At 41.6% G+C, this 144,179-nt stretch overlaps 2 protein-coding genes across 5 annotated transcripts in view; one reads left to right on the top strand and one right to left on the bottom strand.

Moving 5' to 3' along the window:
- SCTR (secretin receptor) overlaps positions 1-25,959 on the bottom strand; it is a 70,158-nt gene extending 44,199 nt beyond the window's left edge. Inside the window, exons 1-2 of one of the 2 annotated variants that reach the window (XM_019715494.2) lie at positions 25,522-25,959; positions 11,611-11,731 (exon numbers count right to left, since the gene is read on the bottom strand). In XM_019715494.2, coding sequence (XP_019571053.2) covers positions 11,611-11,731; positions 25,522-25,590 — 190 coding nt within the window. In that variant the 5' untranslated portion in view covers positions 25,591-25,959. The remainder of the gene's footprint in view (positions 1-11,610; positions 11,732-25,521) is intronic. The other variant, XM_019715493.2, reaches the window with a different exon arrangement.
- An 11,654-nt stretch (positions 25,960-37,613) lies between these two features.
- On the top strand, positions 37,614-141,450 carry CFAP221 (cilia and flagella associated protein 221). 3 transcript variants are annotated; one of them, XM_074335277.1, is made up of 24 exons: positions 37,614-37,785; positions 39,183-39,368; positions 41,914-42,014; positions 48,557-48,643; positions 48,996-49,094; positions 50,577-50,677; positions 67,998-68,101; positions 80,225-80,384; positions 85,280-85,400; positions 85,484-85,595; positions 85,793-85,901; positions 94,865-94,952; positions 105,437-105,526; positions 106,864-106,962; positions 110,454-110,559; positions 111,851-111,984; positions 113,971-114,051; positions 114,790-114,897; positions 114,986-115,120; positions 129,085-129,243; positions 130,610-130,701; positions 135,110-135,202; positions 137,317-137,412; positions 141,190-141,450. In XM_074335277.1, the coding sequence occupies exons 2-24, from the start codon at positions 39,230-39,232 to the stop codon at positions 141,296-141,298; spliced, it is 2,523 nt and encodes an 840-aa protein (XP_074191378.1). In that variant the 5' UTR covers positions 37,614-37,785; positions 39,183-39,229; the 3' UTR covers positions 141,299-141,450. The 3 variants fall into 3 exon arrangements, with proteins under 3 accessions (XP_074191378.1, XP_074191375.1, XP_074191380.1); XM_074335274.1 differs by having other exon boundaries at positions 37,614-37,797; XM_074335279.1 differs by lacking the exons at positions 37,614-37,785; positions 39,183-39,368; positions 41,914-42,014; positions 50,577-50,677.
- The last annotated feature ends 2,729 nt before the right edge of the window (positions 141,451-144,179 follow it).

The following is a 144,179-nucleotide window of genomic DNA, read 5'->3' as shown; positions in this document are numbered from 1 at the left end:
GCAGAATCCCCCTACCCATTCCAAGAACTCTTCCTCACCTGGCCTAAAGCTCTTAGTTTCCTGCCAACTCTCACACTAATTAAAGATCAGTTGGCTTCAACAGTCTCCTCTGTTTTATTTCTAATGCAAATCCATTCTTGGGAGGGTGAGGCCATCAGTCATTCATAGCTTAGCCTAGATTGCAAATTAGAAAATTTTCAAGATTTGGAGTTAAAAGATTTGGACTGAGAGTCCTGTTTTAGCCTGGATCATCCTAAGCCTCTCAGAGCCTCGATTTCTTCATCTGTGAAATGGGGATAATGGTACTTACTGCACAGGTTGTTTTTCTTGTTTGTTTTGTTTTTTAAACTTTTATTTATTTAAGTGTGTTTTTCCAGGACGTATTAGCTCCAAGCCAAGTAGTTGTTTCAATCTAGCTGTGAAGGGTGCAGCTCACAGTGGCCCATGTGGGGATCAAACCAGCAACCTTGGTGTTAAGAGCACTGTGCTCTAACCAACTGAGCTAACCAGCTGCCCCCCTGCACAGGTTGTTTTAAGAAGTAAAAATAAAAAATGTCTAAAATGTCATACAAACATAAGTTACTTGTTTCTGAAAAATGAGCCAAGATCAGTTGTGCCAATCAGTTGTGCCAAGGAAAGAATGGAGAGAGGTGAGTTGGGGGCAGGATGGGGGGGGGGGGTGTCCCAGGGCAGGGGGAGGTATCTGTCTCCCAAAGGCCATCAGGAACGGGGAGGGAAGGGGGACCCAGCAAAGGACCTGGGAATGTTTGTTAGAGAAAACATACATGCCAGCATGTATGAAATACTGACACATGCTTCACCGTGGATGAACCTCGAAAACATTACGCTCAGTGGAAGACGACAGACAGCAAAGGTCACCTACTGTGTGATTCCATTTATGTGAAACGTCCAGCGTCAGCACAGCCATGGAGACAGGAAGTACATTAGTGGTGGCCAGGGGCAGGGGAGAGGGGAGCATGAGGAGAGACTGCTGCATGGGCAGGGGCTTTTATTTCGGGGTTGATAAAAATGTGTTGGACCTAGACAGAGGTGCTGGTTGCACAGCATGGTGAGTACTCACTCTAACACTATTAACTATTAACTGAATGCCATTGAACTGCTCACTCTAACATTAGGTGCATTTTACCTCACTAAAACAAGTCCACTCCATCCGTCCCCAAAAAAGTAGCCAGCCCATTCCTTCCTGCCCACGTTCTTTGGGAGTGGGCAACCAGCTGGCAGAGAGAAGAAGGAAAAGGGGAGGGCATGTCCCCGTTTTGAAGGCGAGGACACTAAGGCCCAGAGAGGATCAGTGTCTTGCTCAAGGTCACACAGCCCCTACGTGACAGTAGAGCACATGCTCAGGTCTGTCTGACTGCCAAGCCCACACCTTTCCTGCTACCACACCGTCTTTCTGGAACATTCTTCGCTGGGGAGAGCCAAAGCCCTTGCATCAGCCAACTCGGAGGGGGTATCAGCTTCTGTAAACAGAGCAATAAATAGCCTGGTAGAGCAGGCCGTGCAGCTATTAGGGTGACCCTGAAACATTCTCACAAAATGCTGGGAAGGCCTTGGCCACGTAACCCGGAATAGCTGAAGAGTTAATTTTTTATTTGTGATAAGTGTGCCGGGCTCGGTGACAGCTCCGTGAGTGGCATTTCCTGTGATTCGTCTGGGGTTCAAACATTAACCTCCTCCCAGGGAGGACCGGGCAGCTTAACCATTAACCCCGTGCCCCCATCGGAGAGTCCTACCAGCCCCTCCCTGCCCGGGTGTCAGGACAGATCACTGTTGGGATGGAGATCCCATGGGCCATGGGCCTCGGTTCCCGGGGACTTCAGGAGTCCTGCTCCTCGGGGAGCTGGTGGCCCGCAGGGCTTAGGTTACAGGGCTATGCCCGCGTCCAGGTGGCCTCAGCCGCAGCCCTGCCACCCACCTGGTTCTGATGTGGACACCAGAGGCTACACCCATCCCCAGTGGCTGTGCCCCTTCGTCATTTCTCCTCTCCAGTCTTTCAGGGAATGTTTCCCCTCCTCCACCACATCTGTTCTAACCTCTGTGATGGATCTTTGGTTCTGCTTATCAGCCTCTCGGCAGAGCAGGCCTGAAGTCTTTCCCAGCAGGTCGGGGCCTTGCACATCCTCTGCTTTGGGGGCTTTGCAACCAGGTTTTCAAAGCAACAGACCCCTTTCCTTAAATGAAAATTGCAGAAGGCCAACACGCAAAACAGATCCAAATGACCCGGGTCATGTGTGGCAAGGTGGGGCCAGGCTGGCCACCCTTTCACCCATTGCCCTGGCCTTGCCAAACACAGTCTCAAATATTGCAAGTCCAGCACAACTCTTTTGTCACAGGAGGCGAGTGAGGTCCAGAAGGAGGGGTGCGGTCTGGGCCAGACCCATATCTCCCCAGGGAGTTTGTGGCAGAACCAAGTGGGAGTCCCTCAGGAGCTTTTTCAGTCCTGGATGCATACTGAGGACCACACGGGAGCTTTGGGGAAAACAAATGACCAGCCCTGCCCCAGGTTAGTCCACCTGGGCATGGCCCTAGTACAATTCCCCCGAGGACTGTAAACATGGGGTTGGAATCGGTAGGGTGACTGGGCAAGTGGTTCACAGTAAAGGAGCCTCACGGGAGAGGGCCTTGTGCAGAGGGCCCAAGTGGACCCCACCCATCCATGGCAGGGGTCAGCCTATCTGCACCAAGGAGCTGGGGCAGAGGCCATCAGAGAAGCTCCCTGCCTTCACGCACTCTCTCCAGCGTCATGAGGTCGTAAGATTATTCTCCCTGTTTTAAAATGGGCACGTTGAGGAGAAGAGTGAAGTCTCTCGTCCAGGATTGCAGAGAGGAAGGAGCAGTGCTGCGATTTCGGCTGGCTCCATTTGTCCCACGGCCTTGCACTCAGCCCTGCGCTCAGTTCACCAAATCCAGCCTGTCGGTGGCCACGCAGCTGGCCACCTCCTCCTGCAGTTGCAGCAGCGAAACTACCCTTTCGCTGGGGGAGCCCGGCAGGAACATCGGGACACCCATAACAGGAGGCCCCAGCCAATGGGGTCACTTGGGTCTGAGTAGAGTAGGCAGAGGCAGAGCCATTCAATGCTCTTTACGAGAGGACCTAGGAGAACAAGCGGCTCCCCTTTCTGCTCCCAGATCAGGCTCTGGAGAGCATCCCTCCATGGGTGACATGGGCTGCACTGCCCACCTCAGCCAGTATGTGACAAGTTGGGCAAGCTGGGAACCATCTACATCTCCTCTGTGGGGGCCTCGCTCCCTCAGAGGCTCTGCCTCATCTCCCACTCTCTCCTTGGGGCCAGCTCTCTTTTGTTTTCTCCTCTCACCCTCCTCCCAGTCAAGTACTTGCACTTACTCATTCACTCAGGAAGTCAGTCAACAAACACACCTCAAGTGTCTTACAGGCCATGTGCCACACACTGGGAAAGATGAGAGTGACACAGTTCCTACCTCAGGCTGAGGCAGAAAAAGCCCAGCAAACACATCTCTACAGTGCAGTGCAGAGGTGCCAGGAGGGAGAGAAACAGAGGGTCCTGCAGGAGTCAGGGGGCCAGCTAAACCAGCAGAGCTACGGGCATTCAGGAATAATTTGTGGGGTTGTCTAAAAGAGAGAGCGGTTGGTAGAGTGAAGAAGAGAGAATGGTGTTGCAGCAGAGAGACCAGCAAGTGCAAAGGCTCAGAGGCAGGAGAGAAACTAACAGTCAGGAAACTGTAAGCAGTTTGGTTGAGCCAAGTGGAAATGTTTGGGCGGCTGGAGGGATGGACAAGGGCCAAGTCAGGAGCTGGATCTCGTCCTGCAACCCCTGGAGAGCAATGGGACATTTTAAACGCGCCAGATGCTAATTTTTGACATAACTGTCCCTTCTTTCTCAGTGTGAACTGAAGTTCACCGTCATCTCTCCCAGAGGCTGGCATTCTAGGACTTCGCTCTCAGGGCTGCATGAAAGGCTCATGCGCTGTCATTGGGATTTTAGGCATTCACTGTAGGGATATGCAGAGGGAAGGCAGCTGCCGGCTCTGCTGCACCCAAGGCTGGCTTTGTCGATGCTTCCCTCTCTGCTGTTCCAGACAGTTTCTGGGGTAGCAGGAGGGCCCAGGAAATCAGGAGGCTCTGCTCAATGGGCCCCTGTGAGCACCATAAGACCACAGTCTGCCTCCTCCAGGCAGCTCTCATAGCCAGTAGAGAGGAAGGAAAGGCTCGACTGTGGGGATAAAGCCATCCCGCCCCTGTCCCTCAGGCAGCGGATGGGGGCACAGGCTAAAGCACACTGCAACACCCAAACTGCAAGGCCCCTGCCACCATGACACCGTGATTTTCCTCCTGCCTCTGGCTGCTCTGACGACGAGTGCCTGGGATCCCCAGGCCTGCTCCTAGGCACCTTCTGTCCCTCCCCCCACCACATGCGGCTGCAGCCTAATTGCCACCTGTACAGAAGCGTCCCCATTCCTGACCTCCTCTAAAGGCTCCACTCTACGAATCTAAAACCCAACTCATGGTCTTCTCCCCCCAAATATCTGATCTCCCTTCACCCCTTCCTGTAGTTGCTCAGGTTGAACACTCGAGGGTCCTCCTGGACACACTGCCTTCTACCTCACCCCTGAGCCAATCCATCCCCATGCCCTGTCAGTGTTACCTCTAAATAGCCCTTACCTGTGTCCACTCTTCTCCACCTCCTGCTCCCCCTGAAGCAGACCCTGTCCATATCTCCTTGGTCTTTCCCTTTTCTGCACATGCCAACCTCACTTTCCAACGTTGGCCCCCAAATCTCTTTGTCTGGGGGCTTTCTCTAGCCGTAGGAGCTCACTCTGCCCCCCAAGCACAGCAGGCTGAAGTGCAGCCCCAGGCTCTGACTGATGGGGAGCTGGGGGAGGGAGGACAAATATACCAGCTCCTCTGTCACTCCCAGGTGTGCGTCCTATGCTGGCTCCTGAAGTACTCCAGGGGGCTAAGCTCCCATTGCCCACAGTGATAGATAATGCAAGGTTTACTGGCCTCCTTTCCTGTGTGTCTTGGTTCCCCACACCTCCACTGGGCTTTCCTGGAATCACCTGCCAAATAAGCTACTTGCATTTGAATCCTTGTCCCAGGGCCTGCTTCTAGGGAACCCAAATGAAGACACCCTACCTAGTCCCAATGACCATTATGTTCTGTGCCGGCCACCAACCTCACAAGGGGTCTCTCTGAACTTACTCCTGTCCTTCTCCAAAGCACCTTCCATGCTGCAGCAAAGGTGATCTTTTCATAATGCCAATGATTACATCACTCACCCTCAAGACTCTCCAGGGCTTTCCATCGCTTTTAGGACCAGGATGCAAAGCCTCCACGTGGTCACTGCCATCCTGAGTGCTGTGGCCCTGCAGCCTGTCGCATTCATGTTGCGGCCGCTCGCTCCCATCCCCAGGCTGTGTGCCAGGCGTAGAGGCCTTCCTCAAATGCACCGTGCTCCCTCCTGCCACAGGTGTGCTCCCTCGTCTCTCTGCTTGCACACTCTTCCTCCTCTTTGCCTAACAACTATTGTGCATCCTTAGGTAGCAGCCACACCTCACTTTCTCAGGAAAACCTTCCTGAGCCGCAGACCAGGGCAAGATCCCTCATTATATACTTACACACAGCCGCATACACTCTTCTTATCTCGTTGCTAGTTTGTGTTAATTGGTGATTATTTGATTAACGGCTCCCTCACCTGACAGACTCATAATGGCTGTGGCAGAGACTCTAAATTGCTTATTCTCCTTTCTCACTAAGAGGATATGACCTGTTGGCCACACGCACAGCTAAAAATCTCAACCTTCAGCCTCAGTTGCAGCCAGGGGTGGCCATGCAATCCAGTTCTGGCTGATGAAATATAAGCAAAAGTCACCTGGACAGTTTTAGGAAAGTTTGGCTTTCCAGTAGATCTCACCCTCAGCTTCTCGTGACTTTCTTCTTCTTCCTGCCAGAAACACAGGTGCTCTCTTCTCTTTTCTCTGGAGGTGTAGCAACTATCTTACGACCATGAGGCAAATGTCACACATCAAGCAGAAAGACAGAAGGAATATGGGATCTGATGACATCCTGGAACTTTGCACCAGCTCTGGACTTTATCATGTGCAAAACACCAACTCTTATTTGATGGCTCTAGTGTACTAAGCTTGTGCTGTTAGCAGCAAAATACATTCCTAAGTGATAAGAGAGGAGTCTAGGTACCTTTTTTTCTCACCATTATATTTTTTCTTCTCACCATTCTCACCTCATGACAATAAATGCTAAATATTTTGTAAATGAATGCTTTTAAATTCACACCAACCCCAACTCCAACTGAGGCCCAGAGACATTAAGCACTTGTTCAAGATCAAACAGTCTATCTAATTTAAGAGGATGGGCCCCTCCCCTCCCTTCCTCTTCCTCTTTCTTTTTAAGAATGGAGGTAAAATTCATGTAACAGAGATGGAGGCTGTTTTCTCCTTTCAGCCCACAACACATGCCGTTGCCATTGTCACCACTGGGCAAGCAGTCGTCTTCCCCTGAGCTCTGAAGTGGCACAGGCAGGGAGAGGAGCAGACGGGTGAGAGAAGGAAGGAAGCAGTGGCACAGCAGGCATAGCAGCTCAGGCAGTGGCGAGTTCCTGGGAGTGTGACTGCAGAGCAGTGGTTGGCGTGAGGGAGGGAATCACCAGCCTGGCATGGTGGACAACAAGAAACTGGACAACCAACAGCTCAAGAAAGTCAAGAACAAAGGCCATGACTTGGAGAAAAGAGCATGGCCTGTAGACCAACAAACTGGATAACCTAGATGAAATGGATAAATTCCTAGAAACACACAGCCAACCAAGATGGAAGCATGAATAGAAAATCTGAGCAGACCTCTAGCTAGTAAGGAAACTGAATCTGTAATAAAAATTACAAAACCTCCCAACATTTAAAGAAGAAATACCAATCTTCTTTAAACTCGTCCAAAAAACTGAAAAGGAGGAAACACTTTCAAAATCATTCTGTAAGACCAGCATACTCTGATATCAAAGCCACACAAATACTCTACAAGAAAAGAAAACTAAAGACCAATATTTCTGGTAAACATTGATGCAAAAATCCTCAAAAAAATACTAACAAACTCAATTGAATAGCACATTAAAAGGTTTATATACCATGACCAAGTGGTAGCTATTCCTCAAACGCAAGAATAATTCAACATATGTGAAAAAGGATCAATGTAACACACCATATTAATAGAATGAAAGACAAAAACCACACGATCATCTCAATTGATGCAGAAAAAGCATTTGACAAGATTCAACACCTTTTTCAAGATAAAAAAAAACACTTAAACTAGGAATGGAAGGAAGCTATCTCAACATAATGAAGACCACACATGAAAAGTCCACAACGAACATCATACTAAATGGTAAAAGACTGAAAGCTTTTCCTGTAAGATCAGGAACAAGACAAGAAAGCTGACTTTTGCCACTTATATTCAGCATAGTATGGGAATTCCTAGCTATAGTAATTAGGTGAAAGAAAAAAAAAGACATCCAAATTGGAAGGAAAGAAGTAAAATTGTCTCTGTTCACAGATGACATGATCTTATAGAACACCCTAAAGAGTCCATACACACAAAAAATACCCTGTTAGAATTAACAAATACATTCAGCAAAGTTGCAGGATGGATACAAAATCAACACAAAAATCAGCTGCATTCCGATGTACGAATGAAGAACAACCTAAGAAGGAAATTAAAAAGCAAATCCATTTGCAATAGCATCAAAATGAATAAAAAACTTAGGAGTAAACTAACCAACGAAGTGAAAGACTTGCAAAATGAAGACTACAAAATGTTGCTGAAAGAAATTAAAGAAGACACAAATAAATGGAAAGACATCCTGAATTCATGGATTTGACAATTTAATATTGCTAAGATGTCAACACTACCCAAAGTGAGCTACAGATTTAGTAATCTCTATCAAAATCCCAATGACAGAAATATTTTATTTAATATTTATTTATTTAGTGTTTACTTAACATTTATTTGCAGACATAGAAAAATCCATCCTAAAATTTCTAATAGACTCTCAAGGGACATAGGAATAGCCAAAACAATCTTGAAGAAAAAAACCCACAAAGTTGGGGATCTCACATTTCTTCATCTCAAAACTTACAAGAAAGCTACCGTGATCGTGGTACTGGCATAAGGACAGACAGATAGACCAGTGGAGTAGAAGAGAAAGCCCCAAATAAACCCTTGCTTAGACGGGCAAATGAATTTTGACAGGTGTACCAACACTATTCAATGGAAAAGGAGAGCCTTTCAACAAATGGGACTGGGAAAACTGGATATCACCATGCAAAAAAATGAAGTCGGAACTTTACCTTATACCACATACAAAAATTAACTCAACATGGACAAAGAAACTAAATGTAAGAGCGAAGACTACAAAATGTTTAGAAGAAAACGTAAGGGTAAATCTTCATGAGATTGGACTTGGCAGTGGTTTCTTGACACCACCAAAAGAACAGACAAGTATAGAAACAGATACTATTGAATTATATCAAACTTAAAAACTTCTGTGTATCAAAGGACACAATCAACAGAGTGAAAAGGCAATCTACACAACATGAGAAATCATTTATAAATCATCTATCTGATAAGGGGTTAATATTCAGAATAAATAAAGAACCCCTACAAGTAAAAAGCAAAAAATCAAACAACCCTATTTTAAAATGGGTAAAAAAACTTGAATAGATATGTCTTCAAAGAAGACACACGAATGGCCAAGAGCACATGAAAAAAATGCTCAACATCATCAATCATTAGGGAAATGCAGCTCAAAACCACAATGAGATACTACCTCACACCCATTAAGGTGGCTGCCATCAAAAAACAAAGAGAAAATAAGAAGATCTGGAGAAATTAGAACCTTTGTACACTGTTGGTGAAAATGTAAAATGATGCAGCCACTCCGAAAAACAGTATGGTGGTTCCTCAAAAAATTAAAAGTAGAACTACAGTATGATCCAGCAATTCTACTTCTGGGGATACACCCAAAAGAATTGAAAGCCGGGATATTTCCACAGCCATGTTCATAGCAGCATTCTTCACAAGAGCTAGAAGGTGGAAGCAACCCAGGTGTCTTTCAATGGATGAATGGATAAGCAACACGTGGCATATTATTCAGCCTTAAAGAGGAAAGAAATACTGCTTTATGTTACAACATTGATGAAGTTTGAGAACATTGTGCTAAATTAAATAAGCCAATCACAAAAAAACAAATACTATATGATTCCACTTACAGGAAGTACATAGAACAGTCAGTTTCATAGAAACAGAAAGTAGAACAATGGGGATAACAGAAGGGGGAAAAGGGAGTTGTTCTTGAATGGGTGTATAGTTTCAGCTTTGCAAGATGGAAAGAGTTCTGGAGGTTGGATGCACAGCAATGTGAATGTTGTTGTACTGTACACTTAGAAATGGTTAAGACGGTCAATTTTATGTTATGTGTTTTTTGTTTTAAATTTAAAAAGGATTAAGTTAGTAAATTTTATGTTATATGTATTTTCCCACAATTAAAACAAAACCAAACAAAACACTGACAACACTAAAAGCTGGCAAGACTGTGGAGCAACAGGAACTTTCATACATTGCTGGTGGGAATGTAAAATACTACAGCTACTTTGGAAGACAGTTTAGCAGTTTCTTATAAAACTGAACATACCTTACCATATGATCTGGCAATCACACTGTTTAGTATTTATCTAAATGAGGTGAAAAGTCATGTCCACACAGAGCAGCTTTACTTATAAGTGACAAAACTTAGAAGCAACCAAGACGTCCTTCAGTAGGTGAATAGATAAACTGTGGTCCATCCAGACAATGGAATATTATTCAGCTCTATGAAGAAATGAATTACCAAGCCATGAAAAGACACGAAGGAAACCTTAAGCGTATATCACTAAGTGAAAGAAACCAATCTAAAAAAGATACATATTATACAATTCCAACTATATGACATTCTGGAAAAGGCAAAACTATGGAGACAGTAAAAAAGATTAGTGGTTTCCAGGGGTTAAAGAGGGAGGGATGAATAAGTAGAACACAGAGAACTTTTAGGGTAGAGAAATTATTCCATAGATATTACAATAGTGGATACATGTCATTATACATTTGTCAAAACTCACAAAATATACAGCACCAAGAGTGACCCTAATGTAAACTATGGACTTTGGGTGATAATGATGTGTCAATGCAGGTTCATTGATTGTAACAAATGTACCGCGCTGGCGCAGGAGGTAGATGCTCGAGGAGGTTGTGTGTTTGGGGGAGGGGAGAGCAGAAAGTTCCCCATATGGGAACTCTCTGTACTTTCTGCTCAATTTTGTAGTGAATTGCTCTAAAACAATTAAGTCTACTTAAAAAAATTCACATAACATCAAATTAACCATTAGCTATTTTAAAGTGTACAATTCAGTGGCATTTAGTACATTCACAGTATTGTGCAGCCACCATCTCCATCTAGTTCTAAGACATTTTCACCCCCACCAAAAGGAAACCCCCAAGCAGTTACTCCCCATTCCTCCTGCCCTCAGCCCCTGACAATTGCTAATCTAATTTCTGTCTCTATAGATTTACCTAATGTGGACATTTCATATAAATGGAATCATAAAATGCATGGAGTTTTGTAACTGGTTTCTTTCACTTAACACGTTTTAAGATGCATCCATATTGCTGCATGTATCAGTACTTCATTCCTTTCTAAGACTGAATAATACTCTATTGTTTGTGCACACCACATTTGTTTATCCGTTTATCAGTTGACAGATATTTGGGTTGTTTCCATCTCTTGGCTATTATAACTAGTGCTACTATGAACAAGTGTGTACACATTTTTATTTGAATACCTGTAATGGAGCCTTTCTTTCTTTTTTTTTTTTTTTGATCCTTTTCTTAATGCAACCCTTCCTTACCCTTAGATCAGTGAAGAAGATAAGTTAAGAAAGGGACTAGAAATAAAATGAACATTCAAATATCAAATTAATAATCAAAGTCTGATTAGCAATAATGATCAGCATATAAATTAATAATATTTAAGAAACACCTGTATTTAACATACTTTATCTAACTTTCATTATAATTTTGAAGTAGACATCACGTCCATTTTATAGGTCAGGAAACTGAGGCTCACAAGGTTAAATAATTTGTCCATGGCTGCACAGCCAGTGCGTGTCAGCCAGCATAGGACCCAGTTTTTTCTGAACCCACGCGGCCTTTCTGACTACCTCACACATCAAAGTAGCAGCGGAGGTGAGAGAATGGATGAGAGGCACCGCTTTGATAAGTACTTCTTATCAAACTCTTACCTTAGTGAAGTCCTCATGCAGAAGCTAATGGTGCAAAAACACTGGCTGTGTGCACAGCCCAGAGAAAGGAAGAGTGGTGATGATGTTTTTTGAGTATGTGTAGACTGATCTCAAGGATCATTCTAGACCCTTCCCTCCAGCTGATTACCTGCATGACTACAGCTGGTCCAGCCCCCTCCATCCCCATTCAGGCCCAGAGGACAAGATTTCCCCGACTTGGTGGGAATGGACAAGACGCACGTCAGGACTGGACTATGGTGGGCTACGTACCTGGGGCGGGCTGCTCTCTGCCCAGGTCTCCTGTCCGCTCTTCGGCGAGTTCCTGCAGGCACTGGTCCCGATCCTCCCGCAGTACCCGCAGCACATCACACAGCCGAGGGAGGGCTCCAACCTGCAAATCCCAAGCCAAGAATGCTCATCGTTGCCACTGAGTTCTCCCACATAAGGACTCCCTGTGAGCAAGAATGGGGCTAAACAAGGGGGATTCATAGGCAATCAGGGAGGCAAAGTCCTGCCCGTGAGAAGCTCCTAGTCCACAGTGGGGTGCAGGCAGCTACTCCTGGGGCAGAGTTCTGTAGCTTGTCCACTGCAAATCTTGCCCCTAAGTTTATCAAGGCTCCCGAATCTAACAAGTTATTGACTTTCTTGGCACCTTACTATTAGCTGCAAGACTTCATGTATTTTACTCCAACTGTGTTTATTTCTCATATTTTGAAAGCTTAGTCTGGTGCAGACAAGGTCTTTGAAACCTGCACATAACCATCTCCTTGTCCGCCAGAAGAGAGCGTGTGTCCATCTGAGACCAAGAGGAACTGCAGGGAGGAGATGGACAGGAGGGCTGAGGAAGGACTGGCAGACAGATCTGGCTTCCTAGCTCTTCCCAGAGCAGATTTCAAAGCATGGTGCCATTCTTTCATTTGTGCCTGAGACGATAAATATCTGAATGAATGAATGAATGAACGAACAACTGAACAGATCGATAAATTGAACTCCTACTTTACTTTTCACAAAGTATGGAATTTTAATATTCTTTTCACATACATTGACTTAGATCTAATTCTCAAAATAACCCTATGAAGAGAAACAGAAAGGGAGATCAAGGGCCATAGAGGTTATGGGATGTGACCAAGGTCGTACACCCAGGGATCCAGATTTCAGACACCAACCTTCCAACAGGTTTTTATACCCTCTTGTCAACTCCACACTAATGTTCCATAGGTGGAAATTCATCTGAAACTCATATAAATTTCAAAAGGAGAAGAGAAAACTTCCCAAATTTGACAAGAGACATAGACTTACAGATCCAAGATGCTGAACAAATTGTTAATACATGTACCAACCTAGATGAATCTCCAGAGAAGTATGCTGAGTGAAAATAGCCAATTCCCAAAGGTTACATACCATATGATTCCATTTATATAATGTTCTTGAAATGACAAAATTATAGAAACGGAGAACATATTAGTGGTTGTCAGGAGTTAAGGAAGGGGTGGGAATGGGAGGGAAGAAAGTATGACTATAATAGGGCACCATCAATGAATTCATTGTCATTAAGTACTAATTGGGTAATAGAAATGCTCTGTACCTGACTGTATGACTGTCATTTCGTGTTGGTCAATCAAACCCTAGCTCACTTGAAAACACTAAGAGAGAAATAAACATTTATTGCTGATGCCACTGAGATATCTGTGATTGTTATGCAGCAGAGCTGACTGATGCAGGGTGGAAAATAGATTCTAGAATGGCATTAATGTGTGTAAATGGGGAATGAAATTTCTCAAAAGTGGGTGGCAATTTGCATTGTCGGGGATTGAAGAAAAGGGTATTCTGGCAAAGAAGACTCTTGACAGCAATGGAACAAGATTAGAAATGAGAGAACACCTGTAATGGGACCCCCCTCCAAGAAAAGTTCAATTTACTTAGTGTTTTTCCCTGGGACTACAGGAAAAATAATAATCAGAGGACAGTTTACTTTTTTTCTCATCGTAACGTTACTTTTTTTAAGTTGTAAAATATACATAACATAAAATTTACCATTTTAACCATGTTTAGGTAAACAATTCATTATCATTAAGTACATTTATAATGTACAGCTATCACCACTATTCGTCTCCAGAACTTTTTCAACATCCCAACAGAAACTCTGTCCCTGTTAAATAATAACTACACATTGCCCCTGCCTCAGCCCGATAACCTCTATTCTACTTCCTGACTTTATGAATTTGCCTATTTCAGATAGTTCATGTAAGTGGAATCATACAATATTTATTCCTTTGGGTCTGGCTTATTTCACATCCATGTTTTAACATTCATCAGAATTTCATTTGTTTTTAAGGCTGAATAATATTCTGTTGCACATATGTACCACGTTTTGTTCATCCATTCATCTGTTGATGGACAGACACTTGGTTGAGTCCACCTGTTGGCTATGTGAGTAATGCTGCTATGAACATCAGTGTATAAATATCTCTTTGAGCCCCTGCTTCTTATTCTTTTGGGTATATAGTCAGAAGTGAAATTGCTGGATCACAAGGTAATGCTGTGTTTACTTTTCCAAGGAACCACCAAACTTGTACGCAGCAGCTCCACATACCACTTTACATTTCCACCAGCCACGCACACGGGTTCCAAGTGCTCCCGACCCTCGTTAACCTGGGCTATTTTTCTGTTAATAACAGCCATCCTAATGGGTGTGAACTGGGTCATCCCACATGTTTTACCCTTGACCCATCCATTAAAAGGTAATAAACCAAGATAGTTATGTGTGGTAGTGGCATGCCAACTAAAGAAACGTGTGACAACAACAGCATTCTACTGAAAGGACTGAGGCCATAGCTTCCGGATGGTGCCCAGCAGTGAAGGAGGGGGGCCCTCAGGGTTGCTGGGGTGACTACGAAGCCTGTGGGTTCAATGGAGCAGCCACTTGGTAGGTGCCCAGGTGGGAGAATGCATGGGAAACTAGCCCCTTTATTACCTAGATTAACCTCAAGAAGGGGAGGAGAGTCAGGTATTTAGTAGCCATATGCATGCATATTTATATATGTATTTCTATATAATTATTAATTAAATATAATTTTCCATAAAATTCACAGAAGAGACAAGATGAAAGAATTGCTAAAAATTTATATAATATTTTCCTCAAAACAAGAGCTATTAGTCCTTAAAAGTTCCCTTTAAACTGTTTCTAAAAAAACAACAAAACATTTGAATTTGTATAAGTCTATTTTAAAAAAAAATTTTTACTTGTACTAGTAACAAAGTATTTATAATGAGAAATAGCTGTTCTCTTCCCTAACTTTTACTTCCTCTCCGGAGGCAATCACTTTCAATTCTTTTTAGCTGTTTATTCTCATTTGTATCTCTATATATTTTAAAATTATGTTCCTATACAGCTATTTCTTGGTTTATTAATTTGAGACATTATCCAAAACTCCAAAAACTCTCTATTATGGAAGATCAAGATTTAGATGTTTTTAGATCTCCCCACGTATACTTCTCTCCCCCATATATTACATATCTTCCACTTGATTTAATTTTAAATCCATGGTTTGTACTTATAATGACTTATTTTGACCATGAAATATCATTCACTGTCGAGTCTAGTCATGTAAAATGATTATGTCTCTTCTTGTACATTTTGTTTTTCCTGAGGTTAATAATTATTTTGTTTTTCCATTTGATTAGTTTTCTATATGTGGCTAAATTTTCCAAGTACTCTGACAGCTGTTAGACATCTATCAACAGTTGTTTTCCTTCTGGAGACCTCTCTCCCCCCGTCCTCCTTCCTCTTGCTCCAGGCTAGACCTGATACCTGGCTGTGGTTTGGGGTACCCTCTCCCCAGCTCTCCTGGGTAGCCTTCCTTTTCCTAGATTCCATGTCTCTTGCCTTGCTTTACTTCCTCGTTTTACAAAAGCAAATTCTCTAGTAACTTCCTAAGAAAGCATACATAGGAGGTAAATATTTTAATTTTTGCAGGAGTGAACAAGCTTTTATTAATTTGATTAATTATGAAATTAATTAATAATCTGGGTAGAGAATGCTAGGTAGAAGATAATTTTCCTTCCAAATTTTCAAGGCATTTCTCCTTTCTTCTTGTGTTGTTGATAAAAAGTTTATCTCTGATTCCAAATCTTTTGTATGTGACTTATGTTTTCTCTCTAGAAATATTTAGGATTTTTCTTTGTTTTCAGTTATTTTAAAATTTCTTGAAGAAATGGTTCTTTTTTTTACTGATTGGTTAGCTATTCAGTGGGCATTTCTATCTGAATATTTGTATTCTTCATTTCTGGGAATTTAAAAAATACTGTAGGGCGGAGGGGTGGCTCAGTTGGTTAGAGAGCGAGCTCTGGGCAACAGGGCTGCCGGATCAATTCCCACATGGGCCAGCGAGCTGCGCCCTCTGCAACTAGAATAAAGTCAATGAGCTGCCACTGAGCTCCTGGGTGGCCAGATGGTTCAGTTGGTTGGAGCATGGGCTCTCAGCCACAAGGTTGCTGGTTAAACTCCCACAATAGATGGTGGGCTGCGCTCTCTGCAACTAACAACAGCGACCAGACCTAGAGTTGAGCTGTGCCCTCCACAACTAAGAGCACAACTAAGATTGAATGGACAACAACTTGACTAGGATGAATCCCAGGAAAAACACACTACTGTTGCCCAATTTAAAAAAAATGTCCTGGAAGTACACAGTTTCCCAATAAAGTCGCGTTCCCCCTTCCCCAATAAAAAAATTTTTAAAAAAGACAATTTGTAAAAAAAAATACTGTATTTGTTTTATTATTTCCTCCCTTCATCTTCTCTATTCTGCTTCCTGGAATTCATATTAACTGAATAATGGACAGCCTGGATGGGTCCTCTAATCTTCACCTTTCTCTACTCTTCTACCATTTCGTCTATGTGATCTTCTTCCTGGAATATTTCCTTGACATTATCTGTTAGGTTTTCTAATGACTGTTCTGTCATCATACATTTAATTTCCAAACAGCCTTTCTTATTCTCTGATGATTCCTTTTGCGTAGCATTCTGTTTTCTACACTTCCTCTTCTTGGCTCCAGCATCCTTTTTACAGAACTGTATTTCAGGATATTAGTTGTAGTCCTGTGTTTTAAGTTTTTCGTCCTCTCTGCACGGTCCCTCTAAGTTCTTCTCTCCTATTTGTTCGCTTCCATGCTAGAGGCCTTCCTCAATGTCACATTTAAGCTTCAGGCATGAATGTGGCCCTTGGAACCACCGTGGGCCTGACCCATTTGTTGACTGGTAGCCTTCACTATAAAGTAATCAGGCTGCGAAGGGCCCCACAATCAGGGTCTATGGGGTGTTTCTCCTCCACGTCTGGGGCCTTTCCAGGGTGCTGCAGGCCAACTGGACAGCTTCTCATCGATGCCCCCCCCCCCCCCAGCACTGAGACATTTACGTTGTTTTGTTCCCTACATGGCCACCACTGCTTCATTCAGTTTCCATTTCCCAAAGACTTCTTGGAACTTCTGCTTCCTTATTGTCTCTTGTCTTGTTCTCTTTGACTTTGTAGTTTAAACTCTTTCGATTCCTTTGCTATCATTTTAAGGCATCCCCACAGGCAGAGTAGATAAACACACGTGGTTAATCTGACATTTTAAATTGGAAGTCCTGTGTGACATAATAAGACATTTATATATTTGGTTTTTGTCCCTGGTTCCTGGCACAGCGCTCCTAGGACCCTTGTAATCTCCTGCGTGTTGGGGTAAGAGGAGCATCTTTCGCTGTAATATTTGGTCTTAGTCCCCAGCTCCTGAGACAAGAGCTTCTAAGACCCTTGGAACCTCCAAAGTGGTGATAAGTGATTTTTTTATGTGTTAATAAGGTGACTAGTGGCTGGGGACCCCTAGATAGTTTCAGGCTGGTCACCAGAAAGACCAACCATATGGTTAGAGTGTTGGGACTTTCAGTTCCACCCTCCGACCCCTAGAGAGCAGAGAGAGTCTGGAAACTGAATAATCAACAATGGGCAATGATTTTGTCAGTCATGCTTGTGTGATGGCACCTCCATAAATGCCTTAAACAACAGAGTTTAGAGTTTCCAAGTTGGAGAATACATCGAGGGAGGGGGTGCACCCAGAAAAGGGCATGAGAACTCCATACGCCCTCTTCATTGCCCTATAACATCTCTCCCTGAGATATAACCTTTATAATAAACCAGTAATAGTAAGAAACGCACTTTCCTGAGTTCTGTGAACCATTCTAGAAAATTATCAAACCCAAGGACGGGGTCGTGGGAACCCCAATTTACAGCCAGTCAGTCAGAAATGTGGGTGACCCAGACTTGCAGTTGGTGTCTGACGTAAGAGCAGTCTTATGGGATGGAGTCCTTACCTGTGATAGTTGAATTGGAAGACACCTAGCTAGTGTCTACAGAGTTGAAGAATTGGTTGTCACTGTGAGGAAAAACCCCACATATTTGGTGTTATAAGTGAAGTGTTTTGAGCAGAAAATACCAAAGTAGCTGGTACTCAGAAAAGGGTGCTATTTGGTAGTAAAAATAGCACACCTCAGACCTAAGTACATTGAAGAATATGTATTCCCCATAAATTTAATAAGGGATTGTGAGAAAAAACATTTACTAAATGGTGCTTTTCTTTATTATTTAAATTAACCAAAAAACCCCATACATTATGTATACTTTCCTTGCTAGTTTCAGAGTTTTGAGTCCAAGTCATCTTTACATCCAGAGTTCTAAAAATATTGCTAAAATCATGCCAAAGTTCTGTTTTTAAAATACTTGGACCACAAATATTTTTCATATAACTTTTGTCTTTTTCAGGAATTTTAAGTTGACTTTCTTTTTTCTTGTTGATCACAAAATTGATAGGCCTTCACCGCATCAATTATATGTCATAGTTGTACCCCTAGGTTCTGAATAGAACAACACTGTGTAATATTGACAACTAGCTTCTCCGGGATTTGCCTCTGGGAGCCCTTTGACTTTCTGAACTAAATTCTTTTTGGTCTGTTGCAGAACTATGGAACTGCTGTCTGTCCCTGACCATGCTGGGTAAATTCCACTTTTTTGTATCCAATATTTTAGATTCAGTTTTGGTTTTGCTAGGGTATAACCTACAGTATTTTTTATTTATTTCTTTTTTATTTTTATTTTAGAAAAGACACTTAAGTTGTAACTTCTCTGAGATTTTGCACGTCTATTAGTATCTCTGTAGGGCATGTCACCCTTTGTGTCTCACTCAACACCTAGTCATGGCTGGCCCACTGTAGTGAACAAATTCCTACCTGTTGTTTGATGATTGGGTGACTAGCTTCCACTGTCCTTTTCTTTGGGGGATTTTCTCAGATGGCAGACATATTTTGAGGTGTCTGCTCAGCCTATCAGCTCACAACTCCCCCCTGGGAAGGACCCCTTCATCATGAGGTAGGTTGGTTTATGCTATAAGGTTCCATCTCACCGATGAGACCAAGGGAAAAAAAACTCACCAAATTTGGGACACCCTGCTTTCCTCTCTTGGATATTTGGTATTGGAATAGGGAGTAAGGTTAATCCCTTCCATCCCCAGAGCATGTAAGCTTAGAAGCTATGGGGCAATCATATTCCATCCTTTAAAAGGCAACAGAAAAATCTAGGCTGCAGAGAGACAGTAATGAAGTGAACCCCAAAATAAGAGGGAAAGATGTCAAAAGAGAGTTCTATAAGTTATTTTAGAGTTTCATTTTGGACTTTTAAATCAAATCTGAAAAGGTAAAATCTGAAAGGAGGTATAATAATGCCCTATTGAATTCTGAAGAAGATTAAGAGTATCAACATCACTTTGCTGATCACACTTTATAATTACTTGCCTGCCAGCTTGAGACTGGAAAGAAATAGTTTCAAGGAGGAAAAAAAAAGGAAATAAGAGTCTAGTTTATTGAATGAAAAATAAGAAGAGGGAACTCATTATCATACAACCAGTTCAAAACACATTTCAGCAAACGTTTATTGGGCACCTACTATATGCCCAGCAATCTGCTCATCACTGGGGACATGAAGGTAAAAGGGTCACAGCTCATGCCCTTGAACTTCATGGTCTCTAAAGGGGTCCACGTGGGTCAATGGCCAGAATGCATAGTGAAGGCAGCAGCCAGATCATAATGGACCAAAAGTGGCAGCAGGGTCATCCCAGGAGGTGGCTCTGCCATTTAGGCAAGAAATGAGGAAGAATTGTTGTAACCAGAGCAGCAACACCCTATAAAGAGGAGGGCCCAGGTGTGACAGTGTATAGGCAGACTCTGCAAGAGCAGGAGGTGGTCTGAGTACGGGGTGAGGGCACGGGGCAGTATGGCTCCCAGGAGTCTGGTTTGGGTGCCTTGATAGTTTAAAGAACAAGAAAAACAAGGAAAAGAGACATAGGCTTGGGAGTTTTGGTTAAGGAAGCTTGGATTTATAACAAGTAGGACTGCCAAGGGAGAACACATGGTAAGAGAGAGCAGAGGACAGGAAGGGCCAAAGAGGAAGAGCCGAGGGAATGGTCCCTACAGGCTCAGAAGACGGAGCTCCGGGAGGAACAGCACGAGGCACAGGATGGAAACCAGGAGACTACAAAAAGAAGCCCAGGGAAGGGAGAGAAGAAAGAAGGGAGTGTCCTGGCACTGAACATCTCCGACAGGCATGGTCCCATGCCCCACTTTGCCCAGGACAGACTGCGTGTATGCCTGTTGTCTCAATGTCATTATTCATAATGTCTCATCTCTCTCATAAATCACGCGGTCACCCTAGGCAGGACCACGACTGAAAACTGTGCAGTGAATGTGGGAAAATGAAGGCCACTGCTGAGACTGATTTCAATGGGTAGTGTGGAAGGAGCCAGGTTGCAGTGGGCTGAGAAATGAGTGGACGTGGGGGCAATGATCATGGATGCTTCTTCCAAGAAGCTGGCCGTCAGGGGGCAGAGGTGGAACTGGCTAGAAGGGCCCAGAGCTCTTTACTGCCTGGGTTGGACACACTTAGACAAGTTGATCAGCTGATGGAAAAAGCCAGTCCAAAGAAATATGGTGAAGGTTGGTCACAGAGGCTGCATTGTGTCATCTCAGAGGTCATTAAGGATGGTGGTGGCAGGATCAGCTCTGGTATAGAGACTGGCCGCAGGCAGGAGTACAGCCTCTGTTTTACTTGGATGGTATTACGGACTGAATGTTTCTGTCTCCCCAAAACATGTATGTTGAATCCCTAACCGCAGTATGGCTGTATTCGGAGAGGGGCCTGTAAGGAGGTGATTTAACTTAAGGTTCAATGAGGTCATAAGGGTGGGGCCCTGATTTGATAGGATTAGTGTCCTTATAAGAAGAGACACCAGAGAACTCGGCTCTCTGTCTGCACCTGCTCGGAGGAAAGGCCACATGAGGACCAATCAGCCTCTGCAAGCCAGGAAGAGGGCTCTCACTAGAACCCAACACTGCTGGCCCTTAATCTTGGACTCCTATTCTCCAGAAATGGGAGAAAATAGATGTTGTTTCAGCCCCCCAGTCTGCGGTGTTTTGTTACGGCAACCCGAGACGACTGAGCAGACAGGAAGGAAGAGAACAGGAGGGCATCATTTAGACACACCTGAAAGATGTTGCTGAGAAGAAATTCATCCACGTAGTGTTGACTCTCAGGAAGTGGGAGGCAAACCCATGTGGTGAAAATGAAGGGGAGGTGGTAAGGTGAGGAATTTGAAAAGACGTGTGCACATCAGGGAGAGCCTCTGAGAGTCTGGGGTGAGAAAACGGATGTTGGACCTGTAGGGATTCTGGAGAAGACTCTGGAAAACTCAGGAATCCTGGCAGTACGATGGGCTGGGACCACAGGAGACGATCAACCAGGGACGTCTCTTCCCTACATGCCCCTTGGAATCTGTCAGACACAGAATGGGGAGGCTGGGTGGGTCCCAGGACATTCTCACTTGTCCACAAGTACCCTGAGCAGCCCTCTGTTTGTAATGTAAGCAAGTTGATAGGATCGGGTGTTGTGGGTTTTACCTTGGGTTGGAGGTTGTCCCAGAGCCTGAGTGAAGGTCAGTGATGAGAAACCTCAGTTTGCTAAGGGCAAGGAAGCAGGGACCAAATCAGGGGCCACTGGATGGGGCCACTCTAGTGGTGGAGCTCTAACCCTGGATGTTAATCTGGGCTTTCAACAGGAGCACCCGGAAGAGAGCGATGTCTTCCCGTGGTGTGGGAGGTAACGACTGGATGGGGAGAATGGGGACCGGCTGGAGAGAGGGACGCTCAATGGGGACACCAAAAAGGTAACACCAAAGCCAAGAGGACTCCCTTCAACAGTCTGGGAAGTGTACTTCCTGTTTGTTTGATTCTGTGATTCCAAGCTTATCCATAAAATACATTGGTTGTTTTATAAACAATTAGATGTGTTTTGTGTTTTACAAAGCAATTAGGTTAAACTGAAGTTAATGCTATTTTGAGATTTGGGAGAGAATTTCATGACAGCCCTTTGGGGACCAGAAACCAGAGCAGGCCTCATGATGGGAAAGACGCATGTGCTGGTTAAGAAGACCTGGGTCTGAATCATCATGCCACCATGTCCTCCTGGGTGATCTGAGCAAATGGCTTCTGTGTCCTCATCTGCACACTGAGGGCTACTGAGTGTTGATGTGAGAATTAAATCAGTGCTGGGAAGGGCTTAGCAGACTTTCTGGTGTGAAGGTGCCCAATAAGGGGAAACTTTAAAATCATCATTTCCATTAATTTTAGGGATGGTAAAATTTTCAAGATAAATCCACAAGTATTTCCTCAAAAAATTAGACAGTGATTTTTCAGGTATAAAAAAAAATCCCAGTGACCCTCCTCTGAAGAATTCTCAATAGCCAGCTCCTCACATGACATTTTGCAGGCCTTCCTAAAAGTCTGCTCACAGAGCCGCCAAAGAGCCTGTCAGCCTCTGAATCCAGATGCACCACCGGAAGGGACAGGGACCACCATGTGCTGGAGGCTTCAGTGTACCAGACCCCATACTTGGAGTTTTTATGTTTCTGAGCCGTCAACTGGGGAGGGATGGAGAAAGAAGGGGTAAAGTGGGAAGGGAGGGTGAAAAAGATCAAGGAAATTATTCCCCACAGAAGTCTTTTTATGTGGCTTGAAAATGTTTCGTCATGTACAGCTTTCATCCTCCGACTCAGATTCCCTGCCACCAACCCCACTGCCCTGCGTCCAGCATGCAATTAACACCTATTATTAGCCCTGTTAATGCATCTCCCCTGAAACATGACAACCTTAAGGCAGTGGTTCTCAACCAGGGGCATTTTTGCCCTCCTTGCCTCCCAGAGGACATTTGACAATGTCCGAAGACATTCCTCTTGTCACGACTTAGAGAGATGCTTCTAGTGGGTAGCGGCCAGGGATGCCGCTGGATATCATACAATGCACAGGACATACAACAAAGAATTATCCATCTCCACTCTCTGCACTCTGTCCCTATAATCCCCACCCCATTACTTCTGCCCTTGCCAAGGGAGGGCATAGCTCTCTTCCTGGCACCACTTGTTGAAAGCCCAGATTTAATATCCAGGATTATAGCATCAAAGTTAAGAAACAGTGATTGAAGGAAAAAGCAGCCCCACACATCCCACTTAACTCACTAAGATTATCAAGTTGGCAGTTTGCCAGATGCCCTGGATTAAAAAGCCCTACCTTGAATGACTAATTCTCCTTTGCTTGATACACTTATGCACAATTTTTAAAGCAATCATTGCTTTCAAGATGTCATTCCCCCCTACTTGTTGCTATATGAAATTGCCACAGCTTAAGCAGTCACTCTGGATATCATCATCATTTCACTCATTCATTCATTCATTCAACCAATACATACTCATTGTGCTCCCTCTTATACTGTGACAGGCTCCAGGGATAAAGGATGAAGGCAACTAAGTCTCAATGCTCAAGCTTGAAGTGCATGTATTGGGGAGGAGGGGAGGACAGGTATACTGGTGAGTAACTGCAATACTCTTCCAGGTAAAAGTGCTCTTGCAATACCTGGGCGTGGGGTAGCAAGGGGAGGTGTGATCAGGGTTTCCTATAACAATCTGAGAAAACTGCTCCTATCAGCCATCATCACTTTTTGGCTTCCACTTGTAAGGTACCCTCCTGGCTTCTCCCTGTATGGAAAGGCAGTGAGGGTGGGGGGTAGTAACAAAGAATTTGGCCTTAATGACTCCTTATTAGGAAGAAGCCTGTGATCTTCCTCAAGAGAGCCCCAAATGAATAAACAGTTGTTTGAATACCCTTAAATTTCAAAATCAAATGTCTGACCACTCAGTCACACGAAGGAAAACAGGGTTTCATAGGCTGGGAAATAACACCAATCAAATTAGGTCAGTTCCACTCCTATTTATTAAAGGAGTTCTCTGCCAAGAAATGTGAGACCTCAGGTCTGGTTAAGCCCATAAAATAATCAGAGGACCAAGACTTACACACAGAAAACTATCTTGCAATAATACAAGGCAGTACATGAGTGTATGAAAGTGACATGCAAAGAAAGACAAGAGATGTAATTAACAAAGCTCTGGGTCTTTGGGAATCAAGAGATTTGGGTTCTAGTCCCAGCTCTACCACTAACCTGCAGATATGGGGCAGGTCCCGTCTCCCTGTGGTCTCAGTTTGCTCGTCTGTAAAATGAGGGAATTGGACCAGAGCATATAACAAAGCAACCTCCTGAGACACACCAAAGACTTGAACCAAGCAAAGTTTCTTATTTTCCCCTCTGCTCCTTCCTGAGATAACATGGGGGAGATTAAAATACAGGCTGAACCTCAGTCCTGAAGTCCACTGCCTGTTAATTTCTCTGGACAACCTCAGGGTTACTACAAATACTTAAGAAGGAGGGAGGCTGGAGGGTCTCAAAGAAGGAACTATCCCCTCTCCCATCCCTGGGCACTGAATAACAACACACCTCTAAGCTGTATTTGGTTTTGATTTTTCCCCAATGCCTCTGTGGCTTTTCCCCAAATTAGGAGTTCAGACTAATGAGGAAGTGCTTTTGTTCTAGCACCTTTCTTCACCAGCACTGAGGAGAAAAAGGTCCAAGGATACAAGGGAATTTGGGAACGAGAGCCCCAAATTCCACTCTTCCAAACTACTGCTGCTGGAATGTTATGGACTTGCCAGAAAGATGGGCGTCTCCTGAGTGCCAACACTCCCATCAGCTCGGGGAGCTGAGGTTTTTCTTAGGATCAAGCAAAAGAGGACTACAGGGGGGCAAGGTCACTGGACACCAGGAAGGACTTGCTCAGGACAGACACTGGAGACTCAAAATTGGGTTCCCAAGAGCTTTCCCTGGGGAATTTTTGGGACAGACTCGGGGGGCCAGTTTGGAATGTTGGTGGAAAGGAGTAGTTCTGGAATCTACACCTACCCACTCTCCATCCCCCACTCCACCCCCATTCCTTCCATCCAGCTCATCTGGGTGCAGACACTTTACAAATCCCACAGGGAGAGGCCTGCAGATTCCCAGGAGTTTTTGTGGGAAAGAAAAACAAGCCATGGCCATCCACTCCACCGCCGTCTCTTTTCTCTTCCAGCTTCTCCCTGGAGCTCCTTTGTGGAGACCAGAGGCTGTCAGGAGTCCCTGGGCATGCAGACATTGTGGAGCCAAATTCCACAGAAGAGGAGGGGGAGGGAGCTGCAAACGGTCCCATCACACGCCCGGAAGCTCCGGGCTGAGCTATCTGAGGTTTTCCCACCTGCAGGCCCTGTGTGTGAATGTCAAGGCTTTGGGGCAGACGGATGTGGGTTCCAACCGTCTTTTTTGGGGGCAAGATTTTTGGTCTTTCTGAGTCTCGGTTTCCTTGGCTGTAAAGTGAGGGTGATAACATCAACCTTGTGAAGAGATTATGAAGTTTCAATGAATTAATGGAGGCAAAGTGCCCAGCACACAATAGGCACCGCCAAGGACGGCTGGAGAATTTCCGTCTAGGAGGGCCTTACAGTCGCAGCCTGGAGGAAGGGGTGGGATGGAAACCAGGGGATTCATCTCAGAGCTGCCTTGCCTGGCGCACACGTATTTATTTTGAGGGGAGGAAGCCCTCTGGAGAGAAGCTGATAGAGATTATTGGAGAAGGGGACGGGGGTAAGGATCCCCACACCTCAGTGGAAGATCTGGGGGTGCCCGCCACCCCAATCCGTGTGAACCCGGAGGGGGCCCTCTGCCCGCGGAGGGGCGCGGTACTCACAGTGTGCGCCGCGCCGGCGAGCAGCAACAGCAGCAGCCGCAGCGACCGCGGCTGCAGGCAGGGGCGCATGGTGCCCAGCGCGCTCCCCGCGGGCGCCCCGACGGCCGCCCACTCGTGCTCACCGCCGGCTCTGGAGCTCAGCGCCCCCCGCAGGGTCCCAGATGCCGGCCCGCCGCCGCGCCCGGAGGAGCCATAATTGGGCCAGGCAACCCGCGGCTACCCCGGGACTGCGCCTCCTCGGAAAAGGTGGCCTCACGCTATGCCGCCCGGCCCATTGATAAGGACGCCGCGCTGCCTGCGCTCCTCCGCCCAGCCTGACTGACTGGCTGGGGACTGGCGGGCAGGCTGGCAGGGGAGGAGGCGGAGGGAGGGCGCGGGGGCCTGGATCCGGCTCCCGCAGCCTCGGCCCGGGAGCCGAGGAGACCAGGAGAGGGCACGCTGGCTTAGCCTTCGACGCTGCAACACCCCCAAGTCCAGAAAGCGCACTCAGCCCTGCCACAACCTTGCTGTGTGCGGATGGACAGCCCATGTCACCTTTTTGAACCTCAGTGTTCTCATCCCTCACGATACATCTAATACCCGCCTTCGGGATGAAAGAAGATTGCGCCAGTAGTGCCCTGTGACAGCGGGTGCTCTATCAATGCCTGTTGCGTCTATTCTGCGGGGCAGCTACCTTGCACTTTATTTCCAATTTCCACTTTATTTTTCTTCACTATTAAAGTTCTGCTGGCTCATTCTGGGAAGTTTCACTTCCATGAGCACCATCACCCGGGAAGCCCTTCACCATCAAGTGGACCAAGGAGGACCATCTGGTCCACCCGGGGCTGACTCGCCCTTAGGTTTCATGCTTCCTGGCCTCGCTGGAGGCTGTTTAAACATTAGGCAGATATTCCCAGTAGCCTGCTCAACCTGCATCTAAGTGCTTAGATTTCCTGGAGGATGGCATTTGGCCTTTCAGTGCAAGGTACCCTCCAACGGCTTTTGTACACTCAATACTTTCTTCCTGTGCATTGGTGCCCATTCCCTTTCCACTTGCCTCTCCTTCTATCTTGACCTTTCCCCGGGCATTTAAAATACATCAGCTCATTAAACTCCCCCAAAATCTGAAGGTGATATACTGGTTTGACAGAAGAGATCATTGAGGGTAGAGGAAGATCAATGAGCCACCCAGGCACACGTGACTCAGCATGTCAGAGGGGAGAGCCTGCCTCTGCGCTCCGTGGCTGGCTCTGATTCTCTGTGAATGACCTCTGGTCAGATTGCTAAGCGGCTGTTAAAGTAAGATGCTGTAGTCCTCAGCAGCCTTCCTACCTGAAGAGGCGAGGTGAGATTCATAAATCACCGCAGAAATAAAAAGGGGGGAAATGCTTTCTGCTCTCAGGTCAGCAGTCAATATTCAGTACATGTCAATCTAAAGTTTACATAACCACCAACTCACTTCTAGGAACTTTCGCTATAGAAATACTCACCCAACTACCGATGAAAGATGCGCAAGGAGGTCTGTGGAAGCACCGTCGTAGTGGCAGAAAACGGGAGATAATGTAATGGAAGGGGAACACTTAGCCCCACGCTTGATGTTACCTTTCTTGTGTAAAGTAACTATGAGGATACTACTTCTGGCTTCTCTCTACCCACCTCAGTCATGTCCCTCCCCGCAACACACACACACACACACACACACACACACACACACACACACACACGCATGCATGGAAGCGCACACACACGTGTGCCGAGCTCTATATGATTAATTAATGCATTTGGGATAAGGACTGGCATGAGATTCTGCCCCCCTTCCTTTCACAGCACCCCCACCTGCACAGAGCCTGAAACTGAGTTGCCCTGGGCCAGGCTGTCGTTGGTGGTCAAGGCTCTGCCTGTATTGATCCAGTATCACCAGTGACAGGGTGGTGACCTACCTAATTCTGGGGTTCACTGTTAGAAAACCCTCTTTCCCACAAGTATAAACCACATTCTCCAAGACCAATGTTATCACTAATAAAAGTGACATCGGGGCGGCTGGTTGGCTCAGTTTGGTGAGAGCGCAGCGCTCATAACACCAAGGTTGCCTGTTCGATTCCCACATGGGCCAGTGAGATGCGCCCTCCACAACTAGATTGAGTACAACGACTTGACTTGGAGCTAATGGATACTGGAAAAACACACTGTTCCCTAGTACTCCCCAATAAAATTTTTTTAAAAAGTGACATTGGTCATGTCTGTTTTAATCTTATTTCTCAATTGGTTCAATATTTAGACTGGAAAGAAAAATGTTACTTGCTGGGCCCCAATTAAACTCCAACACCCTAAATGTGCATCAGAAAGTTTTTGAGTTAAGGACTTGCAATTTTTACTGTATAGATTTCCTGTTGCTTGAATATTTTCTGTAACTACTGTATATTATTTTTTGATGGAAAGAAATAAAAATAAAACAATATAAAAATGCAATCTCTGTTCTCTACCAGAACCTCATGATATCCACTGAAAAAGCAAAACAACATTTGTTCTGGGCAATTCAATAAATTTCTGGCCTGTGGCAAGCCATTTGTTCTTCCTTAAATGGGAGGCCTTTGAGAAAAGGGTCTGAAGTACTCTGCGAGAAGCCCTTTTACAAGCCATGTATTCTGTTAGTGGCTTTGTAAACCCCACTTAAGAAAACAATTTCATAACAGAGGTTGGAGGAAGACATAGGGACCAAACAACATTATGTAATACCTGCAATGTGTGAAGAAGTCTTGTAGGAATTTGCAGTGTGTTGTTAGATCCTCCAAGACTACGTGAGAGAGAATTACTTTCCTTGACTAATAGGTTGGGAGATTGAGGCTTGGAGAGGATAAGAACTGCCCTCCAACAACACAGCCAATAAGGGGCAGGGGCAGAATTTGAAATCAGGACTGAACCCAACGCCCATGCCCTTTGCACTGTACTAGGATTCCTCTAATCCATGAAGATGACTTCCTAAACCCTGGGGCTTCCGCAGTTCTTTTGCACACATCATCTCATCTGATCTGCAAAACCAGCCTATGGGGTAGGTAGGACCAGCAGTCAGAGGCTGGCAGGAGAGGAGGAACCATTGCTCATGTGATTTAATTGAAGACAGTTTAATGAAAGGACTATGTGCAGAAGTGTGGGCAGGGTTAAGGGAACCAACAAGGGATGGTGAGGCACTAGGGATTAACAACAATGGGCCTGAAGGGTGACAAAGAGTCTCTCTTGACCAAATTTTAGTCAGTCTCCTCTGAGTTCTCTTCTTGATTAGGCCTCCAATGTGACCCTGACTGTTTGGCCTGCCTCACCCAGTCTCAGCAAGGATTCTGCCATCAGTTTTGTGAGAATGCCTCCACCCTTGATCTTATCACCCTTGATATTTGATCAAGTTCCTCATCCCTCACCAAATCCTGTTAGTTTAGCAAGAATCCTCCTATCCTTGATCTCTCCTCTTTGTAATCTTCCATCCACTTACCCCTCATCCTGCTCCTTGGCTATAAATCCGCACTTGACCCTGTCATATTCCAAGCAGAGTTTGATCTCTCTCTCCCCTATTGCAACAGTCTTAAATAAAGTCTTCATCATCATTTTTTAACAAGTGTCAGAATAATTTTGTCTTTAACAAGGGGTAAGGACAGAAAACAATGATCCCAGAGGCTGGCAAGAGCTGTCCTTGACAGAGAAGCCACTCATAGGAACTTAACCATAGAGGAATGCAGCCACTGTCAAAACTGTGATAAATACTCTGCCCTCTCTCTTCTCCTGGCCACTGATCTGGCAATGTCTTCCATTGGCTGAACTCAACCCAAAGCCAGAGACAGGCAGACAAATGGGGGCTGCGGGGAGGAAATGTCTGTAGAGTTTAATCTCCTGGATGGAGAAGGTAGAAAATTAATTTGTGAGGAATGTGGCAAAGGAAGAATAATCCCACTTGGAAATATTTTTAAAGCCACTTAACAGGTGTAGGAACTGACTTGATGAGGCTATAAATCAAGGTCATATAGCTAGGAGGTAGGATGGCTGGTACTGAAACTCAGGTGAGCTGTTTCCAACACTCTTATACCCATTACCCCCAAATCTAGCAATGGAAAACCAGCAATTATTTATTGTCATTTCATAGTTTTGGGGATTGACTGGGTTCAGCCTGGCAGTCTCTTTTGGGGGTCTTTCACATGGCTGCAGTCAGACAGCAGCTGAGACCAGAGTTACCTCAAGATGTGCTCACTCAAATGTCTGGGGCTGAAGCATCTGAAGGGCTCCTCAGCTGTCTCTTTCTCTTTGTGAGAAAGGATTTCCAACACCCCCCCCCCCACCTTCCAATATCCACCCTCCCTTTAGTGAACGTAGAAAGGTAGAAGGAAAAGGATTTTTCTTCCCCTGCAAATCCCCTCAAAAATTAAATTTAAACATTTCCCTGTGCCAAAAAGGAAAGAGATCTTTTTTCTTATTATTTTTCTTTTAGTATTTCCGTTTTAAAAACTTCTCATTGTAAATCTTTTCCCTTTCTCTTTGAGATGCATGTAAATCTTTTAAAAAGCTAATTAAGCCTCTTGCCATTTTGCATCCCAGGAATGAAGACCTTGGAATCACCTCTTTGAAATGTGAACATCAAGGAAAATGGTGCTCTGCCTCCCTGTCACTATGGGAGTTTAGCCCAGGCGCTTGGCTCCACGTTGTAATTTCCCACTTGTGGAAAAGATACGAGAAGTTCTACTTTTCCTTTGAATAAAGGCAATTAGCATGTGTGTATGATGGATTGGATCTGCCTGACTATGTAAAAGGGTAAGATTTCTATTGTCTTTGCAACCTCTCTTGTGGGTTGCTGGTGATGGCCATCACCGTCTCGTTTAATGCTTATTCAATTATAACACTGATTCATTCGTTCCTTCATTTTGTGGAGAGGATTCATCTGGTTGGCAGGACATTTTATTTTTAATTACTTTTCCTACAAGAAATCATGTCATTTTTTAATTTTTTTTTTTGCATTTTTCCAAAAGCAATAAACACTTGGAAAACTAATTAAGCACATTCATTCAATGAATATTTATGGAGTACCTACGCTGATCCAGGTGCTGTGAAGCAGAATGATAGGGGCCTGGGGAAATCGCCCTTGGTAACCTCAGCCCCATTCATGAAACCCAAGGGGCTAGATGGCACCCCTTCCCAGGAGGCCCAGAAAGATGACTGAGGCTGATAGTCAAGACTTCAGAGGCTTTCATAACGACATATTTACAAATCTATTGGTTGGCTGGAGTAAGCAACTGCAGAACTTATGGTGGATGCCATTGCAACCTGATAAATGCTATGGTAGCAGATACTAAGGGGCCAGACCAAACCTGGCGGGTATTAGGTTGAGTCATATTAGTCACCATTTTTGTAGGTAAAATATATTTGAATATTAACATTTTTTTTAAGGTTCAACCTAATAAACGTTTGTTGGTTGTGTCAGGACAGACTTTATTCCCTCTTCTTCTGATACAAGAACCCCCTTGCCTTTCCCTAATCTCAGACCACATGGCTTGGGTGGAGCTTTCACCAACAGCAGCCCAGGAGTGAGCACATGATCCAGACCTGGGTGAGGAGAGTCATCCCTACCAATAATCACCGTGATTGGTTCAGGGATGGTCACATGACTCAAGCTGGGCCAATAGGAATGGCACCAACAAAACTATGTGTTGGCACTATGCTCAAGTTAGGAGCAACATGGCAGCCTTTCCACAGCACTGAGAAATCCTGTCTGAGAATGAAGCCAACATGGAGTGAAGAGAACCAAGAAACAAAGAGAGATAAAATCTTTTTTTTAATTAAAGTTTATTGGGGTGACAATGGTTAGTAAAATTACATAGCGTTCAGGTGCACAATTCAATAATACATCACCTATCTATCACATTGTGTGTTCACCACCCAGAGTCAGTTCTCCTTCCATCACCATATAGTTGATCCCCTTTATCTTCATCTAGCACCCTCCCTCCCCACTTACCCTCTGGTAACCACTAAACTATTGTCTGTGAAGAGACAGAATCTTGACACCATCATCTGTCACCTAGATGTAGCTGTGACTAAAGCCTCTCACCATAGATGATAGATAGACACACAGATGATAAATTTTAAACTTTTTTTTCACTTTTGAATCCATTTCTGCCCCTTGTAACAGAAAGAGCACTGACATACATGTAAGGAAGGCTTCCCAGGAAAGTAATATTTGAGCTGAAGGGGTTGGTTTGGGGTGGGAGGAGAGGAGAGCATCGGGGAGGAGAGGAGTTGGCTATCACTGGGTGTCTGGGTCTAAGGCCTTCACCAAATGACTCCACCAATGAAATGAACTTGCTCTGCCCCTTCAGCTGCTCAATAAACCAAACAAAAGGCTCTGTCCTTTCCTGAATGTGAGCTTTTCTGGGAACCAAGCTAATGTATTATTGATGAGCCATAAATACTGGGGCAAGCATGATTTCCTATTCAGTACTGAAGTACAAAGGTATAACACTGACATTTAAATGAAGTTTTTATGGTCCAGGTTCACTGTTTACACTCTGGAAATGTGGGCTGGCTTTCTCTAAAGCAGTTTTTCCTTTACTTTTCTTATTTCCTTCCTCCATTTGTCAGCATCCTTTGAATATTTATATTAAATATCATGGTTAACACAGATCAAACAAAAGAGAGTAAATAAAACCATATCTGAAAGACAATGTCGCTAGTGCTTCCAAGGTCTTATCGTCACTGGATGGAGCAAAGAAAGGTCAGGTGCACCCCAACCTCCCAGGGGCTCCCCACATTTCTACTTAAGGCAATTTGGGTTGGCATACAGAAAAGAATGGTCTCAACAGACAAACCTGGGTTCAAATCCTGACATAGGCATCAATTAGTCGTGTGACCTATGGCAAGTTACTTTAGCCCTCTAAGCCTCAGTTTCTTCATCTATACGGTGGGGAAAGTAATACCCATCTTTCAGCATTGCCATGAGGTTGAGAATAATTCAATGCAATTAAATTGTCTGGATATATAAATTAAGATGCATTTGGCTGCAGAAAATAGACAAATCCACTGAAACTGGCTGAAAGAGCAAAAAGGATAATTATTGGCTCACATGACTGAGAGTCCAGAGACAGAGAATGTGTCAGGTTAGCCTGGGACATGGTTCATGCTCTGTTTGCCGTGGTTCTCTGGGCTCTGCCCTCCTCTGAGTTGGGTCACCTCAGGCTAATCTACAATCAATGCTAGAGTGACAGAGAATGTGGTACTCTCTTAAGACGTTGACTCTACCCCATCAAAAGGTGGATTTTATGTTCCTGGTGAACCTTTGTAACAATTTCAACTGATACAATGAAGTGGAAATGGTGCTGCACAAGTTTCAAGGCTAGGTCATTAAAGGAAATACAACTTAAGCCCGGCTCTCTCTTGGAACCCAGAAGCCATGTTGTGAGGACGTGCAGGACATCTGTGGGTATTTTGGTCGAGAGCCTCATCTAGGTTCCCAGCTGGCAACTTTAGCATCAACCACTCGTCTGCCTCCCACCTTTCAGGTCTTCCACCTGGAGCAGGAAACATGCCATCTCTGCTGTGCCCTGTCTGAATTCCTGTCCCACAGAAACTGTGAGAGACAGTAAATGATTACAGTTGTTTTAAGCCACTAAATTTTGTGACAATTTGTTGTGGAGTAACACATAATGAAATACAACATAAAAATTTTAAAAAATTTTGCAAGGCAAAAGCTATTAACAGCAAATAACAAGCTGGGGGGAAATTTTGTAACATTTATCACAGAACAAGAGACTATTGTCTCTAATATGTAAAGCGCTCCAACAACTCAATAAGAAAAAGACCAAGAACTCAATAGAAAAATGGGTAAGGCACATGGATTTACAGAAAAAGAAACACACTGTCTCCTAAACATATGAAAACATGCTCACCTTCACTTATAATTAAATAAAAAAAAAAGCCATACTGAAATACTAATTTTTGCCCATCAGATTGGTAAAACTATAAAAGTTTTATAACATAGTCTGTTAGTGAGGCTGTAAGGGAACAAGTGTGCCCATGCATTACAAGTAGGAGTAAAAAATAAATGCAAAGCCCATGGAGGGCAACTTGACAATAGTTATCAGTATTACAAATACAGACACTTTGACCTAGTACTTCCACTTTAAAGGGCTTTTTCTACAGAGATACTCACATGTATATGAATGAATGTTATGTACAAGAAATGATGTATTCATTTGTATAAATCATTACAATATAGTTTATAATAGTGAAAGACCAGGAACAGCCTATATATCTAACAACAGGAGACTGATTACATAGATCACAGAATATTTGTGACCATAAAAAAAGAATGAGGAGGTTGATATGGAATGATCACCCAGATATCTTTTTAAGTGAAAACAAGAAGAGTCAGAAGAGTAAGCTATTTGGGCTTTCAAACAAGGGGTGAACTTCTCACACATGCAAATATGCATATAACTGCTTCTATATGTATAGACTATCCCTGGAAAGACAAAAAAGAACCTGTAACATGAGTTACCTCTGGGAAAAGGAACCTGGTGGCTCAAGATCAAGAGTAAGAGGGAGATTTTTTACTGCAAAGATTTGGAAGCATATTAATATATTGGCCATATTCCAAATATATATATTTAGAATTCACTTGGCATAACTCATTAGTGACTTAATTCTACAAATATTTCGGAGGTCCTTCCCACCAGATGCCAGGCAGTGTGCAAGGTGATGAGTATACAATGATGAACAAGTCAGCCTTCATTGAAATTACTGTCTAGGAAGACAGACATCAAAGAGGCAAACCCATCAGTCTAGGGTCACACACTGTGCTAAGGCATTGGAGGGAAAGACCTCAGTGCTGGGAGAGGGTCCTGGAGTGGGACCTGACTTAGAAAGTGTTCATTGTAAAAGAAAAGTTGGCTAGGTATTACATCACCAAAAAGGATTTATTTGGGAAAAAGAAAGGATTGCAATCCTGTAAGTGCAGCCAAGGGAAACCACGTGGAAGTTCTGCCCAGACAAAGGTGGAGGAAGTAACTTATAGAGGGGAAGAGAAAGTTAAGGGGAGGGGCGAGTGCAACCATAGAGCTATGTTGTAAACAGGATTCTTCCTGTAGGGTTATCTTGATAACAGACATAGAGAGGGACAGCTCCTCCCACAGACCCTAGATCCTCCTGATTTCTGTCCAGATTATGGTCTCTCCTAAATTTTAACAAAAGGGAAGCCAGGAAAAGCCCCTTTGAGGAAGGAATCCTAAGGCTAAGTGAGAATTAGCCAGGTTTCTGGTTATTTATAGCTGCAGCTATATCTGTCTCCAAACTTACAGGTTTCAAACAACCATTTTGTTATTTCTCATGAATTTTGGGGTCCGGAATTCAGGTAGGACCATACTGGACAGTTAAAGCAGTCATAGACCCACCCGGGTTCAAGGAGAGGGCACAGGGACCCACCTGTCCACCGGAGGAGTGTCAAAGAATTTTCAGCCAGCTTTAACACACCACACCAGGTGAATGGGGTGTGGAGGGATCACTTGGAGTAGGGTGAAGAGAAGGTGAAGACAGGGGGCAACAATCATGTCCTGCAGAGCCTTGAAATTTGTGTTAAGGATTTTGAGTTTTATTTTCTGTACAATGTGAAGCCACTGAGGATTTTTAAGCAGGGAAATTAACTGCTCCCCCTATGCTATCAAAATGTATGGCTTACCACTTCTTTGATTGTTATCACACTCATCTCATTGCCTTAGCTTGCAGGAGTCTGAGATACCTTTGTATTCTGCTCATGGCAAACAGTTAATGTGAAATACATAAATGAGTTGATTAAATAATTGATTATCTAAAACAGCTGCAATTGTAGGGCATCAGTTCAGTGATTTGATAATTTTCATTTGTCTGTAAATTTCCTGAGGGAGCTTATTAAAATGCAGGTTATGATCCAGTAGGTCTGGGGCGACCTGAGATTCTGTATTTCTAACAAGCTTCTGTGCTACAGCTTATATTTTCAGTAAGTAGTAAGTGTTTAGAAATCATTGTAGGTCAGAGTGTGTTCAGAAAGAAAAAGATATGGGATGTGGGTGTCAAACAATCAGAGGTGAAATGATGTCCTCCAGGTCCAGAGTCTTATTCCTGCTTCCTACTGTCCTCATCAGCTTCACCTTAGTGCTAGGGCCCCTCATGGCCTCTGATGCCTGCTGCAGTTCCAGGGATCACTTCTGAACACTATAATGTACATAAAGAGAACAATACTGTGTCTATGTACGTCTCTGTCTTAGGAGAGAGGACCCCCTAGGAGACTTCCCCTAATGTCTCTGTGTCCAGAATTGGGTTATATACTCAACTCTAAATATTGGTTGTACAGAGACCTACATATTATACCTGTATCTATAGCTATATGTCTATAGCTATATATAAAGTAGGGAATTTGGCAATTTTTCTAAGAAAAAAATTAAGTACAAATTAAAAACTGTTATCCAATATCCACTAAAAAGTGTATGGAAACAAGCACTTGATGATTTGAGTCGGGGTGGAACAGTCTGAGACTGTTGGAAACATAGTACCTGTCTTGAAATCTACAACCTTGTTGGGGCAACAAAATAGAACGAAATATAGCAAACTACTATATAAGCAAATGAATTTTTTACCTTCTTGGCCAACAGTTATTGGGTAATCACAATGAACAAAGAACTGTGTCAAGGGCTGTGGGAGATCCGAAGATAAGCCACAGTCCCCTGCCCTTAAGAATTCTTCAGTTTAAGATCATACACAAACAATGATGGGTGCAGCATATAAAAAGATAAATGCCAAAAAAGATGGTGGAACAACGTGTATGGAAGCCCAGAGGAGGGAACAGCCCTTCTGACCTGGAAGGTTACGGGGAGGGGAGGGGATATACCATCTCTAGGGCTAGCCTTAAAATATGGAGAGATTTTTAATTGATGATGATGATGAAGGGGAGAGGGAGAGATCAGAGAATGGGAAGATGGTAAAAATGAACATGCCCAGTGGGGGTGGGGGTCAAAACCACATACAGCACAACAAGTGATGTGGGTGTGGGAAATGAAGGTATCCTCATTGAATTCCTGCTATAATCTCTCATCAACACGAAGCCATAAATAGCATCAAGCAAATACCAAGTCACGCGTGCAAGTAGCAAGACAAGGGCAACTCCTGGGAAGAGAGAAGCCTGAGCCATCTGTGTAAGGGATAATGTTCACAGGTGAGCAGGGTGGCGTAGACAGGACTGGAAGTCCGGGGAGCAGGACCAGTTTTATGGTTTATAACCTCTAAATATCAGCCTCCAAGATAGAAACAGCTTTTTCAATGAATAATTGCAACAACAACCAAATGATATGGAGGGAGAATCTATTGATTAGAAGAGACCTAAAAGACATATCAATCTATTGCAATGTGTGGATTTTATTTGAATTCTGATTCAAATTGGCAAACTCTAAAAGTTTTATGGCATTTATGAGACACTTGGGTCCCGGATAGTTTAAGATGTTAAGAAATTATTGTAATTTTTTTAAGGCACTGGTATTGTGGTTATGTTTTTTTAAAGAGTTCTTATCTTTTGGAAGTATATTCTGAAATATTTATGGATGAAATGATGTCTGAGATTTCTTCAAAATAATATAGGGAGTAGGGGAAAGGTATAGGCGAAATATGATTGGCCATGATTTGTTCATTGTTGCAGGTGGGTGTTGAAGGTTCATTATATTATTCTGCCTACCTTTGGATATGTTTGAAATTTATCATAATAGAAAACGGAACACAACCTGTATTTAAGGAGGGCGTCCAGGAATCAATGTCAGTCGGGAAGCTCCACCCACTGCGCCTGGGAGGCCCCGCCCCCTTAGGCCCGCAGCTCTCCCGCGATCGGCTCTCGCAGGTTACCAGTTTATAGTGTCTCCTGGCTTTTTCATTTTCCCGCGGGGTTCCATTGGCTTCGTACTTCATCAGTCGCGCACTCTGTTCTTCCCCATGCCCCGCAGACTGCTCCAAGTCCCCAGAAGTCACCCATGGCCTCTGTCCCTCGCGCTGCGACAGCCCGGCTCCCCCCACGTCCCTGGGGAGTTTGGTGGTGCCCTGGCGCAGACCCTGGGAGCGCGTCCGCGTCGTCATGGCGACGCTCCAAGCTGGAGCGGGTGCCCGCGGATTCCGGCCCGGGAACCAGCTCCAGTGTGAGCGACCTGGGACCTGAGGCCGAGGTGGCTCCCTTGGCTGCCGCCAAGCTACTGAGGCAGCCTGAACCCCGGGCGGGTGTCCAGCCGCAAGTCAGACTGGGCCCGGGTAGGAGGAGAGGTCAGGCTTAGAGGGTTAATGGGGTGCGGGTGGTGCGTGAGTTTGGGGGTCGACCCCTACCCTTAGCAGGGGATGGAGTAAAGGGGTGCTGAGGGAGCAGGCGTTTGGCAAGGATGGGAGGACCTGCCGGGTAGAGGATGGGGCGAAGGGACCAAGGATGTGGGATGTGTGAAAAGGCAGACAAGTTCACCCTGGGGGTGAGTGAACTGGAAGAGGAGCGCACGTGAGAATGGTTTAACTATTGTACCTGCCTGAAGAAGGGCAGGGAATTGAGGGAAAGCCGGCTGGAGAGTGAACTTGGGGTAGGGGTTGAGGGGACAAAGCCTTTGAGGGGGAGGCTGCACTGTGGATGGGGAGTCTTCAGCCATGCTAGGGAGAGGGGTAAGAGGTGAGGGGAAAAGAGAAACTTCTTTCAGAAAGTGGTTAAGCACCTTTTTCAGTGTGGTCACTTTATTTTGCTTGATGCTATAGACTTTTTTTGGAATCTAAAGCTATGAGCCTTCTTAAAAAAACACACACATAAAGATCCACAAGTGAGCTTACATTCAATTTCAGGGTCTTCACAGAGCAGACCCCCAGCCTGTACAAGGGCTCTAAATTAAGAGACTTAGCTGGGGAAGATATAAAGATGTGTGGGATTTGTAAAGTGCCATTACAAGTCAATAAATTGCTAACACCAAATGAGTAGAAGAGGCAGTAATTGCTAAAGAATGTTAAAAGGGTGGTGGGATCAGTGTGGACTTTATGAAGAAGGGGAAAGTTAAAATGACTGTGTTGAGGGAAGGTAAGTCAGATAAAGGGTATGACACAAACTGGGACCCTCTGTCCTAGGAAAGAGCTCGTAGGACAGACCCAGTCACCCTGGGAGGAGGTCTCCCCATCCCCCCAGAGGGACCCAGGAAGATGGCTCATAAATCACAGTGTCCTATAAATAATGTCTCAAAATGTTAAAGGGTTTTGTGGTCACATACATCTAAGATACTGATTTGGAGAAATCTCAGAATGAAGACGCCTGTTTAAATTGTTTACTTCATCATTTTCCAAATTTATTCAACTGTGAGAGCCTTTATTTTCTTCTTTCCATGCCCCTACTCATAGCTCAAGAAGCATCTCAGGACGACATTTTGGGAAAAGCTCTTGAGGAGAACCAAGGGCCACGAAAGGGTATTGAGCAATGGCATGGTATTGGGTTGTGAAGTGTGATGCAAGGAGATTAATGGGACAGCCGTGTGTGGGAATGGGTGGCCATCAGAGAGACTAGAGGCAGGAAGGGCCTGAGCCACAGTAAACCATGCAGTGGCAAGAGGTACATTTGTCAAGTACTGAGAAAAAAAAATGTGCGTGGTTTCTCATGGATGATTATACTGCTACTGTTTTCTTCCCAGGAGATGACCTTTGGCTCTAAAAAGAAGACTCTATTTTTCATGATAAAATGGCAGCAGTGAAAACCCCCAGCAGAGATCTAAAGAATGCTGAAGAACCGTTTAATAACGTATCACCCCTCCTTTTGAAGAGCCTAGTAGAGGAGCCCCCAAAAAGACGAGAAGTGCCTAATCACCTCCTAGAATCAAGTAAGTGATTAGAAACAGATTTGCTTCACAACTCACATCTTCCCAGAGGATCCAAAGTCCAGAAAGCAGAGTGGAACTTTTGCTGCTGATTTATCTATATTGTTTTAAAGGCTCATAATAGTTTTTATTAAGAACAATGGTTCTATTTAGTGCCATCCAAGCTGAGAGATTTTTGAGGTGTGAATTAGTAACCAAGTTCTGTTGCTCCCACATTCTCAGATATCTTTCCTGTCTGCCCCCCTGCTTTGTTCCTCATCCTTAGCAAGTCACCAGACTGCCGTCCTGCTTTCCATCCTGGCCACATTGTCCTCCAGACCACCCTTCACACCCCATTCAGTTTCTTTTGTAGAATCCTGGCCAGCTCCTGTCCCTATCCTACTGGAATAATCTCAGCAGTCCCCCTTATATACAGAATAGTTACAACTCCTTTGTTTGGTATTTGTCCCCTTTTGCTGTTGAGCTGATCTCATCCCCAATTCCAGCCCCAACTCCTGCTCCTTCAAAACCACATGCAATTTATACCTTCTTGCCCCTTTCCATGCACGTCCCTCAGCCTGGAAAGCCTGTGTCATGCAAGGTGTCATGCGGGGTCTCTGCTCCCACTCCCCACACAAGAACGCAGGATATGGTTCAAAAAGGAACATCCACGGAGCCATAGATATGGGAGTCATACCACTATATTCTCGCTGGTGGCTGGGTTGGAGACACAGGAAGCAGGAGCCACATGATCTGCAATCCGCCATGCTAACTGCAATCCACTATTGCTAGCTCAGCCACCGTCTTCTTGCTAGCCCCCATTTGCTGCTAGCGTAGCCACAGCAGTTATATTAGTGGCCAATGGCTCACTGGTTACAGCTGACAGCCAACTAACCACAGCTGATGGCCATCCAATCACAGTTGATGGCCATTTACTACCCGAGCCAGCACCTTTCCACGTGAGGCCAAGAGCCTGGAAACTGCACTCCTGGCTCTGTCCTTACAGCCTGGTAAATTCTATAGCTGTTATGTAAAAGGCTAATCTATTGCCTGCATTATTTTCTCGTAACCCACACAACATCAGCGTTCTATTTCCATCTTACTGGTGGGGAAGCTGAGACTCAGAGAGGTTAAGTGAATTCCCCAAGGTGGCACAACTAAGTGGAGAGTTGGTGTTCAGCTGTCATAGCCCCATGTCCCGCTCTCTACCATCGCACTAGGTTGCTTCCCACTCATCTTTCAAGGCCCATCACAAAGGCTGGAAGTGTAGTATTTTGGTGTGGCTCTTTTGTCACGATAGAACTTGTTGAGGGCAAATTAGTATACTTGACTATTTCTGGGCATTAACAGAAAAATGCTTGTTTACATCTATTCTGTGCCCCTAAAAACAAAACAAAAAAAATGCTTCAGCATTAAAAAAAAACAAATAATGTTAATTTCAATACTTAAAAAATTACCAAATAACTAAAGAGATGGTCAGTCCCCCTGAAACGCTATCCTAACCCCATTCCAGCCCTTCAAAGCTGATGATGGCGACAGCTCACCTGGTGAGGAGTCACAACACCAACATTTCATACCCACTTCAGAGGTATGCTAGAATCACAGTGGGTGAAGGGATGGGTAAGTGTGTCTATGGCTCACAGGACTGGGGTAGAGCCAAAGTTGAAAGGGGATCATTTAAGAAACTAGACAATGCATTCATATTGAGGAGGTAGTTTGGTGGTTGGAATCAGACAGACCTGGGCTTGATTTTTAATTACCAGCTGTGGGCAAGTTGCTTAATCTTGTTGAGTCTCAGCTCCCTCATCTGCAAAATGGATATAATACCAACCTCAGAGGGTTGGGGTGAGGGTTACAAACGCATGCCTGGCATAAGGCTGGAGGCATGGAAACAGTTGTGCAGTGGGTTCTCAGTGCCTTCTCCACACGTCTCAGCTCATGCTTATATGAAGAGCTGGGAGAAGTTTTGTAGCCCTGGACACTTTTGTGAGCTCAGTTGTTTTAATCTTGTTCTCAAAACTGGAAAAGCAAAAGACATTCATGTTACAATAATAACAGTTTGAGACTTTACTGTCCAGAGCGATAATTATTCAGAGCTTTAAGATTATATCACGTTGTAATTCTAGTCAAAGGAAGTCAAATCAAACAGTTAAAAATGCAGTAATAAAATTCAACGCTTAGTGTGTAGAATCTTTGAAGTGGGCATTCATTACATAATAAGAGAGCACAATATACAAAGGCAGGGTATGTGAGCTTTATGAGCTTGTGTTTCGTTATGAAGACTTGTACAAAATGTGAAGAGCAAATTCTTTTAATAGGTAATAAACAGTACACTTGAATTGGATTGTGATGATACTATCTCCCAAATGATGTGTAGAAACAGAGGGAGAGGCAGTATAGTTCATTTGGAACAGACCATTAATCTTGCTGACAGCTATATCCTCTGAAACTTTCATATTGCTTAAAATATCCTAAAGGAAAAGGAGCCCATGCTAATAGGATCTTCTTTCATTTAATATTTTCTTTCATGTCTCATCTCATGATGTACTTATCTACATTGTTTTTATAGAGGTTTATACAAAACTTCTGAAGAATAAGGTCATACAAGCAAAGCCTGGCATACTGCATTTTGGAGGCTATCAAGTAGAAAAGCAACACCAACAGACTCTGGTAGGTACTTTTTAAGTGGGATAATTCATCATCAGAATGAAAGACAGGAATTTTCTGCATTTATATTACTCATTTATCTAAAGAACAGCATAAGTACAGGTATAAGTTGGGCCAGAAAGGTAGTTTGAGGATGAAAAATTTTCAAGTTGCACCAGTGTCCTTGGAAAGTTACTTCCCCGTTGCCTGAGGCTCCTCCCAGCACTCTTTCCAGCCAGGTGTCGTTGCTGAATGACTCTTAGGGGCTGGGAACTGTGCTGTGTCTCATGTAATTCAGTTTTGTCCTTACACTAGCCCTGTGGTCGTTGTAATATTACTCTACTTATATATGGAAACACAGATTCCAAAAGGTTAAATAGTTGGCTCAAGAACCTGAGCTACTAAGTGATGGAGATAGACGGATTCTTAGGTTGCTGTCCTGCAGGCCAGTGCACTCTTGCTCCATGCCTACACGCCACCAGGGAAAGGGGTGTCCCTTTCCTAAGAGGCTCCAGCGAGGGTTCTGTTTCACGTGCCCTGGTCAGTTAGCCATGCCTAAATCAGTCATTCTGGTTAGAGAGGCACTGGGCAGATCTGGGATGGCAGGGGTCAACTCCACTGAACAGGCTTCAGAAGGGAGAGGTGGAAGGATGGGCTGCACCGGAGCTGAAGCCTGCAACGACTGCACCGCCACAGAGCCACCCCAAGGGCCAGTCCTTGCTGGGTCCCCTTTATTGACCTGGATGTTCAGACAGGAGTGGGTTGTGGGTGATACAGCACTCCTAACTCCCATGATAAAAGGGACCTGAGCGTTTAATCAGCTCTGCAACCTCAATGACCTTAGCACTATCCCCTAAAGTCACACTGAGAAATCAGAATACCTCCAACGGGGCCCCAGATCTGAGCCAAACTGGCCTCTGCTCATGTGTCAGAGTGGGCAGAGGTGGGTTCTCTTCACATGAGCCCTCTGAGATGCTGGCTTTGTATGTGGTGTCACCCTCTGGCCCTGTCCTCAGCCACCATGAGGGTCTCTACTTTTAGATGTAGTGCATTCTCAGAAACCATGTCTTAAAGTGGACCATTTTAAGATAGAATTCTGACTATTGTGTTAGACTGCTCAGAGTGAAGAGAATCACTAGAGGAAACTGAGAAAAACGGTAAATCTTCTCAGGAAGTGAGGTTGGGTTGTATCAGGCAGTTCCTAATGAAAAGAGAGTGCAGTTTTTATGAGCCCCTATGCACTGAAGTGGGTAGAGAGAGGACAGATCAAGAGAGGAACCTGTCAGGTGCCAAGTGTTTCCTCTCAGGAGAAGGGTTAGGATATAAAACTGACTCGGAACTTCACCCATCAACCTAAATGGACACATTTCTTAGAACACGGCATCAAGGACCAAGATTAATAATACATTTTGGAGCTTACTTTTCCTGGTTATTAGGTTTGCTGTCTAGATTATGGTAGGATAGATCTAAAATAATCATTCATAAATAGTCATTGTTTATAATGAATAAACAATTCACTACCCATCTGCAGCCCCCTCCTTCTCCTCATTCCCCCACCCATGTCACCCCCACCCTAGGCAACCACAGTCTACTTTTTATCGGTATAGATTTCCCTATTCTGGACATTGCGTATAAATGGAATCATAGTACATGTGGTCTTTTGTGACTAGATTTTTTCATTTAGCATAGTTTTCCAGGTTCATTCAATTTGTAGCATGCATCAATACTTTATTCCTTTTTATCGCTGAGCAATATTCTATTGTATGGATGCACCACATTTTGTTTATCCATTCATCCATCCATTGATGGACATTTGGGTCTCCACTTTGTGGTTATTAGGAATAATGCTGTTATGAACATTTGTGTACATGCTTTTGTATGGATATATTTTCAGTCCTCTTGGATATATATCAAGGAGTAAAATATTAGTTTTCTGTGGCTGTCGTAACAAATTATCACAAATTTAGGGGCCTAAAAGAACAGAAAATTCTTCTGGTTACCAGAGTCCAAAATCAAGGAGTCAGTAGTGCCATGCTGCCTCCAAAGCTCTTGGGAAGAAGCTTTCCTTGCCTCTTCCAGCTTATGGTGGTTTCCAGTGTTCTTAGTCTTGTGGTTGCAAGACTCCAATCTCAACTTCCATCTTCACATGGCCTTGTCCTCTGATTCCCTGTCTTCTTTTCTGTCTCTTAAAAGGACTCTTGTTATTGGATTTAAGGCCCATCTGGGTAACCCAAGATGATGTCATCTAGAGGTCCTTAATCACATCTGCAATGACCCTTTTCCCAAATAAGGTCACATTCACAGGTTCCAGGACGTATTTTTTTCAGGCCACCATTCAATTCACTTTTGTTTCACTTTCACTTCCTTCATGACTAATGATTATGAGAAGCTTTTCATTAGCTTACTGGTCATGATATAAAAAAGGCTTGTGGAGGAGAAGCCATTTGAGATAGTCCAAAAGCAAAGTGAGAAGTGGGGATAAGACATTCTTGGCATAGAGCAAGTCATGCTGAGATGTTCAGGCTAAGCAAGCATGCAGCATATTTGGAAACCAGAGTGAAATCTGGTTTACCTGGATTGTAGGGTTTTTGAATGGAGGTAAAAGCTTCATTCTGAAGAACAGAGGCTATCTCTGTCTTTTGTATAGCACAGTGCCTAACACACAGACAGCACTCACTATACACTTGTGAAGATATTGAACTCACTTTATTGTGTCAACCAGTGGTCATTGGTGCCAATTCAATGCCAACCGGAATTCCCAGTTTGGGATACAGTGAAGCAGGAATCTTTATTCAGTGCAAACAGCTCAATTGTGATACAGCAAGGCCGTAACAACAGCATAGCTACGGAACAACTCAATAATGTTACAGCTCTATTATGAAGCAGCATGGCTGTGCAACAGCATGGCTGTGAGGTGACCTTGGAGTGAGGCTGCCTTGGGGAGAGGCTGCTCTGCTCTGCTTCAGTCCATTCTGCTCTGCGCTGCTATGTTCCCCTCTGCCCTGCTTTGTTGTCAGTCTGGTCTGCTCTGCTCTGTTCTTGTCTGGTCCAGTGAGAATTCGTCAGTGTTTCAGCTCCAGCCAGGAGAACACAGTCTTCTGTCTTCAGTGGAAAAAGAAAGTGTGATTCTTGAGCCAGAGGGTAGCTGACTTATATAGAGAGAAGTCCCTGGCCCTGGTCCCTCCAAAATCCTCACAGTTTGATTGATCCAAAAGGCACTGTTCTGATTGGTCAGTTGGAACTGCTCTGATTGGTTGGTATAGAAGCTAATGGGCATATAGCTGCATAGCTCCGATTGAACAGGAAAAGCCTGTGCTATTGGTTGAAATACAATCCAGGGACTCCTTTGTAAGGTCTGATTCAGGTGGTAGGAACATAGTACAGGCAGGCAGTTCAGCGTGGGAGACAGGCAGTTCAGGCTTCTCCCTGAAGTGCAGTTTGCATGAGAGGCCTGTTTAGAAATGACTGCTAGGCTCTATTTTTAAACTTGTGCCCAGTTAACCACCAGGAGCCCTTCTTGGTAGGCGTCTTCTTTCTCAGGGTCCACAATTGGAAGTGAGTGATGTGGCAGAAACTCAGTAATTCCAAATAAATACAGGGTAAAGTCTAAATAATCATACTGCTTCTATCAGACATTAAAACAAACAAATAGATAAAAGTACAAAATGATTTCATCTTAATAACATTCTGGGAGCTACTGGGAGAGCCAGCCTCCTGTTTCCATCAGCAAAGTTAAGCGGAAGCTGAAGGCAATTACCTTGAGATTGTTGCCAAACAAGGAGGAAAAATCCAACTCTGCTTTTATCTTAGTTTCACTACAGGAAACTATGCAAATTATTCAATAATGGAATAACTGAATGTCGATTGAAAACCAGGATAAATTGTTCATTAACATTTGGGAATGAGCCATATCTGTTTAAAGGACTGAAAGCCTTTTACTTGGATTCATTTTGAAATCAATGTTTCAATTTGCTTTAAAATTTGAAATAATTGTGTCCAGTTTTTTCAAAACCAAGACCTCTTAAATTCTTTTTCCCTCTGCAGCAAGGTTTTGTCTGGGAAACTATATTTGGTGTTTTTTTGTGTGTTTTTTTTTTGAACTTTTATTTATTTTAAGTGTGTTTTTCCAGGACCCATCAGCTCCAAGTCAAGTAGTTGTTTCAATTTAGTTGTGGAGGGCGCAGCTCACAGTGGCCCATGTGGGGATGGAACCAAAACCTTATTGTTCAGAGCTCACGCTCTAACCAACTGAGATAACTGGCTGCCCCCCTAGGGAAACTATATTTGTTAAGTACCTAATTAATCATTTTTCCCCATGAGAAAACCCATGTTGTTGTTGTTGCCAGCCCAAAACAAAGTTGTTAGCCTATACAGCCTTATCTTACATAAGTTAGCAGTTTCTTCAGGCTTTCTGCAATAATAGTGCAGACTTTAGAGGCTCCCCTCCCCCAAGATCTTGGGTCTCAGAACTGGGACCATGCATCCCGGTCGCCTCTCCTCAGTGTGTGAGGGTGGGGAGAGGTGAAGCCCCAGTGTAAACACAGTGCATCTTTCTGAACCATCACTTTTACTCTCTCATTTTGGAGCAACACATTGTAGAGGAAAATTTTAGAGTAAAATGCAAGACCAACATGTATTTTAAGATAAAAACACTGCAAAGAACTTACAGGGCTACTTGAATTTTGTCCCCCTATCACTGGGGTTAAGTATTAACCTTCTCCGAGAAGCTGTGCCACTGAAGGGAGGTGTTAAAAGACTCCAACTTGGAGTCTAAAACATTGTGTTTGGGAAAATTCTATGATAAGTGCTTGGGGTTAAAGGTTAGCCCCTACTGACCCGACCCCAAGGAAAGCCGGATTTGCTCTCCCCTGTGGATGGGGAAGACTGGACTCTCCTGACCCCTCAGGGAGAGGGGGGTCTGTAAGCCGCAGGGAGACTGTAAGCTGCAGAGATTGAAGGGAGAGGGAGAGAGCGATGGGCAACACTTGGGAAATCCCCATACATCTTGAGTAAAAGCTGTTAAACCCATTGGTTGGGTGGGTTTTTGTTTGTTTGTGTGCAGGGGACAGTTCTGCAAAACTGAAGCAAGGGCTGAATGGGGTGCCCTGTGGAGGTATTAGCAAAGTCATGAGGACCCACAGGGCCAGGGGAAGGTCAACCCCCAGGGGAACAGAGGTCATGGAGGGAGTGGGGACATCTACTGACCCCCAAACTTGGAAGACAGAGTAGGATATTAGGCAATCCTCAAGGGTAACATTGAGTTACTCATGTTTTGTTAGCTTTTCAAATAAACTTGTATTATTAATTGAAAGTATACCTTCTAAACACTCCTTTAACAGTGCTCCTTCCATGACAAGCATGGGGACAGAGCTTTTTGTGAAGGCTTCCAAGACCTGGGGCTGTGTGGCTACCTCTCCATCGCTGGGCAGGTCCCACCACTCAGGGCTCCGGGTGTGTTGAGCAATGGCTGCCGGCATCCTGGGTCCCAGCATCCTGGGTCCCAGCATACCTGCCGTTCCGGTCTCTCTTGGAAGGACCAAAAGCTGTCAAGGGTAGGGCCCCAGCAGCTCACACTTTCACCAAGGCCGCTCCTGTGCGTGGCCCCTTGGAGGTCAAGAATGCCTTGGTAACTATGTTTATTTTTTTTTTAAGGTGTTTAACATATTTAAAAAAAGAGAAGATATGCCAAAACAGGGTCACAAAAATTGTGGTACTTTAAGAATGTTCACAGGTGACAAATGAGAACTTTTAACAAATGCAAACACCAGTGTAACCTCATCAGGAAATAATTTCTGAAGTCTAATTTCGGGCTTTGATGAATGCGAGGCCTCAGGCAGTGGGCCCAGTGACAAGCCCAGCCTCTAACCGAGACTTTGGAAACCAAAGGACTCTTAACCCCCTGGCCCAGGTGAAGTCTGGATCCCCGGAACCCAAAGTTCTTGCTCCCCTCTCAGGCAGAGGAAGGAAAAACACCTCTACTCAGAGACCCAGTTAATTTATCCAGCCGGTTGTCCTGCCTCACAGGGATGGCCTCCTATCACCATCAGAAAACTCCTGACCTTGAGTTGTTTAATTTGCCCCAAGGATGGATTGGAGGCTGCCCTACCCACGCTCTTTTTCCTATTTTTGACTGCCTAAGTGTCTCGGGGTCCAGGACCAGTGGCAAGTAATTAGAGAAACTGTGGGAGTTGGTGGGTGGCTGGCTTCTCAGCTTAGTTGAATCACAGGACTAAGCTGAGTTCAACAATAAGGCACCAGGGTAGCCGGTCAGGACTGGGCAGGAGGATATGGGCCTTCCGGGACACGGGTGGGGTCCGGCTCTAAGGACTTCGAGGCTTGGAAGGCGCATGGGCATACTTATTATTCTTTAAATGGTGTTGGTCGTGTTTATTTTATCATTCTTTAAATGGCATGTGATAGAATTTGAATCTTTAAAAAAGTTAAAAAATACATTGTGTCTTCTCAAATCCCTTTTGGAACAACATGAGGTATAAATACATGAGGAAATGAATATGCAAATAGATAAAATAGTGTGTTTATTCTGAATGCTTCTTTTTCTCCCCTAGCGTCTGGTCAACATTTCCAATGAAGACATACATGTTCATATTTTACCCCCACAAACCAAATACTTTCAGATCAAGTATGTAAAAAAGGTAAACATTTTTTTTTTGGGGGGGCGGGGAATTTTGGGGAACAGTGTGTTTTTCCAGGACCCATCAGTTCCATGTCAAGTCATTGTTTTCAATCTAGTTGTGGAGGGCTCAGCTCACTGGCCCATGTGGGAATCGAACCAGCGACCTGGGTGTTATGAGCACTACACTCTAACCACTGAGCCAACCGGCCGCCCCAGTAAACGTTGTTTGATGGCCTGTTGTCCCCTGGTGTTCTTTGTGGGGTTGTGCTTTTCGGTGTCCTGGGTCAGCTTGCGATGGGGGTGTCGAGTGTTGTCGCCACAGTCCTGCTCTCTGCGTGCTCTGTGCCAACAAGAGCCCACTTTTCTTCTAGGAGCACCGCCTTGTCCCCGGCTTGTCCCTTACAGTCACCACTACATTCTCACCAGACGAGTGGCGATACTATTATGATTGCATCCGTGTTCACTGTAAGGTAAGTTTCTTAAAATCATGTTTTTGGGGGTAGGGAGTGGTGTCAAAACTAATATCCTCAAGGGAAGAAGAAAGAGAGATGGAATGACCAATATGAAGTTTCTCAGCCCAACCCCTGGTGTTCCTTGTTCAGCCTGTCTGAGTGGCTCGAGAGTCCTTGTCCAGTGACGTGGGTCCCAGTTGGTAATGCGCTAGGCTGCCGAGAACTGGGGCAGAGCCGGGAGACACTGTTTGCTGCATGTTTCCCTCCTGCCCTGGCCTAAAAACCTCATTTATCACCTGTGGGAGTTGGTGAAGGCTTTTCAAATAACTTTAACACACTCTTTTAAGTGCTAGGTTAAAAAATTAGCAACACTCCACAGATGTGTTTTTAAACACTGAAGACTGAATGGTATCCTGTGTGGGAATGTCCGCAGAGGCAGCCCTGGGGGTCTGCAGGGCGGTGGGAGCCTGTGGGCCTGACCCCAGATGGCTGTGCTGTGTGAGTTCTTAGGAGCCTTTTCTAGGTCACCTAACTCATCCTTTGGCCTCCAGCCAGAGTCCCCTCCACATGCTGTCAATCCTTCTCTTAAAACGGTCACTTTCACCCTTGCCTCTGCTCTACATTCCAGCCCCAACTCTTGTAAAAGTTGAGAAGCCTTAAGGTGAACTAAATTTAATTTTTCAAAACTATAACAGTAGAGTATGCTTTAGTAACAAACAAGTTTCCATTTTTAAAAAGGAAAAACAAAACAAAAACGAAACCAGAATATAGCTTCTTTCAGGAGGCATATTCTGTTTACCAAGAACAAAAATCCCCAGGCCAGGAGTGATACAGAGTGCCCCAGCGCGTTTCCTGCTACCTAATAGGAATGCTAGTAATACCTTGCGTTTATGAAGTACTTTTCACCTTTTAAGGCCGTCACCTGCTTTCATTCTCAAAAGCACCTTTAAGGAAAGGCAGAGTTTTCCCCTTTGGCAAAGGAAGAAACAGGCCTGGAGAGGTTAAAGGTCATGCACAAGGTCATACATTATGCAGGACTGGAAGCGGCCCTCCGCCCCCTTCCAGCTCACTGTGTACTAACCAGGAGTCTGGATCCGCTGATTCTGTGCTGGTTTCTCTTTCTCTCAGGCCACTAACAACCTATAACTTTCTGAAATAGAAACTATTTCCCTATAACTTTCTGAAATAGAAACAAACACACTGCTGTCTTCCTGTCTACATGAAGGCGTCATTACCTTTAGCGTTCCTGGATAATAGTGAATATAATGTCAATGAAATGTATTTACATTTTCTTACACTTTGTTTATAGCAAAGGAAACTCAGTATTTGAAATGGTGTATTTAAGCACTCAGGCTTCTTAAGGAAATTTTTTTTTTTTCTTTTTGGGGAAATATTTTTTAATGATAGAAAACAAAATAGGAAATTAAGTATCTACAAGTCCATTTTTAAAAATTATAATCTTCAGTATGGTCAACTTGACTGTTTTCCCATCAATTTCAGGGTGATGATACTTTGGTTATTCCCATCCATGCCTATCCTGTCACGAACACCCTGGACTTTCCCTCATTTATAAATCTATCAAATGTTCTACTTGGTGAAAGGTGAGTTACTAAAATGCACTACCAAATGTCATAGGATGGGAAAAGTTAAGAGATACTCACATATATAAAAACTCAGATTTGTATTTTTCCTAATGGAAGGTTATCTTTCTAGCTGAGTTAGACTGAACTTGTAGTTGCAAAGGAAAACAAAACAAAACAATAACAACAACAACAAAAACACACCAAAAAAACCCAGCTCAAACTATCATAAGCAAGAAAGGGAATTTATTGGGTCATTTAACTGAAAGGTGCAAGGTGAATCTTCAGGCATGGCTGGGTCCCAGGGTTTTGGTTGCAGGATCCGGGCCCTCCCCTTATCTTGGTTTTCTGCAGGTTTCTTTCGTAGCAGGCTCCTCTTCATGGGGGCAAGACAGGTGCCAGAAATTCCAAATACTATTGGCAACAGGGGTGGGTGGAGGGGCTAGAGGGGTTGGGGGTATTTAAGCAGAAGTGTCAGGGTGGAGGCTTATGGACCAACTTGAATCTCATGCCCATCCTTTATCCAGTCTCTGTTTTTAGATGAAGGGGGAAATGGAGGCAAGAAAGACAAAAGACAGTGACTATGGAAGCCACATCTCAGATTCCCCCTCCTTCTTGTTGGGAAAAGAGTTAATTCCAGTTGTAATTTAAGATACGTCTTGTTTGTTTCAGTAAATATTATGAAATACCTATTACCAGGCACAATGCATTCTGTCCCTAGGGATATAACAAAGATGGACATTGCGCTGGTGGGTATTGAGATATAATGGCCATACCAGTTGTTAAAATATTGAATACGTCTCTGCTGCTTGGGAAATATATACTGTCCTGAGTAACCCCCCATCCCTCCATCTCAGTTGCCTGGCCCCTCTCCTGCCTTCCCCTCACCTCCCAATGATTCAGCAACGAAGTTGTTAATACCTAGCAATTTGGGTGGGGGAGGCACCTGCAGGATGGGGTTCCAGCCTCATATTCTTTCTAATTGAGTACCGCCTGCGAAGTCCCAATTGGTTGATATTTTGAATGTCACCCACGGTAAAAAGAATAGCCAAAGGTTCTGATTCTGAAGGTCTTAGAGTCTAATGGGGAAAGAGGCATATTATCAATTAATTACACCATTTGCTAAGTTCTGTAATAGAGGCACACACAGGGTCCTGTGTACGCCCAGAAGAGGGAGCACAGAACTGACTGTAGAGCTGGGGAAAGTCCTCATTCCTATGGGGGTGACATCTGGTTACCTAAGAGGGCACCATGGGGGTGGGGTGTGAGGATGACATTCCAGGCAGGGAAATAGCATGTACAAAGGCATGGCGGCAACAGAAAACATGGGCTACACTTGTAGGTGCTGGATTTTAATCCAGCCAGTAAACTGGCAAATACTAGATGTCCCTTGACATAGGCCCGGACAGTGAGCAAAGACTGTGGACTTCAGCATGCTATGGGGGTCAAAGCAAGTTCAAGTACTTGCAGGCAGCACTGCCCAAGGAGGCGGGTACAAGCTGCTACAGTTAGAGAGAGGGGCAACTGAACCCTGTTGTAGTAAGGGGGATCAATGAATGTGAGTTTTAGGACCCTTTCTTTTTAGTACCATGTTGTCCTTGAGTGAAACCCCCAAATTTAGATCTGGAACAATTGCCTTGGTTCAGCTGATGTGTGACCCTCTTCTCCCACCCTCCCACCTTCCCATGAGCTTCTGACTCACCCTCCCTTTGTACTTTTTTTTTTTAAAACAACTCCTTAAGAATTACAAATAATATATACAAAATAATTTATAATAATCTGTACAAATTAAAGAATAACAAAATAATATAATGAACAATTGTTTTAAGGCATAACACATTTCCAGTAACTTTGCAACCACTATACTGAATTGTGTGATAATCATTTCTTTGATTTATTTTAATAGTTTTAACACAGACGTATGTACCCCTAAATAACACATTGTTTAGTTTTGCCAGTATTTGATCTTTACATAAATGAAATCATACTATATGTAAGTTCTTTTGTAACTTGCTTTTTTCATTTAATATTATATTTTTGTGTTCAGTTGTGTTAATGCATATAGTATATAGTTCATGGCTATAGTATCTACTGTGTATGGATATACCACAATTTTTTTATCTGCTCTACTGCTAATGGACCTATGGGTTGTTTTCACTGTTTTCTTTTGCTATGCCCAACATTGCTGTTGTATATCCTTGTACATGGCCTGGGGCACATGTTTTAGAGTTTCTCCTTGGTACACACCTAGAAGTGGAATTACAGGTTGAGCACAAGTTCAATGTTACTGTGTAATGTCAAATTGTTTTCCAAAATGGTTTTACCCATTCACATACCCACCTGCAGTACATGAAAATTTGTTTTCCTACATCACTGCCAACAATGGGTACTATCAGATTTTTGCATTTTGGGTGAAATATAGTCTTGGCTCCTTGTTCTTCTATTATGTTTATTTTCCCCAAAACATTCTGCCAAAATTCTATCCCAGTGCTTCCTCCCTTCCCCTCATCAACCCTTCCTGTCTTCACCTAGTCCTCAGTATTAAGTGGTCTGTTCAGGGGCCCCAAGATTCACCTAACAAAGGTGCATCTCTCCTGGTCAGACTTACTCACTCTATGCATTTTGAGGCCAAACATAGCTATTTGCTTTAAATGGGTGAATACAGCAATTTTGATGAAAACCAAAGTGGCAGGAAACAGCTAACTTCCTAGTCCTTTCCTTCGTTCCCTTCCTTCCTTCCTTCCTTCCTTCCTTCCTTCCTTCCTTCCTTCCTTCCTTCTTTCCTTCCTTCCTTTTCTTTATATTTTCCTTTCCCGCCACAAATTACTTTTTGTTTGGACCATAAACCAGGCTTATGAGAACACGTTTTAATAAACTGGCAAAAATGATATGCCTTATAATGCAGGAATCAGTCTTGGTTCTTAAACCACAAATCTACCAACTTTCCTAGAGGCTTTTCCGGAGCTATTTTGTACATAATGCCCTTCATTTGTAATCAGAATGAACATTTCAGCTAAACAGTTTATTACACTGAGTTATTGTGTATAATTATGTTGTATTTAAAAAAATATTTCAAAAGATAAGCATGCTACTTTCTTCCTACAAACATTCTGGCAGCTGGCAGTGCCTTCCCAAGACTTTATGCACTTTACTTAATGGGTTTTTACCAGCTTTTAACTACCCAAACCACCTTCGGCTACATTCAATCCAAAACGTTTGGTAGCAGAACTCACAAGGGTGAGTATGTGAATGGCTTTTCACACAACATGTTCTCTAGTAATCCTAGGCCGCCTTGGGAATTGAAGGTGTCATTTGAGTAGATTGTTTATTTGGCATTTATTCATTCAACACATCTTTATTGAATGCCTACTATGTGTCAGGCACTCTGTTGGATACTGAGGATGCAGAGATTAAGACCTGATATCACGATTACATGGACAATTGAAATGTCTAATCCAGTGTATTCTGAGGAAGGACACCGAAGCCAGTGTGAGGGGTCAGAGGCAGGCGGGAGGGGAAGCTCAGAGAGGCCTTGCTAGAGGAGAACGTGTCTGAACTGGGTTTTGAAGGATAAGTAGGAGTCAGCCAGCAGAAGAAGGGAGCAGAGTATGAAAGAACAGGGGTCTTTCAGGTAATGCAGTAGCTTGGGCAGTCAGAGACGTGAAATGGCACAGCTGCTTGGGCCGGTCTGGGGCATCTGTGTGACTGGATGTGGGTTACAAGAACTGAGGCAGGGGGAGTAAGGAGAGGGCTTAGCAAGACAGGCTTTGCTGGGAAATGCAGATTTTACCCTGAAGCCACCAGTGAAAGGCTTAAACAGAGAAATGACACAGCGCTGTCTACCTTTTAGAAACCTCAATCTGGTGCCCCATGCAGACAGGCGGAGGTGGTGTGGCCAGGACCGCTGTGGTGAGCCAGGCATGAGACAGCGGAGCATCTGGAACACTTCAAAAATGGGCAATGATTGCAAACATTTAAATGTGGCAGTAGGGTCTTAGGTCAGGTTCCTTAGAAGCAGAAACAAGCATGCATTGTGCATGATTTATTAAGGCGTAACCCTTAAAGAGGGAAGGGTAAAGGTGGAGTGCCTGGTCCCCCAACCAAGGGCAGTTATCTGGAGAAGGTCAAGGTGAGTCATCAGTCACACCGCTCCCAGAGCTGGGCGACGGGTGCACCAGCGGGTGCAGGAGAATGCCACCAGTGTCCACTACAAATGTATGACAAGCAAGCTGGTCCTTGACTTACACATCTACTTGTCAGCACTCCATCTGGCTTCATCTGGCTCTGGAATTGTACTTTCATGGAATGATGGTATGGATTCCATGAGCAATTGAACTGATAGGAGCTGTCGCCTGGCAGAGGCAATAATCTAGTGGATTGTGCCCTGATTGGGCAGTGCAGGATTGAGGCACTCCAGCAGAACCATCACCAGATGCCCTCCCTCCCCACGACAGGGAAGGGGGTCGGGGCAGCCTCAGGACTTTCCTCAGTGGTAGCAAGAGGCGGCTGGTGGGAGTGGGCCTGCCCACATGAGAGCAGGAATAAGAGTTCATTGCAGAAAACAATGGAAAAGACAGCAAAGCCTACTAGAAGTCACTCTGCTTTTGAATAGCGCCATGTACCAACAATTCTAAATCTGATTAGTGACAAAATACTCCTCCCTGCAAGCCACTGCTCAGAAGCATAAGAAATGATCACCTCGTTTGTGATCTCTAGTCTCCCTGTGGTCTCCAAGTTTGCCGCCCTTGTGTTTGTTTCTATCAGTATTGCCTTACCTGTGCGGCCCACTGGGCCCTCTCCCTCAGTGCTGAACTGCAGTCTAGCTCCTGCTCTTTCTCTGCCTCATATGCACCTGACCCCCATATGCACATGAATACCTCCTTCGGGGGCTGCTTGTGAGATCAGGCTGTGGGACCAGAAAGAGATTCACCTCTGAACGCTGTCTCTCGGAGCTTGTCCAGCTACATGGCAGCCTCTGAGCCCAACCTCACTGGGTTCTCCTACCTGCCCCACCCCACCCAGAGGGCAGCTCCAGCCAGCACCTCCTGTAGCTCTGCCATCTCCTGTCACTGTGTCTTCAGTACCTGGGATGCCTGGCTGCTTGCAGTTCTGCCTCTGGCTCATTTTACTCTCCTGAGTCCCTCAACCTCAGTCTTGCCTTTTGTACCTCCTTACAGCAAGCCCAGGATGGCTTTCTAAGGAATGTTTAGATTGTTGGAAGAGAGTGAAGAAGTAGTCCACCAATCTTCAAATCTTGTCTGTTGAAGACTACTTTTTAATCGTCAACTTATCATTGTTTCACCATTCATTCATTCATTCATTCATTCATTCATTCATTCATCCATCCATCCATTCTGATTTTGGCCTGTTGGCTCCCAATTTGTAGTTTCTGATTTAAATTCTGTTGATCTGCTCGGTTTGGTCTACATGGATGTGGCCCACACAGTTTGTTTTTTTTAAAAACATTTGAATTAGCTGCCAATGTTTGAAAATCAAAAGATTTCTCATAAAAATTTAGATTTCCACTTTTTCTGAAAAGAAAAAAAAGGGAAGCTCCAGCAGTACTGGGCTCACATTCCTGGATGAGCCACTCCATTCATCTGGGATGGAATAGAAGCACCTCTTTAGAAGGCAGTGCCTTGCCCAACTCACCTCAGTCCATATCAGCTCACACTCAGCCCTCTTCACTCATTTTTGTTACCTTCCTGGCCCATAAGGTCTTTCAGTAAAGAAACTGAAAAGAAGACCAGGAAATACAGTGTTGTGTTTAACAGCATAAACCCCTAAGGCTCTGGAGCCATTCTGCCTAGATTCCAATGCAGGCTCTACTTCATGCTGGCTGTGTGACTCTGAAAAGTGATAGCCTCTCTGTGCCTCTCAGAAGCCTCATCTATAAAATACAGTTCATAAGAGTACCTACCTCATAGAATTATTCTGAGGATTAAATGAGTTAAAATAGAATATATTAATAGCAATAATAGTTAAAAGTTTTTAATACTTAGTAGTAAGAATAGTGCTTAGTATATAGTTAGTGATTTGTATTAGCTATCACCGTCATCACCACCACCACCACCACCACCACCACCACCACCATCACCAAAGAGATTTTTACCTCAGGAATGAACAAACGAGACCCAGCCAATTTGGCTTACATATTAACAAAGGTAGACAACATATGGAGAAATTGCCATAAGAGGCTTGGTGTGGGAAGCTGGTGGCTAAGTTGAAGGTGGGCTTCCAACACTGAGTGACTGGGCTGATGGCAAAGGGGGGATGTGTGAGGTCCCCAAAACAGCCTGTCAGAAACTGCACAAGCTGGAGGGAGTGGCCCAATGGCAGTTCCACAGAGGGACAGAGCAGGGAGTGAGATGGGGGATGGCTGCAGGTCTAGGATGGAGAACTTCTTTCTCCTGGCATTTATACTTCTAAAAAGTTTTATTGAGATATAATTCACATATAAAATGTACTAATTTAAAATGTACAGTTCAATGGTTTTTTAGTATATGCAACAATCAATTTTAGAACATTTTCATCACTGCACACCCACTCTTCATTTCCCCTCCAAATTTCCTAGCCTCAGGCAAATTTTAATTTACGTTCTATCTCTATAAATTTATCTATTCTGACAATTCATTATGTCGTCTTCTGCGACTGATTGGGCTGTTACTACTTTTCCGCTATTTTGAATAAAGCTGTTATAAACATTTATGTATTTGTTTTTATGTGCATATATGTTTTCATTTCTGTTGGGTATATACCTAGGAGTGGAATTGCTGGGTTATGTGGTAACTGTTTCACATTTCGAGGAACTGCGAATTTGCTTTCTAAGGTGGCTGCACCATTTTTTATTCTTACCAGCCGTGTATGAAAGTTCCAGTGGCACTTAGATTTTTAAATGACAGAGTAAAGCCACCATTTCCACAGCTAACACAAAAAAATACTGTACATTATGGAGAAGGACAAAGGTCATGAGAGACCATAAATTCAGCAGAAGTAGATTCAGAAGGATATATTTTCTCTTTGCATATAGAATTGATTTAGACAACGGCTAAAAGTTGTAGGATTTGCATTTAATACCACTAAGTTTGCTTTCTTACTTGAGGTTGCATCTGGGGAGAAGCAACCATGGTCTGGGTAGAGTTTCTCCAAGGAATGGATAGCACCTCAGTACATTTTCCACAAGGTCATGAAGTAGACTTGTATACATTCATCAACTGCATTTTCGTTGGCTGGATTTGATGCTGGTAAATTTTACTGACTTAGATAAAATTCCACGTGGACATTTGCCAACTACCTATAAACAACCGTGGTGGCTTAAGAGCTGGTAAAATATATTTGACAGCCTCTGTAAATAACAAAAAGTTGCATTCCAGGTTCTGTCCAACATCTCTAAATCAAACACGGTGGGGCGCAGAGGACTCTCAGCTCCTTTTCCCGTCTGTAGGTTGAAACTGTGCTTTATAACTAGGTAAACCTAACCATCACGCCTGGTTAAAATCTTGTAATCATATCTTAGAGAGTACTGTAGATAAAATACAATCTTACCCTTCCTATATACACAAGTAGATGAGAATACGTTTATGTTAGGTATTTAAATTTTATATTTTCCCATTGCCATGGTTCTAGAAAGATTCATGTGAATTCATCATGTTCTGCAGTTTCTCAAGCAGTGTCTACCTGGCACCATATAACTGGTTGAAATCTGGAGCAAATCCAGTCAGTTGACCAGTTGATCTCTCCATATGGCATCAACTTATCCCCCCTGTACCAGGCTGTCTCCACTGACCAGCTGGTCAGTGTGCTATAGACAAAGCTGTCATGAACGTCACCCGGGTCCTCTCCCGGATGCCCTTCCACTTCCCCTGTTTCCACTATGGGCCTGGTGCCATGGGCAGGGCAGCCATGTTGCTCTCCTAGCAAGTGGAACCATGCGTGCATCTCAGGGCTACAATGCTCCCTAGACCACGGTCCACATTAACGACTCTAACAGAAAAGGTCCCGGCTACTCCATTCCAAGGCCAGGATATTTTAATCTCTGGGACTTTAACATCATTAATTTCAGAATTTACCAAAGGATACTTTCCTTTAGCAGAGAACCTCATGGCTTTTTTATAAAGTGTGGGAATACCCAGGGTCAGAATGGTATGTCCGAATGATACCAAATTCCCTCACTGCCCCTGGAGTTCAAAGCCTCTGTGCCTCGGGAGAATGTGCATTCTTAAACTAGCCCTGAGAAGGGAATGTGGATGGTGACAGTTGGCCCCATCATAAGCAACCAGGTCCTGTCTTGCATTGTGCCACTGAAGAGCTGTATGTGAGGGGCCTGAGAACCAGCTGTAACTGGCTTAGAATGAGGGTGTCAGGATGAGACTATAAAGATGATTTCCAGAAGGAGTTTTTGAATCCACGTTTTTCAGCTTGTCAAGGGAAACATGCTTCTTCTTTGTACTAGCGTCTCATTTTGTGTCCCAAACTCAAAGTTGATTCTAAGGAGCAGCAGCATTTTATGAAAACATTCCGACAAGGATGATGAGCTTGTCCACACACTTGTTTATTCCTTCAGCCCCTGCTTGGGTATATCCAGCAGTAGGGAACGTATGTTTTAAAATTGCTTCAAAATTGATATTTAGGTAAAACGTCACTGTCACTTAACAATTGCCTGAATTTTTTCTGCATGAAAAATTTCCCCATATTTTGTAGTTAAAATGTCTTTGATTTAATATCTCTTTGCTAACCTAGTTAGTATTGGTCTAGTTACTCATCTTGACCCTGTCTCTTGTTATAAATTTTAGAAGGAAAAGAAAATCATCCGGCTCCTAAACCACAGGGATCTGTATTAATAGTACGAAAAAGGCATACATGCCTCCCCTTTCATTTAGCAGAAGTGGTTGCCAACTTGAGACAGTCAACAAAGGGAACTTTTAGTGAAAGACCTAAGTTAGTTTTGCTTTCTTTTGAAAATTTTTCCTCCCAAAATGTTGAATTCTAGACTTTTGCCTTTTGAGAAAGCAGTGAAAGCCTGAAACACCTAAAATCGCGAAAGCCAATAGTGACCTTATTAAAGCCTAGCTTGAAAATTATAGTACTCTGCTCTTCTCCCTTAAATTTTGTGCAAATTTGATTTGGAAAATTGCTCAGTTGGTTTGCGTGGGGCTAAGGGATGGAGCAGCACACATTTATGGTCAGTCAGTATCCAGAGAAAATGAAAGTGTGTACCAGGGGCAGCAGTTAAAGGTGTAGTACTTTTCTTGTTTCAGGTCTTCTGGTCCTTGCACAAATTCTTGGAATGATTCATTAAATTCAACAGCGTATATATTTTGTGGCTACTATGAAAACTAAGTATTATGGACTAAGCAGTAAGAAACTAAAATATTATAATAAGTAGGTATGGATTAATTCTCAGTTCTAATATTTAATATAATATAAGGAGTTTCAGTGTTTACCCAAAGCACATGCCTAGAAGAAGCGAAGGCAAAAATTGTGGATGATTTTCAGTCCTGAAGAAACACCCCTAAACGGAAAGTGTTTTCTGGGCACTCCTCCTCCTGCTTGGTTTATACAGCTGTCAAATGTCACACCAAACACTCTACAAGCAGCCGCATATGGTCACTGCTGCTGCTGCTCTGATGCCCGCATCACAGGTTTTTGATACCAACACACACACACACACACACACACACACACACACACTTTTAATATGGTTTCTAGAATGTGATTATCTAATGCTTGTCAAAATATTTAGAGTACAGTAACTAGCAACCAGTGAACTGAATTGTGCTTCTTAAATAGTTGCTTTCTCTTACACGTACCCCAAATTTCTCACTAAAAACTCTTGTATACTACAATTTCAAACCCAGAAGTATTTGAATTTAAGTTGCTTTCCTTTAAAAATGTATTTCTTATTCCACTGCCCAGTGGTCTTTTTGTTCTAATCATTGCTGATGGGTAAGCCACGAGGACGGCCAAGCTGGCAGCTGGTGTCCTGCTGGCTGTTTCAGGCCAAACATCATTATAGGTCATTTAGCTGCAAGGAAGTGTCATTTGAATGCAGCCAGCATGTGGCTTCTTCTACCCTCTGTTTTGAAAGAGGAAAACTCTACTGCCTGTTTTAGTGTATCCTCTTTATTTTCTCCCAATAAATACTATGTTTTTCTCCATAAAAAGGAAATCAGTCTGCAGGAGACTTTTCATCTCCCTCCCCATCATAGTGTAGCTGCCTCCTTCCCCTTTAAATGAGACTTTCTTTCAGATGCCAGATCCTCCTGTTCTCTGGTTTTCAGCCACAGGCTCTGCTCTAACTCAAGTGAGCCACCCCTGAGTGTCATTCTTTACCCCACATTATCTGCAACTCTGTCCAGTTGTAAGGTCCTATTTTCTATCAAACATATTATTTATATTAATATTTTAAGTGAAGTTCATTTTAAAGCCTTTTCATACTGTATGATTGCACTTATATGAGCCACCTAGAGTCAGATTCAGAGACAGAAAGTAGAAGGGCGGTTGCCAGGGCCTGGAGAGAGGGGGAATGGACAGCTACTTGTTTAATGGGACAGAGTTTCAGTTTTACAAGATGAAAAATGCCCTGTAGATAGATGGTGGTGATGGTTGCACAACAATGTGAATATACTTAATGACACTGAACTGTACATTTTAAAATGGTTAAAATGGTAGACTTGGTTATGTATATTTTACCACAGTTTCTCTAAAAGGTGTTTTTGAAATATGAATAGGGTGTATATTCTCTGTGCAGATGACAGATAGCATCACCTGGTCATTTCCTACTTTTTCTGAATTCAGTTCCTTTCCAGCCCCCAGAGAAATGCCTTATCTTCTTTTACCAACCACACATTTAGTTCCTCTTGTTCCTTACTGTGACCTCATTTAGTTCCGCTTGTGCTTACTGTGTTTCCCCGAAAATAAGACCTAGCCAGACAATCAGCTCTAATGCATCTTTTGGAGCAAAAAGTAATATAAGACCCGGTCTTATTTTACTATCATATAAGACCGGGTATAATATAATATAATATAATATAATATAATATAATATAATATAATATAATATAATAATATAACACTGGGTATAATGCAATACAATACAATACAATACAATACAATACAATACAATACAATACAATACAATACAATACAATACAATATTGGGTCTTATTTTACTATAAGACCAGGTATAATATAATATAATATAATATAATATAATATAATATAATATAATATAATACTGGGTCTTATATTAACTTTTGCTCCAAAAGATGCATTAGAGCTGATTGTCTGGCAAGGTCTTATTTTCGGGGAAACAGGGTAGTGTTTTCACCAGAATTCCACTTTTCCTGAACTACTAGGGCATAGGTGAGAGTCAGGAGTAAGAGTGGTTTTACCAATAGGGAGGACTAAGTACGGTTGGGGAAAGAATTGAACCAAGGGCAAGAAAAGAGTCAAGGTCAAGGCCAGCAAGAGAAAAATATCAAACCTCCCTGACTCTTTGTTGGTCTCTGCCTCTATACTGGTTTAAGCTTACTCTAAAATGAGGGTGGTGTTTAATTCTCTAGGGGTACAAAATAATCGAACGCCTATTACGTGAACATTTCTTTATGTAAATTTGTGTTTGTCTTTATTTGACTATATCGTTAAGGATCATGAGTCCACTATGCTTTTGGTTTGAGGCCCAATCCCAGTGAAATTAATTGTGTCTTTGAAAATAAGATAAGCAGCATATGAAAGTTCATAAAAACATAAATTATCTTAGTTAAAAGGGCAGACTTTGACATTTGAAACATAATTTACCCCCCAGCTCTTTCTATCTTTTCAAATTGTTGCCCATTGGTTTGGGTGTTGGGCAACTAATCATTATGTCTGGCTTCTATCTGTTTTCGTTGGTCACATTCTGAATATAGCATTTACATGTAAAGTTTAAATGACAATGACTGACCTGTCCCCAGATTTCCTCCTTTCTCTCTGTGTGCATGCCAGTACTTCAGGGGAGGTTGGTAACATTTGAGAAAAGTTCTTGGGATTTTGTAGACCTTTCATGATGAAAAAGAAATACCTTCTAAAAAGCTCAACAAATAAAACAGAGGGATTAGTTTCAAAAAGAATGTCAATAGAGACGAGGGCTGCAATGCAAACAACGAGATATCATTAACTATTCCTTATTATCAGACACGTAGGAGAGCTAATATAGTATAGAAGTTAAGAGCTCAGGTTCTGGAAACCTGGCTCTAATTCCCACCTGTGTGACCTTGGACCTCCCTGTAGGTCAGTTTATTTATCCATAAAATGGGCATAGTAATAGCACTTACCTCCTAGGGTTGTTGAGAGGGTTAATTGCAATACAAGCACAGTGACTGGTACATATTAAGGGCTAGAACAACAACAAAAGACTTTAAAACTGCCAAATTGGGATTGCAACCAGAAATGGGGTAAGGTAATCATTCACTAAAGAAGAAATGAGGTGAGAAGAAAGAGAGAATGCAGTTGTTGTTTTTTTTGTTGTTTTTTTATTGCTGTGTAACAGATCACCCTAGAAATAGTGGCTTAATATGACAACAACCATTTGTGCTCATGGTCCTACCATTTGAGCATGGCTGCATGCAGAAGTCCCAGCTCCACTCCATGTAGAGTCAGCTGGGGCTACTCACCTGGGGCTGAAAGATCCACTTCCAAGGTGGTCCACTCACGTGCTGGCTATTAGCTGGGCACTTCACTGGGCTGAGCCTGGGAACCTCGGTTCTCTCCATGTAGACCTCTCCACAGGCTTCCTAAAACATGGTGACTAGCTTCCAGAGGGGGCATCCCAAGAGGAGTGGGAAATAACAGCTTCTCAGGTTTGGCCTTAGGAAATGCCAAGGCGTCATTTCCACTGTCTTCTAGTAGTTAACTAGTCAGAGAACCCAGATGCCAGGGAAGGAGACACAGATTCACCTCTCCATGGAAGGAGTGTCCAAGAGTTTATAGACGGCTTTAAAAACTGTCGCAATGTGTAGTCCCAAAGCATGACCAGACTCCGTTTTTTTCATGAGTCTTGTGCACATTTGGAAGGGAAAGAATGCCACACAGATATGTCACTGCAGTCCACATCTTTTGATCTATAACTGATCTCTCCATCAATGAGCTGTTGTCAAAAAAACCCTACTACATTGACATGTTATAATCTATGTGATAGTTTAAATTCTCCACACATCTCAGTGGGGAGGCTTCCCTTTACTTTGTTGGTGTTTCTCTCAAATTTTACAGAACCATAATAGCTAATGATTAATTTATTGTGCTGAGTCCAGCATTTTATAAAAAGGTAGCATTTGTAAAGCTCACTGTCAGCTAACCTTCATTCTCCAAATAGGAGTCAAATCCAATTTACAATAAGACGTCGTGCATATTTCGCTCTCTAAACAATGGTATTTTTGAATTAGGGAAGAGATTTGATTTTTCTTGTCCACAGTAAGTTCACAAGATCATGCATTCTCTCAAAAACCCTTGATTACTCCTTTGACAAACACAATGTTAAATTTTAGGGTAAGTGAGAAAATAACATCAGCGTAAGGTAAAAACAAATGTTATAAAGTTAACCGGGAACTAATGTGATGTCTAGTCTCCTATTAGTATTTATTCAGAGAAGGGACAAGAAAAAAATTTGAATTTATATTAAATTATTTTGTAATGCTTACTGTAAGGCAAATTTATACTTTCTTACAGGTACACAATTTGTACATGATCATAATATAAGTCTAGTATTTTAAAGATTTGGGTTGGGTTTATTCAAAATAGGCAATAATTCTTTTAAAGTACTTGATATATTTTTAGACATAGCCTTCGTATAATTGATGAAATGTTTAATCAATAAAGCAACAGGGATAAAAATTGTGGATACCTCCCAAAGTACTAACTTCTATCTGCTTTAGGATTTTAATTGGTGCTTCCCATAAGTTATAGAAGAACTCTAATTCAGGCTCCTATTTGCTTCTGAGGAGTAACAGACATAACATATAGATATTCATATTTCTTCATTGTAGATCAGTCTTCATGTTATTTACCAATGGGATTTAGACTAGAATTTTTAATTCTCTCCAGAATCTAATGGTATTCTGTTTCTTCAGGAATGAAAAACATCTAAGGAAACTAAACTTTGTATTTGCCAAAATTCCTTTTGACCCAAATTCATCTAGACTATCCTTGATTTATGATTATGGTACCAACTCACACTAATTTGGCACCTGTAATATTGAACAGCAGCAATGAAAGCAAATTCAGGGATTCCACTGAAATTTGTATTACTCGCTCTGCTGTGTCTCCTGCTGAGTGACGGTACTTGGAATTTGTGCTCTTAGGAATTGTTTGCTTTTCCAGACTGGTTAATAAGTCAAGAACTTGACTTGACTTCGTGGAATTATCATTAAACAAATACCCTGACACTTTTTCTATGGGTATTATTAGAGCTCTGAAATTGGTTAAAATATGGGCATATATGAAAAGCCCCCTCCTCCCAGTTTTTTGGGGGCTTTTTTGTTTTACTTCTGGAAAATGCAGACATGCAGCTTTTAGCGGAAGATGCCCGAGCAGCAGACTTTACCTAGCTGGGGCGGCTCTGAGAAGACCCCTGCGGTTACTGACCGGAGAGCCACCCAGCTCATGTGGCTGTGTGAGTCACTGGTCTCAACTTTAGAGACCACATCTGGTCAGTTTAACACTTCATATTGACTGTTTCCCAAGGCTGCTTACATCTTGAATGGTACATGGAACTGGTAATGTTCGTTTAGCGACCCAGTGCTGTAGAGTAATTGATGCTCAGTGGGACCCAAGTATCTGTCAGGTTGAATTGCCTTGAAAATGTAATGACCTTTATGTACCCTGTGTTTCAGAATTAGGAAGCATCTCAGAGAGTTAAGATAGACCGTTGCTTCTAGTAGAGCCTGAGTTAGGACAGGATTTATGAGTTTGGCATAAAACCCTATGGAGTGTTCATCTCACTGTTGGCTGAAGAGGCTACTTCATCTGATGACCCTTATCTAGAACTTATATCAATGGACCTAATTGACAAAATTAATATCTAGAATTTACAAATTAATAAGATAACAGCATAACCCATTACAAAAATGGGCAAAGGATATGCACAGGCAGTTTATAAAAGGGGAAACACAAATTGATACATATGAATAGAGAAGCTCAACCGGAAAGAAATGAAAATGAAAATAAAATGAGATACCATTTCATCCCCCCAGGCTGGAAGAAGTTAAAATGTTTGAAAATCCTGTGTTGTGAACAACGGGAAGTCTCATATGTGCTAGTGAAGCATAAATTGGTAAAAGGGCTTTGGAGAGCATTTAGACCATATCTAGTAGAGTTGGTATTTTTACTTTACTACTAACCAGAAATTCCATTTCTCAGTTATACCTAGAGTAGCCCTGATACAAACACATAAGGAGTCACACAAAGTTGTCATTGCCACATTGCAATAGTGAAAAAGTGTAAAAAAACAACCTAAATGCCCTACAGTATGGGAGTAGATAAAGTGTGAGGCAGGAATCCTCATCACTAGTTAAAATGAATGACTAAGAACTTCATGAATCATCATGGTTAAATATAGTGTTCAGCAAAATTAGCAAGTTTTAGAACAATATTGTTGAAAACAAATAATACAATATTATACATTTTGTGGGTACATAGATATGGCGTGATATTATAAAAATGCATGGGAATGGTAGTGGATACAAGGTGGGGGTCACCTAGGGAGGAAGGACGGAGTAGAGGAGAGGGGAGGGGTGTACAGGGAGTGTCAACTGTTCTGCAAAGTTTCTTTAAAACTAAAACATTGATTTACCCAAAGTAAAATATTTGATAAAGCTTAGTAGTGGATAAAGGGATCTTTATTTTACTTCTGTATATTTTTGTTTATATTTGGAAAATTTCAGAAATTTTTAAAAGGTAATGAATTTAAAGCCAAATAAAAGTGCTCTTGGCATAATTTTAAAAACCATATTTGAGCTATACAGTATCTCCCAAATTGCTACTGAAAAAGAGTGATTTCACTTTGCAAATATTTGTTGAATGTTTAGTCTGTGCGGGACTCTGGGATCTTGCTGAGGTTACTCTGGAGAAGCAAGCAGACTCAGCTCTGCCTTCATAGGACTTAGAGTCTCTCAGGTAGACTGGCACTGGGCAGGTGAGGAAGCAGGGCATGATGGGTAAAGTCCCCAGTCAGCCTAGGTCTGGGTGGGCACCACTCAGGAGGCAGGGTAGGAGCCGGCCTGGCAGCTCTGCTCCAACTGATCACAATCACATTCTCCCCGGAGTGTGAACTGGGAAATGTGAGGGGGGAGAGCAGGTGGCTGGGAGGTCCTCATCTGAAAGGCGAAGAGGAAAGGACCAGCTACTGGGCAGGAAGACGTGATGGGCCTGAGGGCACAGGAGTTATGAGGTGGAGACGCAAAGACAGGCACGGAGGGCGTGGCTGAGTCACTTGAAGAAGAAGCTCAAGCGATGCTGCGAAAGGCACCCAAATAACCTGCTCCAGCTCTGCGTAGGATGCCAGTGACAGCTGGAAAGCTCTGCTGCTCCAGGTCTCACTCATCCTACAAACTTTTGCTTACCTGGGAATGGCCTGATTGAAGGAGAAGACATGAGGAGACGTTCAGGGCTCTCTGAGAAATGCGGCAACTCCTGTAGTGCTGTAAGCAACAGGCTTACCCAGAAGTTGACCTTATCTTGGGTAGGAGAGCATTTCTGAATACACAAACACTTCGGGGGTGCCCTACTGGCTGTTAACTTCTAATAAATAGAGTATCTAGCATGTTTCAATCAAACACAACCCAAAATGTGGTTTCTTCAACATGGCCTAGTTCTAAGCTCTGTAAAGGCTAGGGCTTCCCGGTTTCTGTAAGACCTGCTTATTCAGCGGTCCTCAGGTTCCCTAGGGCCTCGTATGTGACAGAGATGCCTTTCCCCTGTGACTGTGAGTACCCAATAGGATAAACCTGCAGTACTTCAGAGGCAGCAGGACAGAAGTGTCTGGGGTGTGGATACTCGGGATAGTCAACCACTGTTAAATCCTGGTCCTGCCACTAACTAACCATGTGACCTTGGGCAGGACACGTATTCTCTCTTGTGCCTCAGTTTCCTCTTCTGTAAGTGGGAAGATCATAGTATCACCTCATAGGATTAGAATAGTTACTACCTGGGAAATGTGTAGAAGAGTTGGCACCCAGGAATTATCGTATTGGTGTTGACTGTCATTGTTGTGGTTGTTTATTACATAACTTGAGTTTCTGTTCTTTGATACCAAAAGAGCTACTTAGAGAGAAAAATGATATTTTCCATTTTTCTTTTTCTTTTGCAGCAAAAAATATGTTATTCCTTTGCAGTGCAGCTGCCCTGTAGACTTTGAATTTCATATTACTTTGATTCAGTCTCATCAAGCCTTTGCTATTGAGCCAACATCAGGTAAAGAGAATAAAGATTTCAAGTTTCCAATTTCCTTAGAGGTCTTAGATCAAAGAGGATTTGGAGACTAGTTCTCAAGTTACAAAAGAGAATAAATCACATTTGAATATGTTATTTTCAAATATGTAACAGTAATAGATTTTACATATCTGACATAATCTAAATTGGAATTGCACACTTGTGGATAAGGACACTTAGGGTCATTTGTGTTGTGTAGATTTTTATTATAGTGTCCAGGTAAGTTTCTGCTAATGTCAAAAGTTGAAATAAGTTAATCCATTCTAATTCTAATTTTGGCTCTTGGTACCTTCTTGGTTTTGTATAAACCTTTTAATTCAATTTCAAATAAAATGTGAATATTATTTCTTCCCATGCTTTCAGAACCTTAGCTGAAGTGTCTAATGAATTATCTCATGTATGGTATAGACAGTCTGTCTTTGCATGCCCCAAAAGAAATAGTTCCATAGCCTCAGGACTTTTGAAAGTGAAATCTCCATTTGAAGTAATTTCTGCTCCCCAGTTTCTGTCCTTTGATGTTTAGGTTTGGGATTTAAATATCTGTCTACAGTGGTCTGCTGTGAACACTAAAATTATGTTTTTAGATATCTGGGTAGTTATCCATTTGTTTCCTCATGTTTAATCATTGAAAGTGTGTATTTTGTCCAACAAATGAGGGTTCAAAGCAGAAACTTTGAATTACTTCTAAATTATGAAATGTAGAGAATCAGGGGCCATTCTAAGATTTTTGAAATATACTGTGGTTACTATTTATATTGCAAAAATCAGGACTTGATTCTGTTTCCAGAGAGAAGAACTTTATTGTTTTTAGGCTTTAAAAGGAAGAGAAAGTAAGTTACCAAAATTATACTAAACAAGATAATATTTCTTCTCCTAAGTATAGTTGATATTCTCATAATAGGCCTTTTGGTAGAATTATAATACTGGCACTTAGTGACAATTATGTACTAGGCACTATTCTATTTGAAGCTCTCTTGAATAGCATTTACATTCGCTCTTGTGACCATAAATGCCAGTTAGTTTCTATTTAAATGGAACTAGTGTTTCACCTCCATTGTTTGCTCCATTTTTTAATTTCAGTTCTTTTTCTGGTGTCTAAATTGTGTCATCTAGTGGCTTGTTAACCATAGGTTCCTGGGAACTGCATACCTAGAGTGCTTGTGTATTTGAGAATGTCTCTCTGCTGCCTGTAGTCTTGAAGGACAATTTGACTAGGTATAAAAGTCTTGGTTCACAACTTTGTTCACCTCAGAATTTTGTAGAAATTGCTTGATTGTCCTTTTTGAATTTGCTAGGAATTCTGAGGGTGGTCTGAATCTTTCCCCATTTAAGTGAATTCTGGATGACCTTAGAATTCTTTTTTTTTCCAGTCTTGAGGTTAAGTAATTTATTAGGACATATATTGGTGGTGTTCTGTATTATTTTTTCACCTGGAACATGGCATGTCCTTTCAATCTGGAGAAAAATGACTTTCATTATTTTAGAAAATTTTTCAACTATTGAAACTGAATATTTTAATCTTCTATTTGCTGTGTTCTCTTCCTCAGGAGTATTAACTATGTGTGTATGTTGGTTATCTTTTTTCCTCAGTATCTGTTATCTTCTTTAAAATAATTTCATGGTGCATGGATTCCTCCTTTCTATCTGTCATGTTTCTGTGTTTTCAGTGTGTGTGTGTGAGTGTGTGTGTGGTGGTGATGGTGGTGATGGTGGTGTTCCTTCTGATGCAGTTTCTAGCTCAGTGACCGTTCCTTTTTTTTTTTTTTTTTTTTTTCATTTGTTTCCTGAGCTCCACCAACTCTCTCTTCGTCTCCTTCTAGTGTGTTCTAATATTGCTTCCTTGAAATCTGGCAATACTTCCTGTGACAAGGTCATGATGTTTGTAATTTGTTTAAGACTGTGGTGACTCACAGTGTTCTGAGGGCACCCTCCTATGATGTGTGTTCTGCACCTGATTTTGTTTATACTCCTTTCCTCCTTCAAAATGCATTAATTTTTAAATTTGCAGTTTTCATGCATAGTACCTGTCTTGGTTTTACTCAGTATTTTACTCAACTTTGAATAGGGCCTACTACCAGCAGAAGAATAATGTAGGAGAAGGGCTGATGATAATGATAAGAATAATAATAACCAATGTTTACATGGTGCTTATTATGTGCCACACACCACTCTGAATGTATAATTCATTTAATACTCCCAACAACTCTTATGAGTAGATCCTATTAGTGTGTCCACTTTACAGATGAGGAATCTGAGGCATGGAGTGTTTAGGTTAGTTGCCCAAGGGCAGAGCTGGGATTGGAACTCAGCAAAACTGGCATCACACTCTGTGAGCTCAAGCATGCTGGGGGAATATCTCCCATGACAGTCCTGTGCTCACGAGGGCTGGGTGAGTCATAGGAGAGTCACTTCGTCATCTGTTCTGTGTGCTACCATTCTGGGGTCACTGGCTCCCTTCTATCTCACCATGTCAACTCTAGTCACCTTCTGAAGTAGGCCCTGGGTCTAAGATAAGAGAAATGGCATGGCACCATAGTTGCTTCATCAGCTCCCCTCCCTGCTATTCTATGATGTTGAGGTTGGGTCCCTTCTGTCATGATCTCCACTTCTCCAGGGCCCAGCCACACTCCCACATTTTGTCACTTTAATCAGAGTAGTTGGATATGTTTTTCACGTCTGTGACTCTTACTTTAGGGGAAATCTATTATGCTCCTGGCTCTCAGCATGCTCCATGCCTCAGTTTATAGTATTTGGTAGGCATGCTGCTTATCTGTGCTTTGTGGTTATAGTCATTTCTCTTGTTCAATAGGAGAGTTTTCCTTTCTTTCATTTGATATGTGTTTTATTTTCTTGTTTTTTGGAAGCTAGTCAAGTTAAAAAGCTTTATTTCATCATCTTTCACCAGAATTACTGCTGGGTTCATTTCTGCAAGGTTTGCATCTTCTCCTGGGGTCCCATATTATTTATCTATGCATTCATTGTAGAACTAAATACTTGGCACCTGCTGTACATCAGGAACTGTGATAGGTACTGAGGTGCCACAGGGAACAAGACAGATACACCCCCCATTCTGATGGGGCTGACATTCTAGTTGGGGGAGAGAGACAAGCACACAAAGAAGGCCATTGCCCAGAGTAGAAACGATTTTGAAGGAAAACAGAACATGGTGATGTGAACAGATGATGGCTTTAGACTGAGTGGTCAGACCTGATGGATAAAGAGGTGCCAGACCTGGTTAGAGCTGGGGAAGAGGATTTCAAGCAGAGGAAGCTATCAGTGCAAAGGCTGTAAGGTTGGAACAGCCTTGGCATGGTCATGTTTGAGGGAAATATGGAAAACCAGCATTTCTGGAGGGTGTGAACAAGGGGAGGAGATTGTGAGACCAAGTTGGAGAGGCCGATGGGGACTTGAGTAGGGTAGGAGTCAGGGATTGGCTCTGAGCCAGGTGCAAGTCCATTGGAGGTTTCTAAGCAAGGAAGTGACATGACCTCATTTATGTTTTAAAAGGTCTCTTAGGCTCCTGAGGGGAGGGTGGATTAGAGTAACAGAAGGGAGAAGCAGACAACCAACCCCATTTGGAAGGAAGCTGAGGTTGGCCTGGATGGGTGCTGGCCATGCAGATGGTGATAGTGGATGGTGGAGTGGACAGGCCTTGCTGAAGGGTTGGCCAGGCTGGTGGGATCAGGAGGTGGCTCTTGGTTTTTGTTTGAGCAATGGGTGGCTGCAAGCGCTATGTGCTACACTTCAGGCAGCACCTTGAGCCCAGCAATGAGCATTCCTGTACGATCACTCTGCCTTCCGAGGAGCTGTGTTTGTGGTGCTGGGCACAGCACTCAGTACTGTAGGCATGCAATACATGTGTGCTACGGTCTTTGCTCCCAGCCACCAAGTTATAGGGCTTGTTATTGACAGTGAACTGCTGACCTGGCCTAGTTTTTCCCAGCATCCTTCTACTCAGACTACTTCTCCTCAACTTTCCATTGGTATACGTAGGGCCCCCAGGCTGTTCTCATCCTGCTCTAATGTCTGCATTTTGAGTATTCGATGGACAGGGAGGAAAAGAAAAATTCCAAAAGACTTCATTTTACTACTTATTTCTAGTTCCAATCACAAAAGCTTACTGGAGGGAGAAGGGAATTAAAGATTAAAATAAGGACTGGGGACTATTAACTGTATCTGCACCATGTCTGTCTTCATCAGCTGTCGCTAAGCAAGGGTTGGTTCTTCCCAGGAAATTCAGAAATGAACTGGTCACCAAAAACCTCAGGGCTCCTATTTTCACCCTTTCACAGAAAGTCTTCTGTCCTAAATTTTAAAGTAGGCCTTTCCAGAGGCAGCCCAGTCCTTGCCTTCTGACCTATAGATTTGCCTGACTTTACCACTTTTATGGAGCCAAAGGAAAGATGTAGTGCTTTGGGCAGCACATCCCAGTGGCGTGGCATTGTGAGGCAATTGCTGCTTCCTTTATAAAAATTCAAATGGGTCAAGTGTAAGTTTTTCCAAGAATTACTTTCTCTCCCTGACATTCTAATGATAATTTCATACACAATAAATTACAACTTGTTTTATTTGGCACAAACGTTGGGAAGGACACATGCTATGTGCCAAGCATTATCCCAAACCATGTACATTATTTTCTCTTCATCCCATTTTACAGATGAGAAAACTGAGCCTCGGGTAAAGTAACCAAGCCAAATAACAGAATCCGTGGGAGGCCAGACAAGGATGTGAGTCAGGGTCTGTGTGGTCTCTGGAACCTTTCCTTGTCCACACACCCTGGGCAGCAGTGGTGGCCTGCAATTGTCCCAGTGGGTTGGCGTTGATTTTTGTGGAGCTACCCCAAAGCTGGTACTAGTGGCAGCCATCCTTGGTTCAATGCATGGCCTCTCCCCAGGCGTCTCCAGGTCCAGCACAGGGAGCAACCAACTGTGTATTGCTTGTCTACCTATCAGGTAGTTCCTGGCTGACCACAGGCAGTGGCTGACCGGGGCCTGCATCAGAGCCCCTCCCCAAAAGCCCCAGAACCAACATACTTGGAAGTTGGCTTCAGACCACAGCAGAGCACCACCCAATTAGCCCCACAAGTGGCATACCCAAAGGGCAGTCTCAGCGGGCACTGGAGCCCACTGGAGCAAAGCCCACTCTGCAGGGCAAGTCCCCCACACAGTAGCCCATAAGCTGCAGATATGGCCAAACCCCACAGCTAGTCAGTCTAAGGGTCAATACCACCCACTTATATGCCAGTAGCAATCAAGGCTCAACTACAACAGGAGAGCACACACAACCCACACAGGGGACACTCCTGGAGCACCCGGCACAGGTGACCAGGGAGACTGCCACTGGGCCCCACAGGAAACCTACCACATAAGGAGACCCAGCAAGACTGGGAGACATAGCAGCCCCACCTAATACATAGAAACAAACAGAGAGAGGCAACCAAAATGAGGAAACCAAGAAATATGGCCCAAATGAAAGAACAGAAGACTTTGGAAAAAGAACTAAATGAAATGAGGCAAGCAACTTACCAGATACAGAGTTCAAAACAATGGTTATAAGGATGCTCAAGGAGCTTAGAGAAAGAATAGAAGAACTCAGTGAGAACTTCCACAAAGGGACAGTAAGCATAAAAAAGGATATAGAAACCATAAAAAAGAACCAATCAGAAATGAAGAATACAATAACTGAAATGAATAATGCACTAAAAGGAATCACCAGACTAGATGAAGCAAAAGATCAAATCAGTGATTTGGAAGACAAAGTAGCAGAAAACACCCAATCAGAACAGCAAAAAGAAAAAAGAAGAAAAAAAAAGAGCAATAATTATGTACCTATCAATAATCACTTTAAATGTAAATGGATTAAATGCTCCAATCAAAAGACATAGGGTAGGGGCCGGCCCGGTGGCTCAGGCAGTTAGAGCTCCATGCTCTTGACTCCGAAGGCTGCAGGTTCTATTCCCACATGGGCCAGTGGGCTCTCAACCACAAGGTTGCCAGTTCAATTCCTCGAGTCCCGCAAGGGATGGTAGGCTCCGCCCCCTGCAACTAAGATTGAACATGGCACCTTGAGCTGAGCTGCCACTGAGCTCCCAGATGGCTCAGTTGGTTGGAGTGCGTCCTCTCAACCATAAGGTTGCTGGTTCGACTCCCGCAAGGGATGGTGGGCTGTGCCCCCTGCAACTAGCAAGGGCAACTGGACCTGGAGCTAAGCTGCGCCCTCCACAACTAAGATTGAAAGGACAACAACTTGACTTGGAAAAAAGTCCTGGAAGTACACACTGTTCCCCAATAAAATCCTGTTCCTCTTCCCCAATAAAATCTTAAAAAAAAAAAAAAAAAGACATAGGGTAGCTGAATGGATAAGAAAACAAGACCCATACATAAACTGTGTACAAGAGACCCACTTCAGATCAAAAGATACACACAGACTGAAAGTAAAGGGATGGAAAAAGATATTTCATGAAAATGGAAATGAAAAAAATCTGGAGTAGCAATATTTATATCAGATAAAATAGACTTTAAAACAACAGCTATAATAAGACACAAGAGGAACATTACATAATGATAAAGGGATCAATCTAACAAGAGAATAAAACCCCTGTAAACATTTATGCATCCAACTTAAGAGTACCTAAATATATAAAGTAAATATTGACTGACATAAGGGGAGAGAGTGACAGTAATACAGTCATAGTAGGGGACTTTAACACCCCATTGACACCAATGGACAGATTTTCCTGACAGAAAATCAACAAGGAAACAGTGGCCTTACATGACACACTAGAACAGATGGATTTAATTGACATTTTTAGAACATTTTACCCCAGAGCAACAGAATATACATTCTTTTGAAGTGCACATGGAACATTTTCCAAGATAGACCATGTGTTAGGTCACAACACAACTCTCAATAAATTTACTACTATATCAAGTGTCTTCTCTGGCCACACTGGTATGAAACAAGAAATCAATTACAAGAAAAACCTGATAAACACGCAAACACATGGAGGCTAAATAACATGTTACTAAACAATGAATGGATTAACAATGAGATCAGGGAAGAAATAAAAAAATACCTGAGACAAATGAAAATGAAAACACAACGACCCCAAATCTATGGGACACAGTGAAAGCAGTCCTAAGAGGGAAATTCATAGCAACAAAGGCCTATCTCAAGAAACAAGAAAAATATCAAATAAACAATCTAACCTTAACTTAAAGAAACTAGAAAAAGAACATCAAACAAAGTGCAAAGTTAGTAGAAGGAAGGAAATAATAAAGATCAGAGTGGAAATAAATGAAACAGAATCTAAAAAAACAATACAAAAGATCAATGAAACCAAGAGCTGAGTCTTTGAAAAGATAAACAAAATTGATAAATCTTTAACCAGATTCATCAAGAAAAAAAGAGAGAGGACTCAAATAAATAAAATCAGAAATGAAAGAGGAGAAGTGACAACTGACACCACAGAAATACAGAGCATTATGAGAAATACAAAATCTTATGAACAATTATATACCAACAAATTGGATAATCTGGAAGAAATGGGCAAATTCCTAGAAACATACAATCTTCCAAGACTGAATCAAGAAGAAACAGAAAATCTGAACCAACTAATTACTACTAATGAAATTGAATCAGTAATCAAAACACTCCCAACAAATAAAAGTCCTGCACCAGATGTCTTCACAGTGAATTTTACCAAACATTCAAAGAAAAATTAACACCTTTCTTTTTTAAACTAGTCCAGTAAATTCAACAAGAGGGAAAACTCCCACTCTCATTCTATGAGGCCACCGTTATTACTCTGATTCCAAAACCAGACAAAGACATTACACAAAAAAGAAAATTATAGGATGATATCCCTGATGAACATAGATGTCTAACAACTATGCTGTACACATGAAAGTAATATAAAACAATATTGAATGTCAACTGTAACTGAAGAAAAAATTATTTTTTAAAAAGACCAATACTTACACTTTAAGAATGTGGGAAAATCATCTGTACTTTCTGAGCTTTTTAAAGAAAATGCTATTAAAAAATTATAACCACATTGTAGTAACACTGTATGGACCTGTAAGAAAAGAAATTAAAAAAAATTTTCCCCATCCTGGCCTTACTCATTAAACAGTAATGTACTTTTATATTTCCATTTCCTTTTAGTAACGGCCCATATTTATGCACATTGTACATAATTGTAATCAAGGCAAAGATATAGTGGTATTTTCTGGTGAGTTCATTTATAATTATGTGTTTTTTAGTTTTGTTACATTTTCTTTATAATACTCATTTTATTGATGAACTGGGGTTTTCTTAGTCTTTAGTTGATTTCTAAGTTTTGTTCTTTCTTCTTTCTCTGCCTCAGAATCCTCCCTGCCCTGTGACTTAACCATATCCCTGGTTATGCCAAATCTGAAATTGGCCCCAGATGAAATTGAACTGAAGCCATAAAATCATACTTTTTTTCTCTTGTTTTGTTTTGTTTTTAAGGCAGTAGTAAATTTTTGGATGCGCTTCTCACTTTTAAACGTGAAACGTACTCTAATTTCTCCCACCGTTAATTTTTTCCAAGCAGTAAGCTATGCCTGCTTGGCACACCGTTTATAGATGTTAACATTTGACAATCAGCTGTGGCCAAGTTCCGTTAACAGAGCTGTGTTAACTGGTATCCCTGTTAATGGAAAAAGCAGCGTACTCCAGTTGCCTAGGCTACAGCTCCTGTGTGCTTTATGTATTAGGTCTGTGCTGGGAGCACTTAAAAATAAATCAGCCAGGTCAAGGCAAACATTAATCCTTGCTCCAGAGCTTGTTCTTATTTTTTTAAGTTAATGAGCTGGAGCAGAAGCAATAGAATGTTCTTAGTGAATGTCCCAGTGAATTGCAGATTAAATAGGTGTATTTTCTGACCAAGTGGGTGGTCCAGGTATTGAACTCCAGGGCATTGAGGCATTTCTATTCAGCTGATCTTAGGTTGACCCACAGAATGGAGGCCTTCTGCTTCACTCTTCCCTGTGGAGGTGTCTCAGGTCACTAGGGAGTGCTATTTAGAGATTTTTGACTTCTGCTCTCAGGAAACGGACAGATGCCTATTTCTGAAGCACTGTGTTAGGGATCCAGGAAGATAAAAGAGTTTGAGGGCCTGTTGTCTGCCTAATGGGCTTGCAATCTAGTTCGGAACTTACAAACTTTGAAAGGCAACAATTCAAACACTAGATGAGTACTGTAGGGCTGACAGAAGTTTAGAGGAGTTTCAGTTCCTATGCATGGAGAATGTGCAAGGCCTCTGCAGAGAGAGGAAAGACCAGATGCACAGGGGCATAAGGAATCATCTAGAAAGCAAAGCAGAGAGCCTTCAGAAGTCAGAACGTTAGCCTTTCTCACACTTAGTACATTGATCCTCCCGTTGTCTCCCCTCCCTTTCTCCCTTTTATTTTTCTTTCCCCATTTATCGAGCACTTACTGTGTTCCAGCCTCAATGGCACCAGAGATACAAGGCAGGAATAAGGCATGGTGGAATATTTGACTTTGAAGAGAACAGTAGTCCATCCTGAAGATTTGAAAGAAAAAAATCAAGTTACACAAAAATATAGGGAACTGCATTATTTAGACAGAAACTTTTATGTGTGTTCCTTGCTTTTCCTCGTTGCTCACAGCATTAACATTGATATCTGGTCATTAGTTTAAAGATTGTAGTTCTGGGAATGCATCTCTGACCCACTAAAGCTGATTGATGTGTATACACTTATGTAACTGACACAATAAATAATTATTATAAGGATCAATTTAGTAGTTGGTAAATAATATCAGTTATTTGGTAAATATCAGTTATATGGTAAATAAACAGGCAGAAGTTGATTCATGTGTTTTTAATGAAAAGACTGCATAAAGAGAATAGAAATAAAAAGAAATTGAAGGACACAAAGAAATGGAAAGACATTCCGTGCTCATGGATTGGAAGAAACAACATAGTTAAAATGGCCATATTACCCAAAGCAATATACAGATTTAATGTAATCCCCATCAAAATCCCAATGGCAGTTTTTAAAGAAATAGAACAAAAAAATCATCAGATTTGTTTGGAACCACAAAAGACCCCGAATAGCCAAAGCGATCTTAAGAAAGAAGAACAATGCTGGAGGTATCACACTCCCTGACTTTAGCTTGTACTACAGGGCAACAATAATAAAAAAAACAGCATGGTATTGGCAGAAAAACAGACATATAGACCAATGGAGTAGAATTGAGAACTCAGAAATAAAACCACATAAATATGGACAGATAATTTTTGACAAAGAAGCTAAAAACATACAATGGAGGAAAGACAGCCTCTTCAATAAATGATGCTGGGAGAATTGGAAAGCCACGTGCAAAAGAATGAAACTGGACTGCTATTTGTCACCATGTACCAAAATTAATTGAAAATGGATCAAAGACTTAAGCATAAGACCTGAAACAATAAACTGTATAGAAGAAAACATAGGTATTAAACTTATGGACCTTGGGTTCAAAGAGCATTTTTTGAATTTGACTCCAAAGACAAGGGAAGTAAAAACTAAAATAATGAATGGGACTATATCAAACTTAAAAGCTTCTGCACAGCAAAAGAAACCATCGACAAAACAAAGAGGCAACCAACTGAATGGGAGAAGATTTTTGCAAACAGTGCCTCCAATAAGGGGCTAATATCCAAAATATACAAGGAACTCATGCAACTCAACAACAAAAAAACAAACAACTCAATTGAAAAATGGGCAGAGGACCTGAAGGGACATTTCTCCAAAGAGGACATACAAATAGCAAATAGATGAAAAAATGCTCAACATCACTAATCATCAGAGAAATGCAAATAAAAACCACAATGAGATTATTACCTTACCCCAGTCAGAATGGCTATCATCAATAAGACAAATAGTAACAAGTGTTGGAGAGGCTTTGGAGAAAAAGGAACCCTCATACACTGTTGGTGGGAATGCAGACTGGTGCAGTTGCTATGGAAGGCAGTGTGGTGGAGGTTCCTCAAAAAAATTACAAATAGAATTACCATATGACCCAGCAATCCCTCTGCTGGGTATCTACCCAAAAAATCTGAAAACATGTATCCATAAAGACACGTGTGCTCCAATGTTCATTGCAGCTTTGTTTACGGTGGCCAAGACATGGAAGCAACCAGAATGTCCTTCGATAGATGAATGGATAAAGAAGTTGTGGTATATATACACAATGGAATACTATTCAGCGGTAAGAAAAGATGATATAGGACCATTTGTGACAACATGGATGGATCTTGATATAATGCTAAGCGAAATAAGTCAGACAGAAAAAGCAGAGAACCATATGATTTCACTGATGTGTGGTACATAAACCAAAAACAACAAAAGAAAAAGACAAACAAATGAGAAACAAAAACTCATAGACACAGACAATGGTTTAGTGGTTACCAGAGGGTAAGGGGGGAGAGGGTGATAGATGAGGGTAAAGAGGATCAAATATATGGTGATGGAAGGAGAACTGACTCTGGGTGGTGAACACACAATGGGATTTATAGATGATGTAATACAGAATTGTACACCTGAAATCTATGTAACTTTACTAACAATTGTCACCCCAATAAACTTTAATTTAAAAAAAAAAGAGAGAGAGAGAATAGAAATACTTGTGCTTATCTTGGGAAGAGTGTGTGTGTGTGTGCGTGTAAGAGAGAGAGAGCCTCTTTCACTGGACTTTGCAGAAGGGAAAGTATCATGCTTTCTTTTTTTTTTCTTTTTCTCTCCCCCCCCCCCACTCCGATCCAAGCCGTTGTTCTCAGTTTAGTTGAGTCTAGTTGTATAGGACACAGCTCCCTGGCCCATGTTCATATTATGAGCCTTACACTCCACCTGTTTGAGGTAGTCGGTCACCTGAGGTAGGCGGCCACTGGCTCACAGCCGCTGCTGGCTGCTCACGCAGGGCAGCCCAGGTTAAGCCATTGTTCATAATCTTAGCTGTAGAGGTCGCAGGTCGCTGGCCCATGTGGGAATCGAACTTGGCATTAGGAGCACAGCGCTCCAAACACCTGAGCCACCGGACCACCCGTATCATGTTTTCTTACTTCTTTCCTCTCAGGAATAATTCCAGCGAATGGGAAGATGAATGTGACTGTGAAGTTTACACCCTGTCAGTATGGGACGGCACAGATAAAAATGCAGTTATGGATTTCACAGTTCAACTCTCAACCCTACGAATGTGTCTTCACCGGAACATGCTACCCTAACATGGCTTTAAAGTATGGCGGTTTTGGAATGTCTTAGTTTATTCTTAAAACTTAAAAAAAAAAAAAAAATCCAGGTCTTCTTTCCATTCTGTTTTTCTTTCTTGTAACAGAATGCCATCAAAAACTTACTTAAAATACACTTTAACATATAATGGTAATGCCTAGGATATCTCTAATGCTTGTAGCAGTAGTTGCTTCTGCCAAGAGGAGAAGAGCCGACTGAGAAAAAGGGGCTTGGGAGTGGGCATACTTTCTTTCACTGATGACTACTGGTGTGCTGTTTGAATTTTTGACCATATGTATGTATGATGGTTTACTCAAAAATTTAAATCATAAGGCCAGAACAACATAAGTCTTTTCAAAGTTTCAGTATCACATTATAATTAATCGATAGCCTGCTCTGTGCCGTGTCCATTGCAAAGACCCATGGGAAATGCTCCACACCCTGAAGATACTCACAACAGAGGAACTGAAATACATCAGGTATAACAAGTGATTTCAAAATAAGGCAGCAAGGGACACATGCCACGGGGGGCCGTTGTTTAAAGCACCATCAGTGTTCAAGTCAGAGTAAAGATGTGAAATGGGATTAAGTTTTACTTCAAAACAAATTTTTTCTCAACTTCTATTTCCATTTGAATGTGAACTTATATTTTTATATGCCAAACTTTCTAGTTAACATAAGGTTTTTTTCTAATACGTTTAATTTTTATAAAAGTTAAAAACAAGTATAAATAACATAAAACCTTACAAATATTTTGAAAATGGTAAAGAAGTACCATGATTTTCCTCTTTCCATCTCACATAGATACACACCACAAATGTTTGTAGCAGTCTTTGCTTATTAACATCATCAGGCATATTAAAAGTGAAGTAACAACCTTATATCAAAAAATTAACTAACTTTATGATTTATCATATATTCATATCATGATTTTCTTCCTAAAAATTCAAAGCAGCCTAAATCAGTTATAGGATATTATTGTGACCTTTGGAACCGAAAGCCACAATAGAAATAAAGTTACCCAGGCAATGAATAGGTAGAGTTGGATAGAATTAAAACACAGTGTGAATTTTTCTGGTGTCGGATAACTGGCTGAGTACAATGCTGTTCACAATCTCATGTCAAGTGCTACAATCTGTAAATAGTTTTCTTACAGACATCACGTGAGTGGGATTTTTACTTCTATATCCTTCCATAGACATGTTCTTAACTTCACAAGAGCATTGTATGGGAGAAGCACCATACAAATGCAGACACATACCATTTCTAAATTATTATGTTTTGGTTTCCCAACTGGAGTTAATATCATATTTAGCACACTCTAGATGTTTTCAAGGGCTATGTCTCCCCAGACTGCAAATAGGCCTATAACAAATGAATTCCACCACGAAGGAAGAAAAATTCTCCTGGCTCCAGTGTTCTCTGAATGTTTCACAGGTTGCTTTTTTTGTTTCAGAATTGATGTGTGATGGACTTATTCATGTCCTGAACTGGCATAGCCAAATTCCACGTGTAACTCTTTCGTTTATCTCTTTATTAGACCCCTTCATTTTTGTTGCCAACACTAGCGATCAGATTTCTTAGGGAGACTGTTTTTCAACAACCTCAACTTTTTGTTTTGTTGTTTCCCAATATTTACAGCAGAGGTGATGTCAGAGCTTTGTTGAGATGTGGATGCTGGGCCACAGCTCAGCCCTTAACCAAGCACCTGATCCCCGCACATCACAGCAGGTCCGTCAGTATGTGTCTCACCAGATGACATATTCTCCCTGCCACGGACCTTTCAGGCCACTCTACATCATAAGTGGTGATAAATACGAGATTGCTGGCATGCTGCCGGTGATGTGCACTGGGCCCGTTCCACAGATGCTCAGCAAATGCACATTGACTGTCAGAATGAATGAATGCTAGCATATCTCATGTCTGCAATATCATGGGCATATGTAATCCGGTAAACCAAGAGTTCAGATATTCTTGCTTAAAGAAATGCTTCGTAAGTAGCACTTATGAACATAATATAGTTCCACTACAGCTCATAATACGTAAATAACTTGAATAGCTTCTATAGACATGTTAGTGGTACTCTCTGTACCTACATATGTCCAAAGGCAGTTTGCAGATACAGTAAAGATCTCAAACGTTAGTCTGAATCACTTTTTGAAAGATCTTACTACAAACAGCAGGTATAATCATTTTTTTTTACTAGGAAGATAAATCAATTACGTACAAAAGTCCATTGCATTCCTATATATTAACAATGAAATCTCAGAAAAAGAAATACAAAAAACAATTCCTTTTGCAATTGCAGCAAAAAGAATAAAACACCTAGGAATAAACTTAACCAAGGATGTGAAAGACCTATATGCTGAAAACTATAAGACATTTTTAAAAGAAATTGAAGAAGACACAAAGAAATGGAAAGACATTCCGTGCTCATGGATTGGAAGAATCAACATAGTTAAAATGGCCATATTACCCAAAGCAATATGCAGATTTAATGCAATCCCCATCAAAATCCCAATGGCATTTTTTTAAAAATAGAACAAAAAATCATCAGATTTGTTTGGAACCACAAAAGACCCCGAATAGCCAAAGCAATCTTAAGAAAGAAGAACAATACGGAAGGTATCACACTCCCTGTCTTTAGCTTGTACTACAGGGCTACAATCATCAAAACAGCATGGTATTGGCAGAAAAACCAGACACATAGACCAATGCAATAAAATTAAGAACTCAGAAATAAAACCACACAAATATGGACAGATAATTTTTGACAAAGAAGCAAAAAGCAGGGCCGGCCCGGTGGCTCAGGCGGTTAGAGCTCCGTGCTCCTAACTCTGAAGGCTGCCGGTTCGATTCCCGCATGGACCAGGGGGCTCTCAACCACAAGGTTGCCAGTTCAATTCCTCGAGTCCCGCAAGGGATGGTGGGCTCTGCCCCCTACAACTAAGATTGAACATGGCACCTTGAGCTGAGCTGCCTCCCGGATGGCTCAGTTGGTTGGAGCGCGTCCTCTCAACCACAAGGTTGCCGGTTTCCACTCCCGCAAGGGATGGTGGGCTGTGCCCCCTGCAACTAGCAACGGCAACTGGACCTGGAGCTGAGCTGCGCCCTCCACAACGAAGACTGAAAGGACAACAACTTGAAGCTGAACAGAACCCTCCACAACTAAGATTGAAAGGACAACAACTTGACTTGAAGAAAAAAAAAAAAGCAAAAAACATACAATGGAGAAAAGACAGCCTCTTCAATAAATGGTGCTGGGAGAATTGGAAAGCCACGTGCAAAAGAATGAAACTGGACTGCTATTTGTCACCATGTACCAAAGTTAATTCAAAATGGATCAAAGACTTAAGCATAAGACCTGAAACAATAAACAGCATAGAAGAAAACATAGGTACTAAACTTATGGACCTTGGGTTCAAAGAGCATTTTATGAATTTGACTCCTTGGGCAAGGGAAATAAAAGCTAAAATAAATGAATGGGACTGTATCAAACTTAAAAGCTTCTGCACAGCAAAAGAAACCATCGACAAAACAAAGAGGCAACCAACTGAATGGGAGAAAGTTTTTGCAAATAATGCCTCCGAAAAGGGGCTGATATCCAAAATATACAAGGAACTCATGCAACTCAACAACAAAAAAACAAACAACCCAATTGAAAAATGGGCAGAGGATCTGAAGAGACATTTCTCCAAAGAGGACATACAAATGTCAAATAGACATATGAAAAAATGCTCAACATCACTAATCATCAGAGAAATGCAAATCAAAACCACAATGAGATATCACCTCACCCCAGTCAGAATGGCTATCATCAACAAGACAAATAGTAACAAGTGTTGGAGAGGCTGTGGAGAAAAACGAACCCTCATACACTGTTGGTGGGAATGCAGACTGGTGCAGCCGCTATGGAAGGCAGTGTGGAGGTTCCTCAAAAAATTACGAATAGAATTACCATATGACTCTGCAATCCCTCTGCTGGGTATCTACCCAAAAAATCTGAAAACATTTATCCATAAAGACATGTGTGCTCCAATGTTCACTGCAGCTTTATTTACGGTGGCCAAGACATGGAAACAACCAAAATGTCCTTCAATAGATGAATGGATAAAGAAGTTGTGGGATATATACACAATGGAATACTATTCGGCAGTAAGAAAAGATGAAATAGAACCATTTGTGACAACATGGATGGATCTTGAGAGTATAATGCTAAGCGAAATAAGTCAGACAGAAAAAGCAGAGAACCATATGATTTCAATGATATGTGGTATATAAACCAAAAACAACAAAAGAACAAGGCAAACAAATGAGAAACAAAAACTCATAGACACAGACAATAGTTTAGTGGTTACCAGAGGGTAAGGGGGAGGGAGGTGGGAGATGAGGGTAAGGGGGATCAAATATATACGGTGATGGAAGGAGAACTGACTCTGGGTGGTGAACACACAATGGGATTTATAGATGATGTAATACAGAATTGTACACCTGAAATCTATGTAATTTTACTAACAATTGTCATCCCAATAAACTAAAAAAAAAAAGATAAATCAATGGAAGATTTTCTAAAATGTAGTACATTTAAATTTAGCTGTTGAAAACCAACAGCCTAGAAATGAATTATGCTAGACCATTCGAGTGATTTTCGGCATGTTGTGTTATGTTTTTTGAGAATGGAAGGGAACACAGACATTGTTGAGTTATTTTGATATAAACAGTTATCTTCTGGTATACTAACATTACATTTATTTTAGTAGACCACTGTTTTAGCACACCGATTGATTTTCAGTTTAGATACACTAATTAATGGGTTATAAATCATGGTGTTATCAGAAAGATAAAAATAGGAACCTTGAGTTGTTGGACTATATACTAATTTAATATCTGTCTTAAACTATAGGTTAGAAGAATTTAAAATGTTAAATACTCTTTCTAAGAAAGTAGACATTCCTTCAGAAAAGGCAATGACACGGATATGTTTTCAGCAACTGCCAGCAAAGTCAAAACCTGCAAAGATTAAGGTAAAGTGAGCATCATGCCAGCCATGATGGGAGGAGTGAGAAAGAAGCAAAATAGTGATTTTTTCCTTCTGATTTGGTTCCAGGAAATTGAATATCAGAACTTGAGATTTCCGGTAGATTTATCAAATCCATTTGCTGTGGCAACTGTTTTAAACCAAGAACCAGGAAAACTGAAGATAAAAGAGCTAAGAGAAGGTAACCAGTTGATCCACCATAAATCAGCACCTGGGCAGAATATGAAAGAATTGTTGTTTGTGGTGTTTGTTATATATATGAGCAACAACAGCAAAACTCAGATCATTGTTAAGTTTTGCCATTAGAAATGTGTTTTTCTCTTGGCAAATGATTCTGATTTGATTACTGGTATAATCACTGTTTGTTCCTGCCCTCAGTTTTGGACCAAGGCAATGAGATTTCAAAAACAAGACAGATGAAGGAAGCACTCTTTGAACAGAAAGTCAGACAGGATATTTGTGAAGAGATTGAAAATCATCTGAAGTGGTAAATATTGAGCAATTATTTGTATCAAGTAACAGGACATGGTTTTTGGTAATGGCTTTTTTATATGAGACACAATGAAATGTCATAACTTTTCAAGCTCTTTGAAACTTTTGATTATTCTCTCTCCTCCACTGGACACTCTATTTCAGAATGAAATTTCTATTAGGAATAAATGTGACCAAACTATACTCTTTCCTAAGCGTGACCAGACAGTGGCCAGACAGAACCAGAATGAACTGTGGGAGCAGCTGGGACACTGCTCCCTGCTGGCTGCTGCCCAAGCTCCCCAAATCTCACCCTACTAGGAGCCCTCTGTGCCCTGGGCTGTCTGCCCTAGGGGCCTTCTGGGGAGCCCCACAGTGCAAGCTGGGGTGTGGGAGGCTACTGATGGAGGTTTTAAAAGTCAGATTTGAGTCTTCTGCCTTGTGCTCCTGCAATCAAAATGGAGCCCTTTTCACAATTTTTTACCAGCTCGTACCAGGCATACCCATATATACAGATGCAGCTAAACCAAACTTTGGAAATCCTTAAATTGAGCTAAAAAAGAGACTCCTGAAAAGGGTCTTTGAGAGACCACTTCATCCATGCACCCTGCTTGCATGGGGGGCAGGGTGGGGCCAGGTGCCTTTGTTTCTCATGAAAATAACCTTTTGCTTCAGCTTAAGTCTGTAGTCAGGGTCTGCCCTCAGTGGAATAAGAAGTATGCCAAGTAACTGAAGACCATTTTTTTAAATACTCTTTCCCTATCATAAAAAACAACACATTATCATGATAGGAAACCTGAAAACTATTTTTTTATAAAGTATAGGGAAGGAAAAATAATCACTATGATGCAATGACCACTGTTAACACTGGTGTGTTTCTTTCCTTCTATGCTTTGTAACATACTTGAAATCACATCCTAAATTCAATTTTGAATGTTCTGTTGGTCACTTAATATTTTCTTTCAATTTTTTTGTTGAAAGACTTTAAACCTGCCAGTAACAGTCATAGACACTTGACGTAGGTTCACCAATTATTAATATTATGCCACATATACATCCCCTTTGTACACAGACACACACACACGTGCACACACACACACACACACACACACATGTGCATGTACACACACACCTTTTTTCCTGAACCATTTTAAAGTAAGTTGCAGGCATCATGAAGCTTTACTCCTAAAGACTTTAGCATGTAGCTCCTAAAAACAAGGACATTCTTCAACATTGCCATAATCACTTCTGAGAAATTTAACATTGATAAAATAATATTATAATAATCGGTCTATATGCAAATCTACCAAGTTGTCCTATTAATTTCCTATATACCTGGGTTTTTTATTTTTGGAAAGGAGGAATCCAGGGTCCAATCAAAGATCATACAATTTGTATTTAGTTTTCATGTCTCTTTAGTCACCTTTAATCTAAAAGAGTTCTCTAGATGCCCTCCATCCCTTTTAAAACTATAGTTAGGAGACATTATCAGAATGGTGGCGTGAGGCGAGCCTCTAGAAATCTCCCCTGGAATTTACAACAAATTGAAAAACTATAACTCCACAAAGGACTCCCTGCACAGCAGACAGGCAACATGAAGAGTCTCATTACTGAATTCACCTAAAGGTGGGCAAATTGCACGAGTAGGGGAGGGGGGAAGGGAGAAGTGCGGAGACAGAGACGCGCGGGCGCAACATGCAGACCTAGCTCAGTACTCTGAGTTCGCTGCATCCCGGAACTATCGCAGCTGCAGGAGAGGGAAGAACTCTGACTGCTAGGGCTTAGTTTATGGCCCACAGGGCTGAGGGGGCAGCATATAACACGGCTGAACACAACACTCACGGCAGAGACCTCGGAGCAAGGACTGAGGGAAGAAGGCTGAAAAAGGTGGTTTAAGCCCTCACTGCCACAGAGAATGGAAGCCCTAGGCACTGAGACTAGCCGCCCTCTCCTTACCCTCTCAGAGCTCGCCCCGCCCCCACTTGCCCAGTGCTAGAAGCGGTACAGTAGCAGTGTCAGGTCAAAAGAACAGAATATTTGCAATTCTGAGACCTGTGGTCTGGAGACACAGATTCGCAGCCCAACCAGTTCCGGCAAAGGGAAGGGAGCTGTGGAAGCAGGACCGGTTATGGTGGTGGTCGCCACCATTGCTCTGGCCCAATTCTCACAACTCACCCACCATTATCCCCATCTATCTGGGTGGATGCCTGCAGGAGTAAACAGAACTGCTGAAACACATGGGCTCTGAATCTGGTACAGGAAGAACTTTGGAACTTCAAAAGCTCTCCGCATCCCCACACTGATGCGGTGCCATATGACACAGGCGAACGGTTAACAGAGGAGAAGCCCGCCTTCCAGGGAAACCCCCCATTGTGTGAGAAGCTGGAATAGTGCAGAGAAAACATAACACTACAGTGTGAGAGAGGAAAAAGGGCTGTAGTCAGAGAGAAAATAAAACATTCTACAAACACATACTGGAAAACAAAAGAAAGAACTCTTCCTATCAACCTGTTGCAGAACCCCCTCCTATAGATATCTAGGAAGAGAAATAATAAATCATTAATTGCCATGAATAACCAAGGCAACAAGACAGCTCAGAAAGAAAGTGAAAAGTCTCCAGAAAATGAACTTAAAGATATGGAAATATGTGACTTAAATGACAGAGAATTCAAGATTGCAGTTCTGAAAATACTCAACAAGATGCAAGAAAACACAGAAATGCAGTTTAATGAACTCAGAAACACAATCAAAGAACAACATGAACATTTTACTAAAGAGATTGAAATTTTAAAAAAGAACCAAATAGAATTTCTGGAGATTAAGAACTCAATAGAAGAAATGAAGAATGAAATAGCCAGCTTAGATAGTAGAGTTGACCAGATGGAGGAAGGAATCAGTAACATCGAAGATAGAAACCTGGAAACGACACAGAAGAAGAAGAAAGAGACTTGAGACTTAAAAGAAATGAAAGAAATCCACAAGAACTTTCTGACTCCATCAGAAAGAGCAATATAAGAATAATGGGCATACCAGAAGGAGAAGAAAGAGAGAAGGGATCAGAGAGTATATTCAAACAAATAGTCGATGAGAAATTCCCAAACTTGTGGAAAGAATTGGATACTCGAATCCAAGAAGCAAATAGAACACCTAATTACCTCAATCCCAACAGGCCTTTTTCCAAGGCACATTGTATTAAAGCTGTCAAAAATCAAAGACAAAGAAAGAATCCTCAAAGCAGCCAGGGAAAAGAAGACAGTAAACTACAAAGGAAAGCCCGTTAGATTATCAGCAGATTTCTCAGCAGAAACTCTACAAGCTAGGAGGGAGTGGAACCAAATTTTCAAACTATTGAAAGAGAGAAATTATGAGCCAAGAATAATACGCCCAGCAAAGGTATCCTTTAGATATGATGGAGGAATAAAGACCTTTCAGGACATACAGAAGCTGAGGGAATTTTCTAATACACGACCTGCACTACAAGAAATACTTAAGGAGGCTATTCGACCACCATCAACAGGGACAATTTGTGGCAACCAAAACACAGAAAGGGGGAGAGTAAAGGCCTGAACCGAAATATGGGAATGGAGAAAGTAGGCATGCTGAAGAAAATGGGATACTCTAAATATCAAACTTTCTTTTACATAAAGTTAATGGTAACCACTCAAAAAAAAAAAAATCCAGAACTGAAATATATACTGTAATAAAAGAAGAAACAGAGGGAAACATCATAGAATACCACCACACAGAAATAATAGACAACAACCAAAAGGCAAAGAAACAATGGAGACACAGTCTTACAAGAAAATTAAAGATAGAATGATAGGAAATCCTCACAGATCAATAATCACCCTAAATTTAAATGGCCTGAACTCACCAATAAAAAGGCACAGAGTAGCAGATTGGATCAAAAAACTAAACCCAACCATATGCTGTCTCCAAGAGATGCATCTCAGCTGCAAGGACAAGCATAGACTCAAAGTGAAAGGGTGGAAATTGACACTCCAAGCAAATGGTATCCAGAGAAAAATCAGGTGTAGCTATACTGATATCAGATGAAACAGACTTCAGGGTGAAAAAGGTAACAAGAGACAAAGATGGGCATTTCATAATGGTAAAGGGAACTATACAACAACACACAACAGTTATCAATATTTATGCCCCCAATCAGGGAGCACGGAAATATATCCCAAGCAACTACTAACAGAACTAAAGGGAGAAATTGACCAAAACACAATTACACTAGGGGACCTAAATACATCATTGACAGCTATGGATAGATCATCCAAACAAAAAATAAATAATGAAATAGCAGTCCTAAGTGACCCATTAGATGAAATGGACATAATTGACATTTATAGAGCACTTCATACTAAAACATCAGACTATACATTTTTTTTCAGTGTACGTGGAACATTCTCAAGGATAGACCATTTATTGGGACATAACACTAACCTCAGCAAATTTAAGAAGATGGAAATCATCCCAAGCATATTTTCTGAGCACAAGGCTTTGAAATTGGATGTCAACTGCAAAAAGAAAGCAGGAAAAACCACAAATACATGGAGATTAAACAACATACTTTTAAAGAACGACCAGGGGAAAGAAGAAATTAGAGGAGAGATAAAAAGATACATAGAAACAAATGAGAATGAAAATACATCCTACCAAAATTTTGGGGATGCAGCGAAAGTAGTTTTAAGAGGGAAATTTATATCATTACAGGCCTATCTCAAGAAACAAGAAAAATCCCAAATAAATAACCTCACGTTACACCTTAAAAAACTAGAAAAAGAAGAATAAATGAAATCCAAGGTCAGTAGAAGAAAGGAAATAAAAATCAGAGCAGACCTAAACAAAATAGAGAACAAAAAGACAATAGAAAAAATCAATGTGACAAAGAGCTGGTTCTTTGAAAAGATTAACAAAATTGACAAACCCTTGGCTAGGCTCACTAAGATAAAAAGAGAGAAGACACTAATTAACAAAATCAGAAAAGAAAAAGGGGAAGTTATCGTGGATGCCACAGAAACACAAAGGATCATCCAAGAATACTATGAAGGACTATATGCCATCATATTCAATAACCTAAAAGAAATGGACAAGTTCTTAGAAACATATAGCCTTCCTAGGCTGAACCATGAAGAACTGGAAAACCTAAACAGACCGATCACCAGTAACGAAATTGAATCAGTCATCCAAAATCTTCCCAAAAGCAAAAGTCCGGGACCAGATGACTTCACTAGTGAATTCTACCAAACCTTCAAAGAGGATCTAATACCAATCCTGCTCAAACTCTTCCAAAAAATTGAAGAAGAGACAGTACTCCCTAACTCATTTTATGAGGTCAACATTACCCTGATACCAAAACCTGGTAAGGACAACACAAAAAAAGAGAACGACAGACCAATATCTCTGATGAATACCGATGCAAAAATCCTACACAAAATTCTAGCAAATCAAATGCAACAATGCATTAGAAATATTATTGATCACGACCAAGTGGGGTTCATCCCAGGAGCACAAAAGTGGTTCAACATACACAAATCTATCAATGTGATACATCACATAAACAACATAAAGGACAAAAATCATATGATTATATCAATTGATGCAGAAAGAGCATTTGACAAGATACAACATCCATTTATGATTAAAACACTTAATAAAATAGGTATAGAAGGAAAATATCTTAACATAATAAAGGCCATATATGACAAACCCTCAGCTAATCTCATAATTAACGGTGAAAAACTGACCCTTTGCTCCACGTTCAGAAACACGACAGGGATGTCCCCTATCACCTCTGCTTTTCAACATCGTGTTGGAAGTCCTCGCGGGAGCAATCAGGCAAGAGAAAGAAATAAAAGGCATCCAAATTGGGAATGAAGAAGTTAAATTGTCACTCTTTGCAGATAACAAGATGCTATATATAGAAAACCCTAAGGACTCCACCAAAAAGTTTACAATCAACGAATACAGTAAAGTTGTCGGCTACAAAGTCAACATACAAAAGTTCATTGTATTCCTATATACTAACAATGAAATCTCGAAAAAAGAAATACAGAAAAACAATTACTTTTGCAATTGTAGCAAGAAGAATAAAATACCTAGGAATAAACTTAACCAAGGATGTGAAAGACCTATATGCTGAAAACTACAAGACATTTTAAAAAGAAATTGAAGAAGACACGAAGAAATGGAAAGGCATTCCGTGCTCATGGATTGGAAGTATCAACATAGTTAAAATGGCCATATTACCCAAAGCAATATACAGATTTAATGCAATCCCCATCAAAAATCCCAATGGCATTTTTTTAAAGAAATAGAACAAAAAATCATCAGATTTATTTGGAACCACAAAAGACCCCCCAAATAGCCAAAGCAATCTTAAGAAAAAAGCAATGCTGGAGGTATCACTCTCCCTGACTTTAGCTTGTACTACAGGGCAACAATAATAAAAACAGCATGGTATTGGCAGAAAAATAGACACATAGATCAATAGAATTAAGAACTCAGAAATAAAACCACATAAAAATGGACAGATAATTTTTGACAAAGAAGCTAAAAACATACAATGGAGCAAAGACAGCCTCTTCAATAAATGGTGCTGGGAGAATTGGAAAGCCACGTGCAAAAGAATGAAACTGGACTGCTATTTGTCACCATGTACCAAAATTAATTCAAAATGGATCAAAGACTTAAGCATAAGACCTGAAACAATAAACAGCATAGAAGAAAACATAGGTACTAAACTTATGGACCTTGGGTTCAAAGAGTGTTTTATGAATTTGACTCCTTAGGCAAGGGAAGTAAAAGCTAAAATGAATGAATGGGACTGTATCAAACTTAAAGGCTTCCACACAGCAAAAGAAACCATCGACAAAATAAAGAGGCAACCAACTGAATATGGGAAGATTTTTGCAAACAGTGCCTCCCATAAGGGGCTAATATCCAGAATATACAAGGAACTCATGCAACTCAACAACAAAAAGCAAACAACTCAATTGAAAAATGGGCAGAGGACCTGAAGAGGCCTTTCTCCAAAGAGGACATACAAATGGCAAATAGACATATGAAAAAATGCTCAACATCACTAATCATCAGAAATGCAAATAAAAACCACAATGAGATATCACCTCACCCCAGTCAGAATGGCTATCATCAACAAGACAAATAGTAACAAGTGTCGGAGAGACTGTGGAGAAAAAGGAACCCTCATCCACTGTTGGTGGGAATGCAGACTGGTGCAGCCATTATGGAAGGCAGTGTGGAGGTTCCTCAAAGAATTACGAATAGAATTACCATATGACCCAGCAATCGCTGGGTATCTACCCAAAAAATCTGAAAACATTTATCCACAAAAACACGTGTGCTCCCATGTTCACTGCAGCTTTATTTATGGTGGCCAAGACATGGAAACAACCAAAATGTCCTCCGATAGATGAATGGATAAAGAAATTGTGGTATATATACACAATGAAATACTATTCAGCGGTAAGAAAAGATGAAATAGGACCATTTGTGACAACTTGAATGGATCTTGATATTATAATGCTAAGTGAAATAAGTCAGACAGAAAAAGCAGAGAACCATATGATTTCACTGATATGTGGTATATAAACCAAAAACAACAAAAGAACAAAACAAACAATGAGAAACAAAAAGTCATAGACATAGACAATAGTTTAGTGGTTACCAGAGGGTAAGGGGGAGGGCGGTGGTAGATGAGAGTAAAGGGGATCAAATATATGGTGATGGAAGGAGAACTGACTCTGGGTGGTGAACACACAATGTGATTTATAGATGATGTAATACAGAATTGTACACCTGAAATCTATGTAATTTTACTAACAATTGTCACCCCAATAAACTTTAATTTAAAAAAAACACTATAGTTTTCATGATAGGTATATTATATACTAGAGTTTTTTGAAGTGCAATAAAATTCACAAAGTACAAATTCACCATTTTAATAATGGTAAAGTGTACAATACAGAGGTTCTAGGTATATTCACAGTGTTGTGTAGCCATCAACTTTAGTTAATTCCAGAACACTTGCATCACTCCAAAAAGAAACCCCATACCCATTTAGCAGTCACTCCCACTCACTCCCCTCTCCCCCAGCCCCTGTCAAACACTAATCTACTTTGTATTTCTATAGCTTTGCCTATTCTGGAACTTTTCATGTAAATGGAATCACACAATCTATGGCCTTTTGTAACTGGCTTCTTTTACTTAACATGTTTTCAAGGCTCATCTGTGTCACAGCATCTATCAGGACTTAATCCCTTTTTATGGCTGAATAATATTCCACTGTATGGACAGACTACATTTTGTTCATCCATTCATTAGTTGATGGACATTTGGGTGCTTCCCACTTTTTGGCGATTGTCAATAATGTCGCTATGAACATTTATAGACAAGTTTTTTTATGAACATATCTTTTCAGTTCTCTTGGGCAGGTGCCTAGGAGTAGAATTGCTTGGTCATGTGGTAATTCTTTAACTTTTTGTGGAGCCCACCAAACTGTTTTCTACCATGGCCGAACCATTTTATATTCCCTTCAGAACTGTTCAAGTGTTCCATTTTCTCCACATCCTTGGCAATCCCTGTTATTTTCCTTTGTTATCACCATCATCGTCAAAATCATCATTATCATAGTAGCCATCCTGGAGTGTGTGAAGTGGTAGAGCACTGTAGTTTGATTTGCGTTTCCCTAATGACTGATGATGTTTAGCATCCAGATTGTTTTATTCGTAAATATTTCAGCACGTGTCACTAGAGAATAAGCTTAATTTTGTGGAACACATTATTTGTCTTAGTTATGTTGCTGGAGTGTCTATAACTTCTCTTCCCCGTCATGTCTCCTGCAACATCTCAGCATCCCTTTCCAGTCATAGAGTATGGGCAAGAAACTCCATTCTGAAATTGACTATCGTTTTCTGATGGGTTTTGTACGTTGGTTTTTTTTCTCCCCAGGCAGGTACACCTTGGTAAAGATCCTGTGTCTTTTAAATTTAGAAAAGACCTTGCTGAAGAGTGGCAGAGAATAAACACCAAATACAAGGTCAGAATTACTGCTAATTTGATATCATTTATTTCAAGAACTATTTTGAATTCCTGCTATATGCAAGATGCCATATCCGGAGAAAGAAATATTATAGTTAAGTTGGAAGGGGAGGAGGCTGACGACAAGTTAATTGTCAACTATAAACCAAGGCTGGTTGTGTATGTCACAAGAGACCTCTACTAAGTATTGGCGGGATTCAGGAGCCAGAGAGGAGAGAGAGCTCATCTAATTGGAAAGCTTCCTGGAAGACATGGTATAATTTTGAAAAATCGTAAAGAGGACAAAGGCATTCAGTTGAGAGGGAGGGAATGCCTCAATCCTGGGCTGGAATTCTGGGTGTGCCGTACCCCTGTCCCGTGATCTGCAGAGCATGAGGGTAAGAGACCCAAAGACAGTGACCGGGAGTCACGCCAGAGCCAGATCTAAACACTAAAAGGGGCTGAGCAGAGAGAAGAAAACGGGTTGAGGGAGGGGGCCACATCTGAGTTACCAAGGCAACACCTGTAGGTTCAGGGAGGGGAGAGTAGAGATGGGAGCTGTGGGACTGTACAACACCCCTCTGCTCTCTGTGGCATGAGACATTGTTACATGCAGGGCAGGGGCAGAGAACACTGCGGACAGGTCCATAGGGGCTGAAGCACAGGACAGAGGTGATAGGACTCGGCTGTAGCTCCATGTCACAGGGGATTGGACTTGATCGGTAGGACTTGCGGAATCATCACTGACTGTATTAGTCAGCTGGGCCTGCCGTCGCAAAATGTCACAGACTGGGTGGCTTAAATAACAAATATATTCTCTCACAGTTCTGGAGGCTGGAAGACCAAGATCAAGGTGTTGGCAGGGTTGGTTCCCCCTGAAGTCTCTCTCCTTGGCTTGTAGATGGCTTTCCCAGTGCCTTCACACTGTCTTCCGTGTCCAAATTTCCTCCTCTTATAAGGACACCCGTCACATTGGATTAGGGCCCACTCTAATGACCTCGTTTTAACTTGATCACCTCCTTAAGAATTGTGTCTCCTGACTAAGGGTTAGGATTTCAACTTATGAATTTTGGAGGGACACTATCCAGTCATAACACACATACTTAAGCTTAGGAGTAGGAGGTTCCTACACTCAGTGCCACACACAGTGGCAGGACTGAGTAGGAGGAATTGGGAGAAGACATGTGTCCTGTCACATATGAATATATTTCTCATACACAATATATTTTTCTTCCTAGATTTGGAGTCCCAAACGGATATTTGAATACATTTGTCCTTTTTTATTTTTCATAAGACAAACAAAAGAATATAAAATCATTACATCAGGAAATCTTAGCATTTAGAAAGGCATATGTTAGATTGGCACTTAAATTTAGTTTGGTGTGTTGTCCAGATCTTTGGCACATGATTTTAAAAACAAAACACCAAGTGTTTTCTGCCAACCCCACAGTGGAATATTTTCTAGCTGTTTTAGAGAAGCAGGTGATACACACATGCCTCCGCTGGGTCAAGATGAGAGTTAAGGCTGTAATTGCCAGCGTTTGGTTGACAGACAAGCTCAACCATTTATTCATCTGGCAAGTGCACCTGTGAATGCCCATTGTGTGTAAGATTCTGTGCTAGTGAATGAGCCACGGTCTCTGCCCTCAAGAAGGTCACCGTCCCGAAGGAGCACAGAAACACTGAGATATGCTATAGGAGGTGCAGAGGGCAGTGACAGAGCTGGAACCTGTAGAGAAATCGGAAATGAGGGGTAAGGAAAAGGAGAAGATAGCATGGTTCCTTGGTTTCCACTTGGGTGCAGGTTGGTGCTTTTAAATGAGATCTCAAATATGGAAGAAAAGCTGGCTTAGGGGGAAAGTGAAAAGTTTAATTTGGGATGTGTTAAATCTGGGGTGACCTCCAGGTGGCAGCTGAAGGAACAAGTTTAAGCTGGAGACAGTGATTTGGAGATGAACATCAGAGAGTAGAGAATGACCACAGAACAAGTGTGGTGCCCTGGGGAAAGTAAATATTCGGTTGGTACAAAAGTAATTGTGGTTTTTGCAATTATTTTTTTTTCTTATTCGAAAATGTGTTCTTTTTTTTTTAAATTAAAGTTTACTGGGGTGATAATTGTTAGTATAAACTTTACATACATTTCAGGTGTACAATTCTGTATTACATCATCTATAAATCACATTGTGTGTTCACCACCCAGAGTCAGTTCTTCCATCACCATATATTTGATCCCCCTTACCCTCATCTCCCACCTCCCTCCCCCTTACCCTCTGGTAACCACTAAACTATTGTTTGTGTCTATGAGTTTCTGTTTCTCATTGTTTGTCTTGTTCTTTTGTTGTTTTTGGTTTATATACCACTTATCGGTGAATTCATATGGTTCTCTGCTTTTTCTGTCTGACTTATTTCGCTTAGCAGTATATTCTCAAGATCCATCCATGTTGTCACAAATGGTCCTATTTCATCTTTTCTTACTGCCGAATAGTATTCCATTGTGTATATATACCACAACTTCTTTATCCAATCATCTATCAAAGGACGTTTTGGTTGTTTCCATGTCTTGTTCACCGTAAATAAAGCTGCAATGAACATTGGAGCACACTTGTCCTTATGGATAAATGTTTTCAGATTTTTTGGGTAGATATCCAGCAGAGGGATTGCTGGGTCATATGGTAATTCTATTGGTAAGTTTTTGAGGAACTTCCACACTACCTTCCATAGCGGCTGCACCAGTCTGCATTCCTAACAGTGTATGAGGGTTCCTTTTTCTCCACAGCCTCTCCAACACTTGTTACTATTTGTCTTGTTGATGATAGCCATTCTGACTGGGGTGAGGTGATACCTCATTGTGGTTTTTATTTGCATTTCTGATGAATAGTGATGTTGAGCATTTTTCATATGTCTATTTACCATTTGTATGTCCTCTTTGGAGAAATGTCTCTTCAGGTCCTCTGCCCATTTTTCAATTGAGTTGTTTGTTTTTTTGTTGTTGAGTTGCATGAGTTCCTTATATATTTTGGATATTAGCCGCTTATCAGAGGCACTGTTTGCAAAAATCTTCTCCCATTCTGTTGGTTGCCTCTTATTTTGTCGATGGTTTCTTTTGCTGTGCAGAAGCTTTTAAGTTTGATACAGTCCCATTCATTTATTTTAGCTTTACTTCCCTTGCCTAAGGAGTCAAATTTATAAAACAGTCTTTGAATCCAAGGTCCATAAGTTTGGTACCTCTGTTTTCTCCTATGCAGTTTATTGTTTCAGGTCTTATGCTTAAGTCTTTGATCCATTTTGAATTAATTTTGGTACATGGTGACAAATAGCAGTCCAGTTTCATTCTTTTGCATGTAGCTTTCCAGCCCCATTTATTGAAGAGGCTGTCTTTGCTCCATTGTATGTTTTTAGCTTCTTTGTCAAAAATTATCTGTCCATATTTATGTGGTTTTATTTCTGAGTTCTCAATTCTATTCCATTGGTCTACGTGTCTGTTTTTCTGCCAATACCATGCTGTTTTGATTATTGTTGCCCTGTAGTACAAGCTAAAGTCAGGGAGAGTGATACCTCCAACATTGTTCTTTTTTCTTAAGATTGCTTTGGCTATTCGGGGGTCTTTTGTGGTTCCAAACAAATCTGATGATTTTTTGTTCTATTTCTTTAAAAAATTGCCATTGGGATTTTGATGGGGATTGCATTAAATCTGTACATTGCTTTGGGTAATATGGCCATTTTAACTATGTTGATATTTCCAATCCATGAGCACGGAATGCCTTTCCATTTCTTTGTGTCTTCTTCAATTTCTTTTTAAAATGTCTTGTAGTTTTCAGCATATAGGTCTTTCACATCCTTGGTTAAGTTTATTCCTAGGTATTTTATTCTTTTTGCTGAAGGAACTGTTTTTTGCAAAAGGAACTGTTTTTTTTTATTTCTTTTTCTGAGATTTCATTGTTAGTATATAGGAATGCAATGGACTTTTGTACATTGATTTTGTAGCCGACAACTTTACTGTATTCATTGATTTTTTCTAATAGCGTTTCGGTGGAGTCTCTAGGGTTTTTTATATATAGCATCTTGTCATCTGCAAAGAGTGACAATTTCACTTCTTGCTTCCCAATTTGGATGCCTTTTGTTTCTTTCTCTTGCCTGATTGTTCCGATGAGGACTTCCAACACTGTTGAAAAGCAGAGGTGTTACGGGACAGGACAGCACTGTCATGTCCCTGAACGTACAGCAAAGGGCTTCATTTTTTCACCGTTAATTATGAGATTAGCTGAGGGTTTGTCATATATGGCCTTTATTATGTTAAGATATTTTCCTTCTATACCTATTTTATTAAGTGTTTTAATCATAAATGGATGTTGTATCTTGTCAAATGCTTTTTCTGCATCAATTGATATAATCATATGATTTTTGTCCTTTATGTTGTTTATGTGATGTATCACATTGATGGATTTGTGGATGTTGAACCATCCTTGTGCCCCGGGGATGAACCCCACTTGGTCATGATCAATAATATTTCTAATGCATTGTTGCATTTGATTTGCTAGAATTTTATGTAGGATTTTTGCATCTGTATTCATCAGAGATATTGGTCTGTAGTTCTTTTTTTTGTGTTGTCCTTACCAGGTTTTGGTATCAGGGTAATGTTGACCTCATAAAATGAGTTAGGGAGTACTATCTCTTCTTCAATTTTTTGGAAGAGTTTGTGCAGGATTGGTATTAGATCCTCTTTGAAGGTTTGGTAGAATTCTCTAGTGAAGCCATCTGGTCCCGGACTTTTGCTTTTGGGAAGATTTTGGATGACTGATTCAATTTCATTACTGGTGATCAGTCTGTTTAGATTTTCCAGTTCTTCATGGTTCAGCCTTGGAAGGCTATATGTTTCTAAGAACTTGTCCATTTCTTCTAGGTTATTGAATTTGATGACATATAGTCCTTCATAGTATTCTTGGATGATCCTTTGTGTTTCTGTGGCATCCACGATAACTTCCCCTTTTTCATTTCTGATTTTGTTTATTAGTGTCTTCTCTCTTTTTATCTTAGTGAGCCTAGCCAAGGGTTTGTCAATTTTGTTAATCTTTTCAAAGAACCAGCTCTTTGTCACATTAATTTTTTCTATTGTCTTTTTGTTCTCTATTTCGTTTAGTTCTGCTCTGATTATTATTATTTCCTTTCTTCTACTAATCTTAGGTTTCATTTGTTCTTCTTTTTCTAGTTTTTTAAGGTGTAACGTGAGGTTATTTATTTGGGATTTTTCTTGTTTCTTGAGATAGGCCTGTAATGATATAAATTTCCCTCTTAAAACTGCTTTCGCTGCATCCCCAAAATTTTGGTAGGAAGTATTTTTATTCTCATTTGTTTCTATGTATCTTTTTATCTCTCCTCTAAATTCTTCTTTCACCCGGTCATTCTTTAAAAGTATGTCACTTAATCTCCACGTATTTGTGGTTTTTCCTGCTTTCTTTTTGCAGTTGATATCCAATTTCAAAGCCTTGTGCTCAGAGAATATGCTTGGGATGATTTCCATCTTCTTAAATTTGCTGAGGTTAGTGTTATGTCCCAATATATGGTCTATCCTTGAGAATGTTCTATGTACACTAGAAAAAAAATGTATAGTCTGATGTTTTAGTATGAAGTGCTCTATAAATGTCAATTATGTCCATTTCATCTAATGGGTCACTTAGGACTGCTATTTCATTATTTATTTTTTGTTTGGATGATCTATCCATAGCTGTCAATGATGTATTTAGGTCCCCTAGTGTAATTGTGTTTTGGTCAATTTCTCCCTTTAGTTCTGTTAGTAGTTGCTTGGGATATATTTCCGTGCTCCCTGATTGGGGGCATAAATATTGATGACTGTTATGTCTTCTTGTTGTATAGTCCCCTTTACCATTATGAAATGCCCATCTTTGTCTCTTGTTACCTTTTTCACCCTGAAGTCTGTTTCATCTGATATCAGTATGGCTACACCTGATTTTCTCTGGATACCATTTACTTGGAGTGTCAATTTCCACCCTTTCACTTTGAGTCTATGCTTGTCCTTGTAGCTGAGATGTGTCTCTTGGAGACAGCATATGGTTGGGTTTAGTTTTTTGATCCAATCTGCTACTCTGTGCCTTTTTATTGGTGAGTTCAGTCCATTTACATTTAGGGTGATTATTGATATGTGAGGATTTCCTGTCATTCTATCTTTAGTTTTCTGGTAAGGCTGTGTCTCCATTGTTTCTTTGCCTTTTGGTTGTTGTCTATTATTTCTGTGTGGTGGTATTCTATGATGTTTCCCTCTGTTTCTTCTTTTATTACAGTATATATTTCAGTTCTGGATTTTTTTTTTTTGAGTGGTTACCATTAAGTTTATGTAAAAGAAAGTTTGATATTTAGAGTATCCCATTTTCTTCAGCATGCTTACTTTCTCCATTCCCATATTCCGGTTCAGGCTTTTACTCTCCCTCTTGCTATGTTTTGGTTGCCACAAATTGTCCCTGTTCATGGTGGTTGAATAGCCTCCTGTAGTATTTCTTGTAGTGCAGGTCGTGTATTAGAAAATTCCCTCAGCTTCTGTTTGTCCTGAAAGGTCTTTATTCCTCCATCATATCTAAAGGATATCTTTGCTGGGCATATTATTCTTGGCTCATAATTTCTCTTTCAATAGTTTGAAAATTTGGTTTCACTTCCTCCTGGCTTGTGGAGTTTCTGCTGAAAAATCTGCTGATAATCTAACGGGCTTTCCTTTATAGGTTACTGTCTTCTTTTCCCTGGCTGCCTTGAGGATTCTTTCTTTGTCATTGATTTTTGACAGCTTCAATACAATGTGCCTTGGAAAAGGCCTGTTGGGGTTGAGGTAATTAGGTGTTCTTTTTGCTCCTTGGATTCGAGGATCCAGTTCTTTCCACAAGATTGGGAAGTTCTCATCGATGATTTGTTTGAATATACTCTCTGTTCCCTTCTCTCTTTCTTCTCCTTCTGGTATGCCCATTATTCTTATATTGCTCTTTCTGATGGAGTCAGAAAGTTCTTGTAGAGTTCTTTCCTTTCTTTTAAGTCTCAAGTCTCTTTCTTCTTCCTTCCATGTTGTTTCCAGGTTTCTATCTTTGATGTCACTGATTCTTTCCTCCATCTGGTCACCTCTACTATCTAGCTGGTTATTTCATTCTTCATTTCTTCTATTGAGTTCTTAATCTTCAGAAATTCCATTTGGTTCTTTTTAAAAATTTCAATCTCTTTGGTAAATTTTCATGTTGTTCTTTGATTGTGTTTCTGAGTTCGTTAAACTGCATTTTTGTGTTTTCTTGCATCTTGTTGAGTTTTTTAAGAAATGTAATCTTGAATTCTCTGTCATTTAAGTCACATATTTCCATATCTTTAAGTTCATTTTCTGGAGACTTTTCACTTTCTTTCTGAGCTGTCTTATTGCCTTGGTTGTTCATGGCAATTAATGATTTATTGTTTCTCTTCCTAGATGTCTACTGGAGTGGGTCTGCAACGGGTTGATAGGAAGAGGTCGTTCTTTTGTTTTCTAGTACTTGTTGGTAGAATGTTTTATTTTCTCTCCGACGGCAGCCCCTTTTCCTCTCTCACAGTGTAGTGTTATGTTTTCTCTGCACTATTCCAGCTTCTCACACAATGGGGGGATTCCCTGGGAGACAGGCTTCTCCTCTGTTAACCGTTCGTCTAGGTCACAGGGCGCCGCATCAGTGTGGGGATGCAGAGAGCTTTTGAAGTTCCAAAGCTCTTCCTGCACCAGATTCAGAGCCCGTGTGTTTCAGCAGTTCTGTTTACTCTGCAGGGATCCGCCCAAATAGGTGGGGCCAGGGGCAGGGTGAGTTGTGAGAGGTGGCCCAGAGCAATGGTGGCAACCACCACCATAGCCGGTCCTGCTTCCACAGCTCCCTCCCCTTTGCCAGAACTAGTTGGGCTGCTAATCTGTGTCTGTGAACCACAATTCTCAGGAGTGCAAATATTCTGTTCTTTTGATCTGACACTGCTACTGTTCTGCTTCTAGCACTGGGCAGGTGGGGGTGGGGCGAGCTCTGGGAGGGTAGGGAGAGGGTGGCTAGTCTCAGTGCCTAAGGCTTCCATTTTCTGCTTGGCAGTGAGAGCTTGAACCACCATTTTCAGCCTTCTTCCCTCAGTCTTTTCTCCGAGGTCTCTGCCGTGAGCATTGGGTTCAGCCGTTATATGCTGCCCCCTCAGCCCTGTGGGCCACAAGAGGAACCCTACCAGTCCGAGTTCTTCCTTCTCCCACAGCTGCAGTAGTTCTGGGATGCAGCAAGCTCGGAGCACTGAGCTAGGTCTGTGTCTTGCGCCCGCGCGGCTCCGTCTGCGCACTTCTCCCTTTCCTCTTCCCTCGCTCACACGGTTCGCCCACCTTTAGGTGAATGCAGTAGTGGGCCTTTCATCTTGCCTGTCTGCTGTGCAGGGAGTCCTTTGTGCAGTTATAGTTGTTCAATTAGTTGTAAATTTCAGGGGAGCTTTACAGAGGCTCACCTCATGCTGCCATTTTGATGATGTCACTCCTTATTTTTAACCTTTTAAACCGCAATTACTTTTGCACCCACCTAATAGCTTGAGAAAGACAGTAGCTCAATGCAGGAACTCTAGAGAATTTCATGATTTCAAAGGAGACAGAGGAGATATGGTTGGGAGGTCAGGGGATCCAGAGAAGCAGACACAGTGGGGTCAGTGAAGGGCAAAGAGGGTTCCAGGATAATGAGGCCACTGGAGGTCCTTGTGTGCCTCAGTGACAGCAACCCCAGTAGACTTGAGGCGGGAAAAATACCATTTTAACAGCTCGAGGAAAGTGCAGAAGTGAGTAGATGGTTTCTTGAGATGAGCTGGGCAAAGAGTAATGGATGGACCGTTCTTTAGAAAGGGTGAGATGTCAAGGAAGGGATTTTTATTTGGAAGACTTGAGCATGGCTGAGGGCAAAGAGCCATCGCAGAGGAAAAGGTTGAAGAAGCTTGGGGGGAGGCCATGGTCAGAGGGAAAGCTTGTCTTAGAACAGGAGGAAGGACTGGAAAAGGCCGAGTAAAGAAGGACGGTGGTATCATCAGGTGTGCATGCAGACAGAGCGGCTGACAGATGCATGCGGCCTTATCTTCCTGGACGATACAGGAAGCAAGGCCAGCTGCAGACACTGGGCAACAGGGACTGGAGAGAGGCTTTCAGGAGATACGGAGCGAGCAGGAAAGGAGCTGCCGCATCCTCACTATCAATCCCAGGACGAGTAGCAGGATGAGCAGGCCACCCTGACGCCCCAGTGTAGTTAGAGAGCAAGTATTACAGGGACCCTGTTGTGTGTGCCCAGGACGTTTCATCTGGCTGCTGAATCCTGGCAGGTGACCCAGTGGTGAGGCACACCTGGAGGCCCAAGGTGTATGGCAGAAACATGTGAAAAAGAGAGAGGGAGAGGATGTGGAGGGAGTTGGCCTCATAGCTGGTGGCACAAACCATTAAGCACGATGAGCTTTTACTCAGGGGAGATGATCGATAATACTAAATGCTGAAATGTTCATCAATAAGCATTCTTAATAAAACATAGGAATTTACCTCCTCTTTCTTCTAGCTAACAGCCTGTTTGCCAGTCCCTCTTTTTAATTGCCTGTTTTATTTTACTTTTCGTGGTGGTGGGGGTCTGGGTCTCTTCCCACAAAATCTGTATTTTGGACCTAAGGTCCACAATCTCAAACTCAACTTCCTGACATGTGCAAATCAGAGCTCAACAGCTGACCACCTGGTGACAATAATACAACCCTTCCTTCTGAATAGGGTGGTGATGTAGTGATCAGAATAGATTTCTTCTTGTTAAGTCTTGAAAAATGATTGTGAATAATGTACCTAAGAGCCAAGCTAGTTTTGGAAGTTACCCAACAAACAATAAAAACCACAGATAAGCAAAAATAAACAAGTATTTGCAGTATGCATGGTCCTCTTTTCTATGGAAGCAGGCGTGTGTAGACACTTATCCAAGCCCAGCCAGCCTTCCCTGGAAGTGACGCATGGCTCATGGGGAATAGAAAAGAGAGCTCAGGGGTACTGAGGAAGCAGGCATTGGAAGGGGAACAGCCTGGGGTGCAGGAAAGGGGCAGACCCTGTCAACCTCCACCACCCAGGAAAGGAGGGGGAGTCATGTGCCTTTGTTAAAACCTGGTTAATCAGCTCTGAGAATCTCAAACCGTCACTGGGACATGACATTTCTGTTAAATGAAAACTCGGTTTCCTAAAGTCTTTTTGGTGACTTCTAAATGCCTTGGAAATAATTTCCAGAAACTCTCCCCCAGTTACAAAAAGAAGGTATTTGAGTTTGTGTTTCTGTTAAAAACTCCCTGTGTTTAAACAGTGAGTATAATTATAATGATCGTTTTAACCTACTTCTGTCGCCACCACTCCCAACAGAAACTTCTTGGGCGGGTTTGACCAATTGCATAACGGTTTCTAGCAGTTTGAAAGAGAAATAAAACTTATGTGCATTTGTATTCAATTTTAATATTTTCAATGATTTAAAAACTCAGCTGGATAGAGGAGATCCTGTTTTGGATGAGGAATTTCAGCGACTGAAGACAGAAGTTAACCACAAACGGGTTGTTCACAATCTAGAAGAAGTGGGTAACTTTCCTTTATTTGGAATGTAATTATAGGCACCTCTTACTTTTAAATACTTACTTTTAAAATACTAAACAATTTTAAAGCAATCCTTTTAGCAAGAGATATTTAAGTTTTAGTATGCTTATGTTTTCAGAGTTTTTTTTACTACATATTCCCAAGTAAAGCACCAAAACTCATAATTAATGTTCCCCTTGAAATTAACGGCATTACATGTTTTGGCTTCTCCTTCCCACCTGGCTACTTTCTCCTTCTTGGTTTCATTTTCTGTTTTCCTTTGCTCTCCATGCCCCTGTCTGCAGGTCCTTGGGGGTGGAGGGGGGGTGTCCCTGGGCCTCTGTTCCTTGACCCTCCCCTTAGTGGGAAAGAAACAAGACAGGAAGTCAGAAGCCAGAGTTCTGGTCCCAGCTGTACCACTGATTTGGGACCTGGGGAAAGCCCTCTGAGACTTATGCCTCAGTGTTCCTCAAAGATAAAATGGGAATAGTAGCCCCTCCACCTGAATATCTGCAGCCACGTGATAGTTTCAAGTTAAACCCCAACTTCTAATCTTAACAATGAACAATTTCTTCCTAATCTCCCCACCTCCATCGTTCTCACTTTTCTTGTCTGGGTTTGCCACATCTGAGTATTTTTACCTCTTTTTTCTCCCCCACATTTAATCTGGCCACCAGTCTTACCAGTAGCTTTCCCACAAGGCCATATCAAAGTCCAACCTTCATGTCTGACCCCAAGTAATCCAACAGGGTGTTTGTTTGTGTATCTGCGCCTCCTCCCTCTCCTCTCCAGCCCACTGCTTGTGCTAATGTGACACTCATTCATTTCTGATGCCTGTTTCTTCATATTGCTTCCCTGCTCAAGAATCTACATGGCCTGAGGCTCTGTCTGGCCTCAGTACGTCCCCAGGATCTGCGCACACTTGTGTCCACCACATGCAGGCTCTTGCTGGCGCTGGGGGGCAGGGCTGAGCGAAGCAGCCGTTCTCCACCGGGCATCATCTAGTCTGTTCCTGCCCATTCTGGAGGCAGTGCCAAGCACCCTGCACATGGGACTAAGATCCGTGTGACCTTATTCTTCTTCCTCAGGGTCGCATGAGTTTGCTTGTGCTCCTTAACTAAACTGTAAATTTCTTAAAACCTAAAGCTTCCACTTTTGGCCCCCAACCCAAGACGTGTTCCCTATAATGCCACGTACACTCAAAGTGCTTCATAAATGCTTATTATAATATATGGCAGGACAAATAAGTAATAACTAAAGTTGGGCTCAAACTCTAAAATATTTGTATTAAATGCTTTAAAATTTAAATCAAAGACGTGCCTATGTTTTATGTTCACAGAAAATCAAGGAATTTCATCCTAATTTTGATCCACTCACAAATAATACTTGGGTCAATAGGTTCAGGGCCCAAAGACGGTTTCAACAAGTAGCACGCAAGGTAAGTCTCAGCACCAGACTGAAATTTTAACTTGTTTAGTCCTCAGCACAAGGAAATCAAACAATGAGTTTTTTATAACAGCTTTATTGAGATATAATTCACACACTATAAAATTCACTCTTGTAAAGTGTATAATTCAGTAGTTTTTAGTATAGTCACAGAGTTGTGCAACCATCACCACTATCTAATTTTAGAACATTTTTATCACCACAAAAAGAAACCTGGTTTCCATTAGCAGGCACACTCCATCCCCCAGGCCCTGGCAACCGCTAATCTACTCTCTGTTTCTATGGATTTGTCTGTTCTGGACATTTCATATAAATGGAATTATATAATACCTGGCCTTTTGTAACTGGCTTCTTTCCCTTAGTGTGTTTTCAAGGTTCATCCATGTTATAGCATGTATCAGTACTTCATTCCTTTTTATGGCTGAATACTGTCTCATTGTATGGATAGACCACATTTTGTTTACCATTCAGCAACTGGAAAACATTTGGGTTGTTCTCACTTTGTGCCTATTATGAATAATGATGCTGTGAACATTTGTGTGCAAATTTGTAGTTTGTTTTCAGTTCTCTTGGGTACATACACTGGGGAGTACAATTGCTAGGTTATGTGGTAGCTCTACAACAGTATGATGTTGATCAGTGATTTCTAGAGAGAACACCTGAGAAGTCCTGTGGGATCTTGTCTCTAACTTCAGGCTTATGGCTTCCCTGTCAAGATGTATCATCTCACTTCTGTGGGTTCTTTGCCCTCCCACTGGGTTTCCGCCTAGCACATTGCTAATGTGGCTTCCTGTGATCAGGATCGAATGAAAACTTCTTGTCCTCTATTGCCAATAAAGGGCAGAAAGTGGCTCCCTGGTCTGGCTGCAGCCACACCAATCCAGCTACCCCCGTCTCTACGTTGTCCAGTCTTCAGCTTTCAAACACACCAGCTCATTCCCTACTCCGACCCTGTGTTTCTGCTCTGCCCTTCAACTGACAGGCCATCCCATCTCCCCTCCATCTGTCCACACCTGTTCTTTGGGCCAACTCAAGTCTACCTTTCCTCCAAGAAATAGTCCCTGTAAGCTTTAGCCCTGGGTGCCGCTTGCATCTCATTCTACTTGAGTGTGGCTTCCTTGGGAGCCGGGGCAGAGCCACTCCTCAAGCAGGCGACAGCAATGGTTATTTGAATTCTGGAACCAGGTTGCCTGCCCATAATTCTTTGGTTTTTTTTTTGTTTTTTTTTTAAGATTTTATTGGGGAAGGGGAACAGGACTTTATTGGGGAACAGTGTGCACTTCCAGGATTTTTCTCCAAGTCAAGTTGTTGTCCTTTCAATCTTAGTTGTGGAGGGTTCTGTTCAGCTTCAAGTTGTTGTTCTTTCAGTCTTAGTTGTGGAGGGTGCAGCTCAGCTCCAGGTCCAGTTGCCGTTGCTAGTTGCAGGAGGCACAGCCCACCATCCCTTGCGGGAGTCGAACCAGCAACCTTGTGGTTGAGAGGATGCGCTCCAACCAACTGAGCCATCCTGGAGGCAGCTCAGCTCAAGGTGCCGTGTTCAATCTTAGTTGCAGGGGGCAGAGCCCACCATCCCTTGCGGGACTCGAGGGATTGAACTGGCAACCTTGTGGTTGAGAGCCCACTGGCCCATGTGGGAATCGAACCAGCAGCCTTCGGAGTTAGGAGCACGGAGCTCTAACCCCCTGAGCCACCAGGCCGGCCCCTGCCCATAATTCTTGATGCTACTTCTTATAGCTTTCTGATCCTGGACAAGTCACAGAACCTCTGTGCCTTAGTTTCTTCACCTGCACCTGAGGATAACAGTAAGACCTGCCTCGTAGGGTTACTGTGAAAATGAAATGAGTGAATGTGTAGAAGGGACTAAAAGTTTATGGTACAGGTTATCTTTCAAGCAGTGCTTTAGGCCTGGACTGATGACAATCTAGGCGAAGAGGGACAGAGCTTGCTTCACCGGTGACCTACTCACTGACCTCCAAAGCTCTAGAGAACCGGAGTCCCTGCTGAAGTTTTGTCTGGTGGGCTCTGTATATGTGCAGAACTGAGTGGCCATAGAATGCTCGGTGTGGGGCAGAAAGGGGCAGAAAGAGGAAGCACAAAACTGTGCTCCGAGGGAGAATAGCACAGCTGTCACCAGTAGGCAAACAACAGCAAGTCACGGGCCGGGCTGGCTTCCCACTAGTGGAACACGCCCACCAGGGTAAGAAAAGTATTGTATTGTCAGCAGTCATGTGCTTTGCTCTGAGTGAGGTCTCATTCTTTTCCTCGCACACCCTGCAAGTACTGTCAGTTCAGAACAGTATGTTCCCAGTCTGATGACTTCCTGCCCTCTCCCCAGCTCAGTCACAGCTCTGTCACCTCCTGCCTGAAAGCCTGCAGCAGGCGTCCCTGCTTCCCATCCCCAGGCAGCAGCCAGAGTAGGATCCCACAGCTGAAAGATGGTACCTCTTCCTGGTAAGACCCTGCCAAGGCTTCCCATTACAATTAGAATCCAATGCACAATTGTTATCAAGGCTACAAGACCATGCTACATTTCTCCCTGTCCCTTCAACAAGTCTCATTTGTCCCCGAATCAGGATCTTTGTACTTGCTGGTTCCTCTGCTCAGGAACCTCTTCCCAAGATCATGGTCTCCTCATCATTTAAGTCTCAGATCAAATCTCACCCCCTCAGAAAGTTCTTCCCTAATTATCCTTGTATAAATGCCAGGCCGCCCCTTCCTAGCCCCTGAGTCATGTCCTCGTGCATTTTACTCTCTTATTTTCTTCATGGTATTTACCTTGTTTATTTGTTTACGTGTTACTGGCATCCACTCCACCCGCGCCGCCTTGGAATATCAGCTCCGCGCAAGCTGCTATTTGTTTGTCTCTGCTGCATCTCCAGCACCTTGCACAGACCTGGCCACAGAATAGCCACGTCATAATATCTGTTAAATGGAAAAGTCCTTTACAGGATGGAAAGCAGTGTTCCTCATGGAATGAATGGTCCCTTCAGCCGCAGCTCTGTGCACAAGTAGACTCACTTCCAGTAGCATTTGCTCTAAATGCAAAGCGCAGTGATGTACAGTGAGCATTGCCCATGACCCACAGCTCTATTTCTACAGAATGGTCCATTTAGTTTGTCCTTCAACTCTGAAAATAACACAGCAGGAACAGTGCTACTCAAATACAACGAAAATAAAAAGAATGTAGAAATAGTCTTTCTTTCTTCTCTGAAAATATGAGAAAACTGGGTCTCGTAAATTGGGTGGCACAAGGCTAGGTGACAACCTGGTCTTTTTTTGTATCAGGCAAGTCGACATTGCCCTGACCTTGAAGTCCCTGTGACCTGGGTCTAGGGCAGCATGTTCCTCTCCTCTCCTGGTGAATTCCGACTTAGGACAGTGGCATTAGTCCTTGGCTGTGGTTGCAGAAAGTGAATTAAATTGAATGCCAAAATAAGCATGTGCCAATTAATCATTGGAAATCGTTATTCTTTCTAATTCCAGGTCATGGTTCATCAACGATTACTCAAAATGCTGGGCGCTGTTCGTGACATGGACAGAGAGACCACAGTCAGAAGGCTCAGCCACGGAAGACAGTGGGTAACGCGAGGTAAGCTGCAGTTGGGAAGTACTGAAGCTTCAACCAGTAGTCCTCTGAGCATGAGCTTTCTTTATAATGAAGTTAGCTGTGTGGAAATACAAAATTTTCGTAAATCACAGATATTCATTTTCTATGGGTGCTGTAACCAATCACCATAAACTAGTGTCTTCAAACAACACAAATTTATTATCTCGCAGTTCTAAAGGTCAGAAATCTAAAATCAGGATGTCAGCAGGGCTGGTCCCTTCCAGAGGCTCCAGTGGAGAATGTGTCCTGGCCTTTTCCAGCTTCCAAAGCCTGCCTGTGTGGCTTGGCTTACAGCCACTTCCTCAGGTCACTCTGCCCTCTTGCTTCAATCGTCACATCTTCTCTAACTCTGACCCTCCCGCCTCCCTCGTATAGGGACCCTATGATTACACTGGGCCCACCTGGAGAAGCCAGGACCCTCTCCCTATCTCAAAATCCTTAATCACATCTGCAAAGTCCCTTTAACCATGCAAGGTGACATAGTCACAGGTTCTGGGGAATAGAACATAGACATCTTTGGGGGGCCGTTATTCAACCTACGATGTGACATAAAGCAGACCTCCACACCAGCTTTGGCTGAAATACCTGCCCAGCTGATAATGCACAAGGCTGACCAATCTAAGTTGTAATGTCTGTGAAGTCTGGCCGTGGTTCCCCTCCTCTTTTGTGCCCTCTTCTCTCTCATCACCAGAGAGACTAAGATAGTCGGCACTTATACTCGTCGATTGATTGGCTAGATCTGGTGTTATCTTACCCTAGCATTTGCACATAAAGCTTTTATCTCATATTACCTTCCCATTTAAAGGAATTCCAATCCTCTGATCCTCAGGTTGACTGGGGCTGTCAGAGGCCCACTCTCAGTAGCTTCTGGAAGCCCAACAGCCATACCACCAGCTTCTCCCAAAATATGTATTTCCAATCTGTGGCTCACACGCAGACCCGCAGGCAGGCGCTGGTGCTTTCAGACCCTTCCTCTCTTCCCGAGCCCAAGCTCCTGAGCCTGGCTCAGGCTTCCCTGTCCTCCTTGAGCAGCAGCTTTTTGGAAGTAAAAATAAAACAATATTTTAAAACAATTGGAGAAGAGGTTGAGGTAAAGAACAAAGTGGATACTAAAAATGAGACTATATACATACATACGTAGATACTCTTTTTGAAATGGCATGTAGCAGGTACCCACTAAATGGTGTGTGGGAAATACACAACTGAAGATGGTGGTGTCACATGAAAACACCTTAAGAACCCCCAAAAGTGCTGTTTTGTTTTTCCCTTATAGACAAGAATCCCTCCAAATTCCAACCGCTGAAGACCAGTGAAGACGATTATTCCTGCCAGTTCTCCGTGTCGCCCAGTCAAGTGCTGCCCTTCGCCTTCCCATCCCACGATCCTCCCCAGGCCTCCGACGAGTTGGTGGGTGCTGCTGGGTAGTGGGGCGGGGGCCAGGCATGATCAGACGGCCATCAGGCAGATACCGAGGCAAGCCCTGAGAGGCTCCCAAGGGAGACCTATGTATACCCAGGGAATTGTGACCAATAGGAAACCAGGGTCACCTACTGCCCCCTACCTGGCACCTGAAATACCTGTGCAGAGCTTCCTGATAGCGTGGGCTGGGTCCTGCCAAGCCTGGAGCCCGGCAAGAGCACAGAGCCCCACTTGACTGCCCGGGAATTGAGCCTGAGAGCAGAAGGGCAGACAGAGAAACCAAACAGAGAACTGGCCTGGCCTGGGGAGGCAGGCCCTGCTCAGCTGAGCTCTTTGCTGCATGAGCAAATGGACAGGCCAGCAAAGGATGTCCCAGGGTCCAAACATCTAACGCATTACACTCATAATTCCAGTCTCTCTCTCTCTCTCTCTCTCTCTCTCTCTCTCTCTCTCTCTCTCTCTCTCGCAAGAGGTGTGACAGTTTATCTCTCTTGCCTTATGGGCACAATATAATAAAAATAATAGCATTATAATAAAAATAGTAGCCCTTATATTGCATTTACCATGAGTCAGGCAGGCAGTGTCTTAAATACTTCAGCTGTATCAGTTCATTTAAACTTCAACAAATCTACGTGCTACATTTCTCACCTTACAGATGAGGAGGAAACTGACATAAGGGCACATAGCCAGTAGCAAAATGTTTCCCAAGTTCACACAGTTAGCAATAAAAAGTGTGTTTAAATTGATATTGAAAGTGCACGTGTAAAAAAATGTTTTAATTTCAAAGAATAAACTTGGCATTCACATCCTATAACACGTATTAAGCATTGCAGGTTAATCTACTCAAGGATTACAGACTGACTTTAAAAATTCCATGTGTTTTCTGCATTAGATAATTAAATTACTTAAAAGGCTAGACTATTCAGTTCCTAGGAAATAATAAATCTATGATGTTCAAGCAACAATAAACATCTGATACTCAGTAATTGATGGGGTGGATAGGATGAAAGAAATCACTGCTATGGAGCCCTTCTCATTCTTTTTGAATAGTTTGGAGCTTATATATTTAACTTGGTGCTTTCGTCAGTTCTGAAAGACGTGGCTGCTCAAGGTTGATGAAAAACAGACTGCTCAGCATTCCTGTCTGTAAAGAATTTTGTAATTCATTCCATGAATACTCTATTTCTTCAAGTCTAAGATCACTTTTTCAATATTTAGCTCTTCAAAATTGGGGAATGTCTTATAATTGATAGCATGTCAGCACTGCATCATACTAAATTGCGGTGTCTTAGATTTGGGGAAATATAGTGTTTACTGAGTGCTCATCATATGGCAGGTGCTGTTCCAGGCTCTCTGGTCTGAGGCCCATCAGCATGCAGGTAGTTTATTACATAGTGCTTTGGGGGCTAGCACCTGTGGAAGGGAGGCGGCGGGAGCAGAAGTGGACAGAGAGAGAAGCAGGACTGCCGTCCTTCTTGACCAAGGCCTCAGCTAAACTCATGAGCAGCACCGATGCCGGGACAAGAGCGTGAGAGGCCCAGCCTTCACACCTTTGCTTCATCCTGTCCTTGGAGGTGGGCTGCCCTCAGAGAGGTACATGACCTTGAGTGAGGCAGCTCCCATCAGCCAGGGCACGTCCTGAGGGGGGCTGACCTCTGAGAGGTGTTTGTATGAACAGGACTCCTAGCAGCTGGGGGAGTAAAACCTTCCAGCCTAAAGAGGATTCTGGGTGGCACCTTGTAGCATCCACAACAGTAGAAAATGAAAGAGAAATACACACACGAAGAGACATGTAGGAGGGGGTGACCAACGCTGCCTCGAGGCCCCACACATCCAGTAACAACTGTGGTTGTGGGGAGGGCTACTTTAAGAATACAACTGCTTACTTGACGTTCAAGATGTGTGGAAATAGAAGCACAGCCACTTTTGCTCAGTGTTGACTATGTGTCCATTTTTTGAATTTTCACATTTCAGGCTCCTGATGGCCTTGGACCAGTCCCCATTAAATCTGTAGAAATTCAAGTCAAGCACAGTCATTCCTTCCTCAAGCTGCAGGTCAGACCCGCCACATGGTATTTTAATCAGGTTTCTTATAGACTGAACGAAATACTCTTGAATTTGAATTGCATTATTTTATTAGTTTCTTCTATTATGGATTGGATTATGCTGTGTACCATACCGTGTACGTTTTTGTCCTGTGATTTAATGGTACGTGTGAGGTATAACAGAGTCTTTTTTCCTAATGTGGTTTATGGAACCAGGAGCCTCATTCTGTATACGGACCGGATGTTATGCATACATGAGGCTCCCTGAACTACACATTAGGTTGGTGCAAAAGTACAACTGCAATTTTTACAATTATTTTTAACCTTTTAAACCGCAATTACTTTTGCACCAACCTAATATATTAGGAACTTTAAGAAAAAACCACAAGATGAAGTGAACAAAGTTAGTGAGCCTTTCTTGAGGTCTACGAGCACTTCTATTTTTGAAAATACAAATGTTTTAAACTGGAAAACCAGTGTCTGGGGTATTTCTGCACTTAAGCTACATGGTACAGGAGAGTAACTGTGAATACTCCTGCGTGCTGGAACCCTGCACAGGGCTTGGGGCTGGCACTATTCTCTCCAGAGCTGGTCAAACCAACAGTTGCCACCATCTGATGGTTACAATGGGCTGCTTGTTTTCCTTTCACCATCAGGCAGCTCGGAAATGCTGTCATTGAGAATAGGTCCCACTAAATGGTCCTGGGCTTTTAAGGATCTTCAGTCAGTCATTTTCTTTTGCCCTCAGGTTCCTCAACTGTACAAAATTAAGGGGTATCAGCCATTCTGTGTCCAGAGGTCTTCAACAAGTTACAGACCTCAAAAGCTTGCTCGAGCCCTGAGGCAAGGAGCTGAGGTAATTCATCCCCACCTTCAGGAATTGCCCTCACTTCTCCCCTCTTTTCCTGGCATCAAGACTGACATGCTGCCTTGTCCCTGCACAGGATGAAGCCACCACTGTCATTGCCCTGCCGAAGCAGGATGCCACCCCTCAGTTCCCTGACAAGACCTCAGTCTTGAGCATGAAACCACCTGAGGCCTTAGCTGTGTCTCCAGATTATGACCCACTTTATATTTTTGTAAGTGGCAGAATTCTTGTGTTCTATGTTCCTTTATTTCAGCAGATACTTTATAAGAAAGCAGAAGAATTAATTGGGAATATTTTTCTCTCTTTGGAATGTCAAAGTTTAAACAATATCTCATCTTTGAAATTGCTTGCCAGCATGTATTGCTTGGAGAATATCAATGTTTCTGTCTTTTAAATATTTCAGAATTTATTTTTATGACAATGGCTTTGTAACCTTTTCTAATTATATAATATACAGGTACATATACAGAGGGTGCCAAAAAATGAATACACATTTTAAGAAAGGAAAACTGTATTAAAATTGTAATACTTAGTATATACTGATAACGAAAGATGAATACAAGTCACGTTTGACTCCTGCAATTACAAGAGGTGCTCAGAGTGGTTACCATCAGCATCCAGACACTTCTGATTATGGCACACTACTGCTTGAGCAGCACTGACTAAAGTGTCCACTTGTGTACATTTTTTTTGGCACCCCTGGTATATGTACATGTATATGTATGTATACGTATACATACATATAATGTTTTTAAAAATGAGAAAGAAAATATCATGACAGAGAAAGTCAAATTACCCCAAACTCCATCACTCAGAGCTCCGTTGATCCTTTATTCCATCCTTGCGCAGTGTAGCCCTTCCGTACTCATTCCTCTGCCTCCCAGATTTCTCTGTTCTGCTTCGTTTCTGTAGCCACACTTGACTACCCTCCCTGAAGCACACCTTAACCATGCCACTCTCCTCGATATTCTTCACTGACCCCATTTTCTACCAAATTAAGTCCAAGTTCCTGACTATGCGAAGCCGATCATAAAATCCCAGCCTCATTCTTCCCTGTTCCCCTGCATATCTCTGCCAAACTTTGTGTGCTTTCCTCCCATCACCAGTCCTTTGCTTACTCTGATCGGCCCTCATGGGTTTCCCTCTTCTACTATTTCCGGTTACCCAAGTCCCAAGTGACTGGAATCCAGACGGGAAATCTGATGAGGTTCTATGTAATAATGGAGTCATCAGTGAAATACAGGAGTTGCCCAAGTTATGGGCCTTTTCTTTTTTTTTAAAGAAAACACACACAGAGAATTAAAGAACCTCAGACATTAATTGAGAAAGTCTCTTTTGTGACAATATCCAAGTATGAATCTGTATCTTTATTGTGGACAGAGATGCTGAGAGTCACACTCAGGGTCACTTAGCCAGTTAGTAGGAGAGCTGGAACTGTTTCCTTCTTTCTCTGAATTATACTGCTTTCCTATAGAGAGCTGCGATGTTTGTGGCTTGGCCATTATGGGGCATTTTCTTGTCATCTCATCATTTGAAGAGAATGTTCCTCAAAGATATAGAATTGTAGAGCTGAGATAACCTCACAGGACATTTAACTCAGTAATTTTCAAACTTCTTTTAGCACCAAAACCCTCTCAACAGCTGAAATTTTACACAGAAAGGCAAAATGTAAAATAGATAAAGTTCTAGTTTCTGGGATGGCAGTAGGTTCTCCTGAAGGGGGTACCCTGTAAAACCCTGGGGTTCCCCACAGCAAGATTTGAAAACCACTCTTCAGTTTCTTATCCCCCCTACCCACTCACTACCATCCCCTCATCGTTTTTAAAGTGAGAAAACTAGTCTAGACAAGTTAAGGGAATTTTTCCATAGTCACACTCATACTTCCGTGGAAAAGATCCATAGTTATTTATTACTTCATTAATTCCACAGATACTTAGGGTATGCCTTCTATGTATAGAATAGAAACCTGAGTATAGTGCAGTTCAGTAAAGGGACACAACAAACCTAAATATTTATCCACCTAATACCAGCTCTTCAAAATGTGTGAAATGAAAACTGATTGAATTGTAAAGGAAAAAATAGACAAATCCACAATTATAGTTGGTGATTTCAACTCCCCTCTCTCAATAACTGATAGAACAAGTAAACAGAAAATCAGTAAGGATATAAAAGACTTAATTACCACTATCAATTAACTTGACCTAATTGACATTGCTAGACACTCTACCAAAAACAAACAAACAAACAAACAATAAAATACAGATTCTCTTCAAGTGTACACTAAAGGTCTGCCAAGATAGACTATACTTTGGGTGACAAAACAAGGCTCAATAAAATTGAAAAGATTCAAATCATATAAAGTATTTTTTCTGACTTTGATGGACCAAGTCAGAAATAAATAGCATGAAAAATATCTAGAAACACACCCCCAAAATTTGAATGCTAATTAATATACTTTAACGTAGCCTAAAGGCCAAATAAGAAATCAAAAGAGAACATAGAAAATATTTTATTTGAATATAATGAAAACACAACACAAAAATGTTGTGGGAAATCTATAATACTATACACATACGTGAGAAAATAAGGTAGGTCTCAAGTTAATGTCTTCATCCACCCCTTTAAGAAAATAAAAAGAAGAACAACAGATGAAAAACAAACTAAGCAGAGAGGAGAAATAATAAAGATCAGATTGAAAATCAATGAAATAGAAAACAGAAAATCGAGAGTTCCGGAAAAATGGCGGCGTGAGGTGAGCCTCTGTAAAGCTCCCCTGGAATTTACAACGAATCGAACAACAAAAACTCCACAAAGGACTCCCTGCACAGCAGACAGGCAAGACGAAGAGGCCCACTACCGACTGAAATCACCTACAGGTGCTGTGGTGGTGGTCGCCGCCATTGCTCTGGGCCACCTCTCACAACTCACCCCGCCCCTGACCCCACCTATCTGGGCGGATCCCTGCAGGAGTAAACAGAACTGCTGAAACCTACGGGCTCTGAATCAGGAGCTGGAAGAGCTTTGGAACATCGCTCTCCGCATACCCACCGGGACACTGCGCCCTGTGACCTAGACGAACTATTAACAGAGGAGAAGCCCGTCTCCCAGGGAATCCCCCCAGTGTGTGAGAAGCTGGAATAGTGCAGAGAAAAAATAGCACTACCGTGTGGGAGAAGGAAAATAAGTTGCAGTTGGAGAAATAATAAAACATTCTACCAACAAGTACTGGCAAACAAAAGAAAGACCGCTTTCTATCAACCTGTTGCAGAAGCCACTCCTGTAGATGTCTAGGAAGAGAAATAGTAAACCAGTAATCGCCATGAATAACCAAGGCAACAAGATAGCTCAGAAAGAAAGTGAAAAATCTCCAGAGAAGGCACTTAAAGATACAGAAATATGTGACTTAAATGACAGAGAATTCAAGATTGCAGTTCTGAAAAAACTCAACGAGATACAAGAAAACACAGATAGGCAGTTAAAGGAACTCAGAAACTCAATCAAAGAACAGCATGAGCATTTTACGAAAGAGATTGAAATCTTAAAAAAGAACCAAATAGAATTTCTGGAGATTAAGAACTCAATAGAAGAAATTAAGAATGAAATAACCAGCTTAGGTAGTAGAGTTGACCAGATGGAGGAAAGAATCAGTGACATCGAAGATAGAAACCTGGAAATGACACAGAGAGAAGAAGAAAGAGACTTGAGACTTAAAAGAAATGAAAGAACTCTACAAGAACTTTCTGACTCCATCAGAAAGAGCAATATAAGAATAATGGGCATACCAGAAGGAGAAGAAAGAGAGAAGGGAACAGAGAATATATTCAAACAAATTGTCGATGAGAACTTCCCAAATTTGTGGACAGAACTGGACCCTCGAATCCAAGAAGCAAATAGAACACCTAGTTACCTCAATCCCAACAGGCCTTCTCCAAGGCACATTGTATTGAAGCTGTCTAAAATCAACGACAAAGAAAGAATCCTCAAGGCAGCCAGGGAAAAGAAGACGGTAACTTACAAAAAAGCCCATTAGATTATCATCAGATTTTTCAGCAGAAACTCTACAAGCCAGGAGGGAGTGGAACCAAATATTCAAACTATTGAAAGAGAGAAATCATGAGCCAAGAATAATATATCCAGCAAAGATATCCTTTAGATATGAAGGAGGAATAAAGACCTTTCCAGACATACAAAAGACCTGAACGGAAATATGGGAATGGAGAGAGTAAGTGTGCTGAAGAAAATGGAATACTCTAAATATCAAACTTTCTTTTACATAAACTTAAGGGTAACCACTCAAAAAAAAATCCAGAGCTGAAATATATACTGAAATAAAAGGGAAACATCATAGAATACCACCACACAGAAATAATAGACAACAACATAAAGGCAAAGAAACAATGGAGACACAGCCTTACCAGAAAACTAAAGATAGAATGACAGGAAATCCTCACATATCAATAATCACCCTAAATGTAAATGGACTGAACTCACCAATAAAAAGGCACAGAGTAGCAGATTGGATCAAAAACTAAACCCAACCATATGCTGTCTCCAAGAGACACATCTCAGCTACAAGGACAAGCATAGACTCAAAGTGAAAGGGTGGAAATTGACACTCCAAGCAAATGGTACCCAGAGAAAATCAGGTGTAGCCATAATGATATCAGATGAAACAGACTTCAAGGTGAAAAAGATAACAAGAGATAAAGATGGACATTTCATAATGGTGAAGGGGACTGTACAACAAGAAGACATAACAGTCATCAATATTTATGCCCCCAATCAGGGAGCACCGAAATACACCAAGCAACTACTAACAGAACTAAAGGGAGAAATTGACCAAAACACAATTATACTAGGGGACTTAAATACATCATTGACAGCTATGGATAGATCATCCAAACAGAAAATAAATAACGAAATAGTAGCCCTAAATGACACATTAGATGAAATGGACATAATTGACATTTATAGAGCACTTCATCCTAAAACATCAGACTATACATTCTTTTCTGGTGTACACGGAACATTCTCAAGGATAGACCATATATTGGGACATAAAATCAGTCTCAACAAATTTAAGAAGATTGAAATCATACCATGCATATTCTCTGATCACAAGGCTTTGAAATTAAAAACACAAATACATGGAGATTAAACAACATACTTTTAAAGAAGGACTGGGTCAAAGAAGAAATTAGAGGAGAGATCAAAAGATACATAGAAACAAATGACAATGAAAATACATCCTACCAAAATTTTGGGATGCAGCGAAAGCAGTTTTAAGAGGGAAATTTATCTCATTACAGGCCTATCTCAAGAAACAAGAAAACTCCCAAATAAATAACCTCATGTTACACCTTAAAGAACTAGAAAAAGAAGAACAAGTAAAACCCAAGGTCAGCAGAAGAAAGGAAATAATAAAAATTAGAGCAGAACTAAATGAAATAGAGAACAAAAAGACAATAGAAAAAATTAATGTGACAAAGAGCTGGTTCTTTGAAAAGATTAACAAAATTGACAAACCCTTGGCTAGACTTACTAAGATAAAAGAGAGAAGACACTGATTAACAAAATCAGAAACGTAAAAGGGGAAGTTATCACGGACACCACAGAAATACAAAGGATCATCCAAGAATACTATGAAGGACTATATGCCACCAAATTCAACAACCTAGAAGAAATGGACAAGTTCTTAGAAACATATAGCCTTCCAAGGCTGAACCATGAAGAACTGGAAAATCTAAACAGACCGATCACCAGTAACTAAATTGAATCAGTCATCCAAAACCTTCCCAAAAGCAAAAGTCCGGGACCAGATGGCTTCACTAGTGAATTCTACCAAACCTTCAAAGAGGATCTAATACCAATTCTGCACAAACTCTTCCAAAAATTGAAGAAGAGACAGTACTCCCTAACTCATTTTATGAGGCCAACATTACCCTGATACCAAAACCTGGTAAGGACAGCACAAAAGAAAACTACAGACCAATATCTCTAATGAATACCGATGCAAAAATCCTAAATAAAATTCTAGCAAATCGAATACAACAATGCATTAAAAAGATTATTCATCACGACCAAGTGGGGTTCATCCAATCCATCAATGTGATACATCACATAAACAAAATAAAGGACAAAAATCATATGATTATATCAATTGATGCAGAAAAAGCATTTGACAAGATACAACATCCATTTATGATTAAAACACTTAATAAAATGGGTATAGAAGGAAAATACCTTAACATAATAAAGGCCATATATGACAAGCCCTCTGCTAATCTCATAATTAATGGAGAAAAGCTGAAGCCCTTTGCTCTACGTTCAGGAACACGACAGGGATGTCCCCTATCACCTCTGCTTTTCAACATAGTGTTGGAAGTCCTTGCCAGAGCAATCAGGCAAGAGAAAGAAATAAACGGCCGTGATTTGGGAATGAAGAAGTTAAATTATCACTCTTTGCAGATGACATGATGCTATATATAGAAAACCCTAAAGACTCCACCAAAAAGCTACTAGAAACAATCAACGAATACAGTAAAGTTGCCGGCTACAAAATCAACGCACAAAAGTCCATTGCCTTCCTATATACTAACAATGAAATCTCAGAAAAAGAAATACAAAAAACAATTCCTTTTGCAATTGCAGCAAAAAGAATAAAATACCTAGGAATAAACTTAACCAAGGATGTGAAAGACCTATATGCTGAAAACTATAAGACATTTTTGAAAGAAATTGAAGAAGACACAAAGAAATGGAAAGACATTCCGTGCTCATGGATTGGAAGAATCAACATAGTTAAAATGGCCATATTACCCAAAGCAATATACAGATTCAATGCAATCCCCATCAAAATCCCAATGGCATATTTTAAAGAAATAGAACAAAAATCATCAGATTTGTTTGGAACCACAAAAGACCCCGAATAGCCAAAGCAATCTTAAGAAAAAGAACTATAATGGAGGTATCACACTTCCTGACTTTGGCCTGTACTACAGGGCCACAATAATCAAAACAGCATGGTATTGGCAGAAAAACAGACAAATAGACCAATGGAACAGAATTGAGAACCCAGAAATAAAACCACATAAATATGGACAGATAATTTTTGACAAAGAAGCTAAAAACATACAATGGAGCAAAGACAGCCTCTTCAATAAATGGTGCTGGGAGAATTGGATAGAAAAGAATGAAACTGGACTGCTATTTGTCACCATGTACCAAAGTTAATTCAAAATGGATCAAAGACTTAAGCATAAGACCTGACACAATAAACTGCATAGAAGAAAACATAGGTACTAAACTTATGGACCTTGGGTTCAAAGAGCATTTATGAACTTGACTCCAAAGGCAATGGAAGTAAAAGCTAAAATAAACGAATGGGACTATATGAAACTTAAAAGCTTCTGCACAGCAAAAGAAACCATTGACAAAATAAAGAGGCCACCAACTGAATGGGAGAAGATTTTTGCTAACAGTGCCTCCGATAAGGGGCTAGTATCCAGAATATACAAGGAACTCATGCAACTCAACAACAAAAAAACAAACAACCCAATTGAAAAATGGGCAGAGGACTTGAAGAGACATTTCTCCAAAGAGGACATACAAATGGCAAATAAAAATGCTCAACATCACTAATCATCAGAGAAATGCAAATCAAAACCACAATGAGATATCACCTCACCCCAGTCAGAATGGCGATCATCAACAAGACAAATAGTAACAAATGTTGGAGAGGTTGTGGAGAAAAAGGAACCCTCATACACTGTTGGTGGGAATGCAGACTGGTGCAGCCGTTATGGAAGGCAGTGTGGAGGTTCCTCAAAGAATTACGAATAGATGACCCAGCAATCCCTCTCCTGGGTATCTACCCAAAAATCTGAAAACATTTAGAGATAAAGACACAATGTTCATTGCAGCTTTGTTTACGTGGCCAAGACATGGAAACAACCAAAATGTCCTTCGATAGATGAATGGATAAAGAAGTTGTGGTACATATACACAATGGAATACTATTCGCCAGTGAGAAAAGATGGTATAGGAACATTTGTGACAACATGGATGGATCTTGAGAGAGTAATGCTGAGCGAAACAAGTCAGACAGAAAAAGCAGAGAACCATGTGATTTCACTGATATGTGGTATATAAACCAAAAACAACAAAAGAACAAGACAAACAAATGAGAAACAGAAACTCATAGACACGGACAATAGTTTAGTGGTTGCCAGAGGGTAATGGGGGGGGGGAGGTGAGGGTAAGGGGGATCGAATATATGGTGATGGAAGAACTGACTCTGGGTGATGAACATACAATGAGATTTATAGATGATGTAATACAGAATTGTATACCTGAAATCTATGTAATTTTACTAACAATTGTCACCCCAATAAATTTAATTAAAAAAAAAAAAAAAGAAAAGAAAACAGAAAATCAAATAGAAAAAAACTGGTTCTTTGAGAAGATCAACAAAATGGATTAATTTCTAACCCAAAAGATCAGGGAAAAATAAAGGTAAAAGACAAAAATGACCAATATCAGGAATGGCAGAGGTGACATCTCTACAGCTTCTACAGAATATTAAAAAGATAATAAGTTAATATTGTGAAAAACTTTAAACCAGTAAATTAGAGAAGTTAAATGGAAAAATTCCTTAAAAGGTACAAAGTATTAAATTTTATCAAGAAGAGGTAGATAACTCTACTAGTTCCATATCTATTAAAGAAATTGAATTTGTGGTTAAATACCTTCTCACAAGGAGAACCCCAGGCTCCGATGTCTTTACTGGAAAATTCTGCCAAACATTTATAGAAGAAATAATGCCAAATCTACAAAAACTCTTCAAGAAACTAGAAGAGGGGGGGATTACTTTCCTGTTCATTCTAGAAGTCAGTATTACTCAGATACCAAGCCAGATAGAGACATTACAGGAAAAGGGTAGAGTTTCCTTCCTGAACATAGATGCAAAACAATTTATAACAAAATTTTAACTAATTAAATTTCATCATTATATGAAAAGGGACATATCATAAGCAAATAGGGGCTTATTCCAGGAATACAAGATTAGTTTAACATTCAAAACTCCATGTAATTCACCATACTAACAGACTAAAAAAGAAAAACTATATCGTCATCTCAGTTGGTGCAGAAAAATTATCTGACATCATTCCTGATAAGCACTCATAGCAAGTGAAGAACAGACGGGCATTTCTCAACCTGATAAAGGGCATCTATTAAAAACCTGTAGCTAAAATTATAGTGAGTGGTAAATGGATAAATGTTTTCCCCCAAGATCAACAATAAGGTAATGATTCTGCTCATACTAATTCTATTTGAGATTGTAATGATAGCCAGTGCAACAAGGCAAGAAAAATAAAAGGCATCCAGATTTGAAAGGAATATGTAAAACTATCTTTATTCACATTCACAAATAAAATTATTGTCTATGTAGAAAATACAATGGAATCCACCCAAGAATCTACTAAAGCTGATAAACAAATTTACCAAGATTGAAGGATATAGGATCAACATAAAAAATTAATTATATTGCTATATACTAGCAACAAACAATACAAAATTTAAAAAGCCACCTCACTTAACAATAGCAACAAAAAATATGAAACATTTAGGAATAAATCTGACAAAAGTATATAAGACTGATACACTGAAAATTAAGAAACATTTCTTAGAGAAATCAAAGAAGACCTAAATAAATGGGGAAATATACCATGTTGGTGGGTTTGCAGATTTAATACTGTTAAGATGTCAATTCTCTCCAAACAAATCTAAAAATTCAACACAATTTCAGTAAAATAAAAGGTGTGGGTTTTTTTTTTTGGTAGAAGTCAACCAGCTTATTTTAAAATTTATATGGAACGCAAATATATCCCAAACAACTTTGAAGAACAAAAATGGATGGTTTTCACTACCTGACTTCAAAGTTTATTGTACAGCTACAGTGATCAAGGCAGTATAGTATTAGCTAAAATGGACAGATCAATGGAATAGGCTAGAGAATCCAGAAATATATGCATTCATACATATGTGGTCAGTTGATTTTTGACAAACGTGAAAGACAATTCATTGGAGAAAAGGTAGTCTTTTCAAGAAATAGAGTTGGAGAATATTCATTCAACATGGTGGAGTAAGTAAATGCTGTGCTTACCTCCTCTCACAACCACATCAAGATTACAACTAAACTACAGAACAACCATCATTGAGAATTGCCTGAAGTCTAGCTGAACAAAAGTCCTATAGCAAAAGGGCATACAGAAGAAGAAGCCACCTGGAGGCTGGTAGGAGCTGCTCCCACACTCATGTGTGGCAGTTAAAAATCAGGAGGGATATCTTAGCTGCAGAGATCCCCACCAAGGAGTGAGGGATTCCAGCCCCACACCAGGCTCCTCAGCCCAGGCTTCTAGTGCTGGGAGGAGAAGTCCCCACAGCTTCTGGCTGTGTAAACTAGTGGGATTGTGGCTGGGTGAAATGGAGGGTGGCTGTAGTTCCAGGCATTCCTCTTAAAAGGTTCATGCACAGACTCATTTGCTAACAGACTCACTCATTCTTAGCTCCAGTGCTGGGGCAGCAGCTTACAAGGCACCAGGGACATAAGGGAGGATCTGAGTTATCTGGCTTTGGGATGAGACCTGGAGGGGCAGCTTTCTCCCAGACAGAAGTGTTGGCAGAAGCTATAGTTCCTATAATTTCCATATAAACAGCCTATCTTGGCTCATGCTGCGGGTGTTCCTAAAATCTCTCAAAAGTTCACAAATCCCAAACAAGCAGCATCTGGCCTCAGCGTGCCCAGTACCCCTTGATGAGCAACCCCAACCCTGGCATTAGTGGCAATTGACCTCCATTCAAGGCTTGGCATCTCCCAGGCAACTCCAAGCCAAGCACAGGTCACCTGCAGATTGCTTTGTGGCTCATGACAGGTGGCCCCTGGCAGGGCACAGGCTGTTGTTGAACTTGGCCTGCAGTGGGGCCCATCCCAGGAGGCTCCAGGACAAGCATGACCAGTGGCCACCTTCAGACCAAGCTGGAGCATTGTCCCAGCCTTCGAGGTTGACACACCCAAAGGGCAGACTGAGCAGGCACCAGAGCCCTGCTAAAGCGACTCCTGCTCCATAAGGGCAGCCCCTGCACAACAGCTCCTCTGTTACAGTCACGGCCCATTTTCACAACCAATCCGTTCAAGGGTCAATTCCTCCCACTGACATGAAAACAGCAACCAAAGCTCAACTATAATATAATACTACTTTGAAGGGACACATGCATCCATGTGCTCATTGCAGCACTACTTACAATAGCCAAGATTTGGAGGCAACCTGAGTGTCCATCAATGGATGAGTGGATAAAGAGGTGGTACATATATAAATGGAATATTTTTCAGCCACAACAAGAATGAAATCTTGCCATCTGCAACACCATGGATTAACCTAGAGGTTATTGTGCTGAATAGAGTAAGTCAGACAGAGAAAGACAAATGCCATATAATTTTACTTCTATGTGGAATCTAAGGAACAAAATAAATGAAAAAACAGAACAGAAACAGACTCATAGATACAGAGAACATTTTGATGGTTACCAGATGGGAGGGGGGTTGAGAGGATGGATGAAAAAGGGGAACGGATTAAGATGTACAAATTGGTAGTTACACAGTAGACATGGGGATGTAGGGTATAGCATAAGGAATATAGTCAATAAAATTGTAATAATTATGTATGGAGTCAGAAGGGTACTAGATTTATCGGGGTGATCACCTCGTAAGTTACGTGAGTGTCTAATCACTATGTTGTATACCTGAAACTAATATAATATTGTATATAAACTGTAATTGAAAAATAAAAGAACAGTTATCACAGCCTTTAAGCAAAGAAAAAAAAATCTGAACTGAAAAAAGAGCTGTGAATTTGTTCAAAAAAAGAAAAAAAAAGAAAAAGAAAAGAAATTATTTAAAGAACCATTACTCACAAAAAGAAGAAATAGTGCTGAAACATTTGGATATTCATTTACCAAAAATAAATAAAAATACAAGAACTTTCATATGTACCTCATACCAATAACAAAAATTAGTGGCTCATAGCCCTACATGTAAAACCTAAAACTAGAAAACTTCTATAAAACACATAGGAGAACATCTTCGTGACCTTGGGTTAGACAAAGATTTCTTAGATACAACATCAATATCACAATCCATAAGTGGAAAGAAATTATTTGTTGGACTTTGTCTGAGTTTCTAAAGTTTCTGAGTTTCTAAAAACACTGATAAGAAAATGAAAAGATAAATCACAGACTTAGAGAAAATATTTGGAAATCACATATCTGATTAAAAAAAAAAAACATGTATTGAGAAAGAGACAAAGAATTCCTAAAACTTAATAGTAAGACAACAAACAACCCAGTTTTAAAATGAGGAAAAGATCTTTACCAAGGAAGATATACAGATGGCAAATATGCACTGAAGAGATGCTCAAAATAATGCATCATTAGCAAAGTGCAAATTAAAACCACATTGCAGTACCTCTGTTTGAATATCTAAAATTAAAGACTTCTGGTGAGAATGTAAAGTGGCATAACTACTTTGGAAAACAGTTTAACAGTTTCTTACAAAGTTAAAACGTTGGTAGTAAGCATACACCTATCATGTGATCCAGCTATTCTGCTCCTACGTATTTACCCAAGATAAATGGAAGCATAAGACTTGTGCAGAAGTATTTATAGTGGCTGTGTATGTTCCCCATACTGGAAAAAAGCATCCACCAGCACGTTAATGGATAAGCAAATTATGGTATTACTATACGATGGAATACTCTTCAGTAATAGAAAGAAATGAACTCTTGATACATGTATCAACATGGATGGTTCTCAGAATAATTATGCTGCGTAAAATAAATCAGACAAATGAAGTACTACTGTACGATTCCATTTATGTAAAAGCCTAGAACATCTAAAGTAGTGTATAAAGACAGAAAGCAGATTAAGTGGCTTCCCGGGGATATGTGCTCTAACTCTTCCCTCCACTGCAAGTGCTCATTGAGGCATTTGCTTGTTTCTGCATTACTGTGGGCATCACCACCTCCCTGCCCTCTTCCTCCCTTTATATCCAAGAGTTCAGTCAAGAGCCTTCTCCCCTTCTTCCCCCCCACCCCCCGGACCCTAGCGGCAAGCCAGCCTCTGCACACACAGTTTACAGCCTTCCCAGTGTGATTGGAACACATTAACCACCAACTCCACACGAGGCTCTCCCACCCTTGCACCTGGGTGCTGTAATGCCTCCCTGGTCTAGCTGATTTCCCTTAAGTTGTGGGAGACATTTGTTTCTTGGCAGTGAGACTGGGTTTCCATACACCATGTGGAGTTTTGTGTTTTTTTATTAATTATTTTTAAAAATTCTAGAAACGTATAGGACAAAATCTCAGCTTAGAGGTTCTTCAACATCTGAAATTAAACTGTGAGATGGCAAAAGCTATATTGTTCTTCAGGACAAAAATTGGGTTTTTGTTGGACAGACCCCTTGAAGGAACATTAAAAGGCTCTATATTTTCATATTTTGATATAATTATTCTGTGCCTCCATTAGTTCTGCTGGAAAATTAGTAAAAAACACACAAACAAACAAACCAGGATCTTCCTTAAAACCAGATACTACAGCCAAATGGAGCCTTCCGCAATTAAAAACATTACCAAAACAATGTTAACTCTTGACATTTCCTGATACAGCAAATGTCACCCCTCTTCTTTGCCTTCTCTTTGAAGTAGTTTTTAAAAAGCTGCTTTTTTTCTAAAGCCAGAAGCTTACTTGCTTTTTAAAACCAGTTTGTTTATTTAATAAAGCCCTCTAATTCATCAAATATAGAAACAAATACTTTAAGCCATTTTAAGCTGTGATTTCAGTTGTACTTGTTTCCATGTGAGCGTAATAAATCCACATGGTATGTAATGAAGCCCTTAAACCAGAAAAGTGACATTTATGAATGACTGTGACATTTCAGACCCTGCCAATTTGAAGACACCTCTGCTCTCCTGCTTCTCTTTCCCAGGCGAGCTGACATAGAGGCAGCGTGTTAGTGCAGCTGGGAGCCGTGGAGAACATTAGCTGACGCCTGTCCTATGCCTGGCTTAGAAACTGGTAAACAAAAGAGAATCTTTTTTTTCTTCTCTCTCTCTTCCGCAGAATCCCAGCCCAGGATTATTTGCTGTGAAGCACCCTCTGACCTACGCAGAAACCTTGATAGATTACCATCTGTGCTCTCACCCAAAGTATAAGTTCACTAAGGAGTACCACAGCGGGTCCAGCATTCCTCTCACCCAAAAACAGTTTCTCCATCACACGGTAACGCCATCACCAGGCTCCCTGGCTCCAGGGAAGGGCAGGGGACAAGAATGGAGGGCCACAGCTGCAGAACAAGAATGGTAACAGGGGTGGCTGAGTACCCTCTCTTACCACCAGCCCTCAGGGGGTCAGGGGGAGACTCCAGACCACTCTCGTCCTCTCCATACCCTCCTCTCAGGCTGCATGTCACCCTTGCTTCAACGTCCTCACTCACTCTTTCCCTCAAAGGCTATGCCTCATATTCATTTTGTTCCTATTTTAGCCATGTAGAAACAATCACATGCAGGCCGAACCCTATGACCTCCTTTCTTTGGCCCCAACAAGTGTAGAAACATCAGAACGGACACGGTGATGATGTAACAAATGCACAGTAAGGAAGCTGCTCCATAGAATTCCTTCTCCCCCTAGACAACCAGCCTGACCTGAATATCCAATACATCTCTTGGTGGTTACGCTCAGGTCTTTCAAACTCAATAAATGCCTAACTCAGACCATCGTCTCTGCTCTACTTCTGCCAACCACACTTCAAACTGGCTCCTCCTTCTGCATTGCCTTTCTGTTCTGTGACCTCCACAATAGCCCATGAGACCCTTGATCCCTTTCTCTCTCATTCCCACATCTAAGCATCACTGGATTCCACCAGTCTGCCCCAAACAGCATGCAGGTCTCCCTCTGCTCCCTGTCATGGCCCAGCACTGTGCAGTCAGCCCTCTCTAGAAACCTTCCTCCAACACACATCCGATCATGTTGTTTCCCGGTTTGAAAACCTCAGTGGTCCTGCTGCCAATTGAAGTAGCTCCAAGCTCCTTAGCTTGGCCCACAGGCCCTTTCTGACCAGCCTGCCCCTCCAGCCTCATTTCCCATAATCCCCATCACAGGGCCCACACTCCACCCAGCTGGTGGCCTCCTGACAGCACCCTCCTTCGCGTCCCCATGCATGTGCAGGCACTTCCCCTGTCTGCAGTGCCACTTGATGAACCACCCAGCCTCTCTGAATGTCACATTAGCACCACATTCACTATAATCAAACGGATCATAAGGCCGAATCTGTCCTCAGTCACCAGGACCCGTTGCTTGTGTCCCTAATGAACCGGGGCGGGGTGGGGGGCAGGGGGAGCGGTGAGGAAGAAAACACTCCTTTGCCCCTACTTCAATTCTTTATTGTGTTGTTTAATGCCCTTTGCTGGAGCAGTTGTCTTCTAGCTTCAGAAAAATTCAGTCAAGATGAATGAAGTTATACATTTTGGAGCTGAACTTTTAAGACTGAACAATAGTCAGCTGCGTGAAATGGAAGCCCTTCCCAGGCTTTACCTAATCAAGCGGTGCCTTTACATGTCGGACCATTTCATGCTCGTTTCCATTCCAGGACATCATACCCGGGATAATGCACTGGAAGAGCCTCCAGTCCCTCGTTCTCTCATCCCTGCCTGAGACCTCTACGTCAGAGGTGACACAGAGGTAAGCACAGCTCACCTGTTTGTCTCACAGAGCTATGTTTGCCCCATGGATTACAGGAGCTGTGATCCCCAAAAGTGAAATGCCAGTCATGTCAGCTCATACTTCTAGTGCGTGAGGGAAGTTTGCTAGTCAGAGAAATATGATGATGTGTACTGATTTTCCTATTTTGATATGGTCTTAAGATACACTTTTAAAAAATTAATGTCAGGTGGCTAGTTGGCCATATTTCAATAAAAGTGGACACTCGATCCATACAATTCAGTTGGAAATATCCATGGTCAATTTTTAACATTTTAAAATTGCCAGGGTTAGCTTTTTACACCCTCTATATCCAATTCCAAAGGCTTCAGCCTGGCATTCATGGTGGGGACTCACAGTTGTCATCATGCAGAGCTCTGAATTTAGCCTGTAGCTCAGCTCCAGAGGCAGAACAAGTAGATGAGAATATTGTTGGACCAAAGACAGAAGAACTTTAGAGTAACCACCCTTTTCTAATTTGTTTACATAACGCTTCTTCAAAGCCCTTAGACATAATCAAAGAGCCTGATGCCTTTTCTTTAGGACTCCGCCTGGTCAGTAACCCACTTCTGAGCCCTTAAATTTGCTTCTTCATTGTCCTTATAAACATAGTTAAGTAAGTTATTGGTGAGCAAATGTGACCAGTATCCCAAAATGATTGTCATCAGCAGTCCTCTCATGTTCAAACCCTCAAGTCAGAATGAGACTCACCCCAAGGAAGCAGAGCCCTGTCACAGCCCCGGGAGTGGTCGGGAAACCCGAGCTCTGCCACCAACCAAGGTCAGCAGGCGACCTTTATACCCCGACTCCCGACAGCATGGCCTGGATCTCCTGACACAGAAACTCACGTTCCGCTCCCTTAGCAGAAGGTCACATGTCTTCCTGGAGCTGTGTGACCTCGGCCATGCTCTTTGACCACCTCTCTGGGCCCAGTCCTCTTGTCCAGAAGGCTTGTTGCAGAGACCCTTCTCAGCCTTGACATTTTCATTTAGTAGGAGTGGAAAAGCTTATCCAATGTGCAGCGACCCCGTATATACGACCCATCCACCAGCCTCTCCCCAGGTGTTTGAGGAGATACTTGACATCCAGTTTGTGACTCCAGAACACTTCATGTGCTTCTTCCTTCATTGCTGGCGGAAAAGCTCTTCCTGAATTAAGCAAAATCCAACCTGATTTCCAGAGGCTTTTTAACATCCTCTCCCTTTTGGGTTATTTCCTCAGTGCTTTCCTACTACTCTCCTTTGCCTGGAGGTTAACATGAGACCAAGCATAGGATTTGGGACGTGATAGAAGCTCAAAAATATTAGTTCCTTTTCAATGAGTTCATTCGTACCTCATCCACCCCACTGCCATCTAAAAATAAACTAAGCGTCTTTGTTCTTCGTTTTAGCATATATCTAAAAAGTGAAATCTCCAGAATTGGTGCAAAACAGTGGCACTGTAGAGAGAACAATGGCCTCCTCAGCTTTGGTGGCTGAGAAATCTGCCTCCATTATTTGTTAGCTGTGCCACCAGCTCTATGTCCTTGGGCAAGTTACTTATTACTGCAGCCCTCTGAGCAATAACTTCTCCATCTGTGAAGCAGGAATGCCGAGGGCATCCTCACCGTGCTATTGTGAGGACTGATGTAAAATGGTGACATGAAGCATCCGGCACCGTCTTGAATAACTCTTCCTGCTCATCTGCCCTCTGTACTCAACCCACTAAACCTTGCAATCACTCTGTTGCCACCAGATGGCAATGGTCCGCCACCACCTGACACACTGCTTCTTTTTGCTGTGGGGTGAGGACATTTCAACATTGACCCATGTGATCGGTAAACATAGCTGGGTGTGGGGTACTGTTGGGAGACTGACTAAGGAAAATGAGAAATGGACACTGCCAGTGTCCACCAGCTGTCTGCACGCACAGGTCTCCAGAATTAAGAAGGGGAAAAAATCCTATTTTTGTTTTCCAAAGCAATGTCCTTGGAAAAATCTCCTGAGGCTGTTCTTTCAAAAAGCAGTTAGAATGCGGTTACCTTGGGCTTGAATTAACCATGAATTAAACATGAATTCTGCATGAGTTAAAGAAAACTTGCCAACCGTGAGTTGTCACTTTCAGCTTCTGTGTCTGACTGCTCTGTTGGGCTAGTTTGTTTCCAAATAAACCATAATTGCATAACAGATTATAAAATCAAGAGAGGATTCTATATTTCCTTATCATGGATTTCTATGATGCAAGAGTCTAGATCATGTTTTTATTTCTGTAGCAGTTAAAAAATAATAATGGCATTTCTTTTTTAAGTTTCTACAAATCCATTATTGATACTTCAACTTTGCAATCATTTTGCTTGAATAAATTACCTATTGCTTATTAGGTATTTCCCTAGTGTCTTTTGCTCCTGAAAGTTATCTGTTTGTTGTTAAACTATGTGGTATTGTTATTTAGCGTTTATTTATTCTGAGTCATTTTTGTATTCATAATAATCAAAACAGCTCACTTGGTTTCTTTATTCTTTAATAAATTTAGCGCAAATTTGTTGTCTCTGTGACTTCCATAAAATCCAAGAGTCAACAGCTACTGAAGAAATCACCTAATCCAGTAGTGCCCAGACTTCTAGATTTTATAGATGAGTGAAATGTCCAGAAGAATTTGGAGACTGATTTAGGGTTGTCTGAATTTTACTTTGCCAAATAAGGCATTAAAACCAAGCAAAGCAAAACAAAATGCCCAACCACCATCTATTGTCAGCATTTCAGTTTTAGAAGAACAGATTAACACACACAAAAGTAAGAGGAACATGGTCTCAGAATTTTAAAATTTCGATGTTTTCTCTTATGAAAAACACTTGGTTGTTGTCAGTCCATCTTCCAAGACCAACCTGTCTCTGGAGAGTAGCCCAGGCTTTCAGTACCTCAGCCCCTCTTCTGGGCAGGACTCCCCTTGGACTACACACTCTGAGGTTTCAGGGGGGTTGTCAGTTAGAACCTGCATTCTTGGTCATGAAGTCAGTCAATAGGACTAATCTCTGGGTGGTGGGATTCCTTTTAATGAGGAATGATATTAAAGACCAAAGTCTGGGTGCTAGGTGTACATATTGCTACTGGGGGGTGGGGTGGGGGAAGGGGTTGTGTCTTGGCCTCCTCAGCAGACAAACCAGGGTTTGTATGTGGAGAAACACACACACACACACACACACACACACACACACATACACACACCCCAAAACTTCAATTATTTGGTACTAAGTAATTTTATGCTCAAATTCTACAAGTAATCTTTAGTCCCAACTAAACTTGGTATTCCAAAATTTAAAAAAATTTTTTAATGATATTTACATAATATAGTATCATTTAAAAAAAATTTTTAAACTTTGGAATACCAAGTTTAGTTGGGACTAAAGATTACTTGTAAAATTTGAGCATAAAAATACTTAGTAACAAATAATTTTGTACTATAAAATAGTTCATAGGAAATTGAAAAGAAGTTTTAAAGTGTCATGTTTCTAGCTTGCTTTGCAGAGCAATAAAAATCAAGATTTGCTAATAACCATTAATCTTGAAAACAGTTTATTTGAATGAAAAATAAAACTTAATGCTACCATAGTAATGCTATTGTCATCCCAAGAAAAAAGATAGATATTAAAAAGATTTGTTTGCGAGTTCATTATAAAAGTTTATTCATGTCTGATTGGTTTACAAGAGGACTTTAAAACAAGAAAAAAGAAAAAAGAAATGTATTCCAGAAAATTGTTAAAAACTTTTATCCATTTATGTCATTTCTCCTATTCTCTTTTTGTTGTGTGTTCAGTTATTATTTCTTTAATATCATTTGAAAGATTTATGAGGAGTAGAGACCAAAAAAGAGACCAAGATGTTCTACCGTCTTGAAACAAGAGCTGCCATCTTTTAAGATAACAATATATTTTTTCTCCCTATTTCAATTTTTTAATGTCTTCAATACCCAGGAATTTTATATAAGGTTTTAAACTTATAATACCAAGCAATATATAAGGGATTGGGAGGAAGGTTTGAAATTGAATAGAATAACTAAGGAAGAGTATAAAGGTGGGAAAAACTAAGAACAAAAAAGTGAACTCTCTAACTACACTCCCCCCCAACCCCCCAAATACATGATTTTGAACAATGCAAGTTTAAAATTTCTGTTTCTAAGCCCTGGAGAATGTCTTGTTTGGCAACATTCTCTTGGATTTGGATTTGACTGGTACTTATCACATCCCCTCCCCTTTGCTTCTAGGGCAATGTTGGTGGGTTTTCAAGAGTGAAGGACAGAGTAATAAAGGCCTCAGCAGGGGTAAAATAAAAGTGCTCTAGAAAATTGTACAAAGACTCAAGACTACTGAGGCGATCATTTATCCTTGGCTGCTTGTGTGATTTTTTTTCCACAGCTGTGATTCCCTCAATTCAGTTCTGCTTCCTAGAAATGCGCCTGCCGTTCTTGATGCCTTACCAGAAGAAGACAGATTGGAAATCGTCGAACGGTACAGTTTTTACCTTTGGTCTCTAATGGAGTCTGTTTTCCGAAAATATAGTAGGTGCTGTGAGAGATTTCGAAAAAGCACAGTGACTGAAGCTTGCAACCCAAATAAGATAAGGCTAACACCCAGCCATACCTCTAACTAGATGAGATGCTAAATTCGTGGTGGAGAATACAGTGTCTAAGGTCTCAAATTTGCTGATCTTTAGGTGCTCCAGGAGCTCAAGGGAGGGGAGAGCAGAGGTTTGGAAGGCCTCAGTGGTCATGTGGACTTGGGTCAGCACTTGAAAGATAGGCAGGCCTTGGAGAGGCATAAAGAAATATAGGCCCAAAACCAGGCACTTAAATTTGATTTTACTGATGAGCATCCAACAGCCGGTGAAAATACGTCTTTGAATGTCCTGTCGCTGTGCCCATTTCAACATTATTACATGTAAATAGTCAATCAGTGAAATCCTAAATATCCGAATCCAGTCCTTCTAAGACCTGCCCACGTGCCATGATACTTGGCAATACACAAGTGTTTAACGCTCAGAATCCAGGGCGGAACAGGAAGGCTGAAGTGTCTTCTGCTCAGACCACTGCATGCGGCCATCTTGAGAACGCTACAGCCAGGCCCGGTGATACACATTTGCTTGAAGTTCAGAGGAACAAGTCCTGTCTGGCAGGGCCGCTGGGGAGACGCTCAGCAAACCAAAACGTAGCTAACCCCTCCTCCATTCACCATAGATGTGCAGACTATTGTGACTCAGTTTCCTCTTCTTTGAAATGAGAATAATAGTGCCTACTTCATAGGGGGTTTTAGAGTTAAAAGAGTTCCTGCTGCTACTGATGAAGATGGTAACCATAATCTAACATTTGCCCAGCACTCAGTGTGGATCAGGCACGGGGCTTTGCGAGCAGTCTCATTGAATCCCCACAATGAGGTGTTGTTATCATCCCCCACTTAGAGACCAGCAAACTGCTAATGGGTAGATCATGGTTGCAAAGCACCAGCATAAGTGATTCGCACATAGCACCTGCTTAGCAGTTGTTAGCTTTCAATTTTATAGGTCTGAGAACAACTTTTGCTATTTTTACAGGTACTTTCCTTAACAGAAGCTTGCTAGGAGTGCCTCTATTTATGTGTCACTGCTAAATAGGGTTCCTGTTTGTAATTCCTAATTTTGAGGCCTTTCTGATCTTGGAAGCGTTTCTCTTTAACCGAGTGTGGTGGAGACTGCTGCTATCAAAAAAAAATTCATTCTCCTCCTCTTCTAAAGTAATAAAGTTGTGGAAACCAGGGGCTAAATTTTCCAGTCTCCCTTGAGTTGTCATCCATTTGACTAGGCTCTTGCCAAAGAAATGTGAGCAGATGTGAGAGATTCTACTTCTGAGGTCAGGACTTTTAAAGGAGTGAGGGTAACTCCTCCCCATGCTCTCTCTCTACTTTGTTCCAACTGATATGGCAGTGGGCAGTGACCCGGCTCTAACCACCACCAGCGAAGCTCTAGCCCAGGGGTCAGCAAACTATGGCCCACAGCCAAATCCAGCCTGCCACCTGTTTTTGTAAATAACGTTTTAATGTAACATAACCATACCCATTCATTTATGTATTTTTGATGATTCCTTTCATACAACAGCAGAGTTGAGGAGTTATACAAGAGACCATTCTGACCTGCAAAACCTTTATGAAAAAAGTCTGCTGACCCCCGCTCTAGGGGATAGCAGATCACAAGATTAAAATAACCTCAATCCCTTTATTATTTCACCCATAGATTATTTAGACATGTGTTGTTTAATTTTTCAAGCAGTTGTGGATTTTTTTGTTATCTTCTTTGCAGTTGATTTCTGTTTGAATCCCATCGTGGCTTTCTTTATGGTCCATGATATGGTTAATATTGGTCAATGTTCCATGTGCACTTGAAAAGAATATGAATTCTGTAACCCCATTTTTTAAATTGTTTTTTAATTCTCTGCTATTCCTACCATGGTTCATTGGTGGAAAGTAATGTATCAGCCTTATGCTTCTCTTAACACAGACCCAACAAAAATAGATGGAACGATTGATCACAGTATTTCTCTATTTTATTTTGGGGAAAAAAAGCCATTCTAGCTAAACATCATATTACTTTTCAGTGAGCTCTGTGAACAGAATATAGAAGTTCTGTTGACTCCAGAAATGATCAAAGTGGAATTCCCTATGTTGGACAGCAAAGACACCAGAAAGGAAAAGTAAGTGGACGCTTTTATGCCTAATTAAGAGGTAGCCTTGGAGAAAATTTGTCCTCCCTGAAGTGTAGAACTGTCATTTTGTCTGAATCTAAGTATCTCAGTTTTCAAGGGAGAGAGGTTTCCGATGCTTTCGATATTTAGACATGCATTTTATTTTTTAGCACAATGGCATTCCCTCAAATGTTGTTGGCAAGGAAGAGTTTAAAAACAGAATCCCATTTTTCCATTTGCTTATCATTTAATTTCAGACATGTGGTTGTTTCTTATTGATAGCTGAATGAGTTTCATTCAGTACGAAGGACCCAGGCTCTGGAGCCAGATGAGACCGAAGGCTGAATCCCAGCTCCACCATTTACTGCATGTGAGGTCCCCAGCCAGGTTACTTACCTTAGGTAACTGGGCCTCAGTTCCCTCATCTGTACCAGGCAGAAAATAAACTCTCGCTCACAGGTGACTGTAAAGGTTAAGTGAGACAAGGACATGAAGACCTCTAGCTAGTGACTTGATGTGAACTAGATGCTCAGCAAATGTTAATTCCTCTCTTTGCCTCCACATCAGGGGCCAAAGATAAGAAAACGTCATCATCATCCTTCAAGAAATTAGTTTGGTGAATACTTTTGTAATGGAAATAACCACATGTAGTACATATGGTTTGTAAGCTTGAAATTCTAGGTATACGTCTAAAAATTTTTTTATTTAAAAAAAAAAAATGCTTCTTCCCTCTTGAGCTTTTCCTTTGCATGGGGCCCACTCCAAATCCTTTGGAGTGTACTTTCTCTTCTAATAATGGCCTTGAGCCACTGCTTTCTGCTTGGGCCCGCTTTTAGCTCTTTGAAGTGTACTTTTTTCTAATAAACTGCTTTTTCACTACTTTAAAAAAAAAATACTTCTTATTGGAAAAATCAGAAATACAGAAAAATATAAAGAATAAAAGAAAAACAATAATCCTACCACCCACAGGCAATAACTTGTACATTTTGATGTATGGTCTTCCAAATATTTATTTAAGTAAATAAATATACATATATGTATGTTTTAACAAAATTCAATCATAATATTATTTTGTTTTCTACACTTTTATTTAGCAATATAAATAAACATATACTTATAAATATAGACATATACTTGTAAATATTGCTATGTTTCACTGGTAGATGATATTTTTGTTAACCAACCCTCTTCTGATGAGCATGTAAAGTCTTTTCAGTGTTTTGCTGTTACCAATAGTGCTTCAGTAAACACCCTTGTGCCACAATTCTTTGCAAACTTACCAAGCTATTTCCTTAGGATAAATTCCTAGAAATGTTAATACTAGCTCAATATGCATTTTAAGGTTTTAACATATACTGTTTAATTGCCATCCCAAAAGTATATCAACATACTTCCTACCACCCAAGGCCAGGACCACCCACATTGAAATGCCCTGAACAACATGGAACACTATCAATTTTTTTTCTTCTTTACCAATATGATAGGTTTAAAAATGTCCATTTTAATGTTTTAATTCTAACTTTTTTCTTTATAAGTGACATGAAAATTTTCCTATACTTGTCAACTATTTTTCTTTTCTGAGGGGCTTGTGTTGCCTGTTTTGTAGGAAATGTTTACCTCTTTCTTATTTATTTATAAGAGCCCCTCATCTATTAAGGCTAATTACCCTTTCTTATATATGTTGTAAATTTCTCAGTTCGTCTTCCAACTTTGTTTGGGGTATTTTGGGAGGCCCTACCTTTTCTGAAAGGAATGCCCACATGTCTTAGAGTAGTCTGGGGTTCCTTTGGGGGTTTTGTGATAGTTTCAGAGGACTACAGCAACCAGAACTTCTCAAAAAAAAAAAAAAATAGACTGGCAGTGTCTGGTCAAAAGAAAATTTAGGAAATAAAAATGTTAAATAGAATTTCAGCAAGCATCAGTTAATTAACACTATCACGTTACACTACAAAGTACATAAAACTTCTTACACCTTGACAAATAGATGCTCTTTGCATTGCATTTTGTTTCAGGTTTCAAACAGTTGATTAGGAGTCTCAAATAAAAACGTTTTTTATTCCTATTTCAAAATTTACCCCTGAACATAGACTAGCTTGCCTCATGAGTGGGGTAATATCCAGTGCCTCTCTGCTCACTTGCTCTTTATCATGGCTTTCATCCTTTATGCTACAGAGCTAATGCAGAATGCTATTTGATTATTAAATTATTAGTACATGAAATAGAAATTATTATTTTATATATTCACCCAAAATGGTATATCCTCTTTCCTTTTGTATGTATTTCAGCTATTTTACCAAACAAAATAAACTAACAATAAACTCTAAATATTTTCTGCACACCGAATTAGCTTCCAATTTTTTCAAAATACACATACATTTCACATATTTTCACATATCCATCCATTTTGAATTTACCTACTTTTCAGTTTAAATTATTTTATGTGCATTTTTCTCATATGTCAACATGATTATCATTTTATTAGTTGAATAGTACTCCAACAGATTGATATCCAACAGATTGATTTTTGAAAGTTCTCTGGTTCATAAATTATCTTCAGCTCCTGTCAAGCATTATCCAAAGCCCTATCTCTGCCCTTGCTTGTTCCTGTTTTCTCACCTCCTTCAGCCTCAGCCAGAAGCTGACAAAGAGTCCTCACTGTCAGGCACCCAGAGCGTGGACAGACAGGGACAGAACAAAAGGAACATATCAGTGGTGTTTAACTTCCACATTTGGTTTCTGGCAAATAATATTTTCCTGGATGCAAAGAACCATCTGCTCTCCCTCAATGATTATGATTAACCACAGAGTTTATGCTGTCCTAGTGGTGAGCTCAGCTCTCTTAAGACCCACCAAGGGGAATCATGTACAACGTCTAAGAAATTCTGAGAGTAACTATAGGTGCTGATATATCATTTAACATTCCTTAGATTTTCACAATATCACTCAATCATTAATATCTTTAAAGGGAGACGTGACCTTTATATTTTAAAATTGATTCCATAAAATGGTGCCGATTAATTTTTTAAATTATACGCATTAGGGAACATTTTAATTCTCCATTTTCCGATATTTCCGCTTTTTCAAAACTGCCAGACATTTGTCAGAACTTTACATTTCATCTTCTTTAGAAAATGTTTCAGAATTACTTGATTTTATAATGGATCCATCTAGGCAGATCACATAGCTGAGCTCACGATCTTTGGACATCCGTCCCTTGAACCAAATGTACTCCCCATTTCCTCCTGGATATTTGGAAAGTTCTACCCAGCAACCCCTTGATACTCCCAGCAAAGGTCTGGGCTTCACATCAGCCCCTACTGGATCCAAGCATGCCGCCCTCCCTCTGGGTCCCACCCTTCTGGAGCTGGTGTCAAGTCGGAGATATTGTGTGCCTCCTTTATTCACAAACATGAAGAATCAACTACTGCCGGCTGAGCATTTAGAAGACATCGTGTTAGGATGTCTAGTCATAATTTCTCATTTCACCTTCACAATAGTAGTGGGAGATGGGCATCACCACCATTTGTACATCTGGAAACGGAAACTGACAGTTTAGGTAGCAGCCATGCTAAGAAAGTGGTGCAGCTGAGATTGGAAGCCAGGTTTGAATCACTCACTCATCAGCCAAGGGTTTGCACTGGTAATTAAATTATCACTATATATATATATCCTTAAAGTGTCACTGAGGTACTGGTGATCCTGAGCCCAGCAGCAGGGCATTGGTGATCACTCGAGTGTTTTATGAAGTGCCCTGATGTGTCCTTGTCTGGCTTTCTTGCTATTTAGGGAGGTCATACACCAAGCACAACCAGTGGAGAAGGCAGGAGAAAAGGTGCTGGAGGAGATGAAGAATCTGCGGGCCAAAGCTCTCAACTCGTACCTGATTCTAGAATAAAAATCACCAGTAGGTCAATTGCTGTCATTTGCTTTCTGCAGGTCACTGTGGTCCTTTGTATCCATTTATGTTCCAGCCATTTTGGGAATTGAAATTTCTAGTGAAAAAAAAAATTGAAATGTGGATGATGATGTATATATTTTTGTTATAATTTTTCTTTTTAAAAATAAAATGTCATTAGTATGATGGCAATGTTTGAAGCTTCTTGGTGCAGGGTTTAGTGCTGGCAGAAAGGCTTCCTGAAAGGCGTGAGCCACTGTGAAGAGAGGCTAAGAGCTGGTGCTGACAACCATTCCTGAATCTTTTGTGGCGTGGTGCCCAGGGGCCAGAGGGAGCAAGCATTTGGGGAAGGGTCGCTTTCCTACCTCTGTACAGAACCAGCCCCATCAGCCCCCTGAGCGTCACTGACTTTGGCTTTGGCAGCCACTCCCAGAAAGATCAGCCTTGGTAAGGACACTGGCTTCCAAGTAGCTATGTGATGGCAGACACTAACGAGGGGGGCACTGGAAATGGAGGGGACATAGTGGGAAACTAGAGCTTGCAGACTGGTTTGGGAGCAACTGGTAAAACAGCCTTCTGGGGACTCTGAGAAGCACCTGGGGCAGGAGGTCATTGCCAAGGGGTCAGGCGTCCCTGTAAACATATCAGTAAAAACCAGCGCTTTTGATTGTGTTTGTTAACATGGCTCCATTTACTTGCATGAGCAGGTATGGCTGATGATATTTGGGCTGTAACAACCCATAATTATCCAATTGTATTTGGATGTATTCCCTCCATTTTTTTCTATGTATACATTTAAATAGCTGATATCAGACTGTGTATACAATTCTTTTTAAATATTTTTATTAAAAATATAGCTAACATACAATGTTATATTATTTTCAGGGGTACACCACAGTCATTCAGCACTTAAATACCTAAAAAACTGATCACCATGATAAGTCCAGCAACCACCTGACACCGCACCACGCTATCACAATATTATTGACTATATTCCCTATGCTGTACATTACATCCCATGACTTATTTGTTTTATACCTGGAAATTTGGACCTCTTATTCCTCTTTATATTTTCCCCCTTTTAAAAAATTTCAATTACAGTTGACATTCAATATTATTTTATATTAACTTCAGATGTATAACATAGTGGTTAGACATTTATATAGTTTAAGAAGTGATCCCACTGACTAGTCTAGTACCCACCTGGCACTATACATAGTTATTCCCATGTCATTGACTATATTCCCTATGCTTTACTTTACATCCCCATGACTATTTTGTAACTACCAATTTGTACTTCTTAATCCCTTCACCTTTTTCACCCTGATCCCCAACCCCCTCCTATCTATTACCCCCAAAAAATCTATTAATACTGTGTTTCCCTGAAAATAAGACCTAGCCGGACAGTCAGCTCTAATGCGTCTTTTGGAGCAAAAATTAATATAAGACCCAGTCTTATTTTACTATAATATAAGACCATGTCTTTAATATAATATAATATAGTATAATATACAATACCAGGTCTTATATTAATTTTTGCTCCAAAAGACACATTAGAGCTGATTGTCCGGCAAGGTCTTATTTTCAGGGAAACACAGTAGTACCGATCTGACACCATACATAGTTATTACAATATGTTCAACTACTCATGTATTCCTTATGCTATACCCTATATCCACATGATTACCATGGAACAACAAATTTGTACTTCTTAATCCCTTCCCCTTTTTTCACCCATACTCCCAACCCCTCTCTCATCTGGCAAACATCAAAATGTTCTCTATATCTATGAGTTTGTTTCTGTTTTGTTTGTTACTTTTGTTCTTAGATTCCACATATAAGTGAAATCACATTGCATATGTCTTTCTCTGTCTGATATGCTCCACTCAGCACAATACCCTCCAGGTCCATGCTGCCACAGAAGATGGCAAGAACCCATTCCCTTCCATGGCCAAGCAGCACTCCTTTGTATATATGTACAACCTCCTCTTTATCCATTCATCCATTGATGGACACCCAGGCTGCCCCCACATCTTGGCCATTGGAAACAATGCAGCAATGAACATATGGATGCACATGTCCCCTCGAAGTAGTGCTTTGAGTTTCTTCAGATAAATACCCAGAAGTGAGATTACTGGGTCCTTCATTTTCTCTTCTTATAGCCTTTGTTTTAAAGTCTATTTTTTCTGGTATAAGTATTGCTACTTCAGCTTTGTTTGTTTCCATTTTCCTGAAATATTTTTTTTCCATCCCTTTCTGTCTTTGTGTGTCTTTCAATCTGAAGTGAGTTTCTTGTAGGCAGCTTATGTAAGGGTTTGATTTTCTTATCCATTCAGCCACCCTGTGTCTTTTGATTGGAGCATTTACATTGAAAGTAATACCGTGTTGATAGATATGTAGCTATTGCCATTTTATTATACATAATTTTGATTTCTTTTTCCATCTTAAAGAAGTTCCTTTAATATTCCTTATAATACTGGTTTGGTGGTGATGATGAACTCCTTTAGCTTTTTCTTGTCTGGGAAGCTCTTTATCTGTCCTTTGATTTTAAATGATAGTCTGGCTGAGTAGAGTAATCTTGGTTGTACGTCCTTTCTTTTCATCATGTTGAATACTTTGTGCCCATCCCTTCTGGCCTGCAGAGTTTCAGTTGAGAAATCAGCTGACAGTCTTATAGGAGTTCCTTATAAGTTACTAGTTGCCTTTCTCTTGCTGCTTTTAGGATTCTCTTTTTATCTTTAACCTTTGCCATTTTAATTATAATGTGTCTAGGTGTGGGTCTGTTTGGATTGATCTTGTTTAGGACTCTCTGTGCTTCCAGTACTTGTATGTCTATTTCCTTCAGTCATTCAGTTTTCAGTCATTATTTCTTCAAATAAGT

Source organism: Rhinolophus sinicus, linkage group LG01, assembly GCF_036562045.2.
Source record: "Rhinolophus sinicus isolate RSC01 linkage group LG01, ASM3656204v1, whole genome shotgun sequence".
NCBI classification, from domain to species: domain Eukaryota; kingdom Metazoa; phylum Chordata; class Mammalia; order Chiroptera; family Rhinolophidae; genus Rhinolophus; species Rhinolophus sinicus.
The sequence above is the reverse complement of the archived record's forward strand: the minus strand, read 5'-3'. Positions and strand labels throughout refer to the sequence as shown.

Excerpts from the sequence above, each read along its gene's own strand:
- CFAP221 (XM_074335277.1), top strand. The coding sequence starts at position 39,230 with ATGGCAGCAGTGAAAACCCCCAGCAGAGATCTAAAGAATGCTGAAGAA. Across the intron at positions 48,644-48,995 it reads AGATCAAGTATGTAAAAAAG|GAGCACCGCCTTGTCCCCGG; the intron begins GTAAACATTTTT and ends CTTTTCTTCTAG. Across the intron at positions 135,203-137,316 it reads AGATTGGAAATCGTCGAACG|TGAGCTCTGTGAACAGAATA; the intron begins GTACAGTTTTTA and ends ATTACTTTTCAG.